This window comes from Pogona vitticeps, chromosome 9 (assembly GCF_051106095.1).
Source record: "Pogona vitticeps strain Pit_001003342236 chromosome 9, PviZW2.1, whole genome shotgun sequence".
Classification (NCBI taxonomy): domain Eukaryota; kingdom Metazoa; phylum Chordata; class Lepidosauria; order Squamata; family Agamidae; genus Pogona; species Pogona vitticeps.
In genome coordinates, this window is record NC_135791.1 from 17,274,861 (window position 1) to 17,419,039 (window position 144,179).

The 144,179-nt window shown below is 44.4% G+C and overlaps 1 protein-coding gene across 4 annotated transcripts; it reads right to left on the reverse strand.

Moving 5' to 3' along the window:
- Positions 1-11,418: 11,418 nt before the first annotated feature.
- KIRREL2 (kirre like nephrin family adhesion molecule 2) lies at positions 11,419-77,923 on the reverse strand. 4 transcript variants are annotated; one of them, XM_020813294.3, is made up of 16 exons: positions 77,581-77,923; positions 34,588-34,737; positions 33,884-34,033; positions 31,472-31,629; positions 29,548-29,698; positions 28,403-28,508; positions 27,325-27,473; positions 25,784-25,911; positions 24,560-24,686; positions 23,911-24,011; positions 21,142-21,340; positions 19,442-19,552; positions 18,215-18,324; positions 16,735-16,818; positions 13,789-13,860; positions 11,419-12,541 (listed from the first exon to the last, which is right to left on the reverse strand). In XM_020813294.3, the coding sequence occupies exons 1-16, from the start codon at positions 77,636-77,638 to the stop codon at positions 12,098-12,100; spliced, it is 2,298 nt and encodes a 765-aa protein (XP_020668953.3). In that variant the 5' UTR covers positions 77,639-77,923; the 3' UTR covers positions 11,419-12,097. The 4 variants fall into 4 exon arrangements, with proteins under 4 accessions (XP_020668953.3, XP_078236366.1, XP_020668954.3 ...); XM_078380240.1 differs by lacking the exon at positions 19,442-19,552; XM_020813295.3 differs by lacking the exon at positions 13,789-13,860.
- Between the last annotated feature and the right edge of the window lie 66,256 nt (positions 77,924-144,179).

Genomic DNA, 144,179 nt, shown 5'->3' on the forward strand with positions numbered 1-144,179 from the left:
TCTTAGTTTTTTTGATGTTGAGTTTCAGACCGTTTTTTGCACTCTCGTCTTTCACCCTCATTACAAGGTTCTTTAGTTCCTCCTCACTTTCCGCCATCAGAGTGGTATCATCTGCATATCGGAGGTTGTTGATATTTCTTCCTGCAATCTTAATTCCAGCTTGGGATTCCTCCAGTCCAGCCTTCCGCATGATGTATTCTGCATAGAAGTTAAATAATTAGGGTGACAATATACAGCCTTGTCGTACTCCTTTCCCAATTTTGAACCAATCCGTTGTTCCATATCCAGTTCTAACTGTTGCTTCCTGTCCCACATATAGGTTTCTCAGGAGATGGATAAGGTGGTCAGGCACTCCCATTTCTTTTAGGACTTGCCATAGTTTGCTGTGGTCCACACAGTCAAAGGCTTTTGCATAGTCAATGAAACAGAAGTAGATGTTTTTCTGGAACTCTCTGGCTTTCTCCATAATCCAGCTCATGTTGGCAATTTGGTCTCGAGTTCCTCTGCCCCTTCGGAATCCTGCTTGTACTTCTGGGAGTTCTCGGTCCACATACTGCTGAAGCCTACCTTGTATGATTTTGAGCATAACCTTGCTGGCGTGTGAGATGAGTGCAATTGTCCGGTAGTTGGAGCATTCTTTGGCACTGCCCTTCTTTGGTATTGGGATGTAGACTGATCTTTTCCAGTCCTCTGGCCACTGTTGATTTTTCCAAACTTGTTTTCATATTGAATGTAGCACCTTAACAGCATCATCCTTTAAGATTTTAAATAGAGAGAGTTTACAGATACATAAACAAGGAACATTTTGAAGGCACAAGGAGGGCACTGGGTCCCAGCACCATTTAGTTCTTTCTGAGCACATGGTTAGCAGACTTGGATTTACCCACATGGATGAAATTTTCTGAGGGCAGGTGTTTGTCCTTACAATAAACAGCCTTGCTGTTCTGGATTGGTTATAATAATAATCTTAGAACTGCAGAGATGAAAGGGACCCTATGGATCATCGGGTCCAACCTAGTGGGGGAATCAAACTGCCAACCTCTGTGGTTAGAGATTTAAACCACTGAGCTATCCAGCAGTTCCTCATTAAGGATTTGGGGCTCGTTCTAGAGAGCATATAGCCTATAAAATCTCCTTGCTCCATGTGTGGCCCCATAAATGCCAAGGAGTAGCCTCCCAGGATTTTCTAGATACAAAGGAGCAGAAGTTGCTTCCCGGTCGGTCCCTCTTTCTGGTGATGCTGTAGGATCATGGAGCTTATCCAAGGCTGCATAGGTGGCAGGGCAACTAACCCATCAGCTACACATAGCTGGGTGATCTTAGCTGGCCTCTCTCCCAGGAGGCACAATGGTGATTCTACTTGCCAGCCACTCCAACCGACTGAGCTATACCAGCTGAGATTATAAAAGCAGACAGATAATTGTTTATTCCATAACCAGAGATCCTCATCCATTCTCCCAAACCCACACATCTGTGTTTCAAAGGCCCATTGTGTTTGTGGGCACGGGAGAGCTGAGAAATTAGAACACACTGTGGCTCTGTTGGGGAAATCTGAAGGTGCAGCCTAATCTTTGCTTTGGGGTGCTAATTAAGTGGGATCTCTTCTCAAGTGGCCCCCCAACTGCTGAAATAAATATAGTAAACAGGTGCTGGGAGACCAGTGATCTGTGGACCATATATGGACTGTTTTCCTATGCAATCCACAAATTGCTTCAGCTTCTATCTCTAATCATTGCCAAGCAATATAGAGCAATCAAATCTTGTGAAGCTGTTGCATGGACTTGAACTCTGCTCTGTAGCCAGAGAAGCCACTATTCTGGGGCTTGCTCTTGAGTAGACATGGCCAAACTCAAACTGCGCTTTAGAGGCTAGGTGGGGAAAGGTCCAAACTGATCCGAATCCCATCCGGCCCCTTCCATTTCTCTGTGGCCTGCCTTGTGGCTTTCGGTCAACCTCCTTCTGGAATGCAGTTCCAGAGACCCTTTCCAAAAGCTAGTTCTGCCTGCAGATCAGGCCATTGTTTAAAGACCCTGTGTCTCAGAGAGACTCAGCAAACTTGCTAGGAGTCGGAGAAAACTGCCGACCTTATGCTCAGGCTGCCCATCAGGCCGCCTTATGGGTGCAGTTGTCCAACTGAAAGCTGCAGTGCCTATCTGCCTGTGTGCCTTTCTGTCTCTCCTTGGGATCATCATCATCATCATCATCATCATCATCATCATCATCATCATCATCATCATCATCATCATCATCATCATCATCATCATCATTATTATTATTATTATTATTATTATTATTATTATTATTATTATTATTATTATTATTATTATTATTATTATTAATACAAAAAAGTAACAATTCCAAATTTTGAGGCAGGCTGACAGACTAGTCTCTGTGTCCTTCTTTTCCATAGCTGGCTCTCTACTGGTGATGATCTGATGCTACGCCATCCCGTGGCTAGGACTGAATGAAGTCACCGTCTGCCAGCTGTTGTGGAAGAAACCCTCAAGGGGAGGATCAGGGGCTGTTTTCATTGCGTGCGCGCATACACACACGCACACGCACACACACACACACAGCTTTTGTCTTTGGACTATCTTTGTGGCAGTGGAAGTAGAGGGATATCCTGCTCTCCCCTGCTTTAAAAGATTAGGGTGGGAGGCCAGGGAGGAGCAGAGAATCAAAGGAATTAGAAGGCAAAGTTGCCAATTAAATTTTCTCACCAGAATCCAGTGCCCTGGAAGCAGAGATTGAGCCAGTGAAGTTTTCCCTGGCGTGGAGGTAGAGGGGTGGGAAAGAGGATTATACTCATGATACAATACGATAGTCGGTATCCTATTGCGGAAACATGGAGCAGGAGGGCGATTCCCTGCTCTAGCTGGCTTTCTACTGCTCAACCAGTTGTGTGACCGTTCTTACAATTGGACACCTGCCAGAACACTCCCCCCCCGTGTGTGTGTGTGTGTGTGTGTGTGTGTGTGTGTGTGTGTGTGTGTGTGTGTGTGTGTGTGAGAGAGAGAGAGAGAGAGAGAGAGAGAGAGAGAGAGAGAGAGAACACAGTATTATGATTGCCCTTTCACTGGACTTTTGATATTCCTTTGCATCTCTCTCTCTCTCTCTCTGTGTCCCTTCTAAGTGTTTCTTAAAATTCTTTCTTTCACTTTAATAAACTGCAAAAGTCTTTTCAAGCAACTGTCTGGATTTTTGGCTAGAGAGTTTGTGGTACTAAAAACAGTCCTTGCTTCCTAGGTTCTTTTAGCCAGGGTTTGTGTGCAAGTGGTGGCAGGTACTTACCTTGCAAGATTGGCGTGCCAGCTCTCAGCGCCTAGCCTTGTGGATTCTTTGTTGGTTTTACACTCCCTGGCGCAGCGCCAAACTTGGGAGTCTGGAGTGTTGGGAGCGATGGGGCTCTAGTCAACTTCCACAGCCGTCATCACTCTCTTTCTCTCACACACACACTCTTTTTCCGCAGCAACTGATGAAGGCTGAAGCCAAAAGGTTTTCCTCAAATACTTCGCCTTGTTATTCACTCTAAACAAAGGGTATGTAACTGTGTGTGCATCATGCGTGCATGAGACAGATCTAAGGTGGCTCCATGTGGGTGTGTGTGGATGTGTATGTATAGTCCACACATGCATGTGTGTGCATCATTATATGACTTTTATTGTTCTCTTATTCTTTTTCAACAATTGGTCTGTTATGTTTGTTTTATTAAACACCTGAATATTTTGGGGGAAAAAAGGAATAGCTGTATAACTGTATTCTTGAATTAATTAATTAATCCCGCAACAGGAACGGCCAATGGCCATATCTCTCAGAGCATGCCAAAAGTTCTACCCAAGAGATGTAGGGCATGTACAGAAATGGACTTCTCATGGCTCTAGCCTGTGTACCTTGGTGACGTGGAAATGATATCTCTCTGCTTTTCACGTCCAGCACAGAATCTAATAAATCAGTGGCATTTGAATAATGGATTAAGATCTAATAAACAAAATAGCCCCTTTCCATTTTTAGAAATTGCGTCACTTGTGTTTGATGTAAGCTTACAGGATTTACTTTTCTTGGGTTGCGTTACTGTCTGATTTTACTCAATGGTGGAAGGCAGCGGGCGGGTGAGACATTGGCTTGCTAAGCTATACCAGGGAGTGAGCAATACATTCAGCTAGAGGGAAAGTAGGACCTCGGTCTAGGGTCCGGCTACCTTGGAATGAATCAGGTGAAGGGAAGGAAAACGATGAACAAGCTGAGCAATAGCTCCTTAGTTGAGATCAATAGGGCAATGCCCGTAGAGTAGCCAAAGCATACAGCCCTCTCCCAGGCTCCTTTGGGGGGGATCCAACTTCCCTGGATTCCCTGATTTGTGCTAGCAGAAGAGGCACAAATTAGGGAATTAAGTTCCAACTTCCCCCTGGATTCCTAATTTTTGCTAGGAGAAGAGGCAAATTCCCCTCCTGGAAGCTTTCTGCAGTATTTCTACCAACTCTCTATGTTGCGAGTCAACTGTGGACTGTTTTACACTTTTAAAAAGCTCTCCCTGCCCCAACTGGAACTGGATTTCAGGATTTCCTTTTATCTCTCCGTTTGTTTGTTTGTTTTTGCACTGGGGGGAACCCTATATAGCCCCAGAAGGCTGCAGGTCCAACCACGTCCCTCCTTTCCCCGTTGCCAAACAGGTTGTAGATGTTGTAAGACTGATAACTGTAGCATTATTTCTTTATTCTGGGGCTGACACCGTTGTCATGGTGGTGCTACTTTTAGAAGATTCAAGAGTTGATTGGGGTGCTATTTCTCTGGTGAACTGTCAGTTTTATGTGTTTACCACGAAGGGTGGGACTTTCAGGTTAACTCAAATGAGATAAAACACAAAAGAGGCCCTTTCATTTTCAGAGTTTACAATAGAGAGTTTTTACAATACAAAATATTAAGGATTCTACATGAGACATTAATGAAAATTATGGATTTATTTCATAATATCCTGCTTTTCTGGCCTTTAATTTTATCGCTGTTCAAAGAGATCCCCCCCTCCATTTCCTTAATTATTGCTTGGAGTTTCTGGCTGCCTGCCCTTCACCTGGTGAACTACTGCCTGCGCTGCTGGAATTAAGCTGTCAAAGTACTAGAAGGGAGAGCTGTCTCTCTCCAAGCCCCTGTAGCTTGGGGCTTTCGACTGGGTTAGGGTTTGGCAATATTGCCCTTGTTGTCCACTTTTAGGGTCCATGATTGTCTGTTGCCTTGCCCTTCCTTTTTTGAAGATTCTTTAGGGCTTCATTGGGTCTAGCATCAGAAACAAGGATGGGAAATCTAAGGCAAAAGATCCCAAACCCAGAAAATGACACCCTCTCAAAAAACAAAAGAAATAGTAAAGTTTCCCATTGATGCACATCCTTATTCCCCACAATTCAGACATGGATCAAGGTGTCATCACTAATATTGGTTTCCTAGCCTAATCTGCAGTTCAAACCACCCAGCTAGGCGTTTTACCTAAACCTTAGATTTTAAATAATTTCCTATGTGAAAAACCTACCCCTCCCAAATTTCCAATAAGGTGGGGAAGGGGGAGAGCGCTAGCGAGGTATTCAGCACAAGCAGGTTTCATAGGATTTTCCCTAACCAAACTCACTATCTCGTGCCAGTGGGACGTCTGGGCTGTGGAAGAAAGACAAGAGGTTTTCTGCACTGAGAAGCTCTTATCTCTGATCACTGCCTAATTGCTGACATCGCATCCGTGTCTATGAGCCCAGTTGCTGTTGTGATAGGTGGGCATTTCAGGCACGTGGGAGTATGTTTAACACAGTGGCTCTGGCTATCGTAAAGGTTCCCCTTGACAATTTTTGTCCAGTCGTGTTCGACTCTAGGGGGCGGTGCTCATCCCCGTTTCCAAGCCATAGAGCCAGCGTTTTGTCTGAAGACAATCTTCTGTGGTCACATGGCCAGTGCGACTTAGACACGGAACGCTGTTACCTTCCCACCGAGGTGGTCCCTATTTATCTACTTGCATTTGCATGCTTTCGAACCGCTAGGTTGGCGGGAGCTGGGACAAGCGACGGGAGCTCACACTAAATGCAAGACTGCCATGTTCTGTCCCCCACAGAAACCAATGATGGTGAATGTGCTTCCTCATTGGCAACCTTTTAATTACGGCTGTTCTTTGCTAACATCACAGTCCTACCTCCCAGTCTTCTCAATCCTGCTTGTGCCTTTTAGTCATGTGGGTCCTTCAGAATGGCAATTGTGCTATGAAAATGATGGCTTTCTGATCTTTTTCCCCCACTTGGATGGGGTTAGAGTTAATGGGGCCTGTCTGATCCTACCATGTCGTTCCCAGGGGAACCTTTGAGCTGCACACCAACTGCTCACAAAGAAGATGATTTGTGAGTTACACCTTGTAGCATGCAGGGTCTGTCTCTTAAGAGGCTTAAATGGCAAATCCCTCTCCTTTGTAAGTGAATATGGTTTATTTACAGATCCAGCCAGTTTGGATAAAAGCGGTGGATCCTAGTGGCTACCTTGTTTATGACTGTTTGCTTTATTTGCTGGGTAACCTAACTTTTAAAACAGATTATCTTCCCATTTTTCCATAAAGCTTTCATTTTCGAACATCAGTGTCTATATGTTTTTACATTAAAAGAGCAAGTGAGAGAAATTCCCCAAATAGTAAAACATCTTTAGTTCAAAGCAAAAAATTATGGTTGAAGCCCACCCCTTGCTCAAGTATGACAAATCAGACAACAAATAAACTCTCTTTCCTCACTCAAAACATAGGCACCTTGTTGCACCCTTCTTCAACTTTATCGTCTACCTCATGTAAACACTAGAATATAATCCAGCAATCACCCCACTTTCTACATAAAGTGTCTTTAATAGTATGGAAGAGCTGGAATGAAACATTGCCTCTGAAGGTGTCAACATCTACAAATCACAGTCCTACTGACAGGTGGTTCAATCGATTTGCATTTAGACAGAAGGAATTCTCTTTGTATTTAATGGGCTGATTTATAAATTTGTTATGTGTCCTCATGTCAGCTCTGAGTCATGGTGACCATATGAAGGAGTGATCTCCAAATGTCCTGTTCTCAGCTGCCCTTCTCAGTTCTTGGAAACTCAAGCCTGTGATTTCCTTTAGGGAATTAGTCCGACCTGTATTTGGCTTTCCCCATTTCCTGTTGCCTTTCACCTTTCCCAGAATCCTGCCTTCTCATGATTAGTTCTAGGTAAGGAGAATACTGTATTTTCCCACTCAGTAGGGAATTAAAGAGCAGAGGTCACCTTTTTGGGATTACTGAGAATGTGCAGTTTGGAGTTTTGGGACTGCAACTCCCAGAATTCTTCAGGAATTCCCCAGGCAGCATTCTGGGGGTTCCAGCCCACAGTTCCACTGTTCCTGCAGCCACATACTGTATTTTCCATGTATAAGACTATCTTTTTGTCTAAAATCTTTAGACTAAAAATTGAGGGTTGTCTTATACACGGAAGTAAGCTGAGGAGAGAACAAAAATAAGTGGAGGGAAATGCAGGGATCAAAGTGATCCAGCAGGGCTTTGATCCCTGATTTCCCCTCCACTTGCTAAGCCCGACTTAGATTTCTTAATTTTGGGTTAGAAAAGTGGGGGTGTCTTATACATGGGGGCATCTTATACACAGAAAAATATGGTATGTTTTACTCATCTGGACCAGGGCCTGTTTCAGAGGCCCCATGCTAATCTCAGGCATTCCCGTCATTAATGTACATAAAAGGAGGCTGCCGGGGTGCTTTTTAGATGTTATAATTGGGGGTGTGCGTGCTCCCCCTGTAGAGCTTAAAGGGCAGCACGCCGCGAAAGCACTGCAGCAACTTTCATTTTGATGTGACCTATGGACTGGAATTCCCAGAATTCTGCATTTGCTGGCGAATTCTGGGAGTTGCAGTCCAAAAAATCTGAATGGCCCATCAACCGTGTTTATTTCAAGTGGAAGCAAAGCTGCAGCCTCTCATGCTGTCTGTATTTTGAGTGACTGGCAGCCAGTTTTCTGGGCAGGGGAGGTTGTGTATTTAGCACTAAACAATCATTCCTCCCACACTTTGATTTGAAAGAGAACCCTGCCTTTCTGCTGAATGTCTTCTCCCTCTTTCATCCGTTGGTAGCAGTTATTGTTTGCTGTTGATCTGCTCAGCTGGTTGCTAAGTATATGTGTAGTAAAGAAAGCAGCATGCAGAAGTCTGTCATTACAAGCAACTGTAAATAATGTTTTTAATTTTTTCTCCTACAAATGTCTCAGAGTGTGTTATTGTGACTTTATGTTCCAGTTAACGGGAAAGGGGTAGACTCTGGAGAACATGAAACTATTCTCTGTGGATCTCTGTACACTCCTACTGCATAGCAAAAAGGAATTTTACCTGCAATTCAAAACTCAGCAGCAGCATCAATATACCCATGTTTTGAGTGAGGAAGAGCGATCGATTTGTAATCTAAATTTTCTTCTTTTGACAGCTAAAGCTTCAACCTAACCTTTAGCTTTAAATCAAAGCCCAGCCCTGCCTCCACCTTTGGAAATACGTATATAAACACAAACTTGCATGGCCGTGTATATTAATACATTTGTGAATGTGATCTGGCAAGTATTTTGTGAGCCACGTGCCGTCAAGGCAGTGACTCTACATATTGTGGGGTGTGACTCTGCCTAACAGTAGCCCTGGCGTGCTTTTCTGGAGTTGCATTTGCCTCTTGGGCCCACATTTTCCCCCCTCACCTCTGCAATAAAGCTTTTGTTTGATTTGAATGGCCAACTATAATCTAACCTTTTCCATGCAGGAACATCCAGCAATAGTAATACTGCTTCCAGCAAGCTGCCTCTCCCTCGGTGTGATGATGCAACAGGGATGAGGATTATTATTCTAGGCATATGATGATTTGTTACACTTCAGTAACTTAGGTAATACAGCACCAAATCTATTTCATGGACACCGACTCCCTAGACGATGGTTAAAAGTTTCCTGCACACATGTCGGGCTCTAAATATTAAATCAGAAGACGGTAGGCTTAAACCTATGGAGAGCAGAAACAACACAGCTTGGTGATTGTCAAAGAGGGTCTTTAACCAGGACAAGGTTCTGGCTGTGTCATCTATAAGTCACTTAAATAGACTTTGAAGAGAGTAGGAAAATCAAAGAATAATCAAGTAGAATTGGGCTCCTTGGATACAGGACAAATTTTCTGTGACTGTGGAGAAATTCAATCGATGCAGCATTTACGTGCATGCAATTTATGCCCCGCCAAGTGTATTAAAGAAGATCTAGTAAATGGCCAAGATAATGCTATTAAAGTAGCCTGCTTCTGGTCAAAATTAGTCTAATCATTTTAACAATTTAAATGTGTCTGAATTTTATATTTCACATACTGCATGCCCTTAAATTTAAATTGTGTAACACTCCTGATACAAAGAAAGAAAGAAAAACACTTAGGTGCTACTCCTTATACTTAAAAATAGTGTTTCATGCTAAAATTACTTGTTACTCAAAGGATGATTTCTGAGTTTTGGCAGACAGAGGGCTAAACCCAATGGAACTTTCACCCATTGAAATAAATGTGACTTGTTAATCACAAGCAATGTAAACTCTATTAATGTAAACTCTATTAACTTCAATGTGTCTGTGCTAGATTCAGATTTAGATCAGAATGAACCTTTTCATGAAAGGACCATAGCTAAGTGAGAGAAAGCACATGCTTTGGTTGTAGAAGGTACCAGCATCAACTCCTGGTACCTCTAGCTTGAAAAAGAAAGGGAGGGAGGGAGGGAAAAAGACAGAAAGAAGAAATGATGGGAACTGCCTCTGACCCTGGAGATTCCGCTGCCAGTCAGAATAGGGACAGATTTCTTAAAAACCTGGTTGGGTGCAACAAAGCTTTCTATCATAATTTCAGGAATAGTGCACAAATAGAGCCCACACTTTATAGAGTCAATATGAGTTAGTTAAGAGTGTCAGAGTGAGAGTCTGGTGATCATGCCCACACTGAGCCTTGAAATTCATTGGCTGCTCTCTCTTCCCTCCTTTGTCCTGATCTACCTTTCCAGGTTGTTGTGAGGATGAAGTGGGGACGAGAGGCATGAATCTTGTTTTGAACTCAATGGTGGAAAGTTGGGATATAAACGCAATGATCAATAATAAAATAATAAGAATAAGGAAATAACATCTACCTATCTACCCAGGAAGTGTAGAGAGAGAGAGAGAGAGGAAGAGAGAGAGAGAGTGTGCATGCGTGTTGGAGGTCCCATATGTAGTAGAAAAATAGCAGGTTATGTGAAAGAGACAGTCAATGCTAGTCAGGACAAACTATTATCACTTATAACCGCCTTCCCCCAAATAGGCGGCTTCCAGCTGTGTAGGCTTACAACTCCCATGGCATCTGCCACTGGTGACTGGCGCAAGGTGTAATCCCTCAAAGGGATGATATTGGAGAACACTGAACTAGATGAATCCAAAGTCTGATCCAGAACTTGGAAAAGTTACAGCTGTGCTGGCTGGGAGTTGCAGGGTAGAAAAGTAACTTTTCCAAGCCCCAGAATGACCGGATATAAAACAGCTTCATAGGTCCCTAGAAATATGCTGCTTGTTTGTGTCCCCTGCCTGCTGCTTACGGCGCAAAGTTGAAATAACGAAGCATGACTCTCATCCCGCTTTTAAAAATTAAATATAAATATTTGAATTCTCCAGGAGGCAATCCATTTACCATTCCCCCTTCTTCTTATATAAAGCACCACACACTCTAAACAGGCATGATTACCGTGTTCCGCTGTGAAATCCCATACTTTTAAAAAAGAAGAGAAGAGGGAGAAAAAAAGAGAGTGAAATAAAAAAAAAAAACCCTGAACAATCAATCCCCAAAGCAAAAACTAAACCATCCCCAGTGATTCTGGAAAGATCAAAATAAAAATGTCAAAAAAACATCCAACAACAGAAATCCACTTAAGGCAAAAAGTAATAACAAGAAATAACTTAGTGTGTGTGTGTGTGTGTGTATGTGTATGTGTATGTAAAATAAAAAACATCATGTACGCGCACACAGACACGCACAAATAAAATTAACTGATCTCATCAGCTTTTGGCTTCCTGCTTTCTCCTGCGCACCTACCCGCCCTTGGCTTTCTGAAAAATTGAATTTCAGTCCTCCACATAATCCTTTCATTTCAACCGTTGTTGCCTTTAGCCAGAAGTTTCCTGTCAGGTCATATATATACGATATTGAACGCTGACGCTCCCTTCTGGCTAGCCTTGGATAGTGCAGGTACCTTTCCATTCGAAAGCCAGCTGCCAGAGTTTTTGTTTATTTGTTTGTCTGTTTGTTTTAAATTATCATTATTTAAAACATTATTATGTATTATTATTATTATAATAGGGGATGAGAGGAAATCTAGCTGCATTTGTATCCGTCCAGAGGCTCCCCTGCTAATGAAGAGGAAAAAGGGAATAATTGAAAACCACAGCGTCAAGCCAGGAAAAAATTAAAATGCAAGCATTAGCACCCATGCTTAGAGATTTCCCGGAATCATGCGACTTGAGGACAGTCTTGCCATAGGGCAACTCTAGTGGGGAGCCAAGGTCATATAGTCTTTTCGTTGAGGCTGCAGCACCACCATTTTGTACGCTATCTTGAATGCCTGTTGGCTTTTCGCTGATGCTTCTCCCACCATGACAACCAGCGCTGTCCGCCATTTTGTTTCCAGGTTTTTATAAGCTAAGCCCCTGCCCCCCATCATGATCCACGAAAAGCCCACTCTCAGTTTCAGCAGATGGGTGCCTTTCATCTTTTTTCTTTTCTTTTTAAAATCCACCTCCATGTCCTGATGTGAAGGAAAAAAACATTTTGATCGGTTTCCTCCCAGTTGGAAAGATGGGAGGCAGGCGGCCGGTCAGCCCTCTTGGCTGCCTCTGCGGGTGGCTGAGCCCGCTCCCCTGCCATCTCCCCACCCCCAGAGAGTGATGAAAGGGTGTCCCCTCAGCATGAGGTCAAGGACGTGAAGTCTTGTCACCCGGCCTTTGGGAGTCACTTAGCCAAAGCGAGCATCCGTTCATTTTTTCGTTCCCTCTGAAGGTGAAAGAGGTTTGGCAGGGGATGGGCATGAGTCATACATGGGTTTGCATACGCTGGTGAGCAGGGCGCCCATAGTCAGATTGCTGAGACAAGGAGGTATAGGAGAAGCGCGAACAGCTTGAGACTTTGCTGGCCTGATCCGACGGCTCGTACCCGCTCTCGGCTTTCTCGTAGCTGCTGGGCTTGACGTAGCTGGTGAAGGCCCGGCTGTAGGGGGCGGTGAGGTAGGCTGTCCCGCTGTATATGTTCTCCTGAGGGAAAAGCCGCTCGTGGGGGTCGTAGGCCGAGCGGGAACCCGGCGTGCCCAAGGTGTAGCGGTGGGCGTATTCATACAGCTTCGGTTGCACCGGCCCCGCAGAAGGGTACAAAGAGGTTGCCCCAAACAAGGGTCGGGGGGCTGGCGTATATTCTGAGAAGCTGCTTCCCAAACATGGCTCTTCGTGGGCACGGACTTTGTAGTAGCCGTTGGTGGGATCCTACGGGAAGGGCAAAGAAGAAATATTTGAAATACCAGGGAGGGAAGTAGAAAATAAAGACTACCAGGGTGTGGTTCTCACTGGCTATTCTGCCCTAAGACCGGCATGTCTACCAGCCTGCTTAGGAGCTGAACACTCCTGTTTTCACGTTTGGGACAAAGACATATCCCGGTTCAAATTCCCACTCGGTCACCAGTCCTTCTCTGGGCAAACATGAGCCAACCACCGGATCTTCCAGATGAAGGTTTTATTTCGCATCCACCTTACGTCTGAGTCACAGAATTTTCCATGGGTGTCCAGATATGTTCGACTTGCATTTATAACTCTATTTCCCATCTACTAGGGATGCTCTGAGCTGCCAGTGTGGTGCAATGGATAGTGTGATGGGCTAGGATTTAAGCGACCTGGATTCAAATCCCTGCACAGCCATGGGAACTCACTGGGGTGGTGGTGGTGGCATTGGTACAATCACTCCTTAACATCTCGCATACTTTGAAAGGTGAGGCTGCCATGCCTCAGAGGCAATTTGATGGCACATAACAATAGGGATGCTCTAGCTGAGGAGAGTGCAGTCTGTACAGATATCTGGTGGCTGCACATGCAAATCCAAAGAACTTGAAGGACTGTATCTTCTCCTATCTTCGCCCCTATCACAGTATGTTTTATTTTTCTCTTATACTGAGAAATCCACTGCCAGAGTTGTGTCCTCTGTTGTCGTTCTGCACCATCAAGGACACAGAGTGTCCAAGCAGCAAACGTAAGTTTCCATGGTCAAGTGGAATAGGAACCAAGATCTCTTGAATCCTAATTCAGCACTCCATTCATTGCACCATGCCAGATCTTCTCTAGAGTGGCCAAATTTTTAAAATTAAAAGATTTTGGGTGTTTGGGGTGTGTGTGACAAGAATGTGGTAAACCTCCCCACTTCCTCCAGAGAAAGGAAAGGGTTTTTCAGAGTTAAACCCTTTCTTTCTGCAAATGTTCAAACTTTTTTTTGGTAGTTGTGTGGGGATGTTGGGGAGGTGCAGGGTCCACCTGCTCTGGGTGTAGATCTCCTGCATCAGCAAGGGGTTAGACGACCCTTCAGGTCCTCCCATGTTTTCCAACCATTCCTATCTTATTTCTTTCTATGAAAACATAAACTTGATGGGCAGAAAACAACACAGAACAGTTGCATAGCACCTTTCAAAGGGTATTCGTAGGAACTGCTTGTCTGGATACAAGCAGTCTCTTGAGGCCCATCCTACCTTGGGGGATGTTTTGTGAGAATAAAATGTTGGGTGATGAGAAGCAATGAATGATGACTGTTGCTTGGAGTTCTTGGAGGAAGGATGGAGAGAAAAGGAACGAATGGATGGATAAATCAGTGAAGAAATTCAAGGTTTGCTGTGAGCTTAAGAGTATGAGAATCGCACAGAATTCTTTGCCACAATATGGTGATAGCTTTGATTTTAGATGGCTCTTAGAAAGAATTGGTCCAATTCTTCACAATGTGATCTATGAGCATCCTTTGCCCATAGGAGTTCAGCACGGGACCTCCATGGTCTCATAAGATGCTGGAGTGAAGAAGCCAGCATAGCTGTTGCCTCCATGCCTTTGGGTTTGTGTCTGAGAAGCAACCAGCTGGGGGGGGGGGTTTGCTGTTGGACACACAGTGCTGAGAAATGGGGTTGGGAAACCTGTGGCCCTCCAGATGTGGTTGGACTCCAATGGCAATCAGCCCCTGTAAGCACGGTAAACGTTGAGGGATGATGGGAGCGCCCTGTTTCCCCAAAAATACAAGACCTAACCTGAAAAGAAGCCCTAGTAGGATTTTTCAGGATGCTCGTCATATAAGCCCTACCCCAAAAATAAGCCCCAGTTCAGTGAAACCCTGCCCTCCACCACAGTGCAGCAACCAGAAGATGATGTGACTGTAAAATAAAAACATCCCCTGAAAATAAGACCCAATGCATTTTTTTGGAGCAAAAATTAATATAAGACCTGGTCTTATTTTTGGGGAAACAGGGTAGTAGTTTGTCAATACTGAGAGGTCCACAGCATCCCCACTCCTATGGTAAAATACAGGTCTTTCCTAGGATCAAGGGAGGCAGTTTTTACACTCCTGTGACTCTCGAAACAGGGGTTTTGTTGTTTTTGTTTGCCATCAAGCTGCATCCAATCCATGGCGACTCTATGAACAAATTATTTCCAGTATGTCTTATCATTTACAGCCTTGATCAGCTCTTGCAAACACAAGCCTGTGGTGCCTAATGGAGGCAATCCATCTTGTATTTAGCCTTCCTCATTTCCTGCTGCCTTCTTACATGTCTTTGGCTGCAAATACATGGGCAGATACTGTGGGATTTGCTGTTGGGACATGAAGTTCAGCAGTGGGGGAACATGCCCCGCCTTCTTTCCTGTCCCTGATTGCCCTTTTTAATTTTTTTAAAACAAATTAATACATATATGAGATCAGCACTAGATCACCGTATCACCTCATTGCGGCGTCTTCATTTATTATCATATCCTGCGTCTAAGCCCCATAAAAGGATTGGCAGAGACAGGACCAGAGAAGGAAGGAAAGAAGGGAGGTCTGTGGGCTGGAAATGGAATCACGTCGCATTTCAGTATGAATGGGGGCCTCCGGAATCAACCCGTAGCCCCTGTCTGAGCAGTGGTTGCAATTTCAAACATAATACAGGCTGCTAATCAAATCGTTCCGATTTGGCTTCCCAGTGTAGTTACTGTATTTTTCCATGTTGTGTATACAGTAAAATGACACTTTTTCCTTAAATAATTTGAGAAAAAAAATTGAGGGTTGTTTTATACACGGAAGGCAGCTCTTTACCACTGCCTTTTGTGAAGGCACGGGGCTTCGCAAAAAGGAAGGGGAGGTGTTGCTCCCTTCCTTTTTTGCTAAGCTCCGTGACTTCTCAAAAGGCAACGAAAAGTGGCAGTCACTTTGACAGCAGCTTTCCTTGCCTTTTGCGAAGGCATAGACGGAGCTTAGCAAAAAGGGAACCCTTTGATCCCTGCTTTTTCTACTTTGGGGTTAGAAAAGGGGTGGGTCGTCTTATAAGTGGAAAAAAATGGTACAGTGCTGCCTCGCTTAACAAGCGCACTGTTTAACGAAGAGTCCGCATAGTGACGTGTTTAGTGATCGCATTGCGACGTTTCGCTTACCGATCTTCGCATTGCGATGTTCTAAAAACAGCTGATCGGCGGTTCCAAAATGGCCGCCAGAAGAAAAAAAATGGCCACCCGCTCCATTTTTGCGCCCTGCCCTTGCTTACCGGGCGGCGAAAATGGCGGCCGGATGGGGGAATCTTCACATAGCGGTGAGTTTTCGCCCCATAGGAACACATTAAACAGAGTTTAATGCGTTCCTATGGGTTCCCCCCCCGATTAGCGACGTTAATCCTGGAACGTCGCTATGCGGGGCACCACTGTACATCCAAAATTACAATTCCTGCTCATGCCCTTAATAATAATAATTGTGTGCCATCAAATCACTTCTGATTGATGGTGACTCTTTCCAGGGTTTTCCAGGTAGAGAACACTCAGAAGTGGTTTACTCTTCCCTGCTTCTGGAAGGGTATCCTGGGACTCTGCAGGCAGGATTTATTTGCAGGAGGCCCAATGGGGAATCAAACTTCCAACTTCTGTCTCCACAGCCAAGGTCCTAATTCACTGAGCTGTCCAGCCAGCTGATGCCCTTAGGTGACATGCTCTGAAGTGGCATTCAAGTGGGCCTAAAGACCTATTCATTTACAGCTGCCTTGTTGCTGCATAACTGGTGTAGATCCCGAAAGAGTTACTTTTTGAGTTATAGTTCCCAGCATTCACCAGGGAGCATGGACAATGGCCATGCCACCTGGGGGATACTGGACGCTGTAGTCCAAAGGAAGTAACTTGCTCAAACTTTTATAGGATTCTACTGCAATTGTTTGTTTGATTTCCTTTTTTCTCAGTGTAAGAACAGTTTATGATTCTCACTTCTATTTTGTTTTGTTTTTTTGCTTATAGAAAGTTACATTGCATTTTTAATTGTGTGTTTTAAAGTTTTGTACTTGCATTAATTTAGTATCATCCATTTGTACCTTGGAAGGGGTGGACTGTAAGGGGTGGTGGTGGTTTACTCTAAATGTTTCAAATAAATCAGCTAGGGGAGGTATACAGTCATGTCCTCCACAGCATCCAGCTGAGCTCACCTTCAGCTCTTGGATCCCTTCGTCATCCTCCAAGATTTCGCTGTGCTCAGTGTGGGAAGTAGCTGGAGACTCGCTGCTGGTGGCCTGGAGGCAGATGAAGGTTGGGAGGGGATACAGGTGAACATTGCACAGAAAATCCCCTCCTCCCAACCATAGCTGGGAAAGTTTGGAATGACAACACCTAGAATCCTCAGCCAACGTGGCTACTGCCTGTGCTTGCTAGGGGATTCCGGGAGTGGTACTTAAAATGCTCCCCCCCCCCCAGGACTCTAACATTTCCAAACTTTGGTTTGAGCTAAAGTTCTCTCTGACCAGGTTAGAGGAGAGGACAGAGATGCACAGCCAGATCCTCTTTTGTCATTTGTTTAAATAGCTTTAAACTTTGTCTTTAAATGATGTAAGCCACCTTGGATCCTCTTTAAGGAGAAAGTCGGGGTAAAAATAGCATGTATATACAAACAAAGAAATCCTTTTGTTTCTAGTACTGAGATGTTGAGTGCCACCCTTATGCAAAAGGTGGATGATGGAGATCAGCAGGCGTGGGGAAATGGCAGCATTTGGAGGAATAAACCAGAAACCAAACCAAACCAACTGAAAATGAAACAAAACAAAAACAATGTTTGGGTTAAAAATTGGAGGGGACCTCCCATACTGTCCAATAACTGGTGAGTAGGAAGAAGAACTGGGAAGCAGGGGAATGCCACAGCAGGGGAGGGGGCAGTTTCCTGTTTTCCCCACCATGTAAAGTACTGCATGCACTTGCCTGCTTCAGGCCTTCTCTAATTGGGGCACCCAAAATTCAGACTGATTGAACTATGAATAGTCCAGAGAGAGTAACAGAGAAACTCCCATCATGTTAGAACTCTTACTGAGGGTGGATCATGCCCATCTAACGACTCTGATCAGTGTTAAGTTTCAAGATGGAAGGCACTCCTTTTTCACAGCCTTCTCTAAAGTTGGGCCCTCTGTGTGTTTTGAACTACAACTCCCATGAATAGCCATAAGGCTGATGGGAGTTAAAGTCTAAAACATCTGGAGGGGATTGAGTCAGAGGACACTTATTAAAATCAGTGACATTTGTTGTGGAGCATAGAGTAGCCATTAGATGCCTGTAGACAAAAATTCCTGAAGGATAACAATGGTGGTAATAGTCAAACAGAACTTCACTTTGGCAGGCAGCATTAACAACAGAGAAGTCCTCCTTCAACTATTGATATGTTTGTAATGAAAATGACTATATCCACACATACGGGAGGGGGTTATCAACAAGCTGGCTTGAGGAGGAAGCTCATGTTTGCAGGAACCAATGTCTTGGGAAAAGGGAGAATTGTGGATCATGGGGTGTGGCCTTCTGGGTGTTGAAGTCCAAAACATCTGGAAGGCTGAAGGTTCCTCACCCCTAGCAGAAGGGGAGCCTAAGCAGGATGCTTCCAAGCTCTGGGCTGAGATCACAACAAACTGAGTCGGGGAGCCTACTCACCATAGGCTCCTTGGCTTCATCTTCCGTCTCACTCGGCCTGCTGGGGCTACTCTCGCTCGTTGTGATCTGGACCAGGATGTCAGCCTTAGAGAGCTGTGTCCCCCGCTTGGCTGCAGGAGGGAGAGACAGACAGATACAGGCATTGCACGGTGGTCCCTGTTGCTTATAATTCCACATGCAGGGATGAACGACAGGCCTTTCTTGCATGACCCCAAACCTGGAGACCAATGGCTTTTGGTTGAATGTAGACACAAAGGCACAAAATCCCCACTTCTCTGTGTTCTCATATATCCTGAATCGAAGCTTGGAAGTCCATAGTTGCTTTGCTTACCACTAGAGATGGGCATGAACCACCAGTTCTGAGTGGGCATCCACTGGAAGAAGTGGGACTGGGAAGCGCCAAACATGTGTTCGGATGAAAAGCCAACTGGCACCAACGGCCGAACTGGCAGCTGGTGCCCATCTCTAGTCTAAGCAAAGCAACTGCAGACTTTTTAAGTTAAGAGAGACCTTGGCCATTGAGAAACAAAATGTAGGGAGAGAGAGAGAGAGAGAGCCAACATTAAGAGAGCCAAGCTCAATTAATTCTACTTCAGCTCCTATTTTTTCTCCTAATTGCATTAAAGCAATTAAACCCTATAGCATCTAACTACTGAGCCACAGGATCAAACTGCACAGGCCAATGGGAATCTGGCCCCTTCGGCCAACCGGAACGACGATGAAGGACTACAGTAACAGTGGATTGGGTGACAGGGAAAGCCAGAGGCCTACATTGGTAGGGAAGGCAGCCTTAAACAGTGGAAACGACAGCCAGAGAGAAACATGCTTGTTAACGGACAACCTGCCTACCTCTGGCCTCAAGCCAACCCTCAATGTGAAATCTTTTCAAAACAGAAGCAGTGACAGGGAGAGAACCTGGACACCTTCTGCCTGTGCCTAAAAGCGCGCTGTATCCCTGCGCTGCCTGTCTTCTCGCCCGCCAGCAAAGGCAGAAGAACGCCTGCCGGGACTTGACCTCGACTCTGCAGCCTTGCTCTCTCCTCCTCGCTGTGCCGTTCCGGAGAGCGAGCGCAAGGCTGGGCTGCTTTCAAATCCAAGGCACGCGCTTCCCTGCCATTGCAGAGTTGCTACCTCCGTTTAGCCCTCCAGGTGCTTTGCTAATCGAGAAGAGGCTGCCAAGCGGAGGGAGTGGAAGCAATGGGGGTGGGGGGGAAGGGGGGGCCTCACCTTTCCGGCAGTGCTTGCGCCGGTAGCAGAGAGAAGCGAAGACCACTAGAATCAAGACAGCGGCAACCCCGGAGGCTGACATGGCTCCCAAGATCAGGACGGACCAGACTTCTGTAGGGAGAGTTCATTGATGGATTATTTTCATTTTATGTTACCTGCTATATGTTGTAAGCCCCCTGTTCTCCCTCCCAGCATTCAGAGCCACTGGAGAGGATTTTATTCTGTTTTATTGTTACAAGAGCCCCACAGGGTCAGTGACACAGAGAGATTGTGATCTGCCTAAGTGAGCTTTATGGCTAGGAAGAGATCTGAACTCAGATTTCCCCAGCCCACTTCGACACTGGTATGTGTGTATGGAGCGATTTCAAAAATCAACCTACTTGATTTTGCAAAAGCTGTTTGTTTTTTTTTTTTTTGGATGGACCTTGGAGGGATTCTGGGAGTAAAGTTTATAGTGTCTTTCATGAGTATGCTGCTCTAGACAGACTGAAAGGTCTGTCATTTCTCCCCAAAAGAGGTTTGCAACTACATAACACCCAACAGACGAAGCAAAGGTAAATGGAGGTGGGATAGAAACAGGAGAAATATGACTATTTCAGTGTGAGCTTCTGTGGATTGCAATCCATTTCCTCAGGCAGGCTATTAATCCATGAAAGCTCACAATGAAATAAACTGGTTCACTTCTTCAGTGCAACAGTGCTTTCTTTTTTATTTTTATCGAACGGTCGCTGTTATTTTATAGGCTGAAATAGACTGACACAGCTCCCTCCTTTTAAATTTCTCCAATCTGGTGCCTTCCTAATGTATGGGACTCTAGTTACCATCATCCCCAACTATGCTGGCAGGGGATTATGGCAGGTGTAATCTAACAAATCTGGAGGACACCAGGGTGGTAAAGGCTAGCCTTAAAGGAAGCACACAGGACCATAAGCAGCTGTCTTTTGCTGAGTCAGGCCGTTTGTCTCTCCATCCCAGAACTGACAGGAGTGTCTCTCAGCAGCTGCCCAGCATTTCATGGAAGATTCTTTCTTATCTCTACCTGGCAATGCTTAAGATTGACTCTGGAACCATCTACAGTGGTGCCCCGCATAGCAACGATAATCCGTGCAGCAAAAATCGTCGCTATATGGATTCGTCGCTATGCGGAAATAAAAAGCCCATAGGAATGCATTAAAACCCATTTAATGCGTTCCTATGGGCAAAAAACTCACCTTTAAGCGAAAATCCTCCATACGGCGGCCATTTTCGCTGCCCGGTAAGCGAGGAATCCGGACGAAAACACAGCGGGCGGGCATTTTTTTTTACCCAGTGGCCAATTTGGAATCGCTGATCAGCTGTTGGGAAATCATCGTTATGCGAAAATCAGTAAGCGAAACAGCTTACCGATCATTGCAAAGCGATTTTTTCCCATTAGAAATATCGCAATGCGATCGCAAAAACTTAATCGCTATGCGGATTCGTCGTTAAATGGGGCGCCCGTTAAGCGAGGCACCACTGTATATACAAAGCAGGACTTCTACCACTGAGCTGTAACCACTTGTTAACATGATGACTAATAATTCTTGGTGATCTTCCATCCAAATACTGGACACCAATCCTCCTTCCTTCCAAAATCAGACAAGATCAGGCCCTGATTGGGGGTGACTGGATGTTGGTTCATCTCAAAGGGTTTTCTACCCAAAGGAGCTTAGGAGCCTCACCTTGGCGGCGCAAACTAACTGCGGCAGACCGAGAGCCAAAACGGTTCCACGCTGTGCAGTTGTAGGGCACGGCAAAGTCGGTATCGTGGGTCGGGTCGATGAGCAAGGCCGAAAGCACCCCTTGATCGGTCGCCACGGTGTCCACTGAGAAGCGATCAAGCGAGCCGGCGTCCAGCACCCGTTCCCCCCATGCCCACGCCTGTTCCAAGAGGAAGAGAGAGGGAATCAAGATCACAGGCAGATGGGAGACGCCTGGCGGGCAAACAGCATCGAGCCGAGCGCATGTACGACAGCTGCTGCATGGAGGAGGCACCTTTGAAAAAACAGCCGCCCATGTGATTGTTGCCACCACGTGGCTGGCTGCTTCTGTGCAGGAATGTGCTGTACAAAAATCTGCTTCTTTTCTCTGTACTCGCGCAGATATTTTGTGCCTGTTTTGCAGGCCGAATGCAGGGGAAAGGGGTGGGGGGAGAAAAGAAAAGGAAAACCATCAAATCTGCCGAGTCAGCTGCGGCCCACAAATAGCTCACCAGATGTTAATGGGCATCTCAGGGTGTGATGGAAAGCTGCAAGTTATTCACTGATCCTTCCCCGAGTGCTCTGACATGGCAAGAGCAAAGTCAGCAGGCTTTGCTGTTTCATTGCCTCTCTGTGCCTGCTGTTTTCATCACTGTCTCACAAGTCTTACATCCAAGAAGGGGGGTGGGCGGGCGGGCAGGAAGCTGCTGTGCAAACATGGTATTTGAAATGTGGGGCTATGTTTGTGATACGCATAGGGTGTTGAGTCAGATTTGGAGTGATGGTATGGATGGGGAAATTTCACTCTCCCGCCTTTCTGGACTGGACTGTTTTCTCAGGGCTAAACTAGCATGCTGCACAAAATATGTAGCATCTACTGAGCCTCCGTTTGTCCCCCCCCCCCTTTCCTCCAAAGTAATCACTGCAGGCTTGATCCAGACTGGGACCTCCATGTGCTAGGAAGAAGAGGCTTAAACTTTCCCTTCAGAGCTTCTAATCCCCTCTATAGAAAGTGGAAGAGGAAGGATCCCACTGTGTATCTTTTTAGCTCTAAGACCAGGAAGGGTCGGATTTAAGAGGGAAAACAGCTGGTGAGGATGGTTTAAGCACCCAGACGCAGTGATCCAGATCCAGATCAGGCCCGTGCACACTTGCTTTAGTTACAAAGAATAATGAGGCTAATTAAGTTGAAGCAAGAAAATTACAGTGAGTAGCCTGTTTGAATTTCAGGCACGCAGAACGTCGAACATGGAAGCACCTGTAGCTAACTGGCGAGGAGCCCGTTGTGTGACCAGGCAGACAACCAGCATCACGTCGGATACCTGCCTCCATGACTGCTGTTTTGCACTTGGTGATTCAAACAGGATACTGGCTATAATCTTTAAGAAAGAAATTTATGTTTTTCACATCGCGTGTTTAGGCGTAAGCTGAATGCTGCAGTCATCTGCTGGAGCTTGTTGCCAGAAGGGTACCTTGGCCCCTCTATGCTTTGATCCATGGTTCATGCATTCCCCGCCCCCAAGGGGAGTGGTGATCTCAACCACTCAAAGTGCAAAGTGCATGGCCCTCTAAAGCCCTGTAGACCTGATCCATGGTGGGATGTATTTATCACTTGGAAACCCAGAAGGGTGTCAAGATCTTCTTATCTCACCCAATTTGTTAGGGAGAAATTTCAGCCCAGAAGGCTGCGTTCTCTGGTGGACCTCTCAGTGGCTTTTGGGTACCATCACCCATGGTATCACAATCCAGTCCCTTGCTCAAAATTATGCCCAGAATATTCAAAATTATCCTCAGCAGCCGTAAACGCCAAAGTTGCTACATTTGGGAAATCCGTAAGCCAGTCTCTCACCTCACGTTAGCACCCTCTGGCTGCGTTGGACTACCGCGCCCACCATCCACAACTAACATAATGGGAATTGTATTCTATCACATCTGGAGAGGGCTAGGGTTAGGGAAGGTGGTGATGAGCAGACCTGGTCACCTCCTTCCTCAAAACAGGATTGGACAGATTCCTGGCCATCACTGTATGAAGCCTCCAGCATCACATGCACCAGATGGAGAAAACAACGAAAACCATATCTGGGGTGTAAACAGTAGCAGGAAGCCTACTGCACTGGACTACTTGGTCGACGACTATATTTTGCTTTCTCTGCAGTAATTTGGTATCCTTTTATTAGGATTATTTCGTTATTGCACCTGATGAAGTGCAGTCAAGAAAACCTTGTGTCAGATAAAATTTCCTCATCTATAAGATGTTTTCCTGTTTTTTCTGCAACAAAACAACACTATTACTTGTGCCTCCTATGTCATTTATACAATTACAGCTGGAATCCTGTTACACTTGGTGCAGTGCAAAGTTATGCCTACGGAGGCTCCTGGTGAGCTACACCCCGGGAGTCCACGAATCTACTGGCAGATTTAGTTGCACAACCAATTGCCAACTTATTGCACAGTTGTATCCATGGAACTGCTTCTTGGACGTGACTTCCACCTCGGTGTAAATTTAGCAACTTCAAGTTATGTGGGCGTAGCTACGCAACAGTATTTTGGCCATTCTGTACGTCTTAAGGACTAGAAACTTAAATATTTTTCTCTGGAACCTGAGTTTTTCCAGGATTTTGAATTCTATATCTGATGCCATTTCCAAGCTTGCTTGGTACAATTGTGGAATCCACTCAAGCCTCATAAAAACAAGAAAAGACCTGGGGTGAGAGGATAAAACCCAACAGGACGGCAGAAGGAAGCACTTACGATTCTGTCTGGGGGTGGAGCGCTCCCCACCAAGCACTCCAGCCGTGCCTTGGCCCCCACAGTGGTCTCCTGGCTTGGGCCTGCACTGATAATGGGGGGACCTGGAAAAGAGAATGCAGTTAAAGTGGTGTCAACGTTAAGGGAGAAAACAGGAGGAACCTGGCTTTTTCGTCATCTCTGTAGCCCTGCTCAGCTATTCTATTAGCAGGCTAAGAGTGGGGTCCAAATTTAGTTGAACAAGGACAGTGTCCAGGCTTATGGATTTCATTAAAAGTCTTTTAGCTTCTCCCTCTTTGTAATTCATGCCGGAGTTGCAAAATATACTGTATTTTTTTTTACAGTACAACTCCCACAGTTCCAATGCCCAAATCACTCCTGGGTGATTCTGGGTCTTGTATTTCAAAATCCTGAATGTTCCCCACTGCTGATCCATGTACAGCAGTAGTTCTTAATCTTTGGTCCCCAGAGGCTCTTGGATGAAAACTCCCACAAGCCTTCACCACTAGCTGTACTGACCAGGATTTCTGGGAGTTGTAGTCCAGGACCATCTGGGGAACCAAGGCTGGGAACCACTGATGAACAACATAGGAGTCAGTTTGTTTGGACTGCCCTGTTACCTAGTCCCTGTACGTTCTCCTTGGTCCCTTACCATTCACAGCCAGTGCCACCTCCTTTTCGGCGACTCCAATACGCGGCACAATGGCTTTGCATACATAAATGCCTGCGTCGTCCTGCGTCACGGCCTTGAGATGGAGAGTATTGCCATTGCTCAGGACCTGTGGGGACAAATTGGCTGGATTGTACCTCAAAACAGACGGGTTTCCTCTGCTAGAGTTAGTTCCTCCACAAGCGAGGAATGGGGGTAGAGGATCATGGCACAGAATCTGTAAAGGTTCCCTATACCCCATCAATATAACTAAGTTGTACTGTACTCCTAGATTATTACTCTTTTGGGTATTCCAGCTCTGCAAGTCCCAAACAGATCAGGATTGAGAATACGGACTGCTGGTGTAAACTGCTCACTGCAACAGATCCCTTTTAACAACAACAACAATCTTATAACTGCAGGGCTGGAAGGGACCCTATGGATCAAGTCTAGACCCTATCCAAGAGGCATAGTGAGGCACTGAATTCCCAACCTCGGGTTCCACAGCCACTGAGCTATCCAGGGTTCTTCCAAATAGAGCCAAAGTGTCACATCCTTCACTTAGTTGCTAAATGGGAGCAAGGTTTATTAGGATTTAGGTCCAAATTTCCTTCTAAGAAGCCACTTTTTCCCCCTGTATGAAACGTTTAAGAAATACATATAAAACATTACTTTTAAGAAATCCACTTCCCTGCTGGAGCTTCTCTTCTGGAGTTCTGTTTTTTTGCTATAATTTGTCCCTAAATTGAAAGCTTCTGACCAGGAGGCTGTGACCGCAAACACGAACTTTAATGGGAAGCACCATAGCACTAAAATCTGCCCAACCCACTGGGAACAAACTGAGACTAAAAATAAAGCCATGCTTTCACGAAGGACAAAAAAGGCATGGGAAGTCACTAAAGAAAGCCACTGTACTAAGTGAGACATCAGATATGTTGCACGGATTGAAGGTAATAGTGACAAATCATTGTAAAATCTGTTGTGCTAAGGAGAACAAATGCTCCATCTGAAGAACTCTGACACTGTTTATTGCAAATGTTGGGAAAGTTACTTTTTCTATTACAACTCCCAGACTGGCCCAGTCGGCATAACTGGGGCAGCTGGTGGCCGTTCTGGCTAGAGGGTGGGTGGCCTCTAGGAGTTGTCGTCCACATATTTGACTCTCCCAAGTGCTGCGTTTACTGTTTATTCGTGAGGGTTGTTGAAATGAAAGGCTTCGTCACTCACCACACTAGAACCCTTCTTAGTCCAGGCCAAGGTGAGAGGCGGGTTCCCTGTCCAGGTACAGGTGAAGGAAGCGTCGGCCCCAATGTCTACGGTCAGGGGCTTGGGCTGAGAGACAAGGCGGGGCCCGACTGCAGAAAGAAGAGAGAAAGGGGTGATTTCCCGAAAGGAGGAACTAAGAGACTAATCTACAAATCTAGAAGGCCCTCTCCCACCTCTGCCCTGAGGGTACAGAAAGCCACAATCTCTCAGCCTCAGTCCTCCCCATCTGTAAGATGGGGTTTATTATTTATTTATTTAACTTATATGCCACCCACTCTACCCAAAGGTCTCTGGGCAGCTTACAACAATTAAAATTCAATTAAAATACAACACAAGATTACTTTTAATCTTTTAATAGTCATCTTCCTCATCAGGACATTGCAAGCATTACAGAAAGAATCTGCTTTGAACACAATGGTATAAATAAGGGACAGGATGAGAACTCAATGCCAGGATGCTGAGTTACATGTGAGGAGTAAAACTGAGGTAGGAGCAGGCCACTTTGAGCTGTTCTGCTAACGGTTGAGAGGCCAGATCTGCCTGGCATTGCCCCCCCCCCCCGGATGCTAGGCAAGTGGTTTTCCCCGTAGATTTTTCTCTTAAATGCGGGGAACCTCTTCTAGCTGGAGGACTGAAATAAATTTCAGAGAATTCCAAGTGCAAAAACATGGGATCAGACATACCAGCAATTTTTAGCTTAAAGCTCTTATTGCCAGTAACTAAGGATAAGCATTTCAACCTTTCATAACCAGAAGTGTAGTGAAACTAGGTCTCATGGGGTGATCCCTGGGTCTTTCTGAGTAGCAAGGGTTGTGACATCGTCCATGACACACCTCGGGCCTCCATGTTCTTTTTGAGCTTAAGTGCAACTTCTACTGTAGGAGGAAAACTGATTTTCCCAGGAATTGTATACTGCTGCAAACTATCTTTGCTGTATTGCAGAGTATTTGAAGATAGTTGAATTGGACGATAAAGAGGCGTTAGCTTTACAAAAGACCTGTTCCTTACTTGTTAATGTGGACTGATACAGTTCCCTGCATTTTTGGTCTCTACTGAAAGAGGACCTGTCTATAACAATTATCATGATGAGCACTTGTACTTTCAAATTGACCACTACACCAGTTTAAAAATGAGGAAAAACCCACCCCATCTATATAAAATGTGGCATGTTGTTTAGTCGTTTAGTCATGTCCGACTCTTCGTGATCTCATGGACCAGAGCACACCAGGCCCTCCTGTCTTCCACTGCCTCCCGGAGTTGGGTCAAATTCACGTTGGTAGCAAAAAATGTGGCATACCACCAAGCAATTGTGTTGTGCAGAAAGATACCGCTATCCAGGGAGCCCAAAGTTTCAGATTTGAGGTTCACAAGGGCTGGATTTCACCCCCTGAGTAGGAAGCACTTTTATGTGGAGGTGCTGGTGAATGAACTGAGCCCCTTCTTCACACAAAGCCTATCCTTTAATTTCAAGATACTGGACCAACTTTTTTTTTTCTACTCACAGTGCACATCCACTAGTGTGCTGACGTTGGTGCTTCCCACAGCATTTGACACCTCGCATGACACAGGCTCAGTGAAGAAGGACTGATCCACCACTGCCTCATAGCTGTCACCATTAGCCTCTGGAATGGGTATGCCTCCTTTTGCCCACCTATGAAAAAGCGTATGTGGTCTTAAGAGTGTCTGAGTCAAGGAACATACAATGAAAAAAAGTGCCACTATGTGGAATTTCTCCTGTGCGAGAGGCTTTTCAGTTTAGGAGGGGAAAAAAAGGCTATAAAGTGGGTTGGGTCTCTGGGAGATAATGGACGATTATAAAATTATCTCTATGACAGAGGCTAAAAAGAAGCTGTTCTTTCTCCCTCAGTTTCAACCTTTGCTCTCTGTTCCTCCCTTCTTCCCTCTGTCCACCTCAATCGATAAAACCAGAACTAGGAACCATCTGGTGAAATAGTCACATAGTGCACAGTTCAGTTACACAGCACATTTTCCCAAGAGGTGTTCATGGCCACTGACAACAGCTAGGAAAATTTACTTTTTATTCTGGACTCCAATGCCCAGCGAACATGGCAAGTGGGTAAAGTGGCTAAAGAGTCTAAGGTCTGCAGTCCAGGAAAGGAATATCCCCCCAGCCTCTGGCACCAACTTAGTGGGTCTTAAAAGCAGATCAGAAACATTTATGAGAACCAGCCCACCAGCGGCTACTAGTTATGATGGCCACATGGCACAGCCAGCATCACAAGCTGCCGGCTGTAGCGGGTGACTGATTCCAGGCCTTTCTCCTGGCCTTCCCACAGGAATTTGGCTGCCTCTTGTGGGAAATGGAAAGCTGGACTTGAGGGGCCTTTGGTCTGATCAGGCCTCGCTTTTAATGTCCTTGTGAATCATGGGAAGGATGAGGAGAGGAGAGCAACGCCAGTGGGCAATCATGCCTGATGCTGCCGCCTTCTGCTCCCACCAGGCATCTCTGGGCATGCAATCTTCAGTGCTGCCATCAGAGGGCATTCCAGATACACATGTAGTTTCTCCTGCCTGATTTCCCCCGAAGAGCTCAGATCCATCCATCGTTCTTGCTCTTACCTGTAACCTGTTACTTCAGGGTTGGAGGTGGCTGTGCAAAGGAAGCTCACTTTGCCACCTTCGGGCACTGTTTGTGGCTGCACAGACAGGATTACAACCGGTGGGTCTGCAAGACAGAGGACAGCAATGGGCAAAAATCCTACAAGGTTCTGTCCTTATTGTAGACATTTCAGTGGAGGCATGATTATCTTCTTTCGGAAACCCAATCCTTCATACATTCAAGCACCCCCTTGAAACCTCTTTCCCAGAGCAGGAGATGCTACCCCCCCATTAGCATTTGTCACAGCTGCTGTCTTGCCCAGGCTGCATTGATTTGGATCATTAGGTGTCTACCCCTGCATCTTCCTGGATCCCTCGCTAACTAACTCTGTGTTGCCAGTTCTGCCTCTGTAGAGGCAACCGGGCTTTTGATGCTGCAGATGGGTTAGGGTGCTAGTTACACTCCATAGGTCTCTCTGGGTTTCCTCTCCTTCCTTAACAAGACCAGGTGCTGAACGTTCAGGAGCCCTTAACCGAAGTACCCCACAGAGACCAATGCTGCTGCGGCACAAAGCTTTTCTGTCTATTTAAACCTCTGATAACACCCCTCTTCTAAAGCTGTAATTATAATTCTGCTGCTCTAGCACTGAAGTTAGCTCCTGTCCTAACTGGGGCCTGAAAAAGCTACCCTTTCCATGGCCTTGCAAGAGGGAGGGTTTTGGCATTTGCTGTCCAAAAATGTAAAATTTCCAAGCCCAGGCTTGTCCCTACCTGTATGCAATAGCAAATGACAAACTGACAGCTGTGAAACAACAGCACAATTCATACAGCCAGACATAATATTTGGCATTTACTCTTTACCCTCAATAAGCTGCTAACTGGGTAAATGTGGCCCAGTCCAACTGTCCTGGTCTAACCACCTAGCAGGGTTGTTGTGAGAAGACAGCGACGACTCTCCTTTCATTCATATATGAATGGGGATTATCCTCACACCAACATTTAAAAAGCTATTATCTCCCCTTTCCAAAGCCGAGGAGCACAGCTGTTCTCCTCTCGATCCAAAGCCTGTTCTGCAAAGACTGTTTCCACGTGCCGAAAAGCCGGCCACCGTCTCTGCCAAGCCCATTCCCTCGGCAGCTGCACCAGCTGGTCCTTCTGCCACTCACATTGCACATTGAGAGTGACGGTGGTTTGCTTGCCAGCCGGGGCCGCTGGGTTGCTGACTCGGCAGGTGAAGGAGCTCCCCATGTCCCGGCTGCTAGGAGTCAAGAGGAGGGTGCTGACGGCCACCTCACGCTTGCCATCATCCATCAGAGCCTGCAGGGGAGAAAGGAGAAGCGTCCCTGTGCTAAATTCAGGAAGTAGGAATCACAGATTTGGAAGCTGTCCCTCCGAAGGGCTCGATACAGCCTTCTGGACTTTCCCAGACAGGGGTAGGTGGGGGACTGACTCAGTTCCTTGCACCTCGCTTTAAAATAACTGTAGATCCTGCAGCAATCGGACCCTTTAGGGCTCATTGAAGGGCCACGCCCTTCCTCCTGGCATGATTGTTTGGTGGCTTCCCAGCTTTTGTGGGGGTTTCCCACATTATAAAGTTGCCTCTCTCAAAACTGCAGGTAAGTAAGGTACAGTGGGGTCTCTACTTAAGAACTTAATCCGTATTGGAAGGTGGTTCTCAAGTTGAAAAGTTCTTATGTTGAATCTGCATTTCCCATAGGAACGGATTGAAAACCATTTAATCCGTATCTGCTCTTTTCCCTCCATAGAAACTACAGTGGAACCTCTACTTAAGAACTTAATCCATTTTGGAATGGTGTTCTTAAGTTGAAACGTTCTTAAGTTGAAGCAAAATTTCCCATAGGAATGGACTGAAAACCAATTAATCCATTCTGGCTGTTTTTTTGTTATGTAGAGGTGTGTTCGTACATTGAAGCATTAGTTCCCATAGGAACTAATGCAAAGCTGGTTAATACGTACTCTACCACTAGGGGGAGAATTTTTTTTTTAGCCTAAAATGACCTAAGGTTAAAAAAAGAGCAGGAAAGTTTTTTTTTCCTGTTCTTATCTTGGATTTCTGTTCTCAAGTAGAAGCAAAATTTAGCAAATGGAGCTGTTCTTAAGTTGGATTGTTCTTAAGTAGAGACGTTCTTAAGTAGAGACCCCACTGTAACTGTAAGACCTCTAAGCTGCAACACGCTGGTGCTTTTGATCTTGTACTTTTCTTCCTCCTCTGACACAGCTGGGTGCACCTCACACTCAAGACGTTCTCTGACATGAAATGCGGCCATCAGGCTGAAAGAATTTTCCCATGCCTGCTTTAATATTTTCTTGGAAGATTACCCTCTTGAGGTCATCTTTTCCCTACTCTTTTGTCTCACCGGCATTCATTTTCTCTGACCAGAGGTGCAATCCTCACAACAGCTGAGGAGAAGGGGGTGGTGGAATGCATGTTCTACAGAACAATACATTGTTATGATTTATCTCGGTGTCAGTGCAAAATATTTAGAGGTGGCTTGGTATTGAATGGGCAATCCACAGCTGTTGGCTTTGCAAAAGACCATCCCAGGTGGAGAAGAAAGTTGTTAAGAACCGATTTGCCAAAGTGAGTGCATTCAGACGGCCACAGTTTTGGACTTTCCTTGTGGATGTTGCTATTACAACAGAGAGATTTCACAACAATATAGCTGGGAAGGTTCTCAGTCATCCAAGTGAGGTTATCTGGAAGCTGAATCATGGCAACGGGGCTTCTTCCTTGTTAGACGGAAACATTTCGCTACTCATCCAAGTAGCTTCTTCAGGAAATGTTTCAACTTAATAAGGAAGAAATCCAGTTGCCATGATCCAAACTCACAACAATATGTTCTTGCTGGCTAAACCCTTTTTATCTCCAGCTAGCATAAAAACTGTGGCTAAGCACAGAGACAACGTGGAAGCCTGGAGGGTGTCTCAGAACATATTCTTGTCCCTGTTAATCAAACAGTCCTGGGGTTTTGACTCTGCAAGCCCTGGCACCATTACACCACCACATCATTGTCTACTGTAAAAATCAAGCATAGGTACCCAGCTGACTGCAAGCTAACAAACCCTTACCTTGGAGTATACGGCAGCATCTTGTCGTTGCCCATCACAGTACCAGGTGATCTCAGCAGCTGGCTTAGCACCGGCAGCGCGACATGTCAGGTTGTAGGGAATGTTGGAAATCACGTGCACTACTGGACCATTTTGGATTTCTGGGTCATTGGGAGGGACTGCAACGAGATGCAGATGGAAGATGATAGGAGTGTGATCTGGAAGCGTGCATTGTTGTGAATAAGCAAAATAAGCAAAAAATATTCAGAACCCCAATGACCAAGCAGAACTGCAAAAGTGATGTTTCCTTTGAGCCAGGTTACATAGAAAGAGAGACCGGTCAACCACCATTGCAGGTCTTCTGGATGGACCCATCCTTCAAGGGGCACACCTCAGAATCAGGTTCAACTACAGATGGGTCTTCTGCTTGGTGCCGTAAGTCCGAGTGAGGAACATGTGGTTCTCCAGGTGATGCTGGACTACAACTCCCACCAACCCTAGCAAGCACAGCCAGTGACAAGGGATGTTGGGAGATGTAGTTTAATAATGCCTTCAGCATGACATATCCCCCCCCCCCGCTAGAAGGTGAAGTAAAAGTGCCTGTGGAGGAAGCAACACGGCCAACTGTGTGTATAAAACAGAGAGAAAGTCTGAGAAGTCAAAGGCAGTGAGAAAAAGGGAAGGTGGCCTGTCACCCATTGCTTCACTCTTGGTCCACTCTTATTTCTTAAGTGCTAAAACAGTGGGACACTTAATCAATAAGGAACACACACCGGCCCTCTCTGCCAGTTTATACGTAATCCAATCTTGTTTTCTCAGTAGAATGAGAGAGAGAGAGAGAGAGCCACGGACAGAGCAACAGCCTAGAACTAGGTGCTATGGCAGCTGTGATGGGACTTCCAGTTTCCAGAAGCACCAGCCAGCATGAACAGTTGTCAGGGGTTCTACCAGTATTAGCTGAATGACACCTGGAGATGCAAGAGTGGAAGTTACTGTGCTACTACAACATAAGCAGAAAATACCCTCAGCGTTGAGCTCCTTCCCCTTTTCTCTTAATACCCGCTGAATCACTGAATGCCAGATCAGTTCACATTCTTATCCATATTGTTCCTCTGTGGTTCCCAACCTTGTGTGGTCAGATGTTCTTGGACTAGACCTCCCAGAAAGCCTGGCCAGCGAAGCTAGCAGTGAAGGCTTCTGGGAGTTTTAGTTCAAGAATATCTGGGGACTCAAGATTGTGTACCGCTTTCTCTCTGAGTCCACTCATCACCTGAATAAAAGAGTAACCCTGTTTTGCTCAAAGTATTGGTTATGCTGCATAGCTGGGGTTCAGAATGTATGGCCTGACAAGGAGAATGTTCATATTCCCAGAAGTCAACAGAAAAAAATGGCATGAACCAGTTGTGTTCTGAATCTTCCAAGGTCCCATATGATAGGCTTTCAGAACAATTTCCCCCCCAACCAAACTCAGTCTACATGGCCAAGATACTTTCATGGATTAGTGAAAAAACCAGCAAGGCTTGCCATCTTTTGATCCCAGAGCAAGATCTGGAGGAAGAAATTTTGATGTCTAGCTCAGTGGTATAGGTCTCTGAAGTTGGGAGCCAGAAGTTGGGAGTTCAATTCCCCAGTGTGCCTCCTATGAAGTAGAGTCACCCTGCGTGGCTTTGGGCAAGCTCCAAAGTCCAAGAACACCACCAGAGGAAGGAAATGGTAAAGCACTTCTGAGTTTTCTCAATCTGGAAAACCCTGAAAAGGATCACCATAAGTTAGAATTGACTATCTATCTATCTATCTATCTATCTATCTATCTATCTATCTATCTATCTATCTATCTATCTATCTATCTATCTATCTATCTATCTATCTATCTATCTATCTATCTATCTATCTATCTATCTATCTATCTATCTATCTATCTATCTATCTATCTAATCTACCTACCTACCTACCTACCTACCTACCTACCTACCTACCTACCTACCTACCTACCTACCTACCTACCTACCTACCTACCTACCTACCTACCTACCTACCTACCTACCTACCTACCTATTCATTCATTCATTCATTCATTCATTCATTCATTCATTCATTCATTCATTCATTCATTCATTTCGTCTTTCTCCCTAAAAAGGACTGAAGGTGGCTTATATAATTAAAAGACCTTTTTTGAAATCTGAAAACAGTAAGTATACAAACACTTCGAAGAATCAAACAAATACCTCTAGGAAATGGTAAACAAAAGCAACACTTGACATCACATGATTATGATGATCATCATTTCATCATCCCTTGCCTTCTCTGAACATCCATTTTGGGTGAAGGGAAAAATAAAAAGAAGAATGGCTCTTGGACTGCCCTGAGTCTGGACACCTCTTGCAAGGGATGGGGGTCGTCTCAAGGAGGAAAGGAGAAAATAAGGGCACTCACTGAGCACGGTAAGCTTGGCCCGCTGGGATCTCAGCGCAGCCTGCGTGGCCTGACATTCGTAGACGGCGTCATCGTCCAGCTCGGCATAGTCAATCCTCAAGTTGTGTTGCCCAGCAGAGGCATCGCCAACGATCGAGTAGCGGGACCAGCCTGTGATGAGGCGGGAAGGAGGTACAACTTAGGGTACAGTCCTAGAAGTAACATGCTCTATTTAATGTCATTACGTGAAACAAGTTCCCTTTGGGTAATGAGGGTGTAATGGCTAATCATGCTGTTATCTCTCTCTTAGTGCAACAAATACTGGCCTAGAATCCTATTGGTTAGTTATGCCAACATAAGCACAGTGGCATAATCTGCTTTGGGGGAATTGTCACTTGCTAGTGGAAGGCTGGATAGCTTAGTGAATTAGGAGTCTGGCTTCAGGGCCAGAAGTTGAGGGTTCGATTCCTCACTGTGCCGTCAGGGAGAAAGGCTCGTCTGTGTGGCCTTGGGAAAACTGCACAGTCCCAGGATGCCCTCAGAAGGAAGGAATGGTAAACCACTTCTCAGTACTTTCTGTCTGGAAAACTCTGGAAAGGGTTGGCATAAATTAGATGCCACATGATTGTTGTTATTAGTGGAAGATCAGCCTTTCTGTCAATGATTCTGCCAGTCTATCTTCTACAAACCACATCCCATGACCCCAACTTGCCACAATACTGTACCAGGTAGGTCTCTTTCTCCTCCTAAAGCCAGACCATCTTTGGTCCACTGAACCATGCCACGATAGCCCATAACCACACAGGCCAGAGTCACAGATTGTCCAGAAACGATCACTTGGTCCATTGGCTGTTGGAAGAAATACGCTGCCAGCCCTGAAGAGAGAAAACACACAGAAACACTGAGACAATTAGATATCTGGGGTCATAATGGGCATCTGAATGTAGTTTCAGGACATACAAGGAATGGAAAAAAAAAACATGTTTAAACCAAGACTTGGGACATAAATCCTTCCTTGTCTCATTCTTTCCCACAAGAATGAGAGAGGTCATCCCCCCACTTCCTCATCTCCAAGAAGGCAATAAATTCTTTCCTGCTCTTGACAAGAGTTTTTTTTTACATTTGCAAGGTTGATTTTTGTTGAAAGCTCTTTTGCTGCAAGGACTTAAAAATCAGGAGCACTGAATGGGTAGCTTGTGTCTTTCTGAACAATCCGCCAACCCTTCTGAGATTGCTCACTCTGTGTTTGTGTGTGTGTGTGTGTGTGTGTGTGTGTGTGTGTGTGTGTGTGTGTGTGTGAGAGAGAGAGAGAGAGAGAGAGAGAGAGAGTACAGGTCAAGACAGTTGACAATGGGAAATTTAGCAAGAATTCTTCACATTTTTTACTTAACACTGATGATCGACCTTAATCACAGCCTATTAACAGCATGTGGCCCCATTGCTTGTTTGCCTCACTCTTGCCGTCCCAACTAAAAATAAAGAATTAAATAAAATCTCTGCTCTGGGAAATGTTCAGGAGCAGCTTTCCTCCACTAAAGAAAACATACACAATTTCTTTAATGAGACAATGATTTCTTTCTTTTTATTTTTTAAAAAATCTGGAATTGAAGATCCAGTTATGTCTGTGTTTTATTTTTATTTTTAATTCAGAAGATGTGCCACTTGAGGCAGTTTCTGGAAGGGTAAAACTATCCCTTTTACCTGAAGTTGTCCATCTCTGGTGTAAATCAACCCTGGTATCTCTGAAAGAGCACACAAAGTGTACGGAAGTAACAAGTCTGTCTTTATTTTATCCCAGTACTTCACATTCAAAGATAGACTGTACTACTCCTAAACATATAGGCTCCAGTTTACTTTTGTGGCTAAAAGACACTCCATGTATTTGTAGTTAGTGTGCTATTTAATATGGGGCAGTGTTCAAAAATAGTATACTCTATACTCTATTAATCAGCTCACTGCTTTTAAAAACACTGCTTTAAAAAACCTTGCAGAGGAACTGCCAGCTAGTGTAACAGATGAGGAGGGGGACCCTTCTGGCCCTCCAGGTATTTTGGATTACAACTCCCATAATCCCCTACCATTGCTCCCGCAGGGTAGGGCTGCTGGGAAATCTAGGCTAAAAAATCTGGAACACTCACAGTCCCTCACAGTAGCAGCTGATATTTCTAACTGAGACAGATCAATTATCAGATCCAGCATGCTTCCAGATGAGGATTTTACTGTACAATTGGCTTGCTTCATTCACAGGATTTTGAGGGTTTTGAACTCCTCCCACCTCCTTTACCACACAAAATCGGTTCAGGAAGGAAAAATATAATAACTGAACGGTGCCTCTGAATGACAGTTCTAAGAGAACTATCATTGAGGATGCTTAGAGATGCTGAGAACATCCTTCCCACCCCCTTATTTTCTTTTTTAACATGGCTTCCTCCTGCCTCATGTGGCTGCCGGCGCACAGCAGACCAGGCCCGGGTCAGTTGCCATCACCCCATCTGCGCCCGTTTCTCCTTCAGCGCATCCACAGAAACACCTGCCTCAGCTGAGGAAATATGTCCATATGCCCATGACCGTCCTCATTCTGTTGGTCGTGTTACAGCACAATCCCATGTGCCTACTCAGGAGTAAATCTCCATGAATTCCAGGAGATTTATTTACACGTACGTGTATTCAGGACCGATGCCTTCTCTCCTTTTGTGCAAGAACAGGGAAGCGCAGAAACAGAGCGGGGGGGGGGGAGAAAAAGAGCTGAGAGAGCGTGTTTCTCTCTTTTTCTTTCTTCCCTTCCCTTTTAGAGGCATAGCAGCAGCCCCCGGGTCCCTGGCATCGCCTTATCTCCCCACCACAGACTGCTGAGGTGCTGGTTTGGTGTGCTCTGCACATGCCCTTCAGCCAAGAAAGCCTCTGTTTCCGCTCTGTGCCGCCCCCCATCAAACTACTTTCTTCTACTCTGTTTCCCCCTCCTCCTGGGGCTCTAGGCAACAGCATAAAAAGAAACTTTAGAGATAATGTGCGCATGCAGTCACTCAGGCACATGTGCATGCATGCAAAATGAAGCGGTGTTGTGCTACAGCGCTAGCCCTCTTGGGGTCTTCTCTCGGTTTTGAGTGGAAACAGGATCTGGCGGTCAGAGCACAAGAAAAGGGCGAGGCAGTAAGGAGGAGAGAGAGCAGGTGTGAAAACATTAATATAGCCAATCCCATTGATTTTTATTACTTATTTTAGTGAAGGGATTTCTAACCCACCTTCAAGAAAATGCCCAAGGCATTTTTAGATAGTATGGCCTCTTCCTGTCAGTGCACTCTGAAATGAAAAGATGTTTCTGATACTGCAACCTCTACATTTTGAAAGAGGATATTACACAAATGTGTTTCAAGGTTCATACACACACCTGCCAGGGAACTACAGCCCACCACAACTCCATGCTGTGTACACAGGTCGCAGGACAGACCTCTAGCAGTGTTTCAGAGCATGGGCACATGCGTGCATAGATCCACCCCATCGTGCAGAAGTAAAATCTAGTGGCACAACATTGTCTGGGCTTATAGGGATGAAGTGCTGAGACATTTTGACGATGGTGTTTTGTTTGTGTGTGGTGGGGGAATAAATTTTCTAAAGGGGTTGGTACTTATTTGGACTACAACTCCCAGCATACTCCAGGTAGTTATAGTCCCATATCTGCACACCTTCAGAATTTACCAACAGTGATACATACCGTTTCCCCAAAAATAAGACCCAACTGAAAACAAGCCCTAGTATGATTCTTCAGGATGCTCGTAATATAAGCCCTACCCCAAAAATAAGCCCCAGTTCAGTGAAACCCCGCCCTCCACCATTGTGCAGCAACCAGAAGATGACATGAGTGTATTTGAATAAATGTAATTGTTGTACATGAAAAAAATAAAACATCCCCTGAAAATAAGCCCTAATGTGTTTTTGGAGCAAAAATTAATATAAGACCTTGACTTATTTTCAGGAAAACAGGTTAGCTGTGACTTATTCCTGTTCTAATGCAAAACACTTTAGGGTAGTTTGGTCTTGAATAGGCAATTGAAATCCATTAGTTTGACAGATGACCTGTTCCTGGTGGAGATGAAAACTTCTAGATAGGATTTGTTGACAGGGTTCAACACAGTTGTCTGCATTTGGTAGGGGTGATGGGGACCATCATGGTGAAACCTTACATTTCAACATGTAACACCCCATCACTGTTAAGATCTTTCACAGTTCACCCCCCCCCCCCAGTGGTTCTTATCAGCTGCAGAGAGGGGAGCAACTGGGACAGGATCATGGTACATCCCAGTTTAGTATGATGTTTAGGGTGGCAAGATATGCACCATGGTCACAGAGGTATCAATGAGCCATAAAAGATTTTGAGACTCTGGAAAAGTGCCGTCTTTGGACCAATTCCTTCCTACTCTTCCTAGTACACGAAACTCTGCTTTCTTGGGAAACATCACACAAATGTCCTTCTCTGAGATATATTATAGGGGAGTAGAATTCCAGAAGCAAATCCTTTTGCCAACCCCGAGCGGCTGCCCTCCCAGACTCTGTCCTCCAGCCGCTGGGAGGCTGCTAAGATGCAGGAGACTGAAAGGGCTTTTATTGGTGAACAGATTCCTCCATCTTGAGGCTCTTATCTCCTCACTAAAGCCTGCTTAACTGCAATCCAATAATGCCGGGCCTTTGTCCCATTGTTTAAAAGTTTACCCACTAAACAAGGGTCTGAATAGAGGGATTATCCCTTCAAGAGGGTCAAGAGGGCTGAGACACAGAGGGAGAGGAGAGACAAAGGCCTGGAAGGAAGTCAGAAAGGCAGGCCAAGTCTCTCCCTGCGCCCCATAACCTTTGGAACAGAATCAAGGCCAGCTGATGACAGGGAGGGAAGGGAAGGGAGCCATATCACAAGGCTGGCGTACCAACCTTGCTTTGAGCACCAATGCACTTAACCGCTTTCCCCAAATGCCGTTTCATTTCTTTTCTTCTTTTTAACCCCAAGAAAAAGAAGGACTCCTATGACACTAAGAACAGCTTTTCACCTCCCTTGCATCCTTTGGAAAAGTCGTTAATGTTGTAAGAAAAAAAAGAGAACAAGAAAACAATGAATGGCACAAACAGAATCATTATTGCTGCCCAAGAGTGCAGCCAGATATTGTGCAGCCAAGCACATGAGTGTTCCACAAGGCAATTCTAAAAATGGGGGCACCACAAACATAAAATGATAACTTTGAAATTGGACTTTGGATCAGCTTCAAATTGGGCACAGGTGTAGCAGACAATCTGCTCTTGCTCTGTGCCAGATTCAGACAAGAATGGTTTCCTGGGTCACTGCGAGGTAGAAATCAAACGCCTGTGGCCCCCCCCCACCCTCCACCCCATTCAGGACTTGCCCAAAATATTTTGCTGCCCAAGGAAGAAACTAAATGGTAGAGCTTGGCAGTAAATGTATTAGAAACAACAGAATATGTTATTTTGGTGTTGCAACAGCAACGTTTTCATTGTTTGGACACTTATGCCAACATGTACTTTTTTTGGTATAGCAAGTAACATTTGCACTTTATTTCTGGGGGTGTCCTCTGGTGTGTTTTTTATATTCTGTAAAGATGGGGAAAAACAGTTTAAAGTGCTGATATTATTATAGAATAATGCTGAACTAAAGACTAGTATAATATACAGCTTTTTATGCAGTGAGCAACCAGTAACAAATACATTTTAGCTGTTTGAAACAGAACATGAATCTTAGGTTTCAAAAGAACCAAATAATACATCATGTTCTGCTAAAAAGCGAATGCATCAATTATTTATCTATTTATTTAAAATATTCTTATCCCGCCTTTCTCCTTAAGAAAGACCCTATGAACCGCTGATTCGGCAGTTTGTGTCAGTTGATCCTTTGGGTTTATTTATTTATTTTGATTTGATTTGATTTGTATCCCACCCATCTGGTCTATGCAACCACTCTGAGCGGCAGGTGTTTGGCGCTTTCCAGCTCTGCCTCCTCCAGTGGGCGTCCACTCAGAGGCAGTGCTCAGAGGAGGCAGGGCAAGGAAGCCGCCTCTGAGTGGGTGCCTGCCAGAGGAGGTGGGGCAGGGAACCACCCGAACATCGAAGGACAAACCGGCATGGCGGTTCATGCCCATCTCTAACAATATCGAAAGCTAAAAACAGTAAGTCTACAAATACTAAAAAAGATCAAACAGATACCACGCTAAAACAGAGTAAACAAAAGCAACATCAAAAACACATTCCAAGCAGTAAAGCACAAACAAAACCCACACTCGTTCTGCAGAGCGCAGAAATATAGGCCCCACTATCACCTGGATTTGAGTATTGGACTTGATGGTTACTGAGGAATGAAAGAGGAAATTCTTTGTCAGAGGCAGTGTATATTGTTTTTGTATTTCAGGGTTCAAAGTTCTCTCTCCCCACTGCACCGTTTCCTGTGTGCTGGATTTAGGAATACAAGATGTTTGAGAGACAGCAATCTGATTTCTGGACTCTTGTGTGTGACCTTTCTGGGATCAGCAGCTGCAACTGAAGCACAGAAGCATCTTAGAACTGCAGGGAAGGGACCCTATGGCCATCAAGTTCAGCCCTTGTCAAGGAGGCACAGTGGGAAATCAAGCTCCTAGCCTTGGGCTCCGGAGCTAGAGACCTAAACCACTGAGCTATCCAGCAGTCTCTTAAGGCAGTGGTCCTCAACCTTGGGCCTCCAGATGTTCTTGGACTACAACTCCCAGAAACCTTTGCCACCATCTTTGCTGGCCAGGATTTCTGGGAGGTGAAGTCAAAGAACATTTGGAGGCCCAAGGTTGGGGACCACTGTCTTAAGGGACACATGCATACGAAGTATCCTACTTAAGAGGTATTTGAATTATTATCTGTTGAAAAAACTGCAGACTTCCATAATCATGTTGGCAACAAGTCATTGACAAATTAGCTAACTCAGAATCCTGGAGATTAGTACCCATGCATGATTTCAAGTATGATCCAAAGCCTCTCCACTCTAAGGTCCTCCTTAATCCACCATTAATGTAGCTGCTTTCACCAAACCTTCTAGTATGGGTGACTTTCGAACGTGGCAGCATATTCTAATTCTGCATTTCAATGAAGCCACTAATGAAATAACTTTTAAAGGATGCAAGCGACTCTTATAAAGAAAGAATCCCTATTTGCAGTTCCCTCTGTTGCATCTGCTAGAAAAAAGAGCTCTTCTTTGGAATTGTTAAATTTCAAGGCCCAAAATGCCTCCTCAGATTGCAATTATTTGTATTGATGGATGATACTCACAAGATAAAGAGTACAATTGAAATAATTCCCCCCCCCCAAACTGGGTAGCCAGAAACCATAAAACATACTCATTATGAAACTACTTTCCATTAACGATACAGTTAATAACAGAATTTATAATTATTTTGCGCGGTTATTTCTGTATATCAACGCAGTTAATAATTCAGGCGTCCTCCCTACCTAGATCTTGAAAATATTACTTTTTGCGATTATGGTTGCCAGAATCCCTCAGTCAGCCTGCTCGAGCTAGTGGAGGATTCTGGGAATTTTAGTAATGTTTCCAAGCTCTGAATCCAAACGCTCAGACACGGACTTCATCATGAGGGGGGCATAAGATTGCATGTGGAGCATGACTGAAGATGGCGGCTTTTCTGGTTTATGCCTCATCTAATGTTGGCGAATTGGGAGCCCATGAGCTGAAATAGACAGAGCAGTGTCTTGGGATGTTGGACGTTCAGGCCTACGTTTCGAGTCACTGAGGCATGAAACTCCCTTTGGTCATCTTCTTCTTTCTTTCTATTGTCAATTTTTAGACTGTAAGCTCCTTGGGGGCAGAAATTTGCTGTCTTCTTGTTTCTCTCTCACACATATCAATGATATTAGGTAAACAAAGCTGGTAAATTGGGGAAGGTCAGAAGGCGACCACAGAGATGCGGGCTTTCATGGGATGGTCAAACAAGGCAGGACATCTGTGTCTGGAATTCCTATAGTGTTTTTCAGAAGTTACACAGTATATTTAATTTATTTACCTTCCATTCGTTGTCTGCCTTTCTTTGGTGGTTCTTCTACAGTTTTTACAATGATCTTGAGAACAGGCTAGGTTCAGACTCACTGACTGGCCACATGCAGTGAGCCTCAAAGCCAAGTGGGGATTTTAACTGGTACCTGCCCAATCCAGCATGGTAATCCAGAGGTGCGCTGCATTCCAGAACTCTTATAATATTCCTTCTGTTGCTTCTGTGCCAAATCTGTGTGGTACAGATCTTACTGATGGCAATCAAATCAGGTTTTCTTTGAAAACTGTTGCAGTTTTGAATTTCTAGTACATTTCCTTTTGCTATGCAGTAGCCATACAGAGATCCAAAGATGAGAACAGCTACAAGTTCCCCAGATTGTACACCCCTTTGTCATTAACTGGCACTTAAAATCTCAATAATTCACTCCGATACATTTGTAGGTGAAATAATAATAAAACCTTTACTTACAGTAGCTTGAATTTACAGATGTATGCTGCTTTCTTTACTGCACACATACTTAGCAACCAGATCAAGGGCAAAAAACCCCCCAACTTACAGACTAAAGAAAGGGAAAAGCACACTCAGCAAAGAGGCAGGGCCCTTTTCAAATTTCAAAGGTTGGAAGGAATTATTGGTTAGTGCTGGATATAAAGACAATCATTTCAGCCCAGAAACGTTTCCCCCAGTCATTCAAACCACCAAAAAAAGGTACACAAGGAACACATGCCTTAGTTTAAAGCCCAGCTGTGCTTTCAGAAGTGATCCATGGCTCTGTTTACTTTTGAAAACAAAGGGGAGGACCTGTCTTTATTATCCCATTAAGTTACCCCCAAACACAAAATGACTGGTAGAGTCAACCTCAAACATTTGGCTTATATCTAATGAAGTCACTGTATGTTTTCAGAGTTAGTGGAAGGATGGTGTCAAATATGGTTTTACACAACCTGCTGCCCAATGGCTAGAAAATAAATGTAGATATTATTGGTGCTCCTGTTATGTACCATCAAATTGTTTCCAATAAGCTTATGAATTAATGACTTCAGAGATCCTATCATTTAACTGCCCTGCTCAAGTCTTCTAAACGAAGGGCTACGGCTTCTTTACTCCAGCATTATTATTTAGCATTATCGTTGTCATCCCCTTGCACAAGACCCTTTCCACAAAACTGGAGCTAGCGCTGTCTCCTGTTTTTGCCCATTTGTTTCTCTGTTTAATCATCCCCAGCACCACACACACAAATTCTCTTGCAGAACACATACAGCTGGAGGGGAACACTCTTGCCATCGGCCCAAAGGGAGGCGTCCATATGGGCTCCCATCTGGTGACATTCAAGAGTATTTCACCACGATCCGGCAGCCTCCTGTAGGCCAGTGCTACTCAATTAACCGGCTGGGTGCAACAGTTCACCTCTTTACCTCCCCACACCCTGGAAGCCATTGGCTTGTTCCCAGTGCTCACACTGCTTGTGGCATTGTCTACTTGCCTCCCTTGTAGACAAGCACATTTCTTTTTGATGAAGCCACAGTGCACTTGTGGAAGTTGGTCCCAGGGTGCCATTAGCCACCCCTCCTCACACAGAGAAAGAAGAAGGATGGAAAGGTCAGTGGTCTCAGGAGGGGGAGTGACACAAGCTCAGGGCAGAGAGGAGGAAGATGAGAAGTTGGGTGTGATGGCTGGAGATGCTGCTACCCCTTTAGTAGGTCTGGGCTAAGTGCACTAGAAGATGGACTAGAAGGAGTCATGTATTCATTGTAGAAAAGGTAGAAAATAAACGTATCAGATTTTTATTATTGTTGCCAAAAAGACAGGAAATATTAATTGTTCACTTTGTTGCTATTTTATTTTTTAGTGAGGAGAAGTGTTTTTGGGATTTTCTGTCTCATCTTTCAAAGTAAGGTAGCTGGCTTTAGATACTATACACCTCGACTTGGGTGGGATATGGAGCACAATTGGCTCTTTTGCCTCAGGCAGCAGAATGTCTTGAGCTCCTTGAGCTAAGGAGTGAGTGCCTAAAAGACATGGCAGCAAGGTGGTCCCGTGTGTGTGTGTGTGTGTGTGTGTTAACTCTTCTTTGATTAGCCTCCACTTCCCTCCCCAGGCTGTGTAAGAGTGGGGTTTGCAAGGAACAAGATGGCTTTTAACATAACAGTTGTCAAAACCTGGATATCTAGATGTGGCTGGGAATACAACTCCAAGAATCCCTAACCACTAGCCATGCTGGTTGGGAAACAGACCAGGTGTCAGATTCAACACATTAAGGTTAAAATGGTTACATCTGCATTAAACAGGAGTGCATCTTGGGAAAATGACATTTTGAAAATAACAGTAAAATGTTAAAAATGCACTTAGATTCATCAGCTGGCTTAGTCTTGTTTAAGGTGAAAGTAACTATTTTAACATTAACCAGTTCAATTAGTGTGTTATTTTCACAGTCTCCTGGGGAGGGGGGTCATAGTTCAGTGGCAGAGGAGATGCTCTGCAAGCAGATGGCACCAGGTTGAATCCTTGACATCTCCAGATAGGATGAGGGTGGAAGTGAAGGAGGGGATCATCATGCCTAGTACCTTAGACAGCGGCTGGCGGCCAGTCAGTGTGGAGAATGCTGGGTCAAATGGACCCAAATGTATCTCAGCCTAAAATAGTGGCCATGACTGATGTTTCAGGAAGACTACTTTGTAGCAAGGGTGGGAGCCTCTTTCGGGCCGAGGCTAAATTCAGTTCAGAGAGATTCTTGGGGGGTCATATTCCCATGGTGGGGAATGCCAAATGCAAATGTGTGAGACCTTAAATATAAACGTATTTTGGTTTGAAACTCTTTATTGCCAGTAACTAAGCCTTAAGGTTCAAAATGAAGCAGGGTAAAAGCTAATAGAGTTTTGCCAAGAGAACAAATTGGTCATCACAAACACTCTTTTCCAACAACCCTCTACATATGGACATCACCAGATGGGCAAGACCGAAATCAGATTGATTATATTCTTTGCAGCCAAAGATGGAGAAGCTCTATACAATCAGCAAAAAAAAGACCTGGAGCTGATTGTGGCTCTGATCACCAGCTTTTCTTATAGCAAAACTCAAGCTTAAACTGAAGAAAATAGGAAAAATGACTGGGCTACTCAGGTATAATCTAAACCAAATCCCTTATGAATACACAGTGGAAGTGAAGAACAGAGTTAAGGAACTAGATCTGGTGGACAGAGTGCCTGAAGAACTATGGATGGAGGCTCATAACATTGTACAGGAGGTAGCAACAAAACCATCCCAAGAAAAAGAAATGCAAGAAAGCAAAGTGGCTGTCCAATGAGGCCTTACAAACAGCAGAGAAGTGAAGGGAAACAAAATGCAAGGGAGATAAGGAAAGTTACAGAAAATGGAATGCAGACTTCTAATTCTTTGCAAACTTCCAAAGAATAGCAAGGAGAGACAAGAGGACATTCTTAAATGAACAGTGCAAAGAAATAGAGGAAAATAACAGAAAGGGAAAAACCAGAGATCTGTTCAAGAAAACTGGAGATATTAAAGAACATTTTGTGCAAAGATGGACATGATAAAGGACAAAAATGGTAGGGACCTCACAGAAGCAGAAGACATCAAGAAGAAGTGGCAAGAATATGCAGAGGAATTATATCAGAAAGATCTGGGTGTCCTCGACAACCCAGGTAGTGTGGTTGCTGACCTTGAGCCAGGCATCCTGGAGAGTGAAGTCAAGTGGGCCTTAGAAAGCATGGCTAACAACAAGGCCAGTGGAGGTGATGGAATTCCAGTGGAACTATTTAAAATCTTAAAAGATGACGCTGTTAAGGTGCTACACTCAATATGCCAGCAAGTTTGGAAACCTCAGCAGTGGCCAGAGAACTGGAAAAGATCAGTCTACATCCCAATCCCAAAGAACGGCAGTGCCAAAGAATGCTCCAACTACCGTACAAATGCACTCATTTCACACGCTAGCAAGGTTATGCTCAAAATCATACAAGGTAGGCTTCAGCAGTATGTGGACCGAGAACTCTCAGAAGTACAAGCTGGATTTCGAAGGGGCAGAGGAATTAGAGACCAAATTGCTAACATACACTGGATTATGGAGAAAGCCAGAGAGTTCCAGAAAAACATCTACTTCTGCTTCATTGACTATGCAAAAGCCTTTGACTGTGTGGACCACAGCAAACTATGGCAAGTCCTTAAAGAAATGGGAGTGCCTGACCACCTTATCTATCTCCTGAGAAATCCATATGTGGGACAGGAAGCAACAATTAGAACTGGATATGGAACAACTGATTGGTTCAAAATTGGGAAGGGAGTATGACAAAGCTGTATATTGTCTCCCTGCTTATTTAACTTATGTGCAGAATACATCATGCGAAAGGCTGGACTCGATGAATCCCAAACCGGAATTAAGATTGCCAAAAGAAATATCAACAACCTCAGATATGCAGACGATACCATTCTGATGGCAGAAAGTGAAGAGGAATTAAAGAACCTCTTAATGAGGGTGAAAGTAGAGTGCAAAAAATGGTCTGAAGCTCAACATAAAAAACCCTAAGATCATGGCCACTGGTCCCATCACCTCCTGACAAACAGAAGGGGAAGATATGGAGGCAGTGACAGATTTTACTTTCTCGGGCTCCGTGATCACTGCAGATGGTGACAGCAGCCACAAAATTAAAAGATGCCTGCTTCTTGGGAGGAAAGCAACGACAAACCTAGACATCATCTTAAAAAGCAGAGACACCACCTTGCTGACAAAGGTCCGCGTAGTCAAAGCTTTAGCCATGTATGTGACCAACATGAATTTGACCAAACTCCGGGAGGCCGTGGAAGACAGGAGGGCCTGGCGTTCTCTGGTCCATGGGGTCACGAAGTGTCAGACACGACTTAATGACTGAACAACAACAAGCCTTGGGGGTGGGATATCAATCAGTTATAATTTGAGGGGAAACACACCCACAGACACCCCCACACCCCCACACACAAAAGCTGGGTAAGTACAAAAGAATGTGTGGCCTTTTGGGGAACACCTCTCCCAGAAGGCTGGCTTGGACCTTAACAGGGTGAGGAGGGACTCTGGAGCTTCGCAACTTTACCCCTGTATTCAATTCCCACAATCACTTCATCTCAGCAGACACTACTGGGAAGGGACTACGGGAATAGCCAGTCGTATACACAAAATATTCACTTCAGAAATTGGGGTGGAGGTGGATGGAGGCAAGTGGTACAACGTTATTACCTGCACCACTTCCTGAGTAGAGCTGATGGATTTTACGTTTTAATCACCAAGGTTCACCCTTAAAGGAAGCATGATGTTTAAACAAAAGATTGTTTGGCCTGCACTCTGTTTTTAGTCCAAAGGGCACGCTGTGATTTTATGGGTCCTGTATGATGCTTCTATTTTGACCACTTCTGAGTATAGAGTCAATTTCCTCCCCCTCCCACCTCAATCTACACATGGGCCTGATGGGAAGAAAGGGCCCAAGACTAAAATGTCTGGTTTCTATTGATAGCTCTGGAAGGGAAAGCTTAAGATAGGAAATGTTTAACTGTAGTGACTTATCAGAAGAACAGGAATAGATGGTAAGAGAAGATAGAAACGGTTGTAATCTGGCTTTAACGAGTTATTTTGTTCTGAGAAAGGTCTCCATGCACAAGAAGATATCAGAGGGGCTAAGACTAGATATGGCGAGCTCTCAAAAACTCACCTCAGATTAGTTTAGTCTGAATTTTTCTGGAGGAAACATCCAGAAATACTTGGGTTATTTTCTTGAATCAATCTGATTGCTCAGAAAAATTGCCCACACCACGCTCTGTCGGCGCTCTTCTTGTCCCCAAGCAATCCTTGCTCCCCACACAACACTCATATTACATTTCCCTTTCCTTCTTATCTATGATCCTGTCACAAACTGAAGACAAGAAAAGGCAACAGGGCTGTATTCGGGATCCAAATAGACTGTATTACTGGTATTACTGTACTACTGGTAGGAGCAGGGCAGAGGAAATCTGATAATTCTTGGATTTTAATCCAAGTCTAAGAAGAACTGGAGGTCTTTTAAAACCCACCTCTCATTCGAGGCAGAGTCTGCAGAGCTAATTTCCGACCCAACCTGAAAAAACTCCACTTGCATCCCCTGCTAAGACTTCTTTTCATGCCCCAGTTTTGGACAATTCTTTAACAACTCCCTGTTACAGCAGCTCCACTGGCTGCAGATCTGTTTCCAGGAACAATTCAAAGTGTTGGTTTTTACCCTTTAAAGCCCTAAACCGCTTGGGTCCAAATTATCTAAAAGATCTTAATGAGCCCACTTGGGTGTTAAGATCATCAGGAGGGGCGCCTTTCTCTCAGTCCCACCACCCTCACAAATGCACTTGGTGGGGACACGGAAGAGGGCCTTCTCTGTTCCCAGATTATGGAACTCCCTCCCACGGGAGGCCAGGTTGGCCTCGTCTCTGCTGTCCTTTTGCAAGCAGGAGAAGACCTTTCTCTTCAGGCAGATGTTCTCTTAAGTGGCTGGTTGACAAAGGGCATTTTTAAGGGAGCATTTTATTCTGTGTTTTACTTGCATTTTTAATATTATTCCTATGAGTTTTAATATGATATTGGTTTAATGCTTAGTGTAATAATTTATTATTAGGATTTCAGCTTTGTTTCTTTTAAATACCGCAAGGCACCTTGGATCCTTCAGGAGAAAGGTGCCATATAACTAACTAACTAACTAACTAACTAACTAACTAACTAACTAACTAACTAACTAACTAACTAACTAACTAACTAACTAACTAACTAACTAACTAACTAACTAACTAACTAACTAACTAACTAACTAACTAACTAGCTAATTCACTCACTCACTCACTCACTCACTCACTCACGCCAAAATGCAGTATTTGGGGAATCTTTTGCATGACATTACAGCAATGTTGCTCTTGGGGTGGAAGGAGCAGGGGGTACCACAAGCATGCTCCACTGAATTATTTTAATATGGACTTCATTGGCTCAAAACCATTCATCCCTGCCCATTCTTGAAATGCAGGCAACAAGGCAATGAAAACAGAGCTACTAGTTTCTCCTAGCCAGCAACCCTGATGGTCTCCAGGTTTCATTTGACCAATAGATCTTCTAAAGCATGAAGATAAGCAAAATCACCTATTAAGTGGTTCGCTTGCAATAGGCTGATAAGAGGCATAGCTATAGAGGCAGTTTCACAGAATGACAAACCTGCTAGAGCAGACCTGGATAACCCTCCTTCCACTGAGAATTGTGTCCCTTCAGCATAATTTCTTGTGTGTGGGTGTGTCACACGCCCACAGTGGGTAAGGCTGAATCCCTCAGTGAGAATGATCAAAGCTGTTTCTTCACCTTCTCTTTTTGACCCCATTGCTCTCTCTTCTTCTCCCTGACCAGTATGTGACTGTCTAGGGTAGGGGTCAGGGAACTTTTTTACCTTTTAACCCCCCAAAATTTATATACGCCAACATTACCCCCTTGATTTGAAAGGAAGGAAATCATACATTATTTAAATTCAAACTATTATTGAATCTACACAGGCTGTATACCGAACTAGCAGGATATATCATCAGTATCAATGGGTGCCAGGCTATGTACTGAACTAGCAGGATGCACCAAATTTAATAAAGATGTGCACTATTTTTGCTGGAAGTAAGATGTCCAATGTGCCTAGCAAGTTGCATTAAATTTTTGCTAGCTCACAGAGGATTTAATCATCATCAGTGACTGCCAGAGTGGTGCTAGCAATGACATGCTTGCTAGAGACAGCCAATGCAGAGTTGGGGGGGGGCTTTTCCTACCACTTTAATCATTCTCCAGTTTGAGGTTCAGCTGCAGGGGGTGGGAGTGGGTGGATGGGGGGTAGCACTCTGCTCATTACCTCCAGGATTTTCATTTTTACCCCATTTGGGGTAATTTACCCCTGTTCCCAGGCCACTGGTCTAGGGCAATGGTTTCCAACCTTAGGCAGCCCAGGTGTCTTGGACTAAAACTCCCAGAAACCTTCACCACCAGGTGTGCTGGCCAAGATTTCCTGGAGTTCTAGTCCAATAATTTCTGGGGACACAAAGATGGGAACAACTGGTCTGGGATATCACTTTTGCAAGAGTTTTGAACTTATTCCTAACAGTGAGGTTCTAGGCCAGGGCCACATATAGCTCATCCTGTTCCAGACACTAATCTGTGGATAGCTATCTGGCCAGTTCTTTCAATGCATGCTTCTAAGCAAAAGTGAAGTTAATCTAGTCCTCTTTGTTAACCACAGACACCAAACCAATGATAGAAACTCAGGATTAAAGCAGAATGAAAGGGTATGATCCTGCCTACATGGTGGCATTTGGCAATAACAGTTGCATCCATTAATCACATCCTTTTCTATGAAATTCTTTGCAAAAGTACAAAAATAACCAATCCTGTTAAAATCTAGGGGGGAATTCTTATTGGCACCTCTATCTATTTTGTGCCTTATAGAAATTTATATACAGTACATCAGTATATTATGAGAAACCTTACACCAATCGGTCTCTGCATTTTTCTAGCCACACTTTTTCTCCTTTGACCATCAGTGATGCTCAGACAAGAGATTTTACTTTTACACTGATCGTTCTAAATGGAGATGCCAGAAATTATTAAGGATGCATTTTAATATGGAGCTTGCTCCTACCCATCCCCACAGACAGGTCCTGGAAATTTTAGTTTGGCAAGGGTAGGGAGAAAGTTCCCTAGACTCTAAGAGCCCCAACGAGGTTCCCACCCTATTAGCCTTCAGAGAACTTGCTCCTAGCTGCTATGCTGACTGAAAGGCTCTAGGAGTGACCTTCCAAAAAAGGGCAACTCTTCCAAGGTCTGAATGTACAGTTCCTAGAGACCTCTGCAAAATGCCAAATGCCTGGAAGGAAGCAGGGGTTAAAAGCAAGTCAGGGGGGTGGAAATAAAACGAGGTGGACTCAAGGGCAATCAGGGTACTTAGTGTCAGATAGGCGGCCAGAGCATTTTACCCACATCCTGCCTTTCAATAGGTTTTAATCCCTCCTGGCATTTATCAGTGAAGAATCTCTTTGAAAGGAAATGAAGAGAGGGCCTAATGGTTACAGTAACTCTGGCCTGTAGACAACATGCACGCACGCACAGACGCACAGACATACACACACACACATGCACACCAACCACTTGTTGGCTCTCTCCTTCCTCCTTCCACCCCCACGATCCTGCCCCAGGCTCAGAGACGCCTCTGCACTCCTATTTCCATGCTTCACAGCAAATCCTTTTTGAAGCGCCGCAGAGGCGAACTGCTGAATTCCTTGCCTGCTAATAGGCGTGAAATCGGTGGCCCATTGTGCCAGAGCTGCAGGGGGAAGGGAGATGAAAGCCGCCCAGATAGCACAAATAGCTCTTGCCGGGCTCCTTGTCCACCCCTACGGAAATAGGACAGAGTCACCGGGGAGGTGCGCGGCTGACTCCTCCTTCCTGGAAAAAGTTTGCCCAAGGAACTGAAATCTGAAAGGATGATAAGATCCCAGAAACAAAATCCCCCTTTGGGACTCAATTAGAGTTCGCAGCAGGTGAGCGATCAGGGTAATAAACATCCAGAGTTTGGTACAGTTACTTTTCTTGGACTACAGTTTCCAGGATGCCCCAGCCGGCAGGGCCATGAGCTTGAGGTTCTCCAGCTTTCCATGAGCTGTGGGATTTCCAACCCAGAGCTGGGAAAAGTTATTATTTTCTACTACAACTCCCAGAACATCTAGCCTGCAAGCATAGCCATAACGCCCAGTACAATCCGCGTACAAGAGGCCCATGTAAACATTTCAGTCCCCTCCGCTCCTAAGATATTTGGGGAACCCACTTCCTTTCCTTATATGTGAAACAATATAAGAAACAGAGAGAATTTTCAACCAGACACACAAAATCCAGCAAGAACAGTTCGCATTCCCAGTGCAGGATTTTTTTTCCCCTTTGCTTTTTTGTCCCCCCCCCTTCATCTTCAGATGACCTGTGACTCTGTAGTGGCACAGATGATTACAAGCAGCATAGTTAAGGAAAAGCCCTACTATAAAGATCTCAAAAACAAAACAAAAAAGTGTTTGAGACCATGTTGCATTTCCCCCCCAAAAATAAAACCCCACATGCCCTTACAATTACTAAAAAAATAACAGTCAGTTGGTTGTTGCTGTTGTTGTTTTGTATAAGAACCAGAACAGGCAAGTGCTGAACAACAACAACAAAAACACCAAAGAAAATATCCATGATTTTTTTCCTCAATGATGAACCAGAAGAAATCCAGCAGGCATTTAGGCTTCTGTCGAGAGGGGTATTTCTAGCAAAGCAAAGACGGCTCTACCATTAGACAGGATGAGGCAGCTGTCTCAGCAAAGATTTTGGTTAACATGAAACTGTAGCACGTACTTTGTTATTTACTTTATTACTGTTGTACTTTTACTGTCATGGATGGGAAGAAATGCCTGTGGGATTTTCTAGCTCGTGGGCCAAAATAATCTGGATTGTTTTGTACACTGAAGAGTGTGTGTGTGTGTGTGTATGTAACACCATTTATTTTCCAGCCCAGGCAAGGCCTATTGTAAAGTAAACTAATTTTTTAAAAAAAACGTTTTCGAGAGACTAGAATGAGTAACGTCCACAAGACTGTTTCAGAAAGTTGGCTGCCTGAATCATCATCACTCCAGGAATAAAAGCCTGCAGACTCTTGCCCTATAAGGTGGCCACAATACTTCTGCAGGCCTGAAAGAAGACTGGTTGAGTGGCCACCAAAAGCCTTCTTTGGTCCTTATTTGATAAGAAAACTTTCCCGAAGTGAGCCAGGAAGGAGACAGGCCGGGAGCAAAACCCTGAAAGTGTGTGGCACAAATCCCATAATTGCCGCTTCACTACTGGGTAACTTGTGGGGTGAGGGCGGGGGCTGCTGGAGCTGGCAGCTTGTGAGTGCCTGAATCGGCCGCCGGACAATGAGGGCTTTTGTACTCCAACCTCATTCAATCGCCATCAGTTCCGCCACCCAGCCTTCTCCTTGCTGTCTGGTCTCTGGACCCCATGAGCTCAACAGCTCTGCCAGGACTGGTGACCCATATGTGCCCCTTCCTTGGGCACCCTTTCTGTACCTTCCCCAGTGGAAAGTCCTTTGTTTCTACAGGAAACTTTTCTATGCATTTATGGAGGGAAAAAAAGTCTGTCTGTTAGGATATGTCAGGGTCCATTCATGGGACTCCCCCCTCAGGCTCCATTCCTGTCACATAAAGCAGAAAATGAGTTTGAAAAGTTCCTTGTTTTTACTATAACTTTTTGTGTGTGTGGAACATTTTGTGAACATTGTCTGATTCTTCTAAACCACTGAATCACGACTTAATCAAAAAAGTAATTTTTTCCTCATTTCTGCCCCTGCTGTCAGTGGTGATGACACAGCTGCCAATTCAGTTGGTTATGGACATGGGGTGTCCTTTCCCAGAAATATATTTGGGGCTGGTCCTGATTCTGGACACCATAGGAGTAAGCTACTCTCACTCAATCTAGAGGCTTACTAGCAACACTGCAGCCTGAACCCATGATGGGACTCTATAATAAACAACTTGCAAAGGGGTGGGTGGGTGAGTAGGGTATCTGAGAGGTAACTAACAATTTCGTATCCAGGGCAAGGGCCACTGTCTCCCCACCCACTCTGTTCTAAGCCACGGGTCTGAATCCCCCACCCATGAAGGCAAAGGTGGAACATATGGGCACACCCTGAACGCAATGAGAAAGTTTGTGCTTTCAGAAAAACAGAATGTGGATATGACCAGGAGCCACTGTGTCTGGTCCTCATGCCCACCAACAGATTTCCCTTTAGTTTTGAGGTGCCTTCTAAATGTTTCTACCCTGGAGCAAAACTCCAGTTGCCCCCCTCAAGTTACAGTCCTAGTGGGGGATGCCTATGGCTGGCCACCTTTCCCTTGGTGACTGGATCTGGCCCTAAGGGAAAGGAGGCAGGGAATTACCACAAGAGGGCTTCCCCACCTCCACAGGGCTCATCACTCTCCTTTCCTTTATCTTCCAAACTGATCACGTGGTCCAAAGAAGCGAGAAACCTACCGACTTGCCTTCAAACCCTGTACCACCCAATATCACACAGGCAGCCAACAGGCAACATATGTGTCGTGCATAGAAATCCAGAGGCTGTGGGACTGTAACTTCCCTCATCTCTGCCCATGGGCTGTAATGGTTGGGGAAGATGAGAACTGGAGTCCAACTATCTGAGGGGCCCACTCGTTTCCCCCACCCACCCCTGCCTTAATCAGTGGCATTCACAGGGACAGATCGTAATGACAGGGACCCACCTCCCTCATTTACCAGCCCTTCACGCTGACAGGCCTGGCACAGAGCTTTGAACACCCTGGCAGTATGTTGCCATAGCTGCCTGGCACCAGCACAGCCTCCAGAAATTAGGTCATTCCCAGAAGCCAACAGATGTTAATTTTATACATTTGTCTCTGTAAAGCTGGCCACTCCTCTTGTCTCCTCCTCCTCTGCTCTGAATTACAAGACCTAAGGAAATCCCATTCGCATAGACGCCCATCCCCCTTAGAACGACCCCCACCCCAGCCCTCCACCCTCATGGCGAACGTCTGCGGTTGGGCCACAGAAACACAAGCTTGTTTGTTTTGCCTCTCCTCTTTGGAACCAGGGGTCCACAAACACTGTCTTTAACCACAATAAAACCCAACAGTCCTTGGGACAAGGTGGGCAAATGTTGCAGAGGTTGTTGGACTACAACTCCCAGCATCCCTCACCATTGGCTCGGCTGCTTAGGACTGATGGGCATTACAATCCAATGACATCTGCAGGGTCCCAAGTATTTTCAAGAGGGCCGCTCACATATGTTCCACTCTCATGGAAAATAATGCTCCTGGGTTTTAGAAATTTAACACCTGGTCCTTGTTATTATTATTTTATTTATTTATTCAAAATATTTTTACCTCACCTTTCTCCTACAAAATGAACCAAGGTGGCTTACCTCAACTAAAAGCATGATATTAAGAGCTAAAAAAGAGTAAATGATTCAAATATTAAAAAGAATTAAATGAACATTATATTAAAACATTAATCCCTTGTGAATGGAAAGGTGGAAAACAGAACTTGAAACTGTCTGCATGTTAAGCATAGAGTCTGTCACTTGAACTATTGTCCTTTCTCAGCAAGGATCGCTGTCAGAGCCTGCTAGAGGTGTGCGGATTTGAGGTTTTTTTGACTGGAACTCCCAGAATCTCAGCTATGCTGTTTGGGAAATTCTGGGAATTACAGTCCAGTCTTTACATCTCAACTAATTACATGCCATCTGAAGATTCTTTCTTGCCCAGAAGAAGCTGTTGACTCTGATTTTGCACGAGCAACAAGGCTGGGTCACCTTTTAGTCTGAAGTTTACACAAGTTGCCCAAAGGGCTGAAACCTGTTTGGGGCTGAAAGGTTCAGCACCTCAGATAGTGCTGGTAAAATTCAGATGAAAACCCAGAGTGATTCAATGCCTTTGCAAAACCAGCCAGCATTCCTATATACTTTGCAACTCTCTGTGCAGGATATTTGAAAGACTTCCTCCAGCTCCCATAGGAACCTGCTGTGAAGAAATGGAGAAATTGGGGAACATGGATGATACAGTAGATATTTCTGGAAAATTCAGGCTTTTTATCAGTGCCTGGGAACGGCTGGCTGGGAGAAAGATGGGTGCAGTCTCTGTCAGGAATGAAACTGGGGTGGTTGTGGTATCGCAGTTTATCTTTTGAGTGAAGACTTCAAGGCCAAATCGGCTTGTTCCCTGGTATTGTGTTAATTGGAAAATGGCTTCAGCTGTTTGAAGGGGGAGGGGCCAGAAAATGTTCTTGCCTTCATGAACATTCAAGGGAGCTCAAAGCCTGTTCGGTAGACCATCTCGAAAGGTGTGTTTAAAGTATATAAGGGGGATCAGAAGTTACTTTAGTTGGCTTAGTTATCTCTTAGGAGATGCTGTGTTCTCTTGCTGTCTTGTTATGCCATGCTGGGAGGGATGAACTCATGCATGCTCCAAGACTATGTTGATGCTAGTGTTTAAATATTAGGTAGTTTATCTATTTTTCTTACTTTCTAGTATGTTTCTCCGGATTTATTTATTTTATTTTATTTTATTTTATTAGATTTATACCCCACCCATCTAGACCAAAGGTCTACTCTTTAGGATGGCTTTAGCCATAGACTCTAATTGATTGTTTGCTCCAAATAATTTTGATGCCTTTTGAAATTTTTGCCTTTTTGTCTAATTTTGAATAAAACCTAAAAAAAACTTCTCCATCCAATTGTCTGGAGTTTTGGCTAAAAGGGTTTGTAGTAATTAAACCAAGTCTTGACTTGGCCAGCTACCACGAGTTTGTGTTTTTGTAGGTGTGGTCACAGTTCTTGGCACATAACGCTTTGGATTTTTGGAACTCCCTAAAAGCACTGGTTAGCCGGGTCAGACTAGAGTGTTGGGAAATACCAGGACCGGACAGGTTCCCTAGCCATCAACACATTTAACTCTCCTGGTCTCACACCCTTCAGGATCAACGGGGTAGTGTGGCTCAGTGCTTAGAGCAGAATTTCCTGAACCAAGATGTATGTCATGCCTGCTGCTAGATCAAAAGCCCTCTTTGGAATCCCTGCTGTATGTTCCACTTCCAGAAGAGATTTGATTGGCGGCAATGGGAGACAGATCCTTTTCTGGGGCAGACAAGACCACTCAGTTCCTTACTGGCATCAAGGCATGCCACAAAAAACTATTTTAATTCTGGTTTACAATGATTTTCTCAATACTGTACTTGTACACAAAATGGCTTTATAATCAAATCAAATATAACATTTCCTTCTGTTAGTGAACCAGCCAGGATATACACCTGTACACAGCTGCGGATGTTTAACATGAAATGCAGTTCACCATCCATCTGCATCAGAGGCCAGAAATCTACTAAGGCCTGCATAAAGTTTGTGTAACTTTCAGCACCTAGTTGGGGGCATGTTGGGGCACATCAGGATCAATGCCTGCACCTTATTGCACACAACTGAGATCAACTCTGGCACCTTGTCAGTTAGTCACAATTAACTACAGACCTGATATGAGCAACAATAGAATTCTACCCATTGAATTTGGAACCCTAGAGCAGAAATGGATCCCGAAAAACCCACAAAAACCATTCGATCCCCAAGTTCACGGTCAATACCCTGCCAATGCAGAAATCCTTGACTTGATAACATAATAATTACTATTTAGGTAATTTTTATTGAATATCTCAAGTTCAAATATGTCAAAGGATTGAAATATGGGGCATTCTGGATGTTATTGGACTACGAATCCCATCTGCCTTAATCAGCAATCCCAATCTGAAGGAATAGTGGCTGTTGCCATTTAATGAATTCTGGACACGGAAGCTCACTGAAGTGCTTTTTGCCACATCCATGAGCTACATTTGCAGTAACTGAAGGGAAGGGGAAGTGACAGGGCTAACCCAGTACCAGAGTGAGGCAGCTGCCTCAGGCAGTGGATGATGGGGGGGGGCATCCTCCCGAGTCTCCCCTTTGATGGAGAAGAGAAGTGTGGAAAAACTTTGCACCCTCTCAATTATCCTCCTGGCCACAGATGCCATGGAGGATATGGTAAAATTTAAAATGAAAATAAAAATAACCAAAGGGCTATCCTAGCACATTTTACCGCTGGAGGTAGAACAGCAAATGGCACTTTCCTTCAAATCAAAATACATATTACTCAAGGAAGCCAAGTGTATTTCAGCGTACGAAGCAGAAAATTCCAGAGTCATCTCTTCCCACTCGCAGCAGTACAAACAGAATAACAAAATAGGTATGAAGTTTGCTGCCGGTTTGGAGACAACCAAAATCAATTGCCTGAGGCACTCCTCCGATTCTCCCCCCAGTGGCGGGGCATATCCTCACGAAGGACAAGAAGAGAGGTAAAGGTAAAGGTTCCCCTTGACAATTTTTGTCCAGTCGTGTTCGACTCTAGGGGGCGGTGCTCATCCCCGTTTCCAAGCCATAGAGCCAGCGTTTTGTCTGAAGACAATCTTTCCGTGGTCACATGGCCGGTGCGACTTAGACACGGAACGCTGTTACCTTCCCACCGAGGTGGTCCCTATTTATCTACTTGCATTTGCATGCTTTCGAACCGCTAGGTTGGCGGGAGCTGGGACAAGTGACGGGTGCTCACTCCGTCGCGTGGATTCGATCTTATGACTGCTGGTCTTCTGACCCTGCAGCACAGGCTTCTGTGGTTTAGCCCACAGCTCCACCACGTCCCTCTTAGAAGAAGAGAGACCCAAGACCAAAGATGCCCATAAACAGGCTAACAACTGAACAGTGGGAGCACAGCTGACCTTGCACAGTCATCCTCATTGTTTTTTTTTTTTTCAAATTTAATTCCATTTATAGTCTGCCCTTTATAACAATTCCACAGCATTTAATTCTCTCACAGCAGGTAACAATAATGGCAAGGCAAGAACGGAACATTGCAGTATATAATAAACAAATGTAATAAAGCCAATATATCAGAAGATGGGTTGTGTTTGAATTTAATTATTTCTAAATTTGCATTTTTCTCCCCCTTTTGGGTGATGCGAAAGTGGTCCACACAACCATTCAGCAAGCTCTTGGATATGGAATGGGGTGAACCTAATCCTGTCTTTTGCCTCAGGCACCAAACCTTCTTGGGTCAGCCCTAGAGACTAATAGTTTTTAAAACTGCCCTTAAATCCTACAAAAAGTTGGGAACAATATTGGAAGTACATTGGAGGTGCAAGTAAATAAGCGGGTTCCTCCCCCCCCCGTCCAATAAATAGGAAATGTTAGAAGGTAGGGTATTTTAGAATTTTGTCTCTGTACCCAACGTTACTCATACATAGAGGCAAAAAGTGAGATATTGACAAAAGTGCAGGAGTAGGGCCTTGACGGCATCTGAAGGCAAACTAGAAATTATGTTAAATTCATAATTGGAAACCACATCAGGATTTATTTATTTTTAAATAACAAGCACATTTCTTGCTGTTTCATTGGAAAGCCATATGTGGGGAGACTTAAACATCCCTTATTCAGCTATAATCTCAATAAAGTTTACCCATCCCCCTATCATGCAGCTGTAAGCCTCAGTAAAAACACTCCCACTGCCGCCAGTGAGGACCCTTTTACTGTAGCAAGACTTGAAGTTGGAAATTGTGGGTGTGGTAGGGGCAGTGCGATTTTTGTTAGGATTGTGGATGGGAAATACGGCTGGCCCACCCAGACCTACAGCAAAGAGAGACAGCCATCCCAGGTGGCATCCACTGGAAGGCTGAGAGCCCAGTGTCCACCTCCTAACCCTTTCCTGTAACCTTGAGATGTGACGGGAGACAGTCTCCCCTCACGAAGGGCAAAGAAAACTCTAACTTCTATTTTGGCTGGTTTGGGCACACAGAATAGGAAGGTTGTGTGCTGTTTTATTCTTTGCCTCAGGCAGAAAAATGTCTCGCGTGGCCCCAGCAAGATAGCCCTCAAAACCTTCACACACCGTGGTCATCATGAGACCCTGCCATCAATTCCAAAAAGAGAAAGAAAGAAAAAGAAAGAAAGAAAGAAAAAGTTATAAGCTGCATTCCCCAAAATTCGGACTACAGGTCACCTCCTCCTCACTCAAAACGTTAGCAATTTTTTTGTACCTGAAATAATTATTTTTTAAAAGGTAAGATCCGCTCTTGATTTCCTTAAAATGGCAAAAAGGAAATGAAAACAAGCACCTCTGCTTATCTAGGCCTAAGCCCATTAAACACCAGGCTTCCTTCCCCCAAATGTAGATCAAAAGAACTGGAGTAGTAAAGATTATCGGGCTGCACTGCAAAACTGCTGTTTGCAGATGCTGATACGGTCGAAACCTGTGTGTCATTTCAGCTCTTCCGTGCTGCTAATAATATGCTTTACAGGAAGTGGGGCAGTTAGTGTGGCATTATCCTGCAGTGTTACTCCAGGTGGGGGTGGAAGTTAAAAGTATAAGAATGATGCATCAATAGGGCCATGTTTGACAGAGAAGTCGAGTGGGGGCTTATATATGGGCTGAATCCCTTTTTTGATGTACGACATTTTGCTTTAAATCAATGCAGGGACTTACAAACATCAATGCCTGCCTGTACTAAACAACATAAGAGATGAAAAATGTTGTTAAAAACCACTGTATAAAAAAGCAAAGCAAACAATTAGCAACAGTTGACAAATCACCTGAGGATTCGCCAGCTTCTCCCAAATAGCCTGATATGTAAGGAAATCCCAGCTACTCACAAAGGAGAAGGGGTTAAGTTGTTCTCATAAAGAAGCAGGTCCTCCATACCACAAGGTGTTACAAATCCCACCCGTCCACCCCATGTGTTGTTGTTGGACTTCTCAACGTTTTCCCCTAGGAACCACAAGATTAGCACTGAGCTTAATTTGGCCAAAGAGATTAGAATGAAAGACAGGCTGTCTGTTTCCAATCATAGAGATGGAAATTCCCAGGGCACACCAGCTCGGCTATTCTGGTAGTCCCAAAAAGTAAAATTGCCCATCTTGCTACTGAAGGTGGGCATCCCCAGTTTATACACCAAATGCTTCGGTTCCTTTGCATCAGCTTTCCATCAGACACATTCCTCTCCCTTTCTCACGCAGTGCCCTTTGCACATTCCAAAAACCTCAAACGGAAATGGACAGAGGGGGGAATAGTTAACTCACTGATTCTCCTGCCAATCATGTCCCCTTATCTTTCTATTCCAACAAGTGTCTGAGATGTGACAGTGTGTAAGTTAGCTGTGTCTCCTCCATCCTGGAGTGTCTAAGTGGCTGAGAGGCCTGATAAGGAGCTCCCGGGTTGATTTGCACAAAGCTCTGCCAGGCCAAATGAAACAGCTTTCCTTGTCTTCTTAATACTTTCTTGGTTGGGAGAAAGTTGGGGTATTGGAGGAGCAGGAAGAAAACGTTACACTCCTCTCTTGAATTGCATGGATTTGAGCAGCATGGTTTTGATTATACATGGAGTTTTAAACAAACAAACAAACAAGCAAGCAAACAAACAAACAAACAAACAAACTCATTCATATGGTATCCTGGCCAGAAACTTTGGGCATTTAAGCCAAGAAATTCTGTCAGATCCCTGCAGGTCGCATGCCTAGCAGACGAATTATAAGCACCCTTGACCCCTTGCTCTGTCAGGCTTCAGAACAGGCACAGTTCAGGTCAAGCGTGGCTGTACGTCTCAGTTTGCAGAAGGCAGTTCTGCATCCAAACCCTTAGAAAGGATGGCTGGTTAGTTCTAGGAGTTCGATTCCCCACTGTGCCTCCTTGACAAGGGCTGGACTCCATGATCCATAGGGTCCCTTCCAGCTCTTTGGGTGTAAGATTATATATAATTCATTACTATAAATCAAACCAAGAACGTCAGTTGCTAACACCAGCTATAAATAGTCATCTTACCATGCAAAATAAGGAATTTGCATTGAAGCAGTGGTCTACAGTACACTGCAGAATGTACATCTATTTATATTTGCATATAGATGTTACTAACCACCTGAGAAATTACCTGATACATTTTGATATGCTCTCTTTACAGAGTGAACACAACAAGCACCCCTATTTAAATGCAGCTACTGTGATTCATGGTCTCAACCTCTGTAAAAGAAAATAGTTTGAAAACATGAGAGGGTAGCATCAGGTGAGATACATACAGATATTTCATGACCCTTAACACCTGCGGTAACCTAGATAATGCACACCAGTTACATGTTAATGAGACATAGACCATACATAGGTCAAGAATGTCAAAGCAAAATAGGGATGTAATGCACATTCATCTATATTTGCATACAGTTGTCTGCAGATGTGTTTCTGGACTATGTCTGGGGAATCTAGGAATTGTAGTCTAAAAACGCAAATTTGCATACCTCTATTACTAGAGTATAGGTGTGAGGGTGCACAGAAGTGATAAAACTCACACTTGCTAAGCAGACAGTTGTGAGTTCAACCTCCAGCATATCTATATACAGCTAGGAAAGAATCTTGCTTCAAGCAAGTGTGGCAAACTGTTGACACTCCAGATTCTTCTCCTAGCCTGTATTTCCAATGACAGAGGGTGATGGGAGTTGTAGTCCAAAGCATCTGGACTGTCGAAGGCTTGCCACCCTTGCTGCTGCCAGTCAGTGTCAACAATACTGGGCCAGAAGGGCTGATGGTCTAATTGGTTAGAAGGCAGTTCTCCACCTTCCTGAGAGCAAGGCCACCAGTGTACAATACTGTTGTACAATTCTGTGGGTTAACAACCTTCTGGAGAAGGACTTAATTTTTGTGCATGTGATTGAAAGGTAGTGATCTGTGGAATATAACTGAACCAACAAGCATTTTCCATTTTTAGCAAGAAAGTCTTCTGGATGCATAGTTGTAAAAATACAGGCTTACCAAATAGGTTTTAACAAAGATTGAGCCGAGGAGCTCACTTGGGAGGCAATATCATTTGACCTTGGTATTTTCTAGCAGTTTATATTAATGAGGCAGGGGTAGGCAGAATCCTGACAGGATTTTACACCTGAGTAATTGAAATTGTGTAAGCTGTGGTGGCAAATTGCAGCTAATGAACAAGGTGCTGGCCACCCGTCTGATTGTAAGTGTGTTTGCAGGCCAGTCATGTGACAAGGCAAGTACAGTAGCTGACATCTAGTTCATTTGCTGTAAATCATGATTGCACTTTACATTATTTCACTTGCTCTGGATTAACATCCAGACAGGATTTCGGTCGTTATGTTGTTCTGTTTTCTGAGCACTACTGTGGCATTCATTTGTGTATTTACGATAGTTTTTGTGAGCCGCCACAATCAAAATTGGAGAACCTACACATTGATGCATTAAAACTAGTACATTTTATTATTTCTATACATAGTGTCACTGCGTCGATGTCCCCCATACTGTCTGCTTTTCCTTCTGTTCCCTAGACCTTTAGCTAACCACAGACTGTTTCTTCTACTACTTAATTCTGCCATCAAGAGGTCTAGAAATGTAACATAGTGTTGGAGCTATTGCAACTTTACATGCTGTCTTTAGTAGGTGTGGCTGGGAGGGCTTGTTTCTTGAGTAAGGTGACTGTCAATGTACCCAGCACTAACCAATACTTCCCTTTTGCCTCTGATTCAAAGAGAGCTCTGCTATCTCTGCCACTTTTCATGTTGGAAACAGTCCGCAATCCATTGAGTCCTGTTGCTCAAAGCAGACTTTTCTAGTTTGCAGTTACTTGTTCACTGTACGTAAATGAAACCCTTTATTCTTTCTGCTACTGTTTCAGAATGTATTATTGAGTCTGTAGACACCAATTAATGAGAAAAAGGAGTGGACTGTGCTGTGGGAACTTGAAGGTACTCTGGTCTGCGAATTTCTGCACTTTTGCTGAGCAGCTAGAGAAATTTAACCAGAAATTCAAAACTCTGCAACACATAGTAGGTTGATAATCCTGCCCTGTAAATGAAGATACAGTACAAAACTATCAGCCTGAGACCAATGTTAGTATCAATTTGATTTAAGAAACCACTAGTCTGTATTTCCACACTGATCATAGAGAACACAAATGACTTTCATCTGTAATTAGAAGAGAAACCAACTGAGCTATCTGAGGAGTGATCTCAGGGGAACTGGAAACTGTAACTACATGTCCTAGGAATTGAGTACAATGGTGCCTTGCTTGACAACGTTAATTCGTTCCAGCGAAATCGCTGTAGAGCGAAAATGTCGTCAAACGAAATAAAAAACCCCATTGAAACGCATTGAAAACCATTCAATGCGTCCCAATGGGCTGAATACCTGTTCATCCAGTGAAGATCCTCCATAGGGGCGGCCATTTTCAGTGCCTGTAGTGTGAAAAATCAGTCCTAAAAACAGTGGGGGGCTATTTTCTTCAGCCGGCGGCCCTTTTGAAACCCAACGATCAGCTGTTTGCTGATCGTCATAAAGCGAAAATCAGTCCCCTGCTTCGGGAACTGATCATAGCACAGCGAAAAAAAAACCCATTTAAACCATTGTTTTGCGATTGCAAAAGCGATCGCAAAAACGTCAACATTAAGTGGATTCATCGTTAAATGGGGTAATCGTCCAGCGGGGCACGACTGTATCTAGTTACACTGTTTGGTAGTGGGAAGAACTGTGCCAGTAGAATGGGAGAGTATGTCATTAAGCCCAAAATCGACTAGTAACAACTAATGGATCTGCAAATTTCATTTATAATTTTTCCACTCTTATGCTTGCTTTATCCTGCTTCTAAATCCATCTCTCTGTGTGTTTTTTAAAGGTCAACATGTAAATGTGTTACATTTTTCTGTACTTTGTTTCTAACAGGTTCCTTTTTCATGCCATGTGTCTTAAAACAGCACACTATCTTGTATATTATTCCCCCTAACGCATGCACTTGTGCACACATGGCATTTTGAGTGCTTCTGATGAATGGAATCCTGCACCATCCATTTTAGAGATGTATGAATACCCCGTGACTGCGCTTTGGTTCGTGGTGTGGTTCAGAAAGCACAAATTGGAAACAGAAAGACTTCCTCCCCCCCCACCCACGTTCCCTGGCCTAACCTTTGAAAGAAGCTGGCCATGAACCACCCCATGGGTAACCTCTATCTTAGGATCTCTCAGGTGGAGGACCTCAGTTAAAAAGACAGATTGATGTATTCTGTTTCTCTGCATGGGAATGTATGACAGAAGAAGCGATATCTTGAGAACTATGTCTTCCTTTACAATGAACGCCTTTATTGTCCTATATGTCGCAGAGCTTGGTGCTAGCAGTAAAAATAGGCTCTGGGGCTCGACCACTATGTCAAGTCAAGCCAAGCCCTGGATCTGAAAGAAGCAATAACTGCAGGGAAGGAGTCGCACGGTTCCTTGAATTCCCTCCTCCTGTGAAATATATTCAGCAGTGACAAAATCTTTGGGACGCTGCCAATCTATCTAGTGCCCATCAAGCATGTAATAATTGCAGTTTTTGAAGGCTTCTGTGTCTTTTTTTTTTTCTTCCTCTCCCCCTCAAGAAAATTCAATTTTCCTGTTTCCTGCAACAATCTTTAGCGGGCAATAATCAATGGCTATCTTAAAGCATCTCTCCTGACGTGTTAAAAATCAATCCAAATGTTTACCGCCGCAGGAAATTAAGGGAGCAGACAATTACTTCATGACAGAAGATGAGTCTCGGGGAAAAAAATAAGGGCTTTATTTTGTTTAATAGCATCTGCCATTTTATACAGAGCAAGTGGCCTTACATCCAGGAGACATGCCAATATATACTGAGATGGAGAGATACCCTCTTTCAGCATTGATTACTAGGCCCACCTGTTCATTAGTTTGAGTGAGTACTTTGAAGTCGGTGGACTTTCCCTTCTTCCCCTTGTATAATTCAATAAACTGACTCAAACCAGCATCTGAGAACAGAATAATTTATAGGAGCCACAAATATTTTGGGATGCAGGATTCAGAGATCTTTAATGAAGCATAACATGCAACTGCCTGGAACAAGAGAAAGGAGGATGAAGAACCTTGCTCAAACCCCTCCATCTCTCCTCACTCCTCTGAGTTGGCAGAAAGCTGGACTACGGCCATCAGCTCAAAAACACCAAACCCAGAGGTTCTCAGTTGCCATGAAATGAAGGGCTCTTCTCTTGAAACAGAGTGAACTGCAACAGCTCAGAGCAGGAGGGTCGTATTTAGGAAACTCCTTCGTGTGAAATATTCCTTGCAAGCAGATCAATAGCACCTCAAGCTGAGGCAGAACGGATTTGGTTGATACACAACCACCATTGCTACGGGCTCATTTATTTGCATGTATAGTAGTTGATTCCATAGGGGAAATCAGCAAAATCAATCAACCATGAGATAGCCTCCAAGTATCTATGGCATTGCTGAGTCTGTCAGTAGAGTGGATGACAGATGAAAATCTTGCACTTGCTTTTTAGCTGGTTTTACCTGTAGTAAGAGGCAAACCAAGGCAGATTTCAACTCAGGAACAGATCACAGCCTGTTTGGCTGGAGCATTCTGGGACCTGTAGTCCAAAAATATCACTCTCCCCCTTTGTAGCGAGATCTGTTGCTGCAGAGCCAAAGTGCACACTAACATTTTTGCGTGGGGTAGCAGAAGGCCATTGCTGTTATAAAAGGTTTCATTTTACACAGTGGGAGGGGAAGCACTAATGCGTCTTTAATAATAGTAATAAAAAAAGGAATTAGTTCCAACACATGTTTATAAGTGAGAGGAGATACCTGCTTGGACCCATGCCTCGTTTTTCACCTTCTGCACTTCAACCAGTTTTCAGCACTTGGTTTTCCTGCTAGGGTGGGTCCCCTGGGCTCAGCAGCTGTGAGCATGAAGCACACTGCAACCAGAGACCAAGGTTCAAGTTTGCAGCAAATGCCAGAAGCATCATGCACCTTAGGGAAGATGCTGCTACCAGCCAAAAAAACAAAAGCAAGCAAACAAACAAAAACCAACAACAGAGAGAAAGAGAGAAATATATATATATATAGAGAGAGAGAGCGCTCCACTCTCTGATGTGTTTGCATCGTACATTCATTCATTCATTCATTCATTCATTCATTCATTCATTCATTCATTCATTTAATACATTTGTACGCATACTGCCTGACTTAGTGGCATGCGCTGCTCTGGACAGTTAACAACAACTTAAACTTAACCCTTCCTCCCCACCATCCTAAAGCAACCCAATAATTTATTTATTTATTTATTTATTTTATTTCTATCCCGCCTATCTGATCATATTAGACCACTCTAGGCGGCTATAACAACAAATAACAACAAAGTTACTTACCATTTAAATAATGAAAACCTAAACGTTACCCTAAAAACATTAAAGATGGTGGTAATGATGAATGAAACTTGGTCCTGCAATCATCTCGGGGAAGGATCATAGAATCATGTGATTCTATGTTGGGATGTTACTAAAGGCTTCTTCTTCAAGCTCTATCTTGAGCATCCATCTAAACAAAGTCAGTGAAGGTGCTTGACTGATCGCAGGAGGAAGCCTATTCCACAAGAATGGGGCCACAACCCAAAAGGGCTCTGTTTCTGTTAAAAGTCTTCCGAGCCTCCCTAGGTGTGGTTCACCTGCAATAACAAGGCTGGGGAAAACTGGATGCGATAAGCAGAAATTCTTAGGGAAGAGATGTTCAGGCAGCGCATTCCGTAGTACAAATCCAAGATACAGGTTTGAGTTCCCCCAAAAAGCAGCTTAGAGTGAGTGTGACTAGAGGTTACTATAGCACAAACCGCAACAACTACCTTAGTTATCTGTTGTACCTATACGTCAAGGTTCTCCTTTTCCTCACTAAACTTCCCAGAAACCCTGTGGCATAGATCAGGTTGAGCAAGAATGAGTGCCCCAAGGTCACCAGTGAGCTTCATGACTCAGGGAGGTCTTTGACCCGGATTTTTCTCATCTGGCTCTAACCACTACACCACACAGCCTTTCTCCTTTCAGTCACCTTGCATACAGTGTCATGGTGATATAGCACAGTGGTTCTTAACCTTGGGTTACTCAGGTGTTTTTGGACTGCAACTCCCAGAAGCCTTCACCACCAGCTGTGCTGGCTGGGGTTTCTGGGAGTTGCAGTTCAAAAACACCTGAGTAACCCAAGGTTAAGAACCACTGATATAGCACAGGGAGCAACAAACCTAGATTGAAAGGGTTGGGTTCAAATTCTTACTCATGCAAGGACCTTCTTGGGTCACCTTGGACTTCTATGATCTCTGCACGACCAACCAAGTAGGTTTTCCTGTAGGGATGAAGTGGGGTTTCTCATTCTGAGTACGAGCTATTCAGTTCCTTTCAGAGAGCACAGATCTCTGCAGCTTCTTACTAAGGTCTTCCTGCCCTACTACAGAAGCATCTTCTTCGTAGATCCACACTGTGACACATCACAGACTGATTCTGGATTGCTGCAACATGAAATGTTATTGTCTTGAAGCATAATGGTTTATACCAATTCACCTTTTGGATGCCTACTTTCCCATGTAAACATTTCCTTGTAAGCAGAAAAACAGAACAACTACTGAGGTAGACAGGCTTTCTACTTGTAGGATGGTCTTTTTGTGGGGAAATGATTCACCTATTATTCTCTGTAGTGATACCCTCTGCCCCCTACAACTACAGGTCTCTACCATCACATTCATTTCCATGGATGTAGTGGAAGATCCAACATGGGGATCATCAGAGTAAATGTCATGAACCGATGATACTAGTGAGTCTTCCAGCAGTTAGTTACTTATCTGAGTACATGCTACAGATTGCAAGTCTACACTTTTTTCAGCATTGCATTTATTTGTCCCAAGAGGAGATTCATGACAGATTATAAATTCAGGAACAGATGATCCAATACATATAGCAAATGGCACATCAACATGGAGATTTCTGGGGAGGACTTGATGCAATCCATCATTCAGGAAAAAGATAATGAATAGCAAGGATAAAGTACTTTTAAGCTCATCAGATGCTGTTGGACTGCAGCTTCCATCATCCATGACCACTAGCTATACTGGCTAGGGATGAAGGAGCTGGAGGCCAAAAACGTTTGGAGACCCAAAGTGTTGTGACCTTACACATAAGCAAAACACAAATCAGAGTCATGAGCAAAACAGATTGCAATCTCAAAACTGCAACTTGGTCTCAAAACTGGATTCCTTCAGTGCAGAATTTCAGTGATCCTAAGCATGCAGTACACCCTATTTTAGAGCAGAGACCATGTTATACCGTATGGCTTGTATATCCTTGCTCGTTCCAGCTACAGTAGATGCCACTGAATCAATTGTTGAATGGCAAGTCAAAACATAAGTAAATTCCATGGAGTCTCTGAGTCTACTAGAGTTGGGATTGATTACAGAATACCACCCTACATATTTTTTTAAAAAAAGATGTACACCTAAAATATGCAAAGAATGAATTTAAGGATCATCCATGGTTAACATCAGACTTGCCTTTTCTTGTGCGGGTTTTGAGCTAAATGGGCTGGCGAACTGGTAGACTTCCAGAGGTTGTGGGACTAGAATTCTCATGATTCCAGGACTCATAACAGCTAAGAGTCCAAGAAAATCTCCGGGTCAAAGGTCCCCTAGCCCCAGCCTGAAACCTTTGGAGAGTTACAAGAGCCTCATACTTAAGGGGAAACTGTGCACTTCGTGCATTCACTTGGATTAGTAAATGTCACAGCTGGTAGTGATGGGTGACTAGTGGTTTCAAAAGAAAATGCAAGCAGGACAGCCTATCAATTGATGCTGGCTCTAATAAGTAAGTATAATAAGTAGCTGGCTGGATAGCTCAGTGGTTTAGGTATCTGGCTGCGGAGCCAGAAGTTGGAAGTTTGATTCCTCACTGTGTCTCCTATGAGTAGAGCCAGAGTTTTGTAGCCTTGGGCAAGCTGCAAAATCCAAGGAGGCCCCAAAAAGAAGGGAATGATAAACCACTTCTGAATATATATCTAGGAAACCCTGCAAATGGTTGCCGTAAGTCAGAATTGATTTGAGGGCACATTATTATTTATTTATTATAACTACTGGAAATAAAAGGTCCAAGTTGCAGGGAACATGGTGTTGAATGTGAGGTGCTGGAAGGCAAGAGTGACCTAATGGTTTATTACTTGATTTCATGTAAACATCTGGATGGTTTAAGAAAGAGCTGTAGCAGTTTGAGTGTCAGATAAGGGGTCAAACAACATGATATAGGAAATTCAGATCATGCACTTGCACAGGACTTTTTCTTGCTTTAGGTTAAGCTCGTGCAGATAAGGGAGGCTTAAACCTCTTTCATCTGTCTCTCATTTCAAACTCATGCCCCATGCCAAGTGGGGCTTAAGAAACCAACAAACACACCTAATGGCATCAGCTGAGTAAACCAAAATAGATATAAAGCTGTGTACAACATAGTGTGTATTTTTATCCAAAGACTGGGAAGATCCAGGTTCAAAATCCTACTTAGTCATCAAGTTATCTTGTTGTGGCTTCTCCATCACTTCAATCTCAGCCTCTCCCACCTCGTAGGGTTATTGTGAGGACAACATGGGGCAGCTGGGAGAGGAATTAATGGATATGACACTTAGCTGCCTGGAGAAAGGATAGGATAATAGTGTAATTAATGAATTAATAAATAATCTGGTGTTAAGAAAAGCAGGGAGCCAGACTAAGGGAACCTATTTCAATCTGATCCAGCAGGGCTATTCTTATGGTCTTAATTGGTTAATGGGCTTGACAGAGCCGGCAGATTCCTAAACAGATCATCCCTTGCAACAGGCTTCAGGCCTCCTGCCATTGTAATGGAGTCAAAGTTGGAAAGAAGATAGATTTACTACTGGTAGGTTTGGCACAGTTTGAAGATCATTAAGGGTTCCTGACTCCCGACATGTAACAAAGAGCCATAAGGAACGAATGCTAAATTCAATTGCTGAGAAAGAATACTAAGAGAAAAAAAAACCTATAAAGTGGATTTTTGTGTGTCTGAAAGGACTTGTGATCCCGAATTCACCTTGTTTTGTAATTCCCCCCGCCTTCTCAAGCTAATTCCCGCCTAAGGAGCAGTCGTGCAGCGAAAAAGTCCCTGTGGCATTTTAGAAGTGAACACAGTTAATATAGCATGAGCTTGCACAGACCGTAAGCTCATTTAGTCCAGTGGCTCCCAACCTTGAGTCCCCAGGTGTCCTGGGACTAAAACTCCCAGAAGCCTTCACCACTAGCAGTGCTGCCAGGATTTCTGGGAGGTGCAGTCCGAGAACATCTGTGGACTCAAGGTTGGGAAGCATTAATTTAGCCCCTCAAAGCTCATACCATTATAAAGGTGTTGGGCTTTAGAGTGCCAAAGGCTTCTTTGCTGTTCTTTTGCTGCAACCGGTAAGCATGGCCATCCCTTTGTTTACTTGCACCTCAGTCTGGCTAGTGGGCCTCAAGAGAAACTAAGGTAGATCATAGAAGCTTACAGGCCCCTTACGTCAGATTGGGGCCCTCCAGCTGCTGAAACTCCTAACAGCCCTAGTTTGCAGAGCCAACTGAGAGGGATGATGGGTCTTGCAGTCTGAAACAATCCGGAGCTCCCCCATAGCTTACCCTTGCCTTCAGTGAATTACCTATGCCAGTCCCTGTACAGTGGTGCCTCGCTAGACAGTTACCACGCATGACAGTTTTTCCGCTAGACATTGACTTTTTGCGATCGCTATAGTGATTCGCAAAACAGTGATTCCTATGGGGAAATTTCGCTGGACAACGTTTGGTCCCTGCTTCGCAAACCGATTTTCGCTAGACGATGATTTCGACAGCTCCCTCCGAGCTCGCAAAACAGGTGTTTTCGGGACCTAAGCTTCGCAAGACAGCGATTTAAACAGCTGATTGGCGGTTCGCAAAGCGGCTTTCCTATGGCCGATTTTTGCTAGACAATGACGATTCTTCCCCACTGGAACGCATTAAACAGGTTTCAATGCATTCCAATGGGGAAATGCTTTTCGCTAGACAATGATTTCGCTAAACAGCAATTTCAGTGGAATGGATTATCATCGTCTAGCGAGGCACCACTGTAGTTAGAACACGTTCCCAACAAAGCGAAGATTTGTTACTTCAGTGGGTGAGTGGGTGGGCGGGAATCAAGGCAGGAAGCAGATCACAAGGTACGTTCCTACAACCTGCTCTAAAGATCACCTTCTGCAAGGCTTATTTTTAGTGGATCAATGCATCGGTTGTGGTTGTGATGGTTTGCCCGCCCTGCCACTTTCCATCTTCTTTGCCTCCCCCACCTCCGCTATCCATGGGGGCAGGGCGGCCAGCTATTCTCTTCTAACCCCCTCCCAGCTCTGTGTCAGCGATAGGCAAAAGGGGGGCGTCATTTGCATAACTTAATACAGGCCAGGCAAGGCATTAGTATTCAGATAAATGCACTCGTTGCAACTTTGCCAACTTGAGATCACGGCAAATTTGAGTGGATTTCCACAGAGACAACAGAAGGCACATCCCCCAGGCCAGCTTCTGCTCCTGCCAAATTTCAGTCACACAGCTTCTCAATGAGATGACTGCATTTTAATTTTTTTTTTATTTTAAAGATGAAGGAGAGAAAAAAAATATCATCCTTTTTCTATCCTTCTTGGAGCCAGCTGGATTTTTATTTTATTTTATTTTGCTGGAACACCGAGAACAACCCTGAAGCAAAAAAGGAAAAAAAGGGGGGGAAAAACCAGGTTAGATGGGCAGAAGCTGTGAATGTTTGACAATAGAAAGGTTCATTACATCTATTTCATATCAGATTCCTTTTTTAAAAAAAAAAGAAGCAGGACAGATCAGGGCACACAATACATTTTACAAGCTCTGAACACCTTTGACTTGGCAACGAATTGTGTGTAGCTTGAAAGCCCTGTTAAAAGGGAGAGACACGTCTTATTCTATGTTACTAAAATAGTCTGACACAGAACAATGGTTTTCAAGATGTGTTCTAAGGAACTCTAGGGTTCCACAATGGCTTCGTCAATTGAACGACATGCTTCTCTGAAAGACGGGTCAATCCTCCACACACACACAATGCATCGCCCTCTGCAAGGACCAAATGGAGGGGAGTGTATGGATATGTCCTCTAGAGTCTAGGTTCTTGGTCTCAATCTTTCACCTTCCCAACAATCTGGACGTCTAGTTCCAGAAACTTCAGCCAGCATGGCCAATAGTCAGGGGTTCATCGGGTAGAAGTCACACACATCTGAGTGGTTACAGGCTGAGAGCCAACACTCAAGATCAGCCTTCCTCCACTTTCCCAGCCTAAGAATGCTGGAATACTATGGGGAAGGTCAGATGAGGTCACATAGGGAGCAAAAGCAAAACCCTACGTACAGTGATAGATCAGTGGTTCCCAACCTTGGGTCCCCAGATGTTCTTGAACTAAAACTCACAGAAGCCTTCATCACTAGCTGTGCTGGCCAAGATTTCTGGCAGTTTTTGTCCAAGAACATCTGGGACCCAAGGTTGAGAAGCACTGCCTTAGAATATGGCAGGGAGAGTTCAGACATGTAGTTCATTTGGAATTCTCCTACAAACCTAATGTCCAGATGCAGACACAGCGGCTTAGAGGTTCAGACAAACTTTGAGAATTAAAGAACACGGATATCTTCATACACATGATCAACTTCCAACATTTCTTTTTAGGTTCAAAAAAATTGCTCAAAGTCACAAAAATCCACTCCTGTCTTCCAAACATCTCAATTTCAGTAGCCTGGGTGGCAATACTATATACCCTTGTATAGGGAGACGCCCAATCAGTGGGACTTGCTCCTGAGTAAACATGTCTAGGATGCCACTGAGACCGATACAGGTGATCCCTTTGGGTTGCTATCACTGCAATTTTGAAACAACAAAGCCTTGGCAGACACATGAAATCCAGTGTGGCATGGCTGTTAGGGTATTTGGGTGCAACTCAAGAGACTCAGATTCGAATCCCCGCTAACAGTGAAACTCATTGATCTTGGGCCAGCCCCACACTCTCCATCAGACCTCACAGAGCTATTGTGAAGGTAAAGGGAGGATAAGAAAGACAGGATATAATGGAACAAATATAATACATACAATACAAATGCATACAGTATTTGTCCTGAGGTCTATTACAAAGTCATAAGGCAACTTGTACCCCCCCCACACCTTAACACTCCCACCCACCCAATCCTTTGCCAATCATAAGGATCATTAGGGCCAGTTCTGCAGCAGCTCCTTACTAGAAAAGTTAAGGCGCTGAAAGGAGCATCAAAGCTGGGGGGGGGGTGGGGAACTCTACCAATTAAGAATGTAGATCTCCAAATTGTGAATTCTGATGACCCTGAACTGAGGTCACTGGTGGATGCCACTAGTAAAGCTATTGCGCATTATGTCCTGGGAGGGCTGAAGGAGAGAGAACCCCCCCCTTCAAGCTTTTTATGACAATAAAGAAATCTGAAGATCTTAGAGGCTACAGGCCCTGTGGTGTAGTAGTTACAGAGCTGTAGTTGTAGAAGTGTTAGTGTTATGTGCCATCAAGTCAGAACAGACTTATAATGACCCTAATGGCGGTTGCAAGGCAACTGAGATAGTTAAGGAATGGTTTGGCCAGTTCCACTCCCTCAGTGAGTTTCCATGGCTGATCAGGGATTTGAACCCACAGCTCCTGAATCCTTGTCCTCCATTCTATCCAGGACACCACCTTGTGTATCTATTAGGAGGAGACCTGAGCTGAAGTCTCCATTCGGCTCTGAAGCTCATTGGCTAACCTTGGACCAATCGCACACATCCTCACTCTCCACCTGACCTACTTGATAGGGTCGTTGTGAAGATAATGCATTGAAAGAAAGAAAGAAAGAAAGAAAGAAAGAAAGAAAGAAAGAAAGAAAGAAAGAAAGAAAGAAAGAAAGAAAGAAAGAAAGAAAGAAAGAAAGAAAGAAAGAAAGAGCCATATATTCCATCTTGAGCCCACTGGAGGAAAGATGGGATACACGCATAGGAAATAAAGACTACACTTTCCAAAGTCTCCTTTTCATTGACCTAATTTTATAGATCCGAGTTATTCCTGGATCCCAAATGTGGAGAAAAACAAACAAACAAACAAGAGCCTTGTGATGCTTTAAGGGCCTCTAAAACTTGGAAAAAAAATCTGAAAATTACTCATGTCAAGATATTATACAACACTGGATCCCAGAGAAAAGAAGTGAAGTGATGAAAAACTGTGTACTTCTTGGAAAGCAACTCAGGTCATATCACGTAAAACGGTTCTAGACAACCTTCTACTTCAGCAGCTACTTCCTCAGTCTCCTGTTAATTCACACAAGCACCACATCTGTTTTGGAAAATAAGTAAGCCTACAGTAAGCATGGATGTTTGTCTCTAAACCGATTCAAAATCCAAGTTTGTGAATCAGCATGTTGGTTTTTGAATCACACAGAACTCTTCGTCTGGTGAAGAAGTGCAGAGCCTGCTGCAACTACCTGTTGCTCACACAGAGATCTATTTGAAGGAGAAAAATGGAGCTGCCCTAAATAGCAATGTCTGGGAGCCTTTTTCTCTGCCCAAACTTTCTGCCTCTGCACTCCCTCTTCCCTCATCATCTTATACTCTCCCCGTATTCTGGCTGCTGCCTCTAGCTGCTTGCTGGAGATACACCATCATTAGACACTGCCCCCCCACCCCCTGTGCAGAGGTTGATTCAATGGCAGTAAGGAGCAGCCGCCCCGGGCGAAGAGCGCCACAACCGTTCAGCCTTCATTAGTGTTACTGCAAAGGGAAGTTCTAGCTGGGGGGCTGCGACGAAGCCAGGCGTGTAAGTGTGAACTCACCCATCCCCTCGACACCTCTGCTCCCCCTCCACGCTTCCTAACCCTACCCCAGGGGCACCTTTCTGAGCTCCCCATCACTGCCACTGAAGGCATCTGACAGGAGATGAGCCAGGAGACCAGGCCAGCTCTCTGGAAGGTAGCCAGGGCCAGCATCTCTCCTCCTTGGGGAAATCAAAGAGGTCCTGCGCCTTTAAAAGTAGCCCACTGCATGGCGGGCAGAAGTTTAGAAGGGGCAACTTCTGCCTTCCCTGCACTGCGACTGGGGGAGCCTCTCCTAGAGGGAGAAACATAGACCTTCAAAGGTGCAGGATCTCTTCTGGAAGCAAGCACCTTCACCCACAGGCCCCCATTGGGCTCCTCCCTCTTGATCCCATGCCCGGATTACCCTTACTTGCCCATGTCTAGTTTGGTGGGCTGCAAGTCTGTTTCCCCTTCCCTTACCTTGATTCCAGGATTTGGGGTGAGCCCTGCTAACCTGGCTGTAGGCAAGGGGAGAGGACGCCAGATCTGGGGAGAGGCCCTTAAAGAAACAAGAGTAAAAAAAAAAGACAGGCAGAAGATGCCTCTCTGACCCACCATTCATGAGGCCTCATTCTCTTAAGCTTCACAAAGCCCACTGCAAACAAAACAGTGTTCTCTGATGGCAGTCACTGTTTTTTTTTTCCTATGGGACCTGTCAGGAAAAGTTTCCCATTGGGTCAGGCTGTGTGAGGGAAGGAAACAGATGTGCCCTTTTAAAACAGATCCTGTGCAGGCACCCACAAGGCCTAGGAGATGCCGCCAAATGAGGGCTCGCCCCGAATCCTAGAATCAAGGGGAGGCAAGATGAAACTGACCTGCAAGGCCACTAAACTTCACACAGACAAGGGTGCCCCCCCCAAAAAATAGGGGTTATCTAGAATCTGGATTTCCTCCTCTCCTTCACATAGGTCAGTTGTGAGATTGATGAAGCACAACTCTGAGCATGTGCAGAGTGCCTTTTACTCTCCCCCCCCCCTTTGAGACCACAAGTTGGCCCATTAATGCTGGGTTATGTGGGGGGGGGAGGAAGTCGAGTGACTCCCCCTCCTAACAATCTTATGCTTCTGAAGGTCTGATAGGACTAACACACGGGAGAAAGGGGGCACCAAGTCCATATGGTCAAGTAGCCAGGCTTTTGGGGTGGGTGGGGTCCCAGGGGGCACACCAATGTCAGGTGGGGGCTTTGGCCAGGCTGGTTCTCCCACTCTCTCCCAAGCGATGCCTTCTTCACCATCCACGATCCTCACCCTCGTTTTAAAGGGAATGTGATGCTAAATAATACAACAGCCCCTGAATGACAACGAAGTGCGAGGAAGAAAACGCTTCCCGGCTCGAGTTGCAGAAGGAAAAGGGGAGGGGGCTGGGTTGGGTTAGGGGGAGCGTGTGAATGGAGACCGCACTGGAAGGAGGAGGAGTCCAAGGTTAACCACGAGGGGGAGTCCACTGGCGACACGGAACTTCGGTCGACCCTAACCCCAAGCTCGCCCCCTCCCCACTGAAAAGAGCGCTGGAGGGGATCAAGGCAGGGCGATGCTAGAGGAGTCTCCTCGCCCCGCCGGCACACCTCTCTCCGGATCTTGAAGGCTAGGATGGGAATCTCTCCCCCCCCCCCAACTACCCCGACACACACGAGCCTCCCCTCCTCTGGAGATCAAACTGCAAGGTGTGTGTGTGGGGGGGGCAGATCCTCCCCCCCCCAAAAAAAGCTCAGATCAGCCGATTGCACTCGAGGTTATCTGCTCAAACTCCCTTCCCCTCACCCCAAATAATAGGGAGCGGCAACGACGCGGAGGAACCGAGCGAGTTTTCCTCAAGGTCATACATACTATACAGACACACATACTCCAAAATCGTCGGCATCGTCCGGATGAGTCCGATCTCGTCCTTTATCCGAACCCTTCACAGTCCCGAGCCTCAAACCCTCTTCCACTCCCAGGAGTGAACCCAGGAGCCCAGCCCTCAGCTCTGCTCTAACCATTGAACCGCACGATCTCCCCCAGAGTTAGGAAGAAAAACCACGCTTTTTCTGCGCACCGAAATTTCTGCTCCCCTTCCTTCAGACCAGAAACGGACCCCATCCTCCGTACACCCCTCAACCAGCCCTTAATAATCACGATATGCCCATAAACTTCTCCTGTTCAGGGAAGAAACTGGCTTGTATGGTGTGTGTGTGTGTGCGGGTATGTATGCATGTATGTATATAGGGTTAGGAGGTTCCCAAACAGAAAATTGGGCAGCTGCCACCCACTCCCCTCGTCCTGTCTCCATCACAGGGACGTTTTTTTCCCCCCCTTAAATTAAAAAAAATATTTTTTTAAAAATAGTTAGCCTCAGTTCATACCTGGGTCTGCAAAGTAGCTCAGGGATACGGTCCAGGTCAACAGAAGCGCCGTCCTCATCTTGGGGGGCACCGAAGAAAAGGGGGGTGAAGGCTTGAGAGAGGGAAGGATGAGGGCTTCCAGCTGGGAGCGGGCTCGCTGCAGGAGCCTCCTCCGTTCCACACGACCGTCCTTTCCCCCGTGTCCGCCCCGAATCCCTCTGACCTATAGGCGGTGATGATTCCAGCAGCTATTTTTATTTTTCGCATATAGCTCGGGATGCAAGGACCCAAGTTCGAGCCTGACCTTGGCGGTTCGGGTGGAGAGAGTGGAAAGCGTGTCTCCAGGACGGAAGAAGAAAAAAAACCCGGGTGTTAAAGTTGTCGGAAAGAGTGGGAAGCGATCCCGAGGGTTTTCCTTCCCCCCTCCCCGTCTGTACTGCGCCCCCCGGGTCCTCTTCCCCAGCAGCCGGGCAAGAGCGCTCCTCTCCCGGCCGGCAGCTCCTTCCACACTGTCGCCCTCCACCTCCCGCGAGCTCCTGCTCATTCAGCAGGGCAGACCCGGAGCCACGCCCACCCCCCGGCTCCTGATTGGTTGCCTGCGAGGCTGCACTCATTAAGAAAAAATATATATATATCTCACGCGCTCGCCGAGAGCCGCTGCTGTTGCTGCTCGGACGGGCGGAGAGGCGCGGATCGGTGTGACCATGCCACCCCCCCCCCGCCACCGCTGCAACTAACCCCCCCTAAAAAAAACCCCACACACAGCCTAATCGAATTTGGGTGTGTGTGTGCGCGCAGCTACTTCCTCGATCCAAACTATTGTGTATCCGATGCACAACGAGGCAAATTGTACGACTGGCCGCTGACTGCCAAGTTAAAAGGACTTTTGAGGCTGCGCGCATAACCCATCCTCTTTCATTTATTTAAATCCCCCCTCCTTCTTTATTACAGAGCGCCAACGCTTCTCGTACAGTCACCCTACTGTTAAGGGCAGGGTAGGCACAAATTATTTATTAGTGTTTTTCTTTTTTTTTTTTTAATGCCAGGGAGTGAGGCGCTAGTGCTGGAATAAACCACTCCAGATGTTGTTGGCCTGCACATCCCATAGGTTTTAGCCAACATTTGTTTATTTCAAACATTTCTACCCCTTAAAATCATTCAAAGACAGCATTTAAAGTTTTTTTAAAAAAATAAGTATACAAATGCTAACAATCATCAAACAAATCCCACAGTAAAAGATGGTGAACGGAAGCAACATCAAAACACAATAAAAGCAGGAAGGCACAACAATCCATTGACAGAACTCATTCAGGCTGCTAATAATTAAGGCAAAGCTTGTCTGAAGGAAAAGGTCTTTGCCTGCTTCTAGAAGGATAGCAAAGGTGGGGTCAGCCTAGTTTCCTGTGGGCGGAGGAGCTCCAGAATCTGGGAGCAGCGACAGAGAAGGCCCTCTCCTGCGTCCCCACCAAGTGCACCTGTGTGGGAGATGGGACTAGGAGAATGGCCTCCGCTCATTGTCTTAACGATCTGGCAGGTTCCTAGGCAATAACAAGGCAGAATGGGAAAAGCAGGCTAACATCTGCTGAAGAGCCACTATGGCCCACCTCTGTGGTCCTGGAGTTTTCTGTTTCCAAGGCCACCACCATGTTGCAAATGCTGTACATCTTTGTCTAATCTTTGAGCTTTGGTCTAATCTTGATCTGATAGACCCAGATAAATGACATGCGCCTTTTTCAATGTTGCTGGATCACAACTCCCATTATTGCTCTCTATGTCCTGTGCTGGCTTCAGTAGATAGTGATTGAAATCAACTCACATCAAGCTGGTGGTCAACTTCTTGTGTATGTTATGTGCCATGAGGTTTCATTCAATTTATAGCAATTCTAATAGGTTGTTGTGGGTTTTTCGGGCTCTTTGGCCGTGTTTTGAAGGTTGTTCTTCCTAACGTTTCGCCAGTCTCCGGCATCTTCAGAGGACCACGTAAGAAACCTTAGGAAGAACAACCTTCAGAACATGGCCCAAGAGCCTGAAAAACCCACAACAACCATTAGATCCCCGCCGTGAAAGCCTTCGTGAATACATTGATTCTAATAGGGTTTTCAAGATAACTGAGATATTTAAAGACTGAGTTGATCAGTCCCCACACCATGTTTTGATTTATTTATTTATTTTCTATACTGTTCATACAGTCACTAATTTGGATGGTTTAAAACAGTGAAATAAACATCAAGAAGGTAACCCGAGCCCACCTACAGATACAAAAATATAAAATACAAAAAGAGCCACACCGTTAAATAGGAAGTTGATCTTAACAAAGAGGTATCCCAAAGGATGTGAGACCTTGCTACCTCTCGGAACGTCTCTCCTTAAGATCAACTTCCTATGCCACTTGTACCCCTCATGCTTTGATGCAATGAACGCCCACCCTGAGGGAGGCCAGGAAGTCTTCAACTAGAAGCTGGACCATCTCTGTGGTGGCCTCGTGGAATGCTCTGCCTCTGAAGGTGTGTTAGGTCCCTGCCCTTCTAATATTCAGAAATCATATAAAAATATTAGGAAGCCAATCAGCAGCCAATGCAGGTGAACCAGGGCTGGGGAAATATGATGGCATCTCAAAGTCCTCAGATGTGGCCAGGTAAGGGAAAGGTAAAGGTTCCCCTTGACAATGTTTGTCCAGTCATGTTCGACTCTAGGGGGCGTTGCTCATCCCCGTTTCCAAGCCATAGAGCCAGCGTTTTGTCTGAAGACAATCTTCCATGGTCACATGGCCAGCGCGACTTAGATTCGGAATACCATTTTACCTTCCTACCGAGGTGGTACCTATTTATCTACTCGCATTTACATGCTTTCGAACTGCTAGGTTGGCAAGGAGCTGGGACAAAGCGATGGGAGCTCACTCCGTCGCTTGGATTTGATCTTACGACTGCTGGTCTTCTGACCCTGCAGCACACAAAGGCTTCTGTGGTTTAGTCCGCAGCGCCACCACGTCCAGATCGTGGCCAGATCGGAAGTCAAATCCAAGTTTGAGTCTGCCAGTCTACCTGCTATGCTGCACTGAGTACCCATGAACATGTTACCCCTTAAGTATTGTCAGCCTTGCCGTAGTGGAATTGTCTAAGAATCCCTATATTGCAAAGTCCTTCTGCAGAGCCAGAAGCACTGGCCTTATTATTTCTATTTGGGGGCCGGGGGGGGCATCCTTCCACAACCTCCTCTTCTCCAAATGGCACTTTTTTATTTTATTGAAAGCCAACTTTTGTTTCCTTTTAGTATTCTCTTCTACTTTAGTTCTGGGCTTCTTTGACGGAAAAGAGTGGAAGCTGCATTATTTATTTGTGTTGTTGTTTGCCGTGATCTTCTGATTCTCTGCTTGGCAGAGAAAAGAAGGCGAGGAGAAAGAATGGAAAGTCAATGCCTTGGGGAACATCAGGCTACCACACAACAACCTGATGAAACAACTCTGTACATCAAAGCAGCTTCCTGACCTGGCGTTGCCTACACCCAAGGGGCACGGTTCGCCCAAGTTGTACATAGACTGGAATCTCTGCTCACCACACAGAGATGGTCCCATATAGACTTAAGCAAGGCTAAAATTGCAGATAGGACAGCAACAGCCTAAATGGGTCCTGTAATTGTCTTTTGATGTGGAAACTGGCTTTCAGAAAAGAATGCCGTTCACCTGGCTGCCTTCACTTCGCGGGCAGCCGATCACCTTGACATTCACTTAGCCCTCACTCAAATGGCTCAAACTACTCTTCCCATTTTCCCTAGTCAACCTGAGAGATGATGGGAGCTGGAATCCAGCACACCTGGAGATTTGAGATGACTGCTTCCAGAGATGCAATAGTAATGGTAGAAGAGTTTTGTGAACAATCTGTGACCAGGTTTCATGAGAAGAAGAAAGCCCAGCAGGCAAGGACCTGGCTGCAGCTGTTCAGATTAGTTAGCCATTCTCCTACCACAACGAGCAACTTTATTCTTTATTTTTTTTGATGTGGCAGTTAATGGGATGCTGTGCATTGGCACTGCCTGCCCTGGATTCTTGTTAGCTTTGTCACTTTCTCCGGTAAGCTGCAGGAGCTGACCTATAAGATGTGGAGGGTGTGATTAGTGCGTCGAAGAGAGCCAGTCTCAATTCTGGGTCAGGCTCACCTGGCCTGTAACCGAGACTGGATCAATCAGCTTTACTGAATGCACCATCTGCATCCTGTAGGGCTGCCGGCTCTGTGGCTAACCAGGAAAGAGGTAGAGTTCACAGTGAATGAATGCTGGGTTACCGGGAAGCCTTGTAAAATTCACGGAGGCTGGAAAATGCTGCCCATCCTAGGAGCTTTAACACAATGCGCCAGCTCTGCCCCCCCCCTCCTTTTTTTTATCTGTTTCTAACACTCTCCATTTAGCAGGACAAAACTGAGGCTGTCCCTCTGCTGACCTCTTTCCCAGTTCCCGGGTGGGGTGCCCTTTTTGAGCACAGAACTGACATGCCGTTATGCTCTAGATGCCCCCCTTCCCATGAGCACACGCCTCTCTCACTAGCATCTGTTCCCAATTATCTCTTGGAAGCGTGTGCAACAGGCAGGTGGGGGGGTTGGCTGGGGAAGGGTGTAAGAAACTCCCAGCACTAGCTCCACACACACACCCAGTACGTCACAATGATTCTTTCATGGCATAGGTTTTTCAGTTTCCTCCCGCCAGTGCTAGTAGGTCTTATGGGCTTTCCCCGCACGAAAGGGCTGCTGGCTCCTAGACCCTTTCCATGCAGACGTATATCAGATCCAGAGAACCCAGGAATCCTAGCCACCTGATCCACCCCTTAAATCAAACCACTGAACCAGATTTGGCAAAACATGCTACTTCCTTATTTCAAAACGTAGTAAATGAGCTCTTTTGCATTATTAATTACATATTCATCCCAGCTTCTCCACTAAAAAAAGAGAGAGAAGTGCTGAAGGCACCTAATAAATGTTGCTAAAACACACACAGTAAAGCTGCTAAAATCATCACAGTAATAAATACGCATCAAAACAGTTCAGTAGGTCCGATCTCAGGCACGCTTTTCGCTCTCTTCTGCTACCCAGGGCTCTAGACATCAGGACTACTATAGCACTCTCCTGCCAATAGCATCCTGCTGAGTCCTAGGCCAGGAGCTGTCCTATGCAGAAAACACCCCTTTCTGAATGTGGATCCCCTGATCCCCTGTGTTGTCAGTCAGAGAGCTTATGAATGCTGGAAAACCCCCACATGCTTCTTTCTGAGCTACTAGCGCTCCAACTGTTATGAGAATTATCCCATGTCACAGGTTATTCCCCTGAGTAAATCACAGCGAATGGGAAGCAGATTGCTGATCAAAGGGTGGGAGGGGGAGATTTAAAGTGATTTCTGCTGGTTTATATTTTCCCTTTTGTGAAGTGGAGATTTAACCAGGCCAGGAAGATTGGCTGAAGGCTCAGCCCTGCAAAATATGTTCCAGCATCTTTACCTCTTAAATCCCCCGCCTGTACTGGTTTGCCAACCTCTGGCTGAGGACCACTTGCACAGAGACCAGCAGCAGAAGCTGGGCTAAATGAAGATGAGTAGATCCGTCAGCAAGGCTACATTTACAAATGTGTGTGTGTGTGTGTGTGTGTGTGTGTGTGTGTGTGTGTGTGTGTGTGTGTGGTGTGTGTGTGTGTGGTGTGTGTGTGTGTGTGTGTATGCATGTATGTCCTAGCAGCCCATGGATGTTTATGTACATGTGTAAGTAGGATTCCGGGTGAGCATTGCACTGCTGGGGGGGGGGGAGGGGAGCTTCAAGACACCCAAGCAAAGCAGCTGCTGAAAATCCACCCGAAGAGGATTTGAAAAGAATATTCTGAAGATTTGAGGATTAAACAGGGGGAAAAAATTGGCATCTGTATGGGATGAAGGGAAGGTGGTGGGGCAGGGAGAGAGAACACTGAGCTCTAGGGATAGGATGGGCCCTAGCAGAAACATTGTAGTCGTGGAGTGGAATTGTCACCTGAATTCAAGACCACTGCACTCTCGGCTGTGTTTTAATTCAACAAAAACTGAGCAGCCTAGTGGTTGCTCTGTACTTATGCTATTTCTACATGGTTCACCCACAAATGGAGCACAGGTGTATTGGCTCACATCTACGCTGACATTGTTTTACTTTTTATGAACTCTGAAGAAGTACTCAAAAAAATGCCGCATGCATCTGTGCTAGCACAATGTCTTTTAAAATAAAATCAACTAATCATCTTAGAACTGCAGAGCTGAAAGGCACCCAATGGGCCCAGCCCCTCAAGGAGGCACAGTGGGGAATCGAACTCCCAACCGGATGCCTTAAACCGCTGAGCTGTCCAGCAATTCAGCTCAATAACAGTCTTGGAACTGCAGAGCTAGAAGGGGCCCTATGGATCATCTATTCTAGGCCAAGGACTAACTGTCGCCTGACTCTGTCAAGGAGGCACAGTGGGGAATTGAAATTCCAGCCTCTGGCTCCACAGCCAACTACCTAAACCATCTCATAGATTTAGCAGAGAACGTGTGGAGATGCAGAAAGGAATGTATTATAAGCACAATATTTGGGACCTTTTTTTTGCTCATGTTGGGGGACGTGGTGGCGCTGCGGGCTAAGCCGCAGAAGCCTTTGTGTGCTGCAGGGTCAGAAGACCAGCCGTCGTAAGATCGAATCCACGTGATGGAGTGAGCTCCCATCGCTTTGTCCCACCTCCTCGCCAACCTAGCAGTTCGAAAGCATGTAAATGCGAGTAGATAAATAGGTACCACCTCGGTGGGAAGGTAAAACGGCGCTCCCTGGTCACGCTGGCCACGTGACAACAGAAACTGTCTTCGGACAAGTGCTGGCTCTACGGCTTGGAAACGGGGATGAGCACCGCCCCCTAGAGTCGAACACGAATGACTAAAATGTCAACGGGAACCTTTACCTTTACCTTTCCCATGTTGGAAGCAGTAGTGCTTCCAGAGTGGAAAAGTCAGCTGACAGGATGCTGCCACTGCATAGGGTCCTCACATCGTATTCGCGAAGGCCACAGAGACTGGCGAAACGTTAGGAAGAACCACCTTCAGAACACGGCCAAGAAGCCCGAAAAACCCACAACAACCATTAGGTCCTCACATCCTTTGGGAAGGCTCTTTCTGTGCTCCCCAAGTATTTTTGGATTTAAAAAAAAAGCATTTTGACTTCTGGAGGCCCCAGTATTCACCTTGGGCTTCTTGGTGTGTAAAGTGCCCCAAATTGGTGAACTTGGAATGCTGTATTAAACCAACTAGTACATTTTCCCCCAGTGAGCTGCATCAAGATGAATTGGCTTCCTTGTATCCCAGTTCTCCCCTTCCAGCCACTACAGCCCTTAAGTCTCCACATAGCTTTCACAGGCTCTCCAATAGTTCATATGTGAAAAATACAGCAATGTATGCCACCTATTCCTATCCCTTTCTAGCTGCGTTCCTTCGTACCTACTGTATGTTACCTTATCCTGCACCTGGTTTGTCCTACATTGCCTTCTGAGTCAGAGCATTCGAGTAAAGTGCTTGCAAGAGTTTAAAAAATATCAGCGGTGAAACAAAACGGCCCCCCTCCTAATGTTTAATTTGATAATGGATCTGGCTGGACTTCAAAGGGCAGCTGGAGTGCATTCAGCAACACTGACTGTATGGATGGGTGGTTGTGTGTATCCATGTATGTTGCATTCCTACTGTATGTGTTCAAAAGCCTTTTTTTAAAAATGCTCCCTCCTCTTTGGTTCCCAGCTCAGCTATTTAGTATGCAGGCTCCCCAAAGACAAGAAGGAGCCCCCAAAAATGATTCTCATGTGCATGCTTACATGTACTTACGTACATGCTTACACTTTTTCTCCCAAGAGGAAAAACATGAGTGCATTAGCAGGGACACAATGACTTATCAAAGGTGATTACCCAAAGTAAGGGGCTTTTGTCTGGTCAGTTGGAACGTATGCTTTTGCCTGTGCAGATTGAACTGCAAACGGCATCCAGGTGCTGTGGTTCTCAAGCTCTTTCTCTTTCTTTGCAAAGGCACCTTCTGTTTACCGGGTCTGCCTCCCACCTCCCTCATCACTGGACCCCTCCATTCCAGCACTCCACTCCTTGGGGCCCAGTGGCGGCAGCTGGACTCCAGAGCCTTGGCTAGGCTCTGGTGGGAGAGCAGCCACATGTTCCCAGGGCTGGCTGGCCGGCGGTGTGGCTGTATTTCCAGCCTCCTCCTCCTCCTCAGACATATTTCAAAGAGATGCCTTCAAACAAAGTTGGCGGGGGCAGGCGGAGTTTTGCCTTTTCACACATTTTCCCCCCTCCAGGTTTTGTCTCCTTCCCCCATCACCACCACTCCCTCCCCTTCTGCCACTCTCTCAATAGGGACACAGCAGGCCCCGTTTCCAGGGGAAACGAGGCCTGGTGCCCAACTCTTCCCCTCTCACTGGGCCTGGGAATCCCAACAGCTTTTTCTGATGTCTTTGCCAATTGATGGGTTTCCTCCCTCAATTCCAGCCATGGAACAGAGTGGAGTGGGGTGGGAGGGTGGGTGCCGTGGCCATCAGGGGTGTGTGCTTCTTAGGGAATATTCGAGGCAGGTGGGAATGGGAAGAGGGGGAACTGGTGTGGGCATCCAAGTCAGGCGACAGTTCGTCCTTGGCCTGATCAAACCCATGGCAGGTTGATTCTCTCAACTTGTTATGCGTGGCTGCCTCCTTATCTCCCAGCCAGCCAGAGCCCGTTGGCCGTTGGCACTCACTAGGCCTTTCACAGATAATCTCAGCAGGGAGGTGTCAAGGGATGAATGGGCTGAGAAAATGGAATGTCCTCTCTTCCATTTCCCTCTTTGGAAATCCTTCTCTGCACTTCCGAAAAGTTTGATGCACAGAGAAACGGTTCAGGACTGAGGGATGTGGTCTCAAACCATCACTCCTGACACCCAGGCCAAAGTGGGCATTTGTATTCACAGGCCAAAGTGGGCATTTGCCCAGGGCCCACTGCACTGGCCCATATGAAGAGGGGTTTTGTTTGGGGGGGGGATGCGCCCATTGTGATGGTGCTGCACAGCCTGCACTGTCCGAAGCTGATCGCTGGGCCTTTGAAGTCCCATGTGCACTGAGGTCACATGATGGGACCATGATGCATGACCTTGTGCTGTTTGAGCACCGGCGGGTGGTGCGTACAGCCTTTTCTCCCACTACCCACAACATTGAGGACCCCAGCCCAGCAGAGCTGACAGTGGCAGGCACAGCATTGAGAGGCTGTTTTTGGGGCAAAGATGGCACAGGCAGGCTGTTTAAAGGCACAGAGGGCCCTGGCATGATGTACAAGGTTTATGCATCTCCCAGTTAACCTTTACATTGCATTATGTAAACAGGTGCGGTGGTGAACCAGTGGAAAGATTTCTGCAGTTTGTGCCTTTATTTTCGCATACAGGACAGTTGTTAGCTGATACAGTTTGCAAGAACCTTCAAGACCACAATATTAAAGGCTGTCATGGTCAGGCATGTGACAGTGCTTTAGTAATATGTCTGGAAAATATAAAGGAGTGCAGACATACATTCAGAACATCAATCCACTGGTGGAATATGTACCATGTACTGCTCAGTCTTTGAATCTGGTTGGACATGTGCTGCATTTTTTCCACTATGGTTTAGACACAATTTGACTTTTTCTCTTCAACCTATCGTTGGTCTTTGCTTCCAGAGCATCTGAAACCAAATGAAAGGGGTACTTTTCTTGAAGCAGCTGGGAGACACTCATGGGTTTATTAAATCAATCAATCAATCAATCAATCAATCAATCAATCAATCAATCAACCAACCAACCAATCAATCAATCACGTAAGATACACTTAGGCACTGCAACCAACATGTTTGAGTCAGTTGTGAAATATGTTCAGAATTTGAGAAATGAGTTTCAGGCATTGGGAAAAAAAATTCTAAAAACCTATCCTGCCTGCTAGTGAGTATGAACGCTGTAACAGAAAGCACAACTCTTTTTGGATGAGTTCAGGACAGAAGCTGTTGTTCTAGAAGGAAGCAGTATGTTTCAAGTTCAAACTTATAATTATTGACACACTTGTCAATTGTTTGCATGAAAGAGGGGAACAATATTATCCATATAGTGCATACTGTAGTAAATTCTTGCAAGAAAAAAACATCATCTCAGTCTACCCAAATGTCAACATAGCCTTTCATCTCTATATGACTTTACATGCCTCCATGGCTGAAGGAGAATGTTCCTTTTCAAAACTAAAGCTTATAAAATCAGTGCTTTGCTCTTCAATGCAAGAACAATGCCTTAACAAATTAACAATAATGTCAATCGAGAGTAACATTTTGAAGCAAATTGATTTTGAAGACATTACTAATGAATTTGCAAAACGGAAAGCAATAAAAATGTAAACATTGTTTTCTATTTAAAACTTCATAATACTGCCTTTAACCTATTTGTGGTAAGAGCAGTCCTACCAAAAGCAATCCTGCCTGTACCTTGTGCAGTGCACTTCTCTGCATGATTTATCCAGATTGTTTGGACTCGGTAGACTATCTCATCCCTGTTGGATCCCCAATTACATTTTGAGCAGGAAACTGATGTATCCAAAGTGTTTATTCTGGCACTGTAATAGGAGGTAGCACTTTAGCCCTTTGGCACCAAGACTCTTATTTTTATTGTAAGTTTTTCTTTGGATACACTTTTTGTTTTCTAGTACTGAAGGCTTGCTTATGGTCATAAACCAGACTTTCTTTTCATTGTTATGTTGTTTGTTTGTTTACTTAAGCATTATTCACTTATTTACTGCTACAAAGATTACCTTACTGAGTCAGTCTTATTTATATTACATTGTTCATGTTGTGTGACCTATTTAGGTAGTAGGTAAGGGAGAAGGAGGGAGGAGGAAACCCCCCCTCACTATTATATTTTTTTACCCAGTACCCACCAGAGCCTTGAATCGGCCCTGCCAACACCTCTGCGCCCAATTGGGCACCTTGCATTGGCTGCCCATTCATTTCCGCATTGATTTCAAAGTGTTAATGATGACATATAAAGCCCTAAATGGTTTAAAACCTTGATATCTAGTGGAATGCCTCCTCCCATCTAGATCCATCCCAATCACTCGCTCTAGCCAGGGAGGGTGGCTGAGGGGCCTAACACCGAGGGAGGCCCGGAGAGAAAAAAACAAGAAACTGGGCCTTCTTAGCAGTGGCCCCTCGCCTTTGTAACAGAATTCTTCTCTTATCTCTCATGGACAAATGTGTTGGGCTCATTCTAGTAGATCTTATGTTTGAAGTTCCCTAATCCCATGACAATCAAGGCATCTGTTGTTGAAACCTTTATGGGTAAGAAACTATGGGGAAGAAACTAGAAACCTTGTCTTTCTGCCTGGTGTTGTTTCCTCTAGGCATGTGGGAAAACCTCTAACATGTGCCCCTTTCTACTTGGAGGCTGCAGGATTCATCACACTTATTAAAGCATCAGGCCCATTAAACACTGTGTAATAGACTTCTGGGGTAAATTTTACACCGGATTACACTCTTGACTAGATTCTCCAAAGTCTACCCATCCCTGCAGTCCCCTCAGATTTTTGTAGGCTGATTCAGAGATAGGTGGGTGTCAGCCATGAAGTGACAGAGAGGCAGCTGATGACTTTGGGTAAGTGGGTCGTTAAATACTGGGTATATATTTAGGATTGAAGGCACACAGACTGACAGCACGAGTACAGGAATTCACACATTGCCAAACTGACATGCATAGCTTTTTAAGTGGTATGGGAAGAATGTGCGGGGTGGATAATGACAGTGACAGTCATGGGGTTTGTTAACTGACTGGTCAATGCTTTCATTTTCCACTTTTGGGAAGTATCCTTATGGCCTTGGCGCTGTGTTACACTGACACGGCAGCCTTGCATGGCAGCCCGTCAAAACTGTCTCTGACCAGTTCATATATGTAAATTTTTGACTGGTTAATGTGTGAAAGCTCCTCTTGAAACTTCCTTCTCTGTATTCATCACATCATGTGAAGATGAACAACTGTTGATGTTTCTGAAGACTCGCCACCTGTACACAGGCATAAAGATACAGGACTGGCCGACATGACATGGAAACCCATGAGTATCCCTGCCTCTAATTAAGAAAACAGAGGATAACGACCTCTGAGTGACATCACCCAGGGATCCCTTGCTCATTGGTGGCTGTATGGGGAGGTCAATGGCACTAGATGTTTCAGCAGTTAGGTGACAAGAGTGTACTAGCAAGCTTGTTCTTTCTCACTTGAAAGGGCAGGAATGGAACCAATGGGAGGGGAATGCATGGAAACAGATTTTGGCTGAGCATTAGGATAACATTCCTAATGGTCAGAGCTGTTTGATAGTGGATCCAACTGCCTTAGAAAGGGCTAGAATCTTCCTTGCCTAAGGAATTGCTGTTGCTGCTACCTATGTTACAGATCATAGACTGAACGAGGTCAGAAGTTGGGAAAGGACCAGACTGCAGTGGTTCACATCTTTGGGTACTCAGATGTTCTTGGACGGGAACTCTCAGAAATCCTTGCCAGCACAGCTGGTGGTGAAGGCTTTGGGGGATTTTTGTCTAAGAACATCTAGGGACCCAAGGATGGGAACCACTGGACCAGAGATGGACAAACTCCTTTTTTAAAAAAGTCTATGGTTCCCAGAATCCTCTAGCCAGCATGGTTATGCTAACTAGGGCATTCTGGGAACCGAAGCTGTGGCTAGAATTTTTAATGCCCAGGACCTCATTGCTCTATCGCTAAGACTGGATCACATGAAGTTGGCAGATGCAGGAAGAGGATGGAAAAGTGAGAAGACACACCTTGGTCCAGTGTTATGGCCATATTGGTGTCATGCTCATGTCTTGTGCTTCCTTCTGCTTGAGGAGGAGCAACTGGAAGTGGTATAAGTGCTTGGGACACTCTCTTCCAGGGATAAATACAAATGGGTAGGGTTGCTCTCTTCCAGACACAAATGTCTGTGCCTTCTAACTTTTGGAACTTTGGCACAAGCCACAGTCCCCCTGTAGTCAAAAAGGTAACCTGCTTCCCCCGCCCCCAAAAACCTATTCCAAGTCAGGCAAGATTTGTTTATTTGTTCATTTATTTTATTTATATTATTTATAGGCTTCCTATAGGAGACCCAAGGGGTCTTACGACAGATAAGACTGTAAAACAAACACAGCTTTAAAATACTGTTTAAAATCATATTTAGAAAACATCAATAATTAACATTAAAAAACAAGATTAAAAAAACAATTTTAAAACACTGAAACATCTGTAGGTTTAAAACCAACATACCTGAGACAACGTACTGCCTAAAAGCCTGCCAGAAGAGGATGGTCTTTGCCTGATGAAAGAAGGACGAGGGGGGGGGGGAACCTGGCTTCTCAATCCGAAGCATTCCAAAGCCTGGGAGCAGCCAGGGTGTTCTCACCAAATTATTTATTTATTTATTTGTTTGTTTCATTTATATCCCGCCCATCTAGTCTGGTCGAGGTGGAACGAAGAGAAGAGCCTCCCCAGATCTTAAAAGTTGAAAAAGCCCCCATGGGATGATATGATCCTTCAAATATCATGGAACCAAGCTGCTTTATAGATAATATAAAGCACTTTGAATTGGGTCCCGAAACAGACTGGGAGCCAGTGATGTTGTTTTAATAAGCTTGTCTTCTCTTCCAGCGCTACGATTTCAGAGGGGAGGAGAAGATCAGGGAGGAGAGAAAGGGTTAAGCATCCCGAAATGGCCCCTTTCTCCACTGAAAACACATTGCCTTTGTAATTATTTAGGAGATGCTGCATAGGAAGCTGCATTTGTTTGATGTGGGGTTTTGTTCTCCTGCGAATCTCAGTTGTGGCAGATCAGAGGAACTTGGTCCATCTCCCCGAAATCTAGTATGGGAGCCAAAAAAAAAAAGACCCAACCTATTAAGCCTTCCGGGAGGCCCAGAAGAACTCCCTGGGACCATGTAAAAAAATGTTATTAAGCAGCAACTGTCCACTTTCCCTTGCCCATGTTTTCTGTGCCGGTGCGGTGGAGCTGCCCCCCTGGGGACGGCAGGGGTGAGCTCATGGAAGGAAGCAGGTAAAGCCGAGGCAGTAATTACCTCCAGTGGGAGGTAATCTGGGTGGCATGAATGGAGTTGAGTTGCTGGCCTGTGCAGCAGCTGCAGAGGGAAGACAGGAGCAAGGAGCAGCAAGAAAAATAAACAGCATGCTAACGAGTTACTAATTAAAGCTCAGTTTTCCAGACAATAATAACCTGCAGGTCTCCTGGGAGAGAAGATTTTCCATTGCAAGAGTTAAAGAGAAGAAGAGTTTAACAGCACCAGACTCTCAAGGCCTATCTAGGCCACTGTTTTTATTCCCACAGAGGTTCTGCCGCTGCCTCCGGGGGCAGCCGGCAAGCTGGACAAGAAAGCAAGAGCTTCTCCTGTTGGTATTTCCAACCTCAGCAGTTAGTATTGTGAGAGACGGTGAAGATCCTATTTATTTAATTATTGACGTGAGTATCCCACTTCTCTTCCAATGAGCTCAATGTGGCACTCGCAGCTTTGCTCCTCACAGCCATTTTAGCGTTCGGCGTGTCTCAGGGCTCATTCTCCTCTACTCCAGTCCAAGGTGTACTTGTACTTGACAGTTACATCAATTTCATGCCAGTTTAAATTTCACATCTCCACTGTACAGATTTGTGGGATTTGTATTTTGGTGAGGTCAATAATTGTATCAGTTAGAGAGCCCTGATGCCTGTTTACAAAGAATCCTAAGCATTTTACTCAAGATTCCATCAAAGTGATGCATACATATAGTCTAGCATGCTAACAAATAGCTGACACTGTCTCTAAAATACAGCGATGCCTCGCTTTACGATTGCCCTGCATTACGACGAAACCGCTTAACGACAATCTTTTTGCGATCGCAAAATGATGGTCTGAATGGAGGAATTTTGCTTTGCAATGATCGGTTTCCTGCTTCGGGAACCGATTCTTCGCAAAATGACGTTTTTTGAACAGCTGATCGGCGGTTTCAAAATGGCCACTGGGTGATAAAAATGGCCCCCTGCTGTGTTTAGGGATGGATTCCTCGCTATACAGGCAGTGAAAATGGCCGCCGTATGGAGGATCTTCGCTGGACGGTGAGTTTTTACCCCATTGGAACGCATTGAATGGGTCTCAATGCGTTTCAATGGGGTTTTTATTTCGCTTTACGATGTTTTCACTTAATGGCGATTTTCCTGGAATGGATTATCGTCGTTAAGCGAGGCACCACTCTAAAGTCATAATGTCTAGTAGCCATGTATAGGCTTATTCTTCTCTGATTGGTTTAGTTTCCTTTTAGAGTAGTCTGAATTAGTGGTGAGGACTACCTCTTGCAGTAGTGGATCTCATGGTTTTAAAACAATTTTAACCTGTATGAAGGAATACCTAGTCTGGTGTAGTGCACAGATTGATGGACTAGGATTCAGGAGGCCTGGATTTGAATCTCTGCTGAGCTATGGAAGCTCACTAGGGTTATGGAACTGGTGAAACCACTCCTTAAACAACTTGAGAGCCCTATTTGGGATGCTATACATTGGTTCTGACCTGGCAGTACATAATAACAAACTACAGTATATGAAGAAGTACTTTCATTCTTCTTTATCTTCTATAGGCTTGATTATTGAGGGGACTTGAAGTCCTGAGGCTATTAGATGAGCAAAGCACCCCAGGTAGCTTGGTTGTTTGAATCATCCTTTCAAGTGGTCAGGCTCATAAAAGTGTAAACGCCTTAAGTGTAATTTATTCATTCGTTTCTTTTACTTCTTAACTGAGCTGAATTTTGATAGCATATTCAAAACAGGAAGGACTGTGGTTGAAGGGCAAAGAGAGGGAGGATAATTAAAGGGGGATAAAAGGCCATACCTGTACAAACTGACTGATGAGTGTGCACTAAAATTAATATAAGGCAATTTATTAAAAAGTGATCACAAGGACTCACACGTGTCATTTGCATCTACTGTGCACAGTGCCCTGTCATTATCTGATACCCAACATATACCATCATTTGTGGGTGCCCACCTTGTGGGTTTATGCCTTTTGAACTGGTTTTGTGCAAACTTCTTTCGGCTCGCAATATAACACACAGCAGGGGGTTTGGGAAAGTGGGTTGAGGTAGGACATGCTGAGTTCCATTCTGGTTTATGAAAAGGAAAGGCAGCCATATTGGTTATAAGGAAAATTCCAAAACCTCTTATCCTTTATAACATGTGCAGAAGTACTTCCACTCTTCAGCATCTTCCATGGGCTTGATTAGCCTTTCTAAGGCTAACTATAGGCGTCAGATTAGTGTGCCAGCATGCAAGTTGTTCTGTGACCTTTGGCTGGCCCAGTATTGCCCCGACATGGATTTTGGAAATCCGGCTTAAGTTTATAAGGTTGGTTCCATGCGGACAAAAAGTAATTCTGCTCACATTCCCAACAAGCAGGTAGAATAGCAGTGTGTTGTATGCTGTGGGAGGGGGAGCAACTGGCTTCTCTTAGCTCACGTCCACCCACGCCACTGTCCCTGTCTCCCCATCTCCTTTGCCTTGTTCAAAACGTACACATTGCTCCCCTCCTTTTCACCTTTGCCTGGGGCCTGCTCCCTGTCGAGTACTTCCATAGAGCAGTGACAGGCCGGATGATGGACGGTGTGCGTGGCCGGTCACCCATCTGCTTCCCCTACAGGAACAGCATGGCAGAGAGCTGTCTTCCCTGCTGGGGATGGCATGGGGTGGGGCTGCGTCCAGATGGGGGCTCTTCCTCCTCCTTCCCCAAATCCAAGGAGCCACTTTTGCTTAGGCGACCAGGGCAGTGGGATTTGGCTGGGGGGTGAAATAGAGATGGGTGGGGGGAGGCTGATTCTTCTTAGCTGGGCTTTATTTTTTGTATTCACAAGAATAGTAAAATATACCATTTTTTTAATTGGGTGTGTGTGTGCGCGCCTGTGTTGTGTGTGTGTATGGGACTATCGTATTAGAAGCATCACTAGCAATGTTGGCAACCTGGGGGACGTGGCAGCATCTCCCGCCCTCCCCACCCCGAAGTCCACTCAAGACAAAGGAGGAAAAGAATGTGATAACCCTAAAACCTCCCCAAAAGTTGATGCTTCCAATGGGGGGGGGGAGAAAGTGAATAATGCTGGGAAGTATTGCCATTTATTTCCCTCATCACCAGATTCACCTCTAGATTTCTAAAGTCTTAGTGGCCAGGGACAAAAACGCAGCGACTCATCCCTGAGAGGCAAAGATGAATGGTTTTTGGGAAGGAGAGAGGTGGGGATTTTGTAACAGAGATTCTAGAACTCTCCCGCTTTCCTCTCAGCAAGCGCTGGATGGTAAAAGCTAAGGAGGAGTGACTAAGACAGTTTCCTCACGAACTTGTGTTGGAAAAATACTGTCCTATCATTCAACAAATGGTTTGCAGCCGGCAATTCTGCGTCTGGGTACCAGTGTGAGCGAGATTATTATTTTCTTTCTTTTTCCTTTTCTACTGAATTTATAACCCAACCTTTTGGCTGAAGCAGGCCCTCAAGGCAGCTTACAATCATCTTTATGAGGATTGTTATTGCTGCACGTAACATTGAGCCAGGTACTATAGAATATAGGAAATGACGGGTTCTTTCTCGTGGTCTATTATTTCTAGAGACAATAAACACATGTGGTGCTCAAGTGTGTGTGTGTGTGTGTGTGTGTGTTTGTATGTGCAGGCACACAAAAATAAGGAGTGGGTAAGGGAAGGAGTAATGGAGCCAGAGTTGTATAATGGTAAGGGCTTTGCATTAGGACTCAGAAGACTTGGACCCAAATCCTGCCAATGTCTACTGCAGTGGTTCCCAAACTATGCACCATGTCACCCCCGGGTGCCCAGCCAGGGGCACCATGGAATCCTTAGAAGTACTTCCATTGAATCCGTTGGAAGTACTACTCAGGCCGGGTGTCCCCTCTCCCTTCTCTCCCCACCCCACCCCAAAGTATTGTATTGAGGGAGCTGTGGCCAGTCACCAGTCAAGGGAGCTGCGAATTGAAAAAGTTTGTGAACCACTGATCTATTGCTTGAATAGCTGGTTCCTATAGAGCAGGGGTTTTAAACTCAATTTACCTGGGGGCCGCTAGAGGCAGAGTCTGGGTGAGGCTGGGCCGCATCAGATTTTCCGCCAAGCGGAGCAAGAGCCCGAGGAAGCCGCCTAGGAGTTTCCTTAGCCAACAGACAGGTGGGCCGGCTGGCAGGCTGCAGTTCTGGATGGAGGGTGCAAGAGGTGCTGTCTTGGGAGAGAGCCGGTGAACGAGGCAAGGCTTTTTTTTAACTCTTGACAGCCGAGGATGTGTGGGTGCTTTGGGGGGGCAGGCAAGGCAAGGGCCACAAACTATCATCTGGGGGGCCACAAATGGCCCCCGGGCTGCATGTTTGAGACCCCTGCTATAGAGGAACTTATTTGGTTTCTGGTCTTGCTCCTCTCCTTTCTTTGCCAGTGAAGAGAGGGGGTTGGAACCACAGCCTTATCCCAATTGCCCAAGAGTAGGTGGAATCCCAAGGGTGCTCCTTGAACCTCACTGTGTGACACTGATGAAGAGGGGACTCTTGTGTGGTGTGAAGCACCTCCTCCAGTGTAGTTTTTGAGGGGGAAGGTGCAAAGCGGAGAGGTAGCACAGACTATAGATAGCCTTATCAAACAACTTTCTTCATTCCTGTGACTGGGCAAAAGATGTAGTTCTGGGACTAGAGGAGGAAATAAACAGGGATGTCCTTAACAAAAAGGCACTGGTTAGACTACGACTCAGGAGACTTAAGTTCAGGGCCCCTCTTGACTGTGATGCTTGCTGGGTGGCCTTGGGCCGGTCACCATTCTCTCCTCTTGACCAATCTCTGTGGTAAGAATAAAGGGGGGTGGAGGGTTGGGTTGAGGAGAGCAAGATGAGCCACCTTCAGCTTCTTCAAGGAAAAGTGGGATACAAACGCACCAGAAAAAGAAATAACAAGAAACTGTGCCATAGAACTCTTTACAACAGATTTAATGGGAAAGCAGCTAGTAATAAAGCAAACGAGAGAGAAGAAAAAGATAAGACACCCCTCAAAGCAATGGCTGAGAATGAACAGGAGATCGGCCTACAAGGCTCTCGTCCTCTCAGACCTGCCTCTGCTTGGGCTAGCAGACTCCCACTGGGGGGGGGGGGGAACTTAACTCGTTCCTCCTCGCTCTAGTGGCGTTTCCAGGGATCCGGGCCAGTGCACTCGCTCCTGCTGCTTGGTAAATTCTTCCAGCTCTGTCTGCAAAGACAGAGCTCCTGAGAGAAGGGGGAGGCGCGCGGGGAGAGGAGAAAACGGGGTAGAGAAGAAAAGAAGCAGCTTGTGAATAACTAACAGCACTTCCAGAGTTTTGAGTGCTGGAGTCCAAATGCATGCATTCAGTTAAGAGAAACTTAACAAGTTTCCCCAGGCTATGCTTTTCATACTGCAGGTTGATCGGACATGTTTGGATAGCTTTCCCTTGCAAAACTGAGAGCAAAAGAAGGTTGACGGTCCTCCTCCTCCCGAGTAGAACTCTTGGAAGGTTAGATTGTTTATAGAGAGATGTGCTCTTAAACATTCCATTTAGATCAAATTGTGGGGCACGTTGTGCGGCCCTCCAGATATTGTTGGACTGCAACTCCCATCATCCTTTACCGTCGGTTACGCAGGCTAAGACTGAGGGGAGATGCAGTCCAGCCATATTTGGAAGTCCCAAGTTACCTGCCTCCCGTGGTACCAAGTGGCTTGGCATTAGGGTTGCCAGATGTCAGGCAAAAGGAGGACATGTCCTCCTTTTTAGCCTAATGTCCTCCGTCAGGTAGGCAAAGATAAAATGTCAGGCTTTTGTATATTTTATGTTATAATTTTGGATGGGAGGGGGAGAGGTGGAAGGACCCCCTTCCCCCTGGCTTTCCCCGCCCCCACCTGCCCGCCCACCCCCAGTATTTTGAAAAAAAGCCTCCATTGAATTTATTTTTATTTTTTAACATGACTGTTTCTTAGTCAGTTCACTAAGAGACATTTATTGGCAGCTATTGTAATAAAATTGTATTGATTGTGGGTTTAATCTGGAACGATACAAATGAAACATTCAATATGTCCTCCTTTGTCCTCCTTTTTGACTTTCTATGTCCTCCTTTTAGTACCCGTGCATCTGGCAACCCTACCTGGCATAGACAGGATTAGGGTTCTCAGGTCAGCAACATCTCATTCAGATATTTCAGAGCGTAACACTGGATACCGTGGGATAGCACCTTGTGATGTCGTAGATGCTGAGAGTGGCGACAAAACTACTTCTGGGACTGCTGATTGTGGACGAGGATGCAAGGAGAATACAGATAAAAAGGCCAGCCAGCAACTGCAGCGAGTGCCATCATTCTTGATTCACATCAGGGCTATAGCTAGGGTGGGGCAACTGGAGCTTTGCCCCAGGATAGCGAAACTTAATAATAATGGCCAAGTGCCATGAATTCAATTCTGACTCATAGCAACCCTTTCCAGGGTTTTTCAGGCAGTAGAGAATACTCAGAGGTGATTTACCATTCCCTTCTTTTGGAGGTGCCCTGGGATTGTGCAGCTTGCCCATGACTACACAGGCTGGCTCTACTCTCAGGAGACACACTGGGGAATTGAACTCCCAAACTCTGGCTCCATAGCTAGATGCCTAAAACACTGCGCTGTTCAGCCAGCTGGTGAAAATGAGAGGTGAATTGGGAAAATAACTAGCAATGTCTCCTCGGCCTGTTCGCTTTCTATTTTCTGAAAGAATAAACTTTTCATTCTGTAGCAGTACTCCATTTTCCTCCTTTTTTGGGGGAACAGGTAGTTGTTTGTATCCATCAGTGTTAGCAGAAAAAGGTTGATGCTTTAGTTAACTGTTAGCAAGCCCAGAAATCTAATTCAGTTGTATTGAAGATGAAGGGGACAATTTTAACAGCTAAGATGATGCTAAATTGGTAGTTAAGTGAGGTGCCATAAATAAAGCCTTACAAGAAAAAGTAGAAAAAAAAACCCATCCATCATTTTGCTCCCCTCTCCATTATGTGCTTTGGAAAGAAGGAAACAACTACATGAATTTCTGAAATTTCCCACCCACTTTGCCCAAACTCTCCTCTTCCTTGCCTTTTTGTAACCTAATTCCACCACTCTCTTCCATGACGATATACTGACCTCCAAGTGGATCCAGAAGTAGCCTCATGGAGTCAAAATTCAGTTTGCCGGGAGAAAGGAGGAATCTCCCTGTGTATTGAGTGCAGAACATGAAAAGGCCGTCATCCTGACGAAACAAGGAAGCACGATCAGTTCCTTCCAAGCCATCTTTATTATCCTATGCTTTAAAATTAGCACTGTAAGGCTAATTAAATAATGGTGCCACCAGCATTCATTAAAATGGTGCCCTCATTCATTAAAAGTTCTACACTCTGCACACGCACCACAGCATGACCTTCAATGTTCAATGAAACTTACCTCCATAAAGATGGTTCACAGGATTCCAGGGGGCTAAGAATGTGACCTGCTGTAGATTTTCGCAGAAATATATCTCCCCGTGTTCTCCTTACCATGACGGGTTTATTATGTGTTAGTTATGTAGACATTTTTCAATAGCATACCTTATTTCCAGAGTTAGTTTGTGTGGAAACAAAGAGGCTGTGATTTGAAAACACTGAAGAGAGGATGCTTTAGACCTAATTTATAAATTGAAGATCAATAAGTCGCCGGGCCCAGATGGCATCCACCCAAGGGTTATCAAGGAATGGAGGAATGAAGTTGCTGATCTCTTAACTAAAATTTACAGCGTGTCCCTTAAAATGGACACAGTGCCAGAGGACTGGAGGATAGCACATGTCATACCAATCTTTAAAAAGGGGAGGGACCCGGGAAACTACAGGCCAGTTAGCATAACGTCTGTTCCTGGGAAGATGGTGGAAGGCCTCATCCAAGATACAGTCTTAAAACACATAGAAGAAGCCACCTTGCTGAGGGAAAATCAGTATGACTTCCTTTTAGAATTCTTGCCTAAAAACCTTTTAGCCATGTGGATGTGGGCGAACCAGTGGATATTGTCTATCTGGATTTTCAGAAGGCGTTTGACACGGTTCCTCACCAAAGGCTCCTGAGAAAACTCCACAGTCAGGGGATAAGAGGGCAGGTCCTCTTATGGACTGAGAATGGGTTGAGAACCAGGAAACAGAGAGTAGGTGTCAATCGGCAATTTTCACAATGGAGAGAGGTGAAAAGCGGAGTGCCCCAGGGATCTGTCCTGGAACCAGTGCTTTTCAACCTGTTCATAAATGACCTGGAGACAGGGATAAGCAGTGAGGTGCCCAGGTTTGCAGATGACATGAAACTTTTCTGGGTGGTGAAGACCAGAAGGGATTGTGAAGAGCTCCAGAAGGATATCTCAAAACTGGGAGAATGGGTAGCAAAATGGCAAATGTGTTTCAGTATAAGAAAATGTTAATTGGGGCAAAAAAAAAAAAAAATCAAAACTTTATTTATCAGCTAATGGGTTCTGAGTTGCCAGTAACAGATCAGGAAAGAGACCTTGATGTGCTGGTGGACAGTGCGATAAAACTTGTAAACCCATATAATATATAAGATTATACGTTAGTAAATGTTTATGTACCAAATGTGAATCAAGGATAATTTTATAAAACTGTCATTAAAGAGATGGATAAGGTTAGAAAGGCATATGTTATTATGGCAAGAGATTTTAATATGGTTTTAGATAAGGTAAAGGATAAAACTGTATGTCAAAAAGAAGAGCGGAATAAAAGAAGTACCCTATTGAGTAAGATATTGAAAACTACGGATTTAAAAGATATATGGAGAGATTTGAAAGAAGATGTAAGAAGGTTTACATATTCTTCCTCTGTACATAATAGTTATTCAAGAATAGATTTTATGTTTATATCTCAAAATTTGATTTCTTAAGTAGTAGATACAAATATTAATGTGATAAAAATAATGGATCATGCGTTGATGATGGAGATGAAAGAAAGATTACAGAGAAGCTAGAAGATGGAGAATAGATTCCAGTATTTTTCAATATACAGATGTAATGGATAGAGGTAAGAAGGAATGGATGGAAATATGGTCAATAAATGAAGCAGGTGGGAGTAAAATAGGAGTGTTATGGGACACTATGAAAGTAGTTATGAGAGGAATTTTCATAAGAGAATCATGTAGAATAAAAAAACTGAGAGAAGAAAATATAAAAAATAGAAGAATCATTAAAAGATTTAGAAAGTAAATATTTTATAGATAGAGATAATAAGAAATTATTAGAGAATCAAGCTAAAAGGAGAAAGTTAGAAAGCATAGTGTTAGAAAAGGTCCAGAGGGATTTGATATACTTGAAGAGGATTTTTTTTTTCAAGTACAGTAATAAAAACTCAACGCCTGCTTCTTGGGAGGAAGGCGATGACAAACCTCGACAGCATCTTAAAAAGCAGGGACATCACCTTGCCGACAAAAGTCCGAATAACCAAAGTTATGGTTTTTCCTGTACTGATGTATGGAAGTGAGAGCTGGACCATAAAGAAAGCTGACCACCGAAGAATTGGTGCTTTTGAATTGTGGTGCTGGAGGAGGCTCTTGAGAGTCCCCTGGACTGCAAGGAGAACAAACCTATCCATTCTAAAGGAAATCAACCCTGAGTGCTCACTGGAAGGACAGATCCTGAAGCTGAGGCTCCAGTACTTTGGCTATCTCAGGAGAAGCGAAGACTCCCTGGAAAAGACCCTGATGCTGGGAAAGTGTGAAGGCAAGAGGAGAAGTGGACGTCAGAGGATGAGATGGTTGAGCAATGTTATTGAAGTTACCAACATGAATTTGACCCACTCCGGGAGGTATTGGAAGATAGGAGGGCCTGGCGTGCTCTGGTCCATGGGGTCACGAAGAATCAGACACTATAAAACAATTAAACATATAACATATCACATAACGTAATTTGCATAAACAAAAATAAAATAAAATAATTTTTTTCCCAAAGATGGCGAGAAACAGGGTATATTGTAGCAGAAAAGGCAAAAAGAATAATTAGGAATTAGCTGGAAAGGGGAAAGGCCTGCCTAAACATCCATGTTTTCAGTTATTTCTTAAAAATACCCAGCGAGGGAGCTGCGCAAATCTCAGGAGGTAAGTTGTTCCAGAGGCAAGGAGCCCCTGCTGAGAAGGCCCGGTTTCTTGTTTTTTCCTTCCGGGCCTCCCTCGGCGTCAGGCTCCTCAACCTCACCTCCTGACTCGCACGGGTGACATGGGTAGAGCTGGGTGGGAGTAAGTGTTCCGCCAAGTATCAAGACCCTAAACTGTTTAGGGCTTTATACGTAAGCATCAAAACTTTGAAGTCAACGCGGACCCGAATAGGCAGCCAATGCAGCACAGCCAGGATAGGAGAGATGTGATGGTATCTTCTTGCTCCACTTAGAAGTCTGCCCGCTGCATTCTGCATCACTTGGAGTTTCCGCGTCAGCCTCAAAGGTAGCCCCACGTAGAGCGCGTTACAGTGGTCTAATCTTGAGATTATGAGCGGATGGACCAAGGTGGTGAGTGCCCCCACATCGAGATAGGGTCACAGCCGGGCTATCCACCAGAGATGAAAAAAGGCGGTGCGGACCACCGATGCCACCTGAGTCTCCATGGAGAGCGCCGGGTCCAGATGGATCCCCAGACTGCGAACCTCACTCTTTGCGGCAAGGGTCACCCCCCCCCCAACGAGAGGGAGTCACCCAAGCCGCCAACAGTGGAGGCATCCACCCTGAAGACTAAACAACAACAACATCAAAATAAAAACTCAAAACTTCTAGTTAGGGTAGCTCAAACTAAAAGATCAAAAAACACAATTGGAGTGATCAGAGATAAAACAGGAAAGAATTGTAGCCTAATGAAAGAAAAATTAATGATATTACAAGAATTTTACTAAAATGTATATAAAGGTCATAGTACATCAAAAGAAGATATAGAAAATTATATTAAAGAAAATTTAAAGAGTAAACTATTAGAGAATGATAAAAGAGAATTAAAGGATGAAGAGATTACAGAGGTTATTTACAAATTTAAAATGGTAAAACTCCAGACTTTGATGGAATGGGATCAGAATATTATAAAGCTTTTAAATCAATACTAATCCCCATGTTAAAAATACCATGGAATATTGGAAGGAGAGAAAATAGCAGATTCTTGGAAATATTCATTAACAACTCTTATTCCAAAACCCAATAAAGATTTGACAGACTCATTTGTATAGACTTATTTTATTATTAAATCAAGATGCAAAGATATTTACTGCTATCTTGGCAAATAGAATGAATAAGTTTATTACTAAATATATTAAAGAGGATCAAAATGGGTTTTTAAAGGGAAGACAAACAGAAAATTTAACTAGGAGGGTTTTGAATATTATATATAATATAGAAAAAGATAAATCAAAGGCAGGTATTTTATCATTAGATATTTTTAAGGCATTCGATTGTGTAGAATGGCCAACATCAAAGATCCTTTTAAAGGGTTGGGGTTTTGGAAAGCAATTTACAGGGGGGGGGGAATAGACCAATTATATTTTGAGAAAACGTCTGAAGTAATTGTTAATGATGGGATGACAGAGCAGATAGCTCTAGACCAAGGCACCAGACAAGGTTGTCCTGTTTTTCCAGTTCTGTTTTGTTTGATTATTGAAATGTTAGCAAATGCAATAAGGAATGATGATTTAATTGAAGGTATGGGTGAAAATAATAAAATAAAGATTAATTTATTTGCTAATGATTCCCTATTCACAGTGAAAAACCCATTAGAAAGTATAGATTGAATTAAAATTCATTTTAAAAATTTGAAAAAAATAACTGGATTATGTGTAAACTGAAATAATGTTGTTTAATCATAATAAACTAGAACAAGAAAAGTTTGTTGATAAATATGATTTTAAGATATGTAAGTTGGTTAAATATTTAGGTATAAATTTAGTAAAAGATACTAAAAAATAAAGGAACATAATTATAATAAATTAAAGGGAGATATTAAAAAGAAACTACAGGAATATACTAGCTTAAAATTTTCTTAGTTTGGAAGGATCACACTGATAAAAATGAAGATTCTATCAAAATTTTTATTTTTATTTAGAACATTACCAGTACAGTTCACAGAAGATGATTTTAAATTTTGGCAAGGAATGATTAATAAATGCTGTAATGAAAGGAAGAGAGCCAGAATAAATAAAAAGTATTGGTATAAAACAACAAAAAAGGAGGTAAAAAAGGTAAAGTTTCCCCTTGACATCTTTAGTCCAGTCGTGTCCGACTCTAGGGGCGGTGCTCATCCCGTTTTTCAAGCCGTAGAGCCAGCACTTGTCCGAAGACAGTTTCCATTGTCACGTGGCCAGCGCCATTTTACCTTCCCACCGAGATGGTACCTATTTATCTACTCGCATTTACATGTTTTCGAACTGCTAGGTTGGTGAGGAGCTGGGACAAAGTGACAGGAGCTCACTCCGTCGCATGGATTTGATCTTACGACTGCTGGTCTTCTGACCCTGCAGCACAGGCTAATTGAGGTTCATTGGGAAAATTATATATAAAACAGAAAGGTTAATTTGGTGGAAAATGGAATCATCAGGATTACAGGTGGATATTGAAAAACATCTATTTGGTATGATTAAGAAATATAAAATAAGTGAAATTAATAACCCATTTTTAAAAACTATTTTAAACCTCTGGTACAAGTATAGAAAGAATGTATGTCCGTTTAACTCTCCATTAGGACTGAAATAGAGAATTTTCCTGCCAATAAGAAAGTTTATGCAGAATTATTTAAAGAAAAAAGTGATTAGATTAAAAGACTAGTTGTATAAAATGAGATCGAAAGATCAAATGAAACAAATCCTTCAAAATAAGAATATATCATGGTTGAATTATATACAGTTAGAAAGATAGATTATTGAATGGGTAAAGAAGTATAATAAAGGTAGAGAGTATATGGAGTACGAAAAATTTCTATTATCATATGAAGATATTCAGATGACCGATTCAGTAAAGGGTGCAGTGAGTAAAATTCATAGATTCCTGATTGATCTAGAAGAAGATGATACTGAGAAAGAAGGATTGAAGTTAGTGTGGGAACAAGACTTAGGAAAAAGAATAAATGATGAAGAATGGAGGAAGATGTGGAAAATGAAGGTTTTACGATTTATGTGAGTGAGAATAAGAGAATTTTTTTTCAAATTGGGTTTAAGATGGTATTGACACCAACAAAATTGAATAAAATTGACACTAGTTATCTGAATGTCTGTTGGAAATGTGAGAAGGAAATTGGTACATATTTTCATATGTGGTGGGAATGTGAAAAAGTACAAAGATTTTGGAAACTAATCTTTAAAGAACTAAATGACATATGTGAAAAAGATATAGAATTTAATCCCGAGATAGCTCTGTTATCAATATTTGAGAATGTGGAATATGGTAAAATGACTAGAGAATTGATTTCCAATTTATTAACAGCAGCTAGATTAATAATAGCTAGGAATTGGAAATCAAAGTCTGAATTTTGAATGGACGGATGGTATAATTAAATATGAACATTGCTATAATTGATAAGATAACTTGTAACTTAAAGGTTAAGAAAGGAGATCTGAAAAAGAATAATTTCTATGACATATGGGGCAGATTTCTTGAATATGTGCTAAAAAGAGGAAAAGGGAAAGCTCCAAATCAGGAATCAATGCAGTTCTGGAGAAGAGGACAATAAAGGAAGAAGAAGAATAAAGATAGAAGAAGAGGAAGATGACTGCAAGCAGTCCCGAGTATGGTGATGGGGAACATAGTCAATTTGTATTTTGGTTTATGTATTTTATGTTTATTTTGATGTTGTAGTTTAAGAAAAAAAATACCAAAAAAACACCCCTTGTAAACCTAGTATGTGGGATCAGTGAAGAAGGCCAATTCCATGCTCGGTATAATTAAAAAAGGGGATTGAAAATAAAACAGCCAACATTATAATGCCGTTGTTCAAAATTCTGGTAAGGCCGAATTTTAGAGTATTGCATACAGTTCTGGTTGCCGCACCTCAAAAAAAACATTGTGAAACTGGAAGAGAGCGATTAAAATGATGACTGGGCTGGGGCACCTCCCTTATGAGGAAAGGCTACAGCATTTCGGGCTCTTTAGAGAAAAGGTGCCTGAGGGGGCGGGGGACATGATTCAGATGTATAAAATTATGCAAGGGATGCTCTACATAAAAAAGCCTCTCCTTTTTTAGGGCATAATATTGAAATTGATGACTGGGAAAAATATGGAAAATTAATATACAAATTACAAAATCAGTAAGTTTTAAAGAAAACATATACAAAATGTTCTACAGATGGTACATGACACCAGATAAGTTATCAAAAAAGTATAAAGGTACATCAAATGTATGTTGGAAATGTAAATGATGAGGCAACTTTATATCATATGTGGTGGACATGCAGATAAGCAAAAGCAAAAAACAAAAAACAAAACTATTGGATACTAATACATGAATGTTTGCAAATAATTCTAATATGTAATATTCGATTTAAACCAGAATTATTTTTGTTAAAGTTGCCAGAGGCTTTGGATAAGAGAGAGCGCCATTTGGTAATATATATAATAACCGTAGCCAGAATACTGTACACATGGAAATGGAAAAAAACTGAAACACAAAATCGTGAAGAATTTATGGAAAAGATTATGGAAGTGGTGGAGATGGACATATTAACAAAAGCTTTAAAAGACAATCCAAGAAGCATCTGAAAAATGGGGCCCTAGTATATAACTGGATCCGTTCTGTAACCTGAAAGTGAAATGCAATAACTTTAATACAAACCAGTCAAATAATTCTAGTTAGAAGTTTATAAGTAACTAATAGATACAAAAGTTCCTAGTACAGTGGTGCCCCACATAGCGAGGTTAATCCGTTCCGGATTAACCCTCGCTATGCGAAATCGTCGCTAAACGGGTAGGGAAAATGTATTGAAATGCATTAAACTTAGTTTAATGCGTTCCAATACCTTTCTTACTTACCCGTTCACCGAGGATTCCAATTGCCGGCAGCCATTTTCGCGCCTTCGCTAAGCGATGGCACGGCGTGAAAACGGCTGCCGGCAGCCATTTCCGGGCTTCCGGCGGCCATTTTGGAGCTGCCGAACAGCTGTTCGGCGGCTCCAAAATGGCCGCCGCAATACCCAATCTTCGCAATGCGGGTTTTCCCCATTGCAACGATTGGGTATGTTTCCGTATAGCGATCCCGGATGCAGTTTGAAAACTGGGGGAACATTCCTCCCACTTAATCATTTGACAACAATTGTGAAAAGTGTATCTAGGCATATCCTCAAATGGAAGAAAGGCAAAATTTCTGGGGAAGAGGGAAAGAAAAAAAACCCTCCAATCCCCACCCACTCTCATAAGCTTGAAGGTCAAGCCTGTACAAGCAGCAGGAGTTAGCTTTATAGGGAGATGGCAGAAGAGTTATACGAGAAGGAAGGGCTGGTTCTTAATGTGAGTTCAAAACAGACTCACCAAACAGCTTAGACATAACTTTTGGAGTCTCATCTCCCTCTTATGGGCTGCATTCATGAATAAAAACCCCCAAACCTCATAGCCTTGATTCAGTGTCAAAAATCTGGGTCATTGGTCTCACTCAGAGATTGCTCATGTGTACCAAAGGTAGGATCAAGGCTGGAGCCGATGTGACTTCTGAGACGGACAGTTTAGGAGGGAGAGGAGAAAGCGTCTGTCTGCAACCTTTTACTTCTCAACTGCAGAGAAGGATTCACAAGAAAATATGCTGGGGTGGAAAGCCAGAGGAGTCTGTAGCAAGGGCAACTTTGCAACCATCAATGCTGTTTCTCCGTTTTTTTCTTCAGTGTGTTGAGATAACATAATCTGGGATAATTTTGAGTTTTAACTGCCGTGACTGCAGGAAAGCAGCCACATCTCCATGGAGTTCTCCTGGCGCAAATATCTCACTCTGAGAGGGTCTTTCCTCAAAGCAGGGCATTGTGTGGGTGAGATGGTGTCGTGGTGGCACCAATGACATTCAGGACCACTTCTCCCAAGAGTGAGTAGAAGGAATGTTTCCCTCCTACTTCAGGTGGTGGAACACAGGGGTGTAGAGAGTTCTTGGGAAAGCTCTGACTGTGACTGGGGTGTGTGGGAATTGTAGTCAAAAGAACAACATTCCCAAAACAGCTGATGCTGCTGGTGACTCCCATTTTGGTGGTTTTTCTGAATCCACCCAGAGTTTTATTCTGCACTTCACTTGAGTTATCCAAGTTACTGAACCTATTGTGGGGATCGAATTCAGCACCAAGGACACCTCCTGTAAAGTGAGGCTACGATGGAAGTACCTCCCAAACTCATATTCCCAGTCACCCCCATCCCAAGCTACAATATTGCCATTTATGTTTGATCTACTTAGTCTCTGAAATCTTCCTTTAAATAGAAAGCCAGTTCTTTCCATGTTCAAGGATACAACGCCCTTGCCTTTTGTAGCGACATCTCAGAGAGCAAAATGTCTTGGTGCAGTCCTGCTAGTAGAGAACATGTACATTTGCAAGCATACCAACATCCAGCTGTGGTAGAGAGCAGTGAGAATGTCTTTTTTGGTCCTCCAGTTTTGTGTCCCCGTGCTGAGATCAACAGCAATGCAAACAGTAAAGCCACAGACAACAGCATCCATGTGGGGACCTATTTCAAAAGTATACTAGCTGCCGTCTGAGTAGAGTCGCCCAATCATTTCCTGCAGTGTTTTGCTCCTCCACTGAAATGATCTCTCTCCCCTACTTCCAATTTTGCACTCCAGCACTATATCAGCTGTGGGGGAAACTGCCTTTGGGACAGTCTCGGGCAAGATGAGCTACGAGGATGGTGAAAAGTCTCAGAGATACATGTCAAGAGCAGACAGGCTGAAGGAAGTGGGCATGTTTAGCCTAGGGACAAGAAAATGAACGGGAGGGATGGGTTGGCAGCTTTGAAATATTTCAAAGGAATGCCGGAAAGGAAGGAGAGAGGGGGGACACACAAATTCACCCTGTCACCGAGGATAGCTCAAAAAGCCATTGGTTTCAGATCAACAAATGCATCGGCTAGGCCACAGAGGCTGGGAGAATTCCATTTTTCAACTACGAGATTCTCAATCTCCTCTCCAGCAGCGAGGAGTTCTAAGACGTATAGTGCAAAAAAGTAATGTTTCTACAGTTCTGGACTAGGGCATTTAGTTTTACCTTGGAGGAAAACAGCAGAATTCAGTGGAATGTATAAGAAAAGGCTGGGATTCCAGCCACTGAGCAAGTTGTTGTTGTTGTTGTTGTTGTTGTTGTTGTTGTTGTTGTTGTTTAGTCATTAAGTCGTGTCCAGACTCTTCGTGACCCCATGGACCAGAGCATGCCAGGCTCTCCTGTCTTCCACTGCCTCCTGGAGTTGGGTCAAATTCATGTTGGTTGCTTCAATGATACTGTCCAGCCATCTTGTCCTCTGTCGTCCTCTTCTCCTCTTGCCCTCACACTTTCCCAACATCAGGGGTTTTTTATATGTAATTTTTAAATTTTAAAACAGAAAACAAATACAACAAAAATGCAAAAAATAGTGCTTGCTATACACTAAATTCTACTGTGCACCCCATCCCCACGAGACCTCATTGAACAATATTTTTATTACAAACTTCCTTTCCAAAATTGCACAGATTGCTGCTTAGAGGCTTTCCCCTTTCTTTTCACTAATCCAAATTCAACAAATCTACTCCAAATAGCATAAAAAGTATTGGAACTTATTTCCCCTCTTTTCATCTTGAGTTCAATAGTCAGTTTATCATTTAATGCAATGTCCTATACTTCACCATACTAATCTTCTAATTTAATATCATTTTTGTCTTTCGAAAACCTAGCTATTCATATTATAGCACTTGTCATGAAATTAGTAATCAATTCCTTTGAGTAATAATCAAGATCTATCTTATCAAAAATTGACAACAAAGCAATTTTAGAGTTAAATTCAATATCTTTACCAAATTTATCACGTTTCCTTAAAAATCAGTTTCCAAAATTTCTTAACCAATTTACAATCCCACCACATATGATAATACATGCCAATTTCTTCATCACATTTCCAACAAGCTTTGGAGTACAGTAATCTGAATTTATTATATTCAATTTTACAGGAGTCAAATATCACCTTAAGCATATTTTTAAAAAAGTTTTCCTTTATTCTTATCGACATTGACCTTAAAACTCTCATCCTCCACATTTTTATCCAATCCTCTATTTTAATTTCTCTCTTTAAATCATTTTCCCAAATTAATTTCAAACCTTTGTTCCTCACTCTTTCTCCTCTTGTTCCGAAATTATATTATATATTCTCCTTACTACTCCCTTCATTAAAGCATCTTTCTGCATATTTTCATGTGATGATAGAAATTGTTCGTACTTAGTGCATTCTCTACATTTACCATTAGTTTTCAACCATTCCTTTCTCCAAATGTCTAACTGAATATAATTATACCATGATAGTTTGTTAGTTTGAAGTTTAACCATAATCAACTCCTTCGAACTCATTTTACTCACCCACTCCTTCAATCTTGCAACACTTTTATCCTTAAACAAATCTACTAAACCTTTTAGGTTTCTAGGAAAACTTTCTATTTCAGTCACTAATTTTAATGGTGAAAGTTGAGGGACATAGCTTCTCTATATATCTATTCCATATATTTAACATATTTCTTAAAAAGGAGTTTTTCATTTGATTTATTGTTTTTCTTTTTACTACATTAAACACATATTTTTCAACATTGCTATTTATTTCTGAAGATTCCATATCCCACCAAATTAATTTCTCTTTATTGTACATAATATCTCCCATAAATCTTAATTGATTTGCTATATAATAGTTTTTTTACATTCGTTTCGCTTAGTCGTTTAGTCGTGTCCGACTCTTCATGACCCCATGGACCAGAGCACGCCAGGCCCTCCTATCATCCACTGCCTCGCGGAGTTGGGTCAGATTCATGTTCGTTGCTTCGGTGACACTGTCCAACCATCTCATCCTCTGTCATCCCCTTCTCCTCTTGCCATCACACTTTCCCAACATTAAGGTCTTTTCCAGGGAGTCCTCTCTTCTCATGAGATGGCCAAAGTACTGGAGCCTCAGCTTCAGGATCTGTTCTTCCAGTGAGCACTCAGGGTTGATTTCCTTTAGAATTGATAGGTTTGTTCTCCTTGCAGTCCAGGGGACTCTCAAGAGCCTCCTCCAGCACCACAATTCAAAGGCATCAATTCTTCGGCGGTCAGCTTTCTTTACGGTCCAGCTCTCACTTCCATACATCACTACAGGAAAAACCATAGCTTTGACTATTTGGACTTTTGTTGGCAAAGTGATATCTCTGCTTTTTAAGATGCTGTCAAGGTTTGTCATCACTTTCCTCCCAAGAAGCTGGCGTCTTTTAATTTCGTGGCTGCTGTCTCCATCTGCAGTGATTATGGAGCCCAAGAAAGTAAAATCTGTCACTGCCTCCATATCTTCCCCTTCTATTTGCCAGGACGTGATGGGGCCAGTGGCCATGATCTTAGTTTTTTTGATGTTGAGTTTCAGACCGTTTTTTGCACTCTCATCTTTCACCCTCATTACAAGGTTTTTTAGTTCCTCCTCACTTTCTGCCATCAGAGTGGTATCATCTGCATATCGGAGGTTGTTGATATTTCTTCCAGCAATCTTAATTCTGGCTTGGGATTCCTCCAGTCCAGCCTTCCGCATGATATATTCTGCATATACATTAAATAAGCTGGGGGACAATATACAGCCTTGTCGTACTCCTTTCCCAATTTTGAACCCATCAGTTGTTCCATATCCAGTTCCAACTGTTGCTTCCTGTCCCACATATAGATTTCTCAGGAGATAGATAAGGCGGCCAGGCACTCCCGTTTCTTTAAGAACTTGCCATAGTTTGCTGTGGTCCACACAGTCAAAGGCTTTTGCATAGTCAATGAAGCAGAAGTAGATGTTTTTCTGGAACTCTCTGGCTTTCTCCATAATCCAGCGCATGTTAGCAATTTGATCTCGAGTTCCTCTGCCCCGCTTGTACTTCTGGGAGTTCTCGGTCCACATATTGCTGAAGCCTACCTTGTAGGATTTTGAGCATAACCTTGCTAGCGTGTGAAATGAGTGCAATTGTGCGGTAGTTGGAGCATTCTTTGGCACTTCCCTTCTTTGGGATTGGGATGTAAACTGATCTTTTCCAGTCCTCTGGCCACTGTTGAGTTTTCCAAACTTGCTGGCATATTGAATGTAGCACCTTAACAGCATCATCTTTTACGATTTTAAATAGTTCAGCTGGAATGCCATCACCTCCACTGGCCTTGTTGTTAGCCAGGCTTTCTAAGGCCCACTTGACTTCACTCTCCAGGATGTCTGGCTCTAGGTCAGCAACTACATTGTCTGGGTTGTCCAGGATATCCAAATCTTTCTGATATAATTCCTCTGTGTATTCTTGCCACCTCTTCTTGATGTCTTCTGCTTCTGTGAGGTCCCTTCCATTTTTGTCCTTTATCATGTCCATCCTTGCACAAAAGGTTCCTCTGATATCTCCAATTTTCTTGAACAGATCTCTGGTTTTTCCTTTTCTGTTATTTTCCTCTATTTCTTTGCATAGTTCATTTAAGAAGGCTCTCTTGTCTCTCCTTGCTATTCTTTGGAAGTCTGCATTCAATTTTCTGTAACTTTCCCTATCTCCCCTGCATTTTGTTTCCCTTCTCCTCTCTGCTATTTGTAAGGCTTCCTTGGACAGCCACTTTGCTTTCTTGCATTTCCTTTTCTTTGGGATGGATTTTGTTGCTGCCTCCTGTACAATGTTACGAGCCTCTATCCAAAGTTCTTCAGGCACTCTGTCCACCAAATCGAGTTCCTTAAATCTGTTCTTCACTTCCACTGTGTATTCATAAGGGATTTGATTTAGATTATACCTGAGTAGCCCAGTGGTTTTTCCTACTCTCTTCAGTTTAAGCTTGAATTTTGCTATGAGAAGCTGATGATCAGAACCACAATCAGCTCCAGGTCTTGTTTTTGCTGACTGTACAGAGCTTCTCCATCTTTGGCTGCAGACAATATAATCAATCTGATTTCGATATTGCCCATCTGGTGATTTCCATGTGTAGAGTCGCCTCTTGTATTGTTGGAAAAGAGTGTTTGTGATGACCAGCTTATTCTCTTGACAAAACTCTATTAGCCTTTGTCCTGCTTCGTTCTGAACTCCAAGGCCAAACTTCCCTGTTGTTCCTTTTATCTCTTGACTCCCTACTTTGGCATTCCAGTCCCCTAGAATGAGAAGAACTTCTTTCTTTGGTGCCAGTTCTAGAAGGTGTTGTAAATCTTCATAAAATTGTTCACTTTCAGTCTCCTCAGCAATGGAGGTTGGTGCATAAACTTGGATTATTGTGATGTTGAAAGGTCTGCCTTGGATTCGTATTGACATCATTCTATCATTTTTGAGATTGTATCCCATTACAGCTTTACCCACTCTTTTGTTGACTATGAGGGCTACTCCATTCTTTCTACGGGATTCTTGCCTACAATAGTAGACATGATAATCATCTGAGTTGAATTCACCCATTCCTGTCCATTTTAGTTAACTGACGCCCAGGATGTCAATGTTGATTTTTTCCATCTCCTGTTTGACCACCTCCAGCTTTCCAAGGTTCATAGATCTTACATTCCAGGTTCCTATGCAATATTTTTTTTGCAGCATCGGACTTTCCTTTCACTTCCAGGCACGTCCACAGCTGAGTGTCCTTTCGGCTTTGGCTCAACCACTTCATTAGCTCTGGAGCTACTTGTACTTGTCCTCCGCTCTTCCTCAGTAGCATGTTGGACGCCTTCCGACCTGAGGGGCCCATCTTCCAGCGTCATATCTTTTAGCCTTTTGTTTCTGATCATGAGGTTTTCTTGGCAAAGATACTGGAGTGGAATTGCCGGTTCCTACTCCAGGTGGATTGTGTTTAGTCGGAACTCTCCACTATGACCTGTCCATCTTGGATGTCCCTGCACGGCATAGCCCATAGCGTCTCTGAGTTGCTCAAGCCCCTTCGCCACGACAAGGCAGCAATCCATGAAGGGGTACATTAGGCGTACCTAAACCTCCTTTTTGGGGGCCTTATACCAATATCTTTTATTTATTCTAGATTTTTTACCTTGATTACAAAATCCATTCACTAATCCCTGACAATACTTGAAATTTTCTTCTTCTAATTATATTGGGAGCATCCTAAATAGAAACATCAGGGTCTTTTCCATGGAGTCTTCTCTTCTCATGAGATGGCCAAAGGATTGGAGCCTCAGCTTCAGGATCTCTCCTTCCAGTGAGCACTCAGGGTTGATTTCCTTCAGAATGGATAGGTTTGCTCTCTTTGCAGTCCAGGAGAGTCTCAAGAGCCTGTTCCAGCACCACAATTCAAAAGCATCAATTCTTCAGTGGTCAAGAAAGTACTTTCTTGGGCTCTGTGATCACTGCAGATAGTGACAGCAGCCATGAAATTAAAAGACGCCTGCTTCTTGGGAAGAAAGTGATGACAAACCTAGACAGCATCTTGAAAAGCAGAGATATCACCTTTCCGACAAAGGTCCACATAATCAAAGCTATGGTTTTTCCAGTAGCCATGTGTTGAAGTGAGAGCTGGACCATAAAGAAGGCTGACTACTGGTTTTTCCCTTCTATTCTTTTCCTCTATTTCTTTGCATTGTTCTTTTAAGACGGCCCTCTTGTCTCTTCTTGCTATTCTTTGGAAGTCTGCATTCAGTTTTCTGTAACTTTCCCTATCTCCCTTGCATTTTGTTTCCTTCTCTTCTCTGCTATTTGTAAGGCCTCTTTGGACAGCCACTTTGCTTTTTTGCATTTCTTTTTCTTTGGGATGGTTTTTGTTGCTGCCTCCTGTACAATGTTACGAGCCTCCACCCATATTCTTCAGGCACTCTGTCTACCAAATCTAGTTCCTTAAATTTGTTCTTCACTTCCACTGTGTATTCATAAGGGATTTGGTTTAGATTATACTTGACTAGCCCAGTGGCTTTTCCTACTTTCTTCAGTTTAAGCTTGAGTTTTGCTATAAGAAGCTGATGATCAGAGCCACAATCAGCTCCAAGTCTTGTTTTTGCTGACTGTATAGAGCTTCTCTATCTTTGGCTGCAGAGAATATAAATCTGATTTCGGTATTGCTGTACAGCTTTTCCCACTCTTTTGCTGACTATGAGGGCTACTCCATTTCTTCTACGTACGGGATTCTTGCCCACAATAGAAGATACAATAATCCTCTGAATTGTACTCGCCCATTCCTGTCCATTTTAGTTCACTGACGCCCAGGAAGTCAATGTTGATTCTTGTCATCTCCTGTTTGACTACATCCAGCTTACCAAGGTTAATAGATTTTACATTCCACGTTCCTATGTAGTATTTTTTTCTTTGCAGCATTGGACTTTCCTTTCACTTCCAGGCGTGTCCGCAGCTGAGCGTCCTTTCGGCTTTGGCCCAACCACTTCATTAGCCCTGGAGCTACTTGTCCTTGTCCTCCGCTCTTGCTCAGTAGCATGTTGGATGCCTTCCGACCTGAGGGGCTCATCTTCCAGCATCATATCTTTTAGCCTTTTGTTTCTGTCAACGGAGTTTTCTTGGCAAAAATACTGGAGTGGCTTGCCAATTCCTGCTCCAGGTGGATCGCGTTTAGTCAGAACTCTCCGCTATGACCTGTCCATCTTGGGTGTCCCTGTGTGGCATAGCTCATTGCTTCTCTTAATTACTCAAGCCCCTTCGCCACAACATGGCAGCAATCCGTGAAGGGGCGGATTACTGAGCAAGTAGCTGAGATATATTAATGAAGACAACATTAGTTGCTCCTATAAAAGGTTTACACCAAATATACTGTTAGAAGCAGGGATGCTCATAGCTCACTGAAGGAAATTGACTACTAAAAGGAGCCAGATAAGACATATAAATTACGAGATGTATTTTGATTATGGATGCAATAAATTTGGGGAGAGGGGGGAAAACCCAAGACAGTGATTGAGTGAACATTATGAAGCCTAATCTTTCTCCCTCGTTCCTACATCTAACCACGAGATATAGAACTATGTTTATGATGCATCTATCCTGCTCCCCTCTCTCTGTGTAGGCACACAGACAGGAGGATCCATGAATTTTATATATAGTTTAATAGCTGATGGTTAGGCAGAAGTTACAATAGATTAAATAAGTATGGTACGGAGATGGAAAATTGCTGACTTGATGTAAATCCCTGAATAGGCAGATGGACAGATATATAGAGAGAGACCTCCTCTTCCCTCTAAGGGAGAGGGAGGCAGGTTCTAGCCATTCTGATGTTTGTTCTGATCTATTGATTTGTAATATTTATTCCTCTTTTTTCCATAAATGAGGTTTATGTCCTGCCCATGCTATCCTTACGAAAACCTGTGAGTAACTGTGAGGCTGTGATTGGCCCAAGTTCACCCAATGAGTTGAATGGCAAGGGGCAATTTGAACTCAGATCTCCTGAGCCCAGTTCCAATATGTTAACCTGGTGGAGGCTGGCCTATTAGGGTTATTATTATTATTATTATTATTATTATTTATTTAATTTATATCCCGCCTATCTAGTCGTGGTGGACTACTCTAGGCGGCCAACAACAGAGATAAAATACAATAACATAAAACAGCATAATTACAACAACAATTAAAAATAGGGAAACAATAAAGGAGAGAAGAAAATCAAAAGTAATCTGGAGAGAAGGCCTGCCGAAGCATCCAAGTCTTTAATAGGTTCTTAAAGGTTGATGGGGGGCACTGTCTCACTTCAGCCTCAGGTTTTTGCCGGCCACCCCATTCCTACCTGCTTATTTTCCAGAAGTGGAGAATTAAGGTCTGCTTTGTTTCCCTCCTGCTGAATTCCCAGCCTCAGACTCTGTATGAGTGTAAGTGTAGCTCAGGGGAGGAAGAAGAGGAACGTTTCTAGCAGATGGGGACATTTCTAATTTGGGAGAGGATATATATTTCCCACTTTCAGCTGGGCCAAGGGCTGAATGAATGGAGAGATGAGGAGGCAATGTCTTGAGTAAATACCTTCCTTCCTTCCATCCCATCCCATCCCATCCCATCCCATCCCATCCCATCGCATCTCCTTCCTTCCTTCCTTCCTTCCTTCCTTCCTTCCTTCCTTCCTTCCTTCCTTCCTTCCTTCCTTCCTTCCTTCCTTCCTTCCTTCCTTCCTTCCTTCCTTCCTTCCTTCCTTCCTTTTTTTGTGTGTGTCAGTACTCATTTCTGCCCCTGTCATTTCTGGCTCTGCCCACCAATGGCTGCTGTGCCCTCCACCCCACCCACCAGCTCTCACTGCTTCAACCATTGCACCACATCTGGATGTACCACATCTGCCTGCTTTTGATGTACTTCAGCATCTGTCAACCCTCTCCATAGACTGCATAATAGGAGATGCAGAACAGAGGCTTCTGGAAAATCACTCTTGCTCTAAGACAGAGGTTCCCAACCTCGGGTAACTTAGGTGTTCTTGGATAGTAACTCCCAGACACTTTCACCACTACCTGTACCAGCTGGGATTTTTCCGAGCATCTGGATTATTCCAAGTTTGGGAACCACTGCCCTAAGAAATTCAAGGTGATGCACATGGATCATTCTATGTCTGAGTGATCTGAACCTGGTTTTCCCAGTCCTGAGTGCAGGGATGGGGAATGTGTCACCTTCCAGATGTTGTTGGTCTGCACCTCTCATCAGCCCAAACCAGAAGAGCTACCTTGTTTTCCCCCAAAATAAGATGGGGTCTTATATTAATTTTTGCTCCAATAAACACATTAGGGTTTATCTTCAGGGGATGTTTTCTTGTTTTCATGTACAACAATCTACATTGATTCAAATACAGTCATATCATCTTCTTCTGGTTGCTGCATAAGGATGGAGGGTGGGGTTTCACTTAACTGGGGCTTATTTTGGGGGTAGGGCTTATATTACGAGCATCCTGAAAAATCATACTAGGGCTTGTTTTCAGGTTAGGTCTTATTTTCGGGAAAACGGTAATAGTGAGGAATGATGAGAGTTGCAGTCCAACACTACACAGAACAATGGTTCCAACCATTGGCCCTTCAGTCATTTTGGACCTCAATACACAGCACCCCTGACCATTAGGCATGCTAGGGAACTGGGAACTGAAGTCCAAAGTATCTGGAGGATCAAAGGATGTTAGGCGAGAGAGATATGGAATGCAGAGGACCACTCGTTCCATCACCTAATCCTCCTTAGACACTTTAGCTACTATACTGCAGTTCATCGTGCTTTGCATTTCCATGTTTGTAAGGGAAAGTTTCAAAACTAAGAGGGAAATAGGATTGTTCAGAAGAGAGATCATAGCAGGTACAACTGTTGGTACTCCTTCGCTACTATAAAATTGCATCTGCTAAAATGAGATGCCTATCATTATAGCTACAAAAAAGTCTTATCTCCTTTCTCTCTGAATCTGTGAATCTGTTGCTACCTGGCTGGGGTTTTTGGATGCTCATGCTCTATTTGTTTTGAATGGCCCTATACCTTAGGGAGGGCTTTTTACCTGCCTGGCAAGGCTGTGAAGCTTATTGCAAAGCAAAGGGGAAACGGTGACTTCCTGCAGCAGCTGATTCCAGAAGGGGCACCTTTTTCCTCCCTAACTTGCATAAGGGAGGAAGGAAAGACGAGAGGGTATAAGCTTTTGTTGTGTGTCTCTAGGAACCTGATTTCTGCACCACCTCCACCTTCGGATTTCACAATCCTGCAGGAGAACCGAGCTTCTTAAAATGCTACATTTAGCTTAGACCCCATAGGGGTGCAACTTTGGATCCTAAAAGCAGAATGCTTGGTTTTGCTGCTGGCCTGGGACTTACTGGGACTCAGTGGCAGAACTTGTCCTTTTCCATGCGGGAAACCCCAAGTTTAAATCTTCCAATTCATGCAGAGCAGGGGTGGGCAACATATAGTCTGTGGGTCACAAACAGCCCCCACCCACCCATTTTGCTCTCACTCCCCCTTACCTCTCTGGGGAAAAAGAAAGTAACATACAAATGGAAAATTGTGCTTCTGACACGTTCATATATTCCAGGAAGTACAACTTACCATGTGGTGACTTCTTTTTAAGTGAAAAAATATATAGTTTTGTTTTTGCTTTGTTAAATAAGAGGTAAACCATTGTCCAGTTCTGACTGCTTTGGGAAAGATTCTAGGGGTTGTAGCCAGTGGGAGGAACAAAAAATATTAACGCCAAAGGAAAATGTTTAGAATAGGGTTGGGGAAACTGTGGCTTTCCAGCTATTGTTAGACTTCAGCCCCAGACAGCATGGCTAATGGTTGGATGTGATAGGATCTGTATTTCAACAGAATCTGGAGGCCCAATACAGATTTCACACCTCCGATTCTTAAGTTTATACATATATCAGGAGTTAGGTAAATAATAGTGAATGAGTTGGGAGAAAAAGTGGTCAGGGAGTAAGGGTAATTGTACACCCAGTTGAAGATGTAAAAACAAAGCTGTGTATTCTTAAATACATGTGCAGTGACTTATTGCAGATATAATAACCTTTCTTCTTCTCAAATATCTTCTCACCGTTTCCCCCTGTCTCTTCTGGTGTCATATAACACAGTGTGCTTAATCAACATTGTGTTGCATAGTTTTGATTACTTTTTTTTACTAAATTCCTCTATCTGTGTAGCAGAAGTGCAGAGATTCACCGATCAGAATAGCTTCAATTTCCCTAGAATAGTCCACCCCCTTTTCTCATCAACTGGCACTTGCGATCACAATAACTCACTCTGAGACATTAGTAGGAGAAAGGAGAAAAAGATTTCACTTACTTAGAGATGAACAGATCAAACAGGAAACTGACAAAAAGGACTGCTTTCAGCAAACAGACGTCCAACAGACTCAAGAGAGGGGGAAAAAGCACTGCGCAGAGGTGTGGGCCTCTCTTTGAATTCGTAGGAAGGAGGGGACGATTGGCTAGTGCTGGATCGTTTGAGAGTACCCCCAGAACAGAAAGGTCCCTCTCAGCCAAACCTACTAAAGGCTGCAAAAACTCCAGCGGCTTGTTCCCATTGTATAGAGTGGAAACTGAGAGTACGATTTGCAGTGAGCTAGCTACTTTGATTGCTATTCAGCAGCAAAATCTTTTAGCCATCCTGCACAAATGAGAGAGAAGCTGAATGGTGTCTTTCGTATAAAAATTCACTGGCTTTGTATGTATGAACATGTTGCTGTACAGTAGGCATGCAAGGGGGGGCAGGGATGAAGGAAGGGGGATCTATAAATAGGAGAACCAAGTTGTTATAGGCCAGGAGCTGAATCTGTGCATTGGCTTTTTAATTCAGAATGATAAAAAAAATTGTGGGAACAAAGCCCCAGGCCTGTGTGCATGGGTTGTGACTCTGGAGCAGTCTGACCGACAGAAAAAACACAGCTAAGCATGCACAAGACTGCAGCTCAGTAGACCCAGCTATGCATGCGTGGGTCTGCAGCCTGAGTTAATTAACCCAGAATAATTATCACTTTCTTCATCCATACTCACAGCCACAAATGCAAATTAGAGTCCCTGTTTCACCCATAAGCCTGTGTTAGAAGCGCAGTTTTTTTAAAAAAAATCCACTTTGCTCCTTGACTGATTATTCTTTTACCACCCTAAGAATTAAGTGCTTAATTCACATCAAGTGGTTTTGAATTCAGTGTCCTTGAGATCTCATAGCCATTTCCCCTTGAAAAGTGGCAAAATGAAGAGATCGCTACCCAACTGGCAAAATGCCTTTTTTCCCTACCTCATTAACACCAGTTGATTGATACTTCCCAGTGTTTTCTGTTAGGATTGCTGCTGGTGCTCAGCGATTCAGGAAGAGCTGGTATTTTTTAAAGCATCACTGATATAGTTTGCAAACAGCAAAGCCGGCCAAGACATTTTGCTGCCTGCTGTGGGGAACAAGATGCCATTTCTCCCTCCAAACCTAATCCCCCATTTTACCTACAGTAGCGGACCAGGCTGGCAGATGAATCTCAGTTCAGCTTGGCAGTAAGACAACATCCTCCACTGCATCTGAAGGAAAAGATGCCCTGGTCTGGCCTGCAGGCTTCAGCTGGGGGGAGGGAGATAGGGTGAAAGTGGGTGTGCCGTAGAAAACTAGCATTAATCTTTGTCCTCATCATAAAGGTGAACAGGCAGTGAAACATACTAAACTAGCAGTTCGGGAGGCATAGGGCAGGCTCAGCAGAAGGAGGATCTGGCCAACCGGCCCCTAGCTGGTCCCTCTAAGAGATAGAGGGTAAGTCACGTGGCAAACACAGGTCTCTCCTATAATAGAAGGGAATGGCCATGAACTCAGGAAGAATGGAGGAGGGCACTACAGTGGTGCCTCGCTAGACAGTTACCCCGCATGACAGTTTTTTCACTAGACATTGACATTTTGAGATCGCTATAGTGATTCACAAAACAGTGATTCCTATGGGGGAAAATTCGCTCGACAATGTTTGGTCCCTGCTTCGCAAACCGATTTTCGCTACACAACGATTTTGACAGCTCCCTCTGCACTTGCAAAATGGGTGTTTTCAGGACCTAAGCTTCACAAGACAGCTATTTAAACAGCTGATCGGCAGTTCGCAAAGCGGCTTTCCTATGGCCGATCTTCGCTAGTCAACAACGATTCTTCCCCATTGGAATGCATTAAACAGGTTTCAATGCATTCCAATGGGCAAATGCTTTTCGTTAGATGATGATTTTGCTGAACAGCGATTTCAGTGGAACAGATTACCATCGTCTAGCGAGGCACCACTGTACTGCTGCCAACCTGCCTCCCTCCCCCCCCAGATATGCCAGAGGCTGCCAACTTCCTCTGCCCAGTGTTAGGGCTGGCACCAGCAAGCAAGCAGGATAGCGCAGTGGTTCCCAGCCTTGAGTCCCCAAATGTTCTTGGATTAAAACTCCCACAAACCTTCACCACTAGCGGTGCTGGCCAGGATTTCTGGGAGTTGTAGTCCAAGAACATCTGGGGACAGAAGGTTGGAAAACCATTGAGAGTATTCATTTCTGTGTACCTGGTGGTTGCCCAAACTGCTTTTAGAGACCTTCTTTCCTAGGGATGAAGACCAAGAAGAAATAGGAAAGCAGTTGTTTCCACTGGCACAGTGGCATGCACAGAATCAAGCAAACAGCTGGAAAAATCTCAGCATCTAGGGAACTTGAAAATAAGGACAAAAATCTCTCTGTGTGTGTCTCATATGCATGGGTGCGAATGAAGAATGCAGTGAAACTTGCAGGCTAGCACATTCCATATTGAACTACCAGTCGAGGACTGAACCTGGCGTACCAGTTCCACTACATTTCCCCTCAGCTATTAAGAGATATAGACAGAGCCATCACAGTCATCATCTTGGCCTTTAAAAAGAAGAAGGAGAAATACAGTAAGTGCAGGTGCAATGCCTCTGATTGCACAGAACTTCCGGGCAGGTAGCGATGGGTAAATTATCTCTATTTGGGGTAAACACTGCTTTAATTGCTGCAAATCATTAGTGCTTCACACAGCATTGAACTGATCAGGCACGTTTTTATTTATTTATTTTTCTTACCTTTGTCAAAAGCAATAAAGGGTTGGAGGTAAGGCCAATTTCTGTCCCTATAGAATCTATCTATCTATCTATCTATCTATCTATCTATCTATCTATCTATCTATCTATCTATCTATCTATCTATCTATCTATCTATCTATCTATCTATCTATCTATCTATCTATCTATCTATCTATCTATCTCTGGCTGTTCTCTCCCACAGACCTCTTTCTCTCTACCCCCCCCCACCGTTTCCCTCAGAGTCTGGCAGTTGGTTTAATCTATAACCAAGTGTGGGACCCTCCCCTCGGCTTTGTGTGTCTCTGGTGAGGCGGGAGGGCGCTCTTTTCACCATGGAGACTCCCTGCTTCCCCCACCCACCCCCCTACCGGGGTCGGGGACCCTCATTGTCTGTCGGTGTTGTGCTTCATTAAATCTTTATCGGAGTTCATTAAAAGTGTGGTTTGGACATTCCTGCATAGTCTATTAATCCTGCCTGACACGCCGTTCCCCTCCCCCCTCCCCCCCCCTTCCCGCGCTCCCAGCAGCCCCACCATTATCCCCCACCAAGGTCACAAAAGCACCATCTGTTTCTGCCGTGTTTACTCCCTCATGACATGTTGGCCGCGCGGGGGAGGGAGGGAAGGAGGGAGGGGGGATATTGCAACGGCGGGCTGCCCCCCTCCCCACCCGGCGCGTCCTCTCCATTCCAGCGCGCCCCACTTTTCAATGGAAGCCTCTCGCCATTGATCGGGACCCAGCCCTCCCGCTGAAAGCGGAGAGAAGAAGGGGGGGGACGCGGGAATTCTTGCTTTCCGAGTTCAATTTAGCCCGTTTTTTGTAACAGGGGCACGCCTTGCTTCTCTCCCCCCCCAGAGGAAAAGGCGAAAAGCTGTCTGTTCTTTTTGTACCCGGCCGACGTATGCAAACTTTGAAGTGGCACAGAACTCCGCGGAAGGCAGCGGCCCCGATGAAGAGACCGGTGTAACTCAGAAGTCCGCACACTCCTGTAATGGGAGGAGACGCCCTTTCCCCCTGCGATACTTTTTAGGACGTGTTTACAACCGATCGCCTCTTTTCTGCGTCAACAACATCCAGCCAACCCCGGCAATAGCTTTGGAGGAATACTTAAAATGCCCCTGCAGTTTTGTTTTGTTTTATCACATCTGTGGCCAACGCTCTAGCAGGGTGTTCTGTTCAGGCAAGCTTGAATGAGAAACCTTTTATGCTCGGAAAACTAGAGCTTAGAAAAGTTGCTTTGTGCACTACAATTCCCAGAATCCCCCAGGAACATGCTGTGCAGGGGATCATGAGCGTTGTAGTAAAAGAGGAACTTCTCCCAGCTCTGCAGAATACAGAGAGTATTCTCACAGAGGAGGCTCACATTTTGGCAAGACTCCAGGGTGTGGAGAAATCAAAAACTTCATGAAGGAAAGCTCCCCTGTATATATATATTTTTAATTATTCTGCACATAGACAGGAACGAATATTGTTCTGTTCTGCTGAAGAGCAGGGATAAGGGAAATAAAATCTATATATGCCCAGAGGTACTTTTGTTTTCTGCAAACAGAGCTGAGCAGGTCTGATCATTTAAATTCCAAATTGAGGAGACGGTAATGAATGCTCCAGGTTCTCAGAGGCACCTTCTCTTAATCGTTCTGCATACAAAGCTGAGCAGGTCTTAGGTCTGAAGTTGAATTCTTAAATTCCAAGATAGGGCCGAATCTTGGGTGAATTCTGGGTCAGACTCACACAATGCTTTTCTCGTCTCACACAATGCTTGTTTCAGTGTCCCAGCCCTTCTGCTGTAGAAAAACACACACACCACAAAACAAATAATGTAATTTACCAACACACACAAACATTTTGGATTTTAGGATGTTTGAGCATGGCTGCCAATGAGGACACAGGGAGGAGATTAAGCACTTTAGCAAGGTCCAAAGATTGAGTGTAGGCTAAATTCGGAAATTAAATTTTACTCCCCCCCCCCCGCAATCCTTTGCCCTCTCTAAAAAACATATTTTAACAATACTTTTTATTTTATTTTTTTCTTTCTGTACGTTTTATACTGTTGTTATTACAGGATGAAAGACAACACCATCAAGACAAACAAATTTACGGTACAGTGGACCCTCTACTTGAGGAATTAATCCGTATTGGAATGGTGGCTGCAAGTCGAAAAGTCTGTAAGTCGAATCTCCATTGACCTACAATGCACTGAAAACCGATTAATCCCATAACCAGTGGTTTTTATTCTATTTTTATTCCATTTTGGTTTTTTTCTGGTCTGTAAGTGGATTCTCTGGCTGCAAGTCGAATCTAAATTTTGCAGCCAGAGAAGTCTGTAACTCGAAAAGTCTGTAAGTCGAGCCATCTGTAAGTCGAGGGTCCACTGTAGTGTGTACATTCCCAAAGATCGCACAAAAGTTAGGTGATACCTTTATTGAGCCACTAAAAAAAAGAAAAACCCACCCAAATTGGAAGCTTTCGTGGGTGAAATCTCACTTCCTCATGCTGTGCATCACCTTTTCATGCACAGTGCAGAAACAACTGTCCTAAAAATTCGTGGCAGAGATATCCCTGCCGAGCCTGCCTGGGTGAGGTGAATCCAGAGGTGTGGTCTCAAGCATCCTCCTCTGTAAGCATGACTGGAATTCCTAAACGGGCACACACTTCTTGATTTTAAGGTGCAACCGGGCGCTTTCGTTGAATTCCTGCCATGCAATGATACAGATGTCATCAGCTGTGGCTGTGCCGCAGCTGTTTTGGCAAAAAAAACCCCACACTACCCACCTTTCTAGAACTCTCCCAGCTTTGGGGGATCCCAAGGGATTATCAGGGCAGCCTTTAGGAACCACAGAACAGGAGAAGGAATGATTTAAAGCTGGAAAATCACCACTACTGGTCCCTTGTTACATCAGATTAACATGGGTAGCCTGTCTGGGAACTATTACATTTCCATATGAAGGAAAAGGATCCCAGCCATTCAGAGGTGTAACTTGTACAGACCACAAGGCGAACCCAAGAACCCATTTTGCTGTCTGCTATTTAAAGGTGTTTTCATGACTCGTTAGTCTCTTTCATTTCAATGAGGTCTGGAATCAGGCAACTTGCATCTGGCTCCAGACCAAAGTAAATAAATATTTTATCCTTCTGCTCCTGCGGTTGTTGATTCTGGTTTGGTTTAGTTTGCTTGTAGTGATGGATGATGATATGCTGGGGTTAGTTTGAGAGATTTGTGGGCCTGATTTGATATAACAGAAGGGTTGGTTGAAAAGTATGTGGAAGAGAGGGGGAGAGAGATCTCGGGCGGGTACACAAATAAAAAGAATTTTATGGCTTGTTAAAAATAAGGATTGTGAGCCGGCCAGAAGCATTTCTTCTTGGGAATAAAGTCCATTTGGACTGAAATATGATGAGATTGGAACCACTGCCCTGCCCTTCTCAAAAGTGCCTCGTGGCGCAGTGGTTAAAACGCTGTATTGCAGCTAAAACTGTGCTCACGACCTGGGGTTCAAATCCCAGGTAGCCGGCTGAAGGTTGACTCAGCCTTCCATCCTTCCGAGGTCGGTAAAATGAGTACCCAGCTTGCTGGGGGGGGGGGCAATGTGTAGCCTGTATAATTAAAATTGTAAACCACCCGGAGAGTACTTGTAGCGCTATGGGGCGGTATATAAGTCCAAAATAATAATAATAATAATAATAATAATAATAATAATAATAATAATAATAATAATAATAATAATAATAATAATAATAATAATAATAATAATAATAATAATAATAATAATAATGCTTTCCTGTAGAAATCCTGGCCTGTGATGCAGCCTTGCTGGCTGCAAGATTCCAGGAGTTCTAGTCCAGAGAGGTAGCTTTTCCCATTTCCCTTTTACCTGGTCAAGAGGAACACCTTGGATAGCCCAGGCCACCTGAGGGAGGGGTTACAGATTGGGACAGAGCCCTGGTTTGCATTCAGAAAGAACAGAGTTTCGCGTAATGTAGGCTGGACAGCTCAGTGGTTTCAAGCCAGTGGTTGGGAGTTAAATTCCCCACTGTGCCTGCTGGGAGAAGAGCCAGCCTGTGTGGCCTTGGGCGAGGTGCACAATCCCGAGGCATCCCCAGAAGAAGGGAACGATAAACCACTTTTGAGTATTCTCTACCTAGAAAGCCCTGAAAAGGGTCTCCATAAGTTACAATTGACTTGGCGGCACATAATTATTATTAGCTAACTGTAACCTGTTAAATGTACAGTGGTGCCTCGCTTAACGATTACCTCATTAAACGATGAAACTGCTTTACGATGAAGTTTTTATGATCGCTATTGTGATCACAAAATGATGTCCCTATGGGGAAAAATCACTTATCGATGATCGGTTCCCTGCTTCAGGAACCGATTTTTTGCTAGACGACGATTTTAAAACAGCTGATTGGCGGATCTAAAATGGCCACACACTGTGCAAAATGGCTCCCTGCTGTGTTTTAGGATGGATTCCTCACTTTACAGGCACCGGAAAATGGCTGTCCTATGGAGGCTCTTCGCAAAACGAACAGGTATTTCGCCCATTGGAACACATTGAACCAGTTTTCAATGCATTTCAATGGGTTTTTTAATTTCGTTTGACAAGGATTTTGCATAACAGCGATTTGAATGGAACGAATTATCCTCATCAAGCGAGGCACCATTGTATTCTTGAAGGCTTTCAGAGCCTGGATCCAATGGCTGTTGTAGGTTTTTTGGGTTGTTTGGCCATGTTCTGAAGGTTTTTCTTCCTAATGTTTTGCCAGTCTTTGTGGCCGGCATCCTCAGAGGACAAGGAGTTAGAACTCTGTCTGTGTTCTCTGAGTTCTAACTCCTGTCCTATGAAGATGCCAGCAACAGAGACTGGCAAAACGTTAGGAAGAAAAATCTTTAGAACACAGCCAAACAGCCCGAAAATCCTACAACAACCATTGTAACCTGTTACTTTTGGGGAAGTCAATGAAGTCATGTGTGTGTTTAGTCGTTTAGTCGTGTCCGACTCTTCGTGACCCCATGGACCAGAGCACGCCAGGCCCTCCTGTCTTCTACTGCCTCCCGGAGTTGTGTCAGGTTCATGTTGGTTGCTTCGCAGACACTGTCCAGCCATCTCATCCTCGGTCGTCCCCTTCTCCTCTTGCCATCACACTTTCTCAACATCAGGGTCTTTTCCAGGGAGTCTTTTCTTCTCATTAGATGGCCAAAGTACTGGAGCCTCAGCTTCAGGATCTGTCCTTCCAGTGAGCACTCAGGGTTGATTTCCTTTAGAACTGATAGGTTTGTTCTCCTTGCAGTCCAGGGGATTCTCAAGAGCCTCCTCCAGCACCACAATTCAAAGGCATCAATTCTTCGGCGGTCTGCTTTCTTTATGGTCCAGCTCTCACTTCCATACATCACGACAGGAAAAACCATAGCTTTGACTATTCGGACTTTTGTTGGCAAGGTGATGTCTCTGCTTTTCAAGATGCTGTCCAGATTTGTCATCGCTTTCCTCCCAAGAAGAAGGCGCCTTTTAATTTCAGGGCTGCTGTCTCCATCTGCAGTGATCATGGAGCCCAGGAAGATAAAATTTGACACTGCCTCCATATCTTCCCCTTCTATTTCCCAGGAGGTGATGGGACCAGTGGCCATGATCTTAGTTTTTTTGATGTTGAGTTTCAGACCGTTTTTTGCACACTCCTCTTTCACTCTCATTACAAGGTTCTTTAATTCCTCCTCACTTTCTGCCATCAGAGTGGTATCATCTGCATATCGGAGGTTGTTGAAGTCATAATGTAGTTCTATTTCATAAACAGTGATCTGCAACAATGTGGCTTGTGATTTCAGGTGTAAAATGCAACCTTTTCCAGAATTTTAAAAGTTATTTTTAAAGAGCGGGTTTATGTTGGGTATTTTTTAAAAAGAGTTACTTTGAATGGAATTTAATGGTGACCCCACCTTCTCCGTTAATCAACAAGTAAAAAGTAAAGCAGTTAATTACAAAAAAGCGCAAAGAAACAAGAATCCATAGTGATGTTTAAGGTAAAGTTACTTAGATGTTGCAAGTTGAAATGAACTATTTTTTTAAAGTAACATAAGTTACAAAGCAAATTGTAGTAACACAGAGAATGGCTTTTTCAAATTAATTGTTCAAGCTCTGAGAAAATTTACGAGTTCAGTCCTTTTAAAAGGGATGGGGTAGAACAGATGGTGTGAAAGTTTTTCCCCACTTTGGCCTAGAGAATTGCATCCTGTTGGAGCACACATAACTGTGGCAACTGGATGAATAGTTGGGGCTGCTGTATAGCTCAGAGGTTTAGGTAGCTGGCTGTGGGAGCCAAGAGGCGGGGAGTTCAATTCCCCACTGAGCCTCCCTGGCAGGATCCTTTCCAGCTCTGCAGTTCTATTATTATTCAAAAAGACAAGGCACAGTCAATTAAAAGTATAAAAACATTGATTGGTAGTATATAACAGATACAAGTTTTAACCCAAACTCTAAGTATCTGTTAAATATCAGTGCAGTGTATTATTGTTTGATATAAGACAATTTCCAATTAGGATTAGGCAGATGACACATCAAGTCCAATGCTATTAAGCTTCCTGTTTTCCACAATCAAGCTCATTCCACTCTCATTTCTGGGTATTCCACATCTAGTGCAGAAATACAACAACCCAAATCCTATTGCTTAGCATTGGAAAACCTTCAGTTCATTCCTTGCTAGTAAGTAAAGAGTACCTGATGCGATTCTCGGTGTTGTGCACCAAAACAGCATTTGCTTGCAATCATCAGAATCATTGTGGGGAGGAGTCTTTATTTACCATGGAAATACAGAGTGAAAATTATGAATTTTCTGAACCAAGTAATAGGATTTCAGCTTCTGTATTTCTGGGCACATTTCTCTTCAACTGCTTGCATTTCTGTATGCATTTATTCAATTGTGCACTTTTTTGCATATATGTGTTCATGGAATAAAGTGTGCTTAGATCTATTTTTGTCTCAGGTGGTGAGCTTTTTGGTTCCGTGGAACACACCACAGCTCCACGGTGTGTGGATTTCTGATTGCAAATGGCAGAATCTGGATTAGTGTTTTGTTCCAGGAGGGGTGGATTGGCTAAATGATCAAGAAAAGCAAAAATCAGTGGAATAAATTCATCACACTTCTCTGTCTCTAGGGTGGACAAACGGGTTGTCCTGGTGAAAGACAGCTTCCATGGAAACAAAGATGGGGAACCTCGAAACCTGTCTCATATCAAGTGAGACTGATGGTACACTTCCTAGGTTGTTGTCCTCAACACTGATTCACACTCGCTTCCCAGAGATTCTAGAAGGACTTTCCCGAGAGATCACTGGTATTCTATAATAGTCTCCCATTCAAGTCTTATTTAAAGTTCTGCTTAGTTTCCAAGATCAAATGCACAAGATGGCTTTTCTCCCTGGAGGTGTAAGTTGGGAATCCCATTTCTGGCTCTGCTCCAACCTCCAACCCACAGAATTGGTCATTCAGTATAGCTACTAGGAGTGGGGATCTGAGATCTGAAAGTATACCAGAGAGAACGTAACTGATATACTGATTCTACAGCTTCCAATGCCTGTGACTACTTCTACAGTTGTAGAAGAAAGAAGAAAAGTAACTACTTCAAAACATTACAAGGCAATCACTTCCCCTTCCTCTCCCAGTCATGCAAAGATGGGTGAGATCAGCATGGATTGGCCAGCAACTGTTCCTTTCTGTGCTCCCTGACACTAGGGGCCAGCATAGCATTTGTCCCATGGTGGGAGCAGGCCAATTCCTGTGACGCCACCAGCCGAAAAGCGCTCTAGGGCTTCTGCAGCCATTCATTGACTGTGCCCAAGATCCAGGAAGTGTTTAATGCAGATGTTCAGGGAACGCTAATCCCCTGGAATTGACTGAGGATGAAAGGCAACTCACTTTATTGTCCATTACACAAGCCAAGGCCTTTTATCTGAGAAACAGTCCAGAGACAAGGCCTGCCTTTTAAAAGGCTTTCCGGAGGAGGGAGAATTTTTGAAGGCTTAAGTGACACCATTGCAAGCAACACCTGCCCACATTTTTCCCTGGGAGAGTGTGGGAGAGAAGCTGGATAGTGGCTGCAGTTTTAAGAGCCCCTCCAGGTGGACATCTTATCTAAGCTTGCAACATAGGGAATCTGGAAGAGGAAGGCAGATTTGACCAGAGGGAATAGCCCTGCCTTCTTTCAGGCAAGCTATTGCAGCATTACAGAATTCTTTTCCCCCCAAAGTATTAGCACTGTTTAAAACATTACTTTTGGGAGGCCTAAATAAGGAAAGTCGACTGTGATACAATTGTTCTACAATGCAAATATTAATTCAAGGGCTGAGGCAGAGGGAGAGAGTTCAGAAACATATCACGTTACTGCCTGTTTGAAGCAAATTTGGGGAAAAAAACATACCAAAGAGTGAAATCTGAGCTGTACGCAGTTTTAGACACACACAATTCTATTTATCATACCCTTCCTCCGAGGAGCTGAGGGCAATAAGCTTGGACTTAGCCTATCACTCCAGTTTTATCTTCATAATAACTCGGTGACATACATGGATAATTTATTTGTTTTGAAACGTTTATACACCACCTTAGCTCCAAGGTGTTAAAGGCACCTTACAACAACATCAAACCTGCAGCTGTCTTTGCTGGAGAAAAGTCATCTCTAAAGATAAAAGGGGAAATATATTTTGCATAAAATTTGCATATGTTCATTTACAGCTATGGCTACACATTCAGAAATAATTGTTGTCGTTTAAAAGGGAAGACCCAGAATATATTCTACCAGAGGGGAGAAGACTATAGGGCCAGGTGGCTGGTGAGTTTGCTACCCGGGTGCTTGGTCTGGGTGGCAAAATTCAAGGCCTTGGACTTTTTACCCTGTTTCCACAAAAATAAGACCTAACCTGAAAATAAGTCATAGTTTGATTTTTCAGGATGCTTGTAATATAAGCCCTACCCCCAAAATAAGCCCTAGTTAAGTGAAACCCCGCCCTCCACCCTTGTGCAGCAACCAGAAGAAGATGACATGACTGCATTCGAATAAACGATGATGGCTGTACAGTGGTGCCTCGCTAGACAATGATAATCTGTTCCACTGAAATTGCTGTTTAGCAAAATCATTGTCTAGCGAAAAGCATTTCCTCATTGGAATGCATTGAAACCTGTTTAATGCGTTCCAATGGGGAAGCATTGTCATTGTCTAGCAAAGATTGGCCATAGGAAAGCCGCTTTGTGAACTGCCGATCAGCTGTTTAAATAGCTGTCTTGCGAAGCTTAGATCCCAAAAACACCTGTTTTGCGAGCGCGGAGGGAGCTGTCAAAATTGTCGTCTAGTGAAAATCGGTTTGCGAAGCAGGGACCAAACATTGTCCAGCGAAATTCCCCCATAGGCATCGCTGTTTTGTGAATCGCTATAGTGATTGCAAAAAGCCAATGTCTAGCGAAAAAACTGTCATGTGGGGTAACTGTCTAGCGAGGCACCACTGTACATGAAAAAAGTAAAGCATCCCCTGAAAATAAGCCCTAATGCATTTTTGGAACAAAAATTAATATAAGACCCCATCTTATTTTCGGGGAAACACGGTATCTCTAAACTGGACTTGGAATGCACAACAGCCCTTCGAGTAGACCTGGGCAGTGAAGCGTGAGGCCCTCCGAATGATGTTGTCAGGCGAATCCCATCAGCACTAGCCAATAAGCCCAATAATGAAGTAGGGTGGGGGTTGTCACCCAAAATAGCTGGAAATCCAGAGGGTCCTTGTAAGGGATTGGGAATTTGCCATATAAAATATATGCAGTATTTCCACCAGCTTTGTGGGAGACAGGAGTGCAGAAATAAAAAACTGCACATTGTTTTCCTGTCTTTACAGACCTATCATTCTAAGAGAACCTGGCAAAAATAAAGAGGGGAAAGGTAAGAGAGAGACCGAGAGCGAGGGAGAAACAGCAAAATATTGTGGTATTTTAAAGAGGGCTGCTTTTAAAGTGCCCTGTGCTAAAAATGCTGCAGTATTTTCCTTTAATCTCTTTCTCTTCCCCCACTCCCACCCCTGCTATGTTTTTTTGTCCTCAAGCTAAAACAGACGAACATGGGCAACATCTGAGGAAATTGTTCTTATCAAGGTTGACCTGGTCAGAGAAGGAGTTTGTGGGGGGCTGTTTTTCTTCGGCTCCTCCCTGCCGGTCTCGAGGTAGGGAAGCAAGGCTACAAAGATCTTTTATACCCTCTGTTCTTAGTCATTGCTCTGTTGTAGGAGGAAAGCGTTGGTCATCGGAACAGTGGCAGGCTTTAAAGCCCCACACGCAGCGGGACTCTTGAGGTGGGTCTCCAACAGGTGAGAGCACTTGCCTGTTTCCTTTGGCTGAACTGTATCCTGCTGGATCCTGCCCGACCGTCTTCACAACCAACCTTCTATGGCAGTGGTTCCCAACCTCTTGGGTGCCCAGATGTTATTGGACTACAACTCCCAGAAGCCTTCACCACCACCTGTGCTGGCCAGGATTTCTGGGAGCTGAAGTCCAAGAACATCTGGAGGCCCGCGGTTGGGGACCACCATTCTATGGCAGTGGTTCCCAACCTCTTGGGTGCCCAGATGTTTATGGACTACAACTCCCAGAAATCCTGGCCAGCAGAGCTAGTGGAGAAGGCTTCTGGGAGTTTTAGTCCAAGAACATCTGGGCACCCAAGGTTGGGAACCATGGGTCTATAGTAGCATTGGTTGCTTTCCGTCTACACCAGAACTCAAAAGATGTGAGTTTGTTGGGGTTCAGTTTGGTCCTAAACTATCACCTGGCACAGTCCCTGCACCTGAAACAGAGGATGGTCACAAACAGAGGAGCATCTTTATAAAGTAGGACACATGGCCATCCTTGGGAAAATTACTTTTATGAGCTACAGTTCCCCAAATCTCTCAGCTAGCATGGGAACTTTAGTGTGTGTTTTTTTTTAAAAGAATCCCCCCAAGCACTGCATCAGAGAATGAGGCACCAGATTTTTGTTCTCTTTGTGTATCCCTGTATGTGCCAGCACGTGTATGGAATGCTTCCTTTGCCTGCTCTCCGGCATGTCACAGATGAAAATTCAGGGCATCCTTGTAACATGCCTATTTCCATACCAAAGATCACTGCCTAAGCAGCATGACATGCTCCTGAAAGCGGAGCTCAGCCTGTTGTGTGCTGCATTCTTCTTTTTTTTCCTCCTCAATATCCGGCTCTCCACAGTGATTTGCAAGCTCAAGAGGGAGTTTCTCTCCCCCCCCCTTTGGGTTAAATATATTTATTGAGAGGGGAAAACTCACACTTTTCCCATGATATGGCAGCATATGATTGAACAGAGGAGGAGGAGAGGGTTGTGCTAGTGGCAAGTTGCATCCACCCTCCTCCCTTACGACCCAGAAATGGCACGTCTAAGGAATGGGAGGTCGGGTTTTTGGGTTAGCAGCACTCAGATTTCAGGACCAAAACTTGAGAGCGGGAAGGGAGGGGGAGAGCACTTATAGGGTGGGACAGGCAGGGGCTGGGAGGGGGCAGGAGCTGCTGACGGGCCAGCTGATGGTGGAAAGGGTAAAAGGGCAATCCAGGCAAAATGCGGCTATTTGGCTATTTTAGTAATATTGCAAAGTAGGGCACATGGCCATTCTTGGGGCCACTGTAGTCATGCGTTGCAGAGGCAGCAGAAGAAACCCTGTTTTTTGGGTGGCCTGGGTGGTGACAACATGCACCCAGTAGCTGCAGCAGCTCCTGCCACGCCTGCAAGTACATGTATTTGTACAGCACCTATGATACCCGGGAAGTATCCCAGACCCTATGTTGTTGCTGAGAGCCAGAGTGGTATAATGAATAGATTTTACAGCAGGCCTCAGGAGACCTGAGTTCAAATCCTGTCTCGGCCATGGAAACTCACTGAGTGGCAGCAATGTTAAACAACTCCGTCAACATTTCACCTATTTCAAGAGCCTATCAGGGTTACCATAACTCGGAGGAGACGCAACAGCACATCGCAACAACAACAACAGTGCAGCTGCTAGGACTTATGGAAGGATGATCAGAAGCCCTTCCTGAGTTTTTCCCCTGCAGGATCTGTGCCACAGGCCCCAGACCTTGTGTAACGGGGCATGGTGCTGCCTTATTCCAGAAGCGTGATGAGCCCATGTCCATGCACCCATCAGCCCTGCCCTTTCTCTTTTCATCTCGGTCCTGGCTTTTCAGTGCATCAATGTTGTGTGAGTGCCAAACCTATGCATACCCTTTAGCAATGAGCCCGTGAGCTCTAGTCCCAGGGGAGAATAGGTAGAGACGAATCCTCACAAGCTGAACAAGCAACTGAGTGCTAGGTCAGTTACCTTTGGCGCTGGTTGGTTAGAGTTAGGTCCTAGGGTTAGAAAGCCAACTCATACCAAATAATAAGAAGGCATGTGCTGTCCATTCCAAAGTTTCCAAGTCCAGGGAATGACCCCCACCAAGATAAGATCTAAGAAGGGCATTTCCAGTGGACATGAGTGGGAAAGAGTTACTTTTAGGGGCTATCTCTTGGCAGGGCAGGTATCATCTGTTTGGCCCTGCCAGGGATCTGGGGAACCCTGTGCAAGAGTGTCATGTCATGCTGCTGGCCCTGTAAAGACCATTGAATAATTCCAAGTGTAGGTTTGACTTATTGTGTGAAGCACACTTGTACAACAAGCGAGCAAGCATGCACGCAAGCATAGAGGACATGTTTGGCTTTTGGGGGACTACAATGGGCCGTGCTGACTGTCCCATCTTGATAGGTACAGTATTCTCAGACCAAACCTTTCCCATTTCTGATGAAAAAGCTTTATCTAGAAGCGTGCCGCTTTTTCATGCTCTAGTCCAGTGGTTCCCAGATGTGGGTCCTCTCAGATTTTCTAAGACTATAACTCCCAGAAGCCTCCGCCAGCACAATCAATGATCAAGACTTCTGGGAGCTGTAGTTGATGAAGTGAGATACCCAGTTTGGGAACTATTGCTGTAGTCCATCAGAAATCTAAGACAAGCTATAGGTTGACCATCCTAACCTTAGAGGTTGTATGTTGTAAACATTCTGGGATGTGCGAAAAGCATCCTTTTTGCACCTTCTCAGAAGTCATATCCATGTGTTTATGACATGATCTTTGCATGTCCTGTGAACAACCAAACACAGAAAGCTGATTCTGACACTCCAGAAGTTTTTGTTGTTTAGCCGTTAAGTCGTATCCGACTCTTTGTGACCCCATGAACCAGAGCATGCCAGGCCCTCCTATCTTCCACTCCCTCCCGGAGTTTTGTCAAATTCATGTTGGTCCTTTCGGTTACACTGTCCAACCATCTCATCCTCTGTTGTCCCCTTCTCCTCTTGCCTTCATACTTTCCTAACATCAGGGTCTTTTCCAGGGAGTCTTCTCTTCTCATGAGATGGCCAAAGTGTTGGAGCCTCAGCTTCAGGATCTGTCCTTCCTGTGACCTCCGGAGTTAAATCCTGACAAATCTCGGTTCTGATTAAGTAGCCCCTTACCAAGTCCATGGGTGTGGGGAGACGTGACTGTGGGTACTCAGGGGTACTGGAAGAGCTACTTGTATCCAGAGTTACACTGTTCCTAAACATGGAGGCATTGTTTTGCTGTCATGAGAATCTCAACGTTGGTCTCATTTCTGAATGCCCTCAGTCCTTCTGGAAGAGTTCAACTTTTCATTTCCTCCCATAGCCAAGGTCAGCCCTATGGAGAGGCTGGGCGAGGCAGCCACCTCGGGCAGCAGATTCTGGATTGCATGAAAAGATAGCAAGTGCCACAGTAATTTAGCTTGACATGGTTTTGTGCTGAACCGTTGTGCCTGTGAGCGCTCGGGGGTAGGGGAACACTTGCCTGGAGCTAAGCTCCCTTCCCTGGATCCCATCTTGGCCTTCATCCCACCAAAGAGTGAGGAAAGAAGCTGGCAATGGCACCAACCAAGACATGCCCCCCCCTCCTCCCTTCCTTGTAATCTTGGCAGGTGTTCGCTCTTAGCCCAATCTTTGCCAAGGGTATTGGGGTTGGGGAAAGTTCCCCCTCCAGCTAATCCTGTTATCTCATTAACAGGAGCTCTTTAATTACCAAATAGGCCTTCAGTTAATTAGAAAAGGAGAAAGAGAGATGGGGTAGTGTGTGGGCACAGAGCACAGAGGAGGGGGCAATGTTGGGTCAATACAGACTTTGGCATTGCTAGTGTTGGGAGAGAGGGAAGGGGTTAGGGGAGAGGATAGGTAACTGTTAAGTGCGCAAAGTTTGGGAATCCAAGCAGGGATGGCATCTCCTCTCTTTCTCTCTCTCTCTCTCTGCCTGAAATCAGTGCTACCTCCATGTTTTGGGCAACACTTGGGAGAGATGCAGAGTTCAGTGGCCTGGCACTAAGCTAGCATCCATTGGAAAAAAAATTAATACTTTGGGAGCTGGTAATCAGAATATGCAACTGACACTTATTCCTGGAAGTCTGCTTTGGGATGGATTGTAACTGAGTTTACAAAAGCCCCTAGGGCTGCCTTGTATGAGTGTAGGTCTGGTCAGCAGCTGTAACAGAAAAAGATATCATACTTCTGTGCAGAAAGCACAACTTGGAGAAAAAACAGGAAGGAAGTGCAGGCTATGAATAGCAATCTACACAATTTTATCATCAAGTAGTTACTTAAAAGGACAGGAAAGAAGTGATATTTAGGTGTACCTTTTTCTGTCACCTGAAACCAGTGGAGTTTTGAGTGCAGGTGCTCAGTTTCTGCACAGAGGGTCCCCTTCCTGAATTAGGGATGAGGGAGCAAGAGGGATGAGAGCAGGGCCTGTGGGTTCTGTGGGGAGGCAGGCAAAAGGGATGTGCTGCTGATGTGTGAACGTCAGGAGATATTGGACCATACCTGTGTCTTTTGGGCACCTAATGAAAAAAATTATCATCCCATGCCTGAGAGAAAGCATTCTGGAGTCTAGGATTTTGTTGTGTCTCCCAATTTTGGGAGTGTCAGCTTTTAGGAACTGGTTTTGTTTCTGTCCCACTTTTCTCCGAGTACAGGAACCCACGGGGATTCACAAATACCTTTTGTGTCCTCTGGTAGGCGTGGCACGTGTGCATCTGCTGAAAGCAACCCCGCTCTGGAGTGCCAGAAGTATATGTTCTGTTTTCCAGGGTGTCCGGACGTTGGCTGGCATCAACCTTCCCAAGAGCCCACTCTGGGCTCGCCATGCAGAATGCGCCTGCCGTTCTTCTGATTCCCATTTCCCATCTGTGACTATGGGGGGATTTTCACACGGTTGGGAGGTTTAAACTGGCAAGGCTTTAAACCCTTCTCTGCAGGCGGATTAGACCCTTCAGCTGCTTGCGAGGGCATATGCCGCCCCATTATGTTCATCTGCACAACCCCGCCTGCTGCCAACGAGGGGACGGAGGAGGCCGGTCGCTTGCTACCCTCTGCCGGGTATACTGTTGCTCGGCACAGTGCAACATGTGTGTGTGCCCGAGTCCTTCTGGATTGTGTGAGAGAGCAAGAGGGGTCAGGATCTTTCCAGGCATCAGGGAAGCTGCTGAGAGAGCCCTTTTGGACTTGCCTCCCTCCCCTGCTCCCGACTGTCTGGAAAATTCACAACCTTGTCAAATCCATGTACAATCCATCAAATGTAGGACATGAATAAGCAGCTGGACTGAGGCCTTCAAGCAAGGGGTGGGAGGGAGAGAGAGGTAGGAAGAGTGGGGGGAGGCAGGGAGAGGGAGAGGGAGAGAGATATGGTCCCCCTTCTGAGAATTCCATACAGTTGAGGGACACGTGCTTCAGGTGTCAGCATGGGGGGAAGGTTGGAAATGTTTATTATTATTATTATTATTATTATTATTATTATTATTATTATTATTATTATTATTATTATTATTATTATTATTATTATTATTATTATTATTATTATTATTATTATTATTATTATTATTATTATTATTATTATTATTATTATTATTATTATTATTAATGCCCTCCAGCTATGCTGGTGGTAGTGTTGCTACCTGAAGGATCTCTCAAACCAGACATGTCTCAGCGGAGAATTCAGACCAACTGTGTCCACCAACCATTAATTATAATCAGAGGAAATAAACAGAAATCCATACTGGATTGGTTGCTGCTGGGTCAACAAGGACTGCATCAGATGCTATAGCCCCTGGAAATCTGGTGACAAATGGGCTATAAGGTTCAACAGACCCTGCTGGGGAACCAGGACAGGGTGCAGCAAAGTACTGGAACAACATAAATGCAAAACTTGGACTCCTGTTGAAAACTGAGAAATTTTGAAATGTTAACAGATTATATTTACCACAAAAAATTGGAGGCCGTGGATTTCTGCAAATACAGCAGGTAATAGAAGAGGAAAAAAGAAGCCTAAATGATTATATCAGTACAAACAGAGAAAAATTACTTAAGGTGGTGAAAATGGAGAATATTTTGAAAATAACAGAAAGAAAGGCTCAATATAAGAAACAATTTGAAAAGAAATTAAACAGCTGGAAAAAATAAACCACCATGGACAACACCTGAGAAATATTGATGGAAAGCATGATAATAATTCAACATGGGCATGGCTAAAACTGAGGACCATTAAGAAAAAACCTGAAGGCTGCACAAGATCAAGCACTCCAAACCAATGTGATGAAAGCTAAGATCCAAGGAATTAGTGCTAAAAGCAAATGTTGACTCTGACAAGAAAAATGAAATGGTGTCACACCTCATCTGCAATTGTCCAAAGATTGAACAAACAGATTACAAAACCAAACATGATAGAATGGCAAAATTAGTGTACTGGTCATTATGCAAAAAATGTAACTTGCCAACCTTCAAAAACCCATGGGAACATCAGTTGGAGAAAATGTCAGAAAATGATGAAGTCAAGATCTTGTGGGATTTCTAGATCCAAATGGACAGACACCTTGAACATAACACACCAGACATAGTAGTAACAGAATGAAGAAATGTCAGGATGATTGACATTGCAGTTCCAGGGGATGCCAGACTTGAAAATAAATAATTGGAAAAACTAACAAAATACAGAGATCTGGCAATCAAAACATCTCGCTGGTGGATGAAACACAATTTAGTGGTCCCCTGTAGTCATCAGGGCTTTGGGAACAATATCAAGAAATTTCACTCAGCAGTTGCTGATCTCAGAAATAACCCCATCAGAGCTACAAAAATGGCAATGTTAGGGACAGCATAGATACTGTGCTGATATTTAGGTTTTTGGTTAAAACTTGTATCTGTCATATAATACTAGTCAATGCTTGTATAATTCTGTGTAACTGTGTCTGGTATTTTTGAATCATGATGATGATGTTCTGTCGAGTCAATTCTGACGCCCCTTTTTCAGGGTTTTCCAGGCAGCAAATACTCAGAGGTGGTGGTTTTCCATTCTCTTCTTGGGGTGTCCTGGGACTGTGCAACGTGTGTGTGTGTGTGTGTGTGTGTGTGTGTGTGTGTGTGTGTGTGTGTGTGTGTGTGTGTGTGTGTGTGTGTGTGTGTGTGTGTGTGTGTGTGTGTGTGTGTGTGTGTGTGTGTGAGAGAGAGAGAGAGAGAGAGAGAGAGAGAGAGAGAGAGAATGCATGACAGCATTTAGTTTGGCAGCTAAAATACATTGTGTTAACACTAATTTTTTAAAATTCCTTCAAATCAAGGCTAGGTTTTATTATGTTTTCATACTCATTTGTCATTTTCAAAGCCCAGAACATCACTCTGTAAAAACTCACTGTCCCATTCATTTTAGTGCTATTTGTACAAATTCTCTGGTGCCATCGAGCCAAACGATCTGAGTTAAAAATAAATGTTCCTAAAATGCCAGCTGAAGTCTGACCAGCCCAATGGTGAGGAAAATGTAGGTTTTGTGGGGGGCCACAGCTCCCATAATCCCCCAGTCAGCACGGCCATTGGAGCTGTCATTCAAAACTCCAACATTCCCAAGCTGTGCATTCAATTCACAGGAGACGATTATGCGAAACCACAACTTGGTCCAGATAATATGCGTGGAGCACATGACATGGTCTTAAGGAACATGGGTGATATCTCTACCTTTCTGTCTCTCAGACTCCCTGGGTTGTTCCGAGGGCACCAAGAGGTACAGATTATGTACAAAGTGCTCTGCGTCCCACGAGGGATTGCAAAAAATTAATAGTCATCCATTAATCCTATAAAGAAACACCTGCTGTGGTATTAGTTCTGTTTCATTACTTCTGCCACAGGAAAAAAAAAGCAGTAATAATGATCTGGAGTTTTTCAGCGACAGCTTCCCCTCCCAACGACAGGAAAGGGGAGTTCCTCAAGAGTTCCTGGGTTGCGGCTGTATCGTCACGCTAACGGGTGACCTTTCATGCAGAACGCGGCTCACCAGCCGTACACAATGGCCCACCTGGGGCTCCCATAAATTGCTGGGGTTTTTTTGAGCCTGCATAACTTCTGAAAGAGTATATGCATGTAAATATATATTTGTTGTCGTTTAGTCGTTAAGTTGTGTCCGACTCTTCGTGACCCCATGAACCAGAGCATGCCAGGCCCTCCTATCTTCTACTGCCTCCCGGAGCTGTGTCAGATTCATGCTGGTAGCTTCGATGACACTGTCCAACCATCTCATCCTCTGTCGTCCCCTTCTCCTCTTGCCTTCACACTTTCCCAGTATCAGGGTCTTTTCCAGGGAGTCTTCTCTTCTCATGAGATGGCCGAAGTATTGGAGCCTCAGCTTCAGGATCAGACCTTCCAGTGAGCACTCTGGGTTGATTTCCTTCAGAATGGGTAGGTTTGTTCTCCTTGCAGTCCAGGGGACTCTCAAGAGTCGCCTCAATTCAAAAGCATAAATTCTTTGGCGGTGAGCCCTCTTTATGGTCTAGCTCTCACTTCCATACATCACTACTGGAAAACCCGTAGCTTTGACTATGCAGATTTTTGTCGGCAAGGTGATGTCTCTGCTGTTTAAGATGCTGTCTAGGTTTGTCATCACTTTCCTCCCAAGAAGCAGGTGTCTTTTAATTTCGTGGCTGCTGTCACCATCTGCAGTGATCATGGAGCCCAAGAAAGTAAAATCTGCCACTGCCTCCATATCTTCGCCTTCTATTTGCCAGGAGCTAAATATATATGCACAGGCCAATTATATGTCTGTATGTTCCATCTGCACCACTGGGAGCTATGGGGGAAGCAGGATTCTGAATTGCGCATACCGCTTCCATATGTTCATGGGGTTCATGCATACCTTCATGGGCCTATTCAGACGATGCCCATGCGAGGGGCAGGATTCTTATTCTCCCTCCCTCTTTCTCTGCACATTAACTCCTATGTGCTCTCATTGTAATGTGCAAAAAAGCTATTGAAAATTGGGTGGGGCGTTTCTTTTTTTTCTTTTCTTGCTTTAAGCTGGAAGGAAGAGTGATGCTGCATGAAACAACAGGGAGGACCTGAGCAGGGGCCAGCGCTTTTATTAGGCAGAGTGTGGCAAGATATGTGGGATGAAGGAAAGGTAGCGACGGCAGCCTCCTGCATGTTCCCCCTTGGATTCTTCTTCTCTTTGATGCAGATCCTGGAAAATTCTCCGTTTTTGGACTGCTGCTCCCAGAATCCCCCAGCCAGCAAGTCGCTTTCTTCCTGAGAATTGAAAGTGGTTTGAGAAACGGATTGGTGGTGCGTGCATTTTTGCTGCTGCTAATCAGGTAAGTTTTCCAGACATTGGATTATTTTCTATTCCTGAAAACAATTGGTCCTCATGACAAAGCTGTGGAAAGTTATTTCTTGGACTACAATTCCCAGAATTCCGCAATCAGTGTGGCCACTAGCCATAATGGTCTCTGGGATTCTTGAGCTGTAGCTTCCCGCAGGTGAGTTTTCAAAATATTATCCCAGATGACTATACTATGGGTTGAAAGTGGGACTAAGTGGGAGGAGCTATGATGGCTGGAGGATGATTCTGTGGAATGTAGTCCAAAGAACTACATGTCCAAGCTCCGGTTTGAGGACATTGTGCTACGTGTGCTACAGCTGTCTTGGAGCCTCTAGTCAACATCTAGTTTGGGTGGCTTCCATGCGGAGAGTGATGAGCAGCATCTTGTCCTTTGCCTCAGGGAGAGAATGTCTCAGGCCAGTCCTGAGAGGAGTGCAACAGCCTCATGGCACTGAGACCAGTATTGTCTCTGCCACCAACTGCAAGCTTAGCGGTTTGTGCCCCTTCATTTAGTGGCCAAACAGGTGTTCGGTACTTCAGACCTCTGCCTCCTCTGGCAAGCACCCACTCAGAGGCAGTGCACAGAGGAGGCGGGGCAGGGAAGCCTGGTGGTTGCCTCTGAGTGTGCACCAGCCAGAGGAGGCAGGGCTCTGAAGCAGCAAACACCTGTTTGCCACTAAATGAACCAGCCTACCTGTAGTTACAATAACTAGGAGCCATCAGCAGTAGAATAGCCAAATGAGAAAAGCACATGGCTTCTGGAATGCAAGCATCAGCCTGCAGAAATTCCCTCTTCCACATTAACTGTGAAAGGTGCAGGAGCCCGGTCTGCTTTTTCATGTGGCCCCTTTCGCAGATAGATTTATGACTCATGAGATCCAGGCTGGCAGCCCTGCAGAACTCTGACTTATGCACTCCAGGACATTGTAGATGTCCACTGAGCTGCACACTGTAATGTGCTCTGGACCGCTGCGTGTGGATGGGCAAGGCAGCCGCTCTCATTTGGCTGTAAGAGAAAGATAGATGCAACGTTGTCCAAAGCAGCCCGGTGTAGTGTTGTGTGCTGGGATCAAATATGTGGGTGGAGGCTCTTTGCCAAGGCCCGTATCAATCTTGATTGCTTTCATATTGTGTGCTAAAGCTGTTTGCATCTAAAGACACTCTGTGGAGGAGTCGTAGGTGACAAGCTGATATTTGTACCTTTACTGGTATCTTGCAGAAAAGCCATGAAAGGCGGCAGGAGGAAGCTGGGGGGAAGGGGATGGCACAACATACTAATGAGGTGCGCTGCAGGATGGCCCACTGTGCCTTTGCTGTTCCTGCAATTTCACTCTGAAAGCTATTATACCTGCAATTATGGTGCTGCTGCAATGCAGATCACAGACGTTGGCTGTGAAATGGCACACACCTGGCAACACAGAGTTGGAAGGGACAAGTTGTGTGGGTCCATGGTATCTGAAGCTCAGCTTAAGGTCACTGCAGGTTCTGCCAAAAAAACCGGGACCTTTTGTCTTGATCAAGGGTGTGTCTGCTAGCGATCAGGTCCTGGTGGAAAGCCCTTTTGGATGGCAGATCGGCATGCATGCTGCTGTTAATCTTGCATCGTCCCCCGTGACGTTTGTACCTCTGCTGGATACTGGTGGCTTTCTTTGTCCTTTTGACTTTGACAATGTCTGCAGAAGTTGCTTGGCCCCTAAACTGAAAGAATATTTTCCCCTCCATGGTGCTTAATACAGCCCTTGTAAACCTAGTATGTGTGATGCTGCTGCCCTCTGCTGTCAAGAAATTGCCTGCCTTAGGGTGGATTAACATACGTATGTGCCTAGGTATTAATTAATGCATGGGGTCTTGCCTTTTACTTCCATCCTCATGTCATCTCTAGTCGTCCTTGGAGAGCATTGCTTTCCGACGTAGCAGGCTAAGGAAAAAAAAATCACTTTTCTCAAATCCAGCCAGAGAGTTGCTTTGGACAATGTAGCGTCTATTTCAAGAAACTGTCATCGTCATCATCACCATCATCTTAGAAATGCAGAGCTGGAAGAGACCCTATGGATCACTGAACGCAGCCCCAGCCATGGAGAAACGGTGGGGAATCGAACTCCCAACCTCTCAATCACTGATCTATCCAGCAGTGAACTATCCTTCCCCCAGCAAGGAAAAACTAAGAGCTGGTTAGCTATAGAAGAATTCAGTCTCTATGTGATTTCATTTCCTTCTGAACTGAAAGGGGTCTCAGTGAGAGAGGCTCAGGGCGCACACCTTGTTGCCTTTGATTATCAGGTTTTGCAG

Excerpts from the sequence above, each read along its gene's own strand:
- KIRREL2 (XM_020813294.3), bottom strand. The coding sequence starts at position 77,638 with ATGAGGACGGCGCTTCTGTTGACCTGGACCGTATCCCTGAGCTACTTT. Across the intron at positions 28,509-29,547 it reads CGTCACTCTCAATGTGCAAT|ACCCACCGGTTGTAATCCTG; the intron begins GTGAGTGGCAGA and ends TCTGTCTTGCAG. Across the intron at positions 24,687-25,783 it reads CTAAGAAGGGTTCTAGTGTG|GTCCTGAGCAATGGCAATAC; the intron begins GTGAGTGACGAA and ends TTGTCCCCACAG.